This window comes from Eulemur rufifrons, chromosome 7 (assembly GCF_041146395.1).
Source record: "Eulemur rufifrons isolate Redbay chromosome 7, OSU_ERuf_1, whole genome shotgun sequence".
Taxonomy (NCBI): domain Eukaryota; kingdom Metazoa; phylum Chordata; class Mammalia; order Primates; family Lemuridae; genus Eulemur; species Eulemur rufifrons.
Window position 1 is genome coordinate 36,584,065 of NC_090989.1, and position 144,179 is coordinate 36,728,243.

Here is a 144,179-nt window from a genome sequence, read left to right on the forward strand (position 1 = left end):
CAGTATCTAAAGCTGTCATATGTGTTTAGCTGAAGAGTGCTGAGGACAATGGCTGTGTTGATATGAGGTTAAAAATGCACTGGGTTAAAAAAATCAATAGATATTGTACTTTTTGTCAACTGAATTATATATTGTGAGCACACTGATCAAATGCTCAAAAACTGGCTTGTACCCGTTGAGATTAATTTTTTAAAAAACATGGAATTTTGCATAGAAGGGGAAATCAAATTAACTAACTTAGTTATAACTTCTGTATAATATATATTTTATATGTAGATATATACCATGCATATTTAAAATGTAGATACAAGTAACCACATTTAAAAAATACATAGACTGCACTTTACCTCATTGTACTAGTTCTGAGTTCTTTTATTTAGCTTGTAAGCTTTACTTTGCCTTAGAATTTTAGAATTTGGGAAGATGCAAGAATTTATCTTGAAAATTTTACGATATGTACGATCATCCCACCACCCCACCCTTTCCTCTCCTTTTGATCAAAGCAGCAGTCTTTCTTCTTGTAAGATCCCTACCTTATTCATTTCACTTCATCTTTTTGCCCTTGATACCTCATGACAATTGTAATGATTATTTACAAATTTTATCCTACGTATGTGTGTGTACATTTTATCTTTCTCATACAAAACAGTAAATTATGAAAAGATGATTGTATATTTTTAATAAACTCAAACTCAGGAAAATGTACAGGAGACCAGTTAAGAAAGACATCTTCATAGTGTATGCTGGAAAACATATCGATGACTATAAGAATTAGCTACTTTTGTTGAGTATTTATTTGGTTGCTTCTAGCTCTCTATAAATTTTAGAAAAAAGTCAATCTACAAGGAAAACCTAAGTGAAGATAATCTTCTAACTCTATTAAACTGTCCAACTGCTTGAGCTAAATATTTCTGTAATATAAAAATGCCAATAAATTTGGGGACATCTGTTAGAGTGGGCTGTGTGATGGCTTTCTCTTCATATTATCCTGAGATTATAGTGATACAATCTTTATAAATATACAGAATTTGCTATCAGGCGCAAAGTTTGTTTTCTTATTTTGAATAAAATTTTAACTAAATTTTACCTCTTTTAAAGTTTGTTACTTCCCCAAATCATTGTGGTAAAAATGGGTTTGGCAAAAATATGTAGAGTGATAAAAAGAGTTTAACAGTTTAAATGTGTCTTCTCATTTTTAAGTTATATACATGATAGACATATCGGATGTATATTCATCTGATGTGACAAATTATCAGAAGGTAGAAATGATTTTAAGAAGTAGCTAACTGTTGGATAAATCATTAGTGTAAACGTTCACACAGCTGCAGTAGATAAATACTTAATACTGAAAAATCTGAGAAACAAGTTAGCTATTTGGGGTAACTCTGAGAGGCTTATTTGGATATATTTATTTATTAACCTATTTAGAAAATCCTTAACTATAATTTACTCAAAATCACTTCCTTTGTCCTACAGCAGTTTTAATGAGCTGACCTAGTATTACTGACTGATAATAATACAAATAACAATTTAATTGAGCCATTACCCTGTTTGTAACACTGTGCTAATAGTTGATATCATTATCTCATTTTATTCTTATCATAGAATTATCCACACACTACAGAAGAAAGAGAATCAGATCTGAACCATTCATGGTACCCCCTAGTGGTGGAAGAACAATTTACCCTTCTATTCGTCAAACTTCAAATTTTTAATCTGTGATACTGCTTCTCTGACTAAAATTCCTTGGCAAATTCAAAGATCTATTTTTGTGCTCAATGTTGGTCAGACCCAAAAGTAATTATGAAATTAACATTCCTAAAGAAATTGAAAAGCTTTTATTCAGAGAACACATTCATTAAAAGCTTCTAAATTTTCAAATAGAATGAGATTCTACTACATTCCTGACCTCTAACATTCTATAATATATGTATGGAATACTGCAAAATGTATTAGGCATTTTATATATAGAGAGAGACATTCCAGGCCTTCACAAATAACTTGATTATAAACTAACTATAAAAATCTCTTGCAAAAAATTCTTTAAAATACTTGATTTTTTAGAGATTATCCAAAATACAATTTTTTCTTTCACAAAATTTATCAAGCTCTATTACTCTATTGATTATACAAAATGAAGCACATATGGATTACATACTCTCAATTCCCCTATGAAGTTATTTCATTAAGCATTTCATTGTTGTTTTTGTCTTGGAGAAGAGATAATATCAGGAATTTCTGTTTGAAGAATATTTACTAAATACCTGAATTGATTTTACCAAAAGATATTGTCCATTTTTTTGCAAATCATAAATATGCTTTGAAAAAATATTGCTATAAAATTACAGAATTGTTTCTATATAAGAAATTCTTAGCCTTTTTTAATGAAACAATAACTATTTTATATAATGTGTATTATTTTTAGTCTTACCTCTATTAAAACTCAAAATAAAATTTAATATTTAACAATACTTATAATCATTACTGTGCTTGAATGTATTAGCCCACTCTAAAGTTCAGAACTATATACAGTATTTAACTGTCTACTTGACTTTTCCCCATGTTGAAAAATGAACTCATGATCTTTCTTCCAAATCTGGTCTTTCTTCAATGTTCTCTGCTTTAGTAAATAAGATTGTCATCTACATACATTGACATCATCCTTAATACCTCTTTGTTCCTAATGCTCCCTCACAAAGCATGCCAATTTCATCTTCTGAATACTGCTCACTTCTTTCTATTTCTCTCTCTCCTGACCTATCACCTCTTGATTGATCAGCACCTGTCTTATCCTGGTATTTCTATGCCAAATCTTGTGATCCTTCAATTTACTCTCCACACAGAGGGCATTATTTGATGAAATAAAAATATTCATTTTGAATTAAAAGTAAAAGGTTATTATTCCATGCCCTTGTTTAAAACTATTCAACGACTTCCTACTGATTTTAGAATATAGAACAAAATTAGTGATACAGCCCGTGAGCTCTGTATATTTTGGCCCATACCTGTCATTCCAGCTCCATTTTGTGTTATTCTCCATACTATTGCCCACACTCTGTTGGCCCTGGCTTTATTTTGGGTTTTTATTGATCCTACATTTCTTTTCCCTCAGAAACTTTACACAGACATGTCTACCATTTTGGAATATATACCTCCCTGCTCCATCTTTTACTAGTGAGCTCCTCTTCAGCTTTCAAAATTAATCCAAAGCACCATTTCCTTAAAACAATTCTTTCCTCTTTACCAGATCATGCCTAGATGAGGTTTTTGGTCAGAAAGGAAGTTGTTGAGCTATGATGTTTAGAGAGTTTCTAGAAAGAAGTAATCAGCAATGTTACCTCTTTCACAAACTTAAGAATGAGAAGAATTAATGAGTAACCATTTTATGAGAAGTTAAGATAGTAAGATTGAAGTATGAAACAGAAATATTGATGTATAGGTAGTAAGAAAATATTTCCTTTTGGAAAATTTTGAGGTAAAGGCAAAGGTGGATCATACAGTTCAGCAATAGTTTCTTCTAGATGGATGAGGCAACAACACATTTTAAAGGAGAATGGAAGGATCCACTGCAGTAAATGTAACTATGTGTAACCTTACACTTAGAAGAAAGTACTCAAAAATGTGAACTTAATTCATAAAAAATGCATAGGAGCTTGTATATAAAATATAAGGAATATGAAAAGCAGGCATATAATACTTGAAGGTGATCCTAATCTAGTTTTAGAACAAGTGATAAAATTATTTCTTTGAAATTCAGTGTATTTTCATGGACCAGTTGTTTTATGTTTCTGAGTTTGATATGTTGTGAATTCTGTGAAAGTAGAAGAGGTGAAATTGAGTAGCAAAACCCTTGAAAAAATATTTTCTACCACACAAACTGTAAAGATATTCTTTTTGTTTTTCTGCCACCCAACCAGAGTTAGATTGCCCACAATCCTTAGTCTCAGAGATGTACACACATAACAGGTATCTAAGTGATAGACTTATCCTCCTCGTTCTGAGCAGTGCACTGAAGTAGAAGATGTTCTCGCAGCAGGGGCTTGAGCCTTTTTTTGTATCTTAAGGTCATATGCTTTTGTTTTTATTTTTTCTCCACATCTGAAGGAGCAAGCATATTTGAACACCCCTTAAAGAAGAACCATTTTTCAATTAGATGTCATCATAGCTTTATTTGGAGAAATAAAAAAATACTACTATTATAATTATCTTTCCATAAAGCTTAAAAATTATAAGCACAAAATATTAGCAAAAAGCCAACTTGTGGCTTTCTCTTGTAAACTAACACGCATTCTGTGGCTTAATCCAGAATCCTACATTATAGCAACTTAATGTTTACAATCTCTGCAGAAATTCTTTTGACATTTTAAGTTAGAAATATTTCACAACATTCTTTGTAAACATCCCAAATGCTCTTTCTTATCTTCAGAACAAGGGTATATCTAGTGTTATAAGGTTCTGGTTAGGGAACTAGAGACCATAAAATGGAAATTTTCCTGAAATTCAATTATGGTCAACCTCATGTTAAGTACTGGGAGTCAAATAAAGTGATATATCAGTTGAGTCTTCATGAATTTCGGGGTTGAGAAGTTTGCCAGGTGGCTAAGGATAGAGATGTGGTCAAGTGCCACAACATAAAGATCTTTCTGTACTATACAGGAAATTTGAACATTGAAAGTGATAATGAATCACCAAGGAAGTTAAATGGAAGAGTGATATAATCAGATGTGATATAATCAGATGTGAATTGTGTAGGACTAATTTGGAAAGTATGGAGGAGGAGGATATTAAAGAGGGAAGAGAATAGAGACATGAGACCTGTTAGTAGACTGCTGTCTTAACTTGAGTTAAAAATGATAAAGGCCACATTGAAGACACTACAATTGAATGTGAATTGATCTAACCTGTGAGCAGATGTGAAAGATGTAGGTATATTAGAAGTTATATGGTCTCAAATTTTCTACCTGAGACAACTATATTTCAGAAAAAAAAAATTAAAATCAAGAATGGATGGCAGATTTGAGAATAGAAAATCTGTAGATATTACACCTTGTTTCATTTTCTGAGCAGATTTACATACAAATTCTGTCTTAGTGACCTCTCCTGAGTACTCTCTCTAGTTACTCCTTTTCTTTTTCTAGCCTGATGATTCCTTCCCTTTGCATCCTCCTTGGTTAATCATTAGTGCTTGATATGTAAAGGAAGAAAGGCAAGAAGGAACATGCTACCAAGTTTAATCCAGCAATTTAAAGAAATGTAGGATAAAGTTATTCCAATTTATTTTCTCATTTCAAACCCCAGTAAAAACAATTAAGTATATAAGTGTGCACGTTCATATGCATGCCACCCCTAAGGCACATCATGTCCATGATTTGTGAATTTTAATTTCACTGCATGACTTTTAAAGAATGTTTATTTATGTTTCTGCCAGAGTCATGCTAAACTAGTGTTCTTCTAGCATTAGGGAAACTCTTAGGTAACTGTATTCTTGAGAATTGTGCCAGATTTTAACAAATTCCCATTTTACATCTACCTCTTCTTTTCCTTTTTGCATATTATTATATGCTGATTTTTCTTATACAGGTCACTCCAAACATTGCTATTTTGAGCAATTTGCATGTATACTAAGATTCCATCTCTTCTATAATTTCATATTTTTTAATTTAATTGAAGATTTAAAAAACTGGATATGGCTTTAAAACAGAAATAATTTTGTAAAACAAGTTACTAAAATTATATGAGGTCTGAATTTTGCAAAAGAGTTAACTCATCTGAGAGCAGAATACATTAAGCAGCAGCTACATTACAGGCTGAAAAGGGCAATTCTGAGGAGGGAAAAAGAAATCTTTCAGAGATACTGAACTGCACCATGAATTAAAGCTCTTTGTAGGTGATAGTGACAGGAAAGAAATAAGTGTGCAGGAGAAATATGACTCTGTTTAAGAAGAGCCTAAATTAACTAGGAAAGAAAAGACGCAAAATGACAATCTAGGGACAGCCTCAAATCACAGACGCAGTCACCCAGGTAAGGCCTAGTGGTATACTCTATTCCTAATGGGCAGACCAAAGGCAGACAAAATTAGGTAGACCGATAGCCTGATCAACAATTCCATGCAAAGGATACAAAGGTATTCTTTTCTAGCACAGAGGATAAGTATTTAAGCAATATTTTGACAAGGGCATTCTGAAGTACAATAATGCATTTGGTCTTTGAAAATGTGTTACTCTAGATTATATATAGTTTGACATGGTACCAAGAAGACATGCAGTTGTAAACTGATCTTTTGTATGGTGGCTGATAGAGTTAAAAAGCAATATGATTCAGAAAAGAGGTTATGCTAGAGGTTTTATTAGAGTATATAAAGGCTTAGGAAGCTAACACAAGTCTAGGGAAAGATGAATTTGCACTGAGTTACAATAGAATTCATGAACATGACTGAAAATCCCAACAAACCTTGGGCATTTCATCTGCTGGGTTAAATGTTCATAAAAACTTCAAAGTTTAGAACTCTTATACTATTGGTAACTTTTATTGTAATGATTAATAAAAGTTTGATATACTTCACTGTATTAATTGATGTGCTTTGATTAAAAACATTCTCATTTAAATAAGTACAATCATTCTTTACTGAGAAAATGATCACCAAATTGTGGATTAGGATAAAAATACCTATGATAAAAAACATTATGAATTTCCCTACTAAATGGCATAACAATCATAGTTTACATTGAACCCAAAAATTGCATTGGGAAATGTCTAGCAACTAGATCTCTGGTAGGAAGGAAGACCCTGATTTGCAGCATTTCTCAATTTCCTTGGTTAAAACATACACCCCACAATTAATGTCAAGCTAACAAATTGACCTCACTGAAGATACAGTTGAGAAGGTATACATACAAAGAGTTCTCACAAGTCAGGTAGAAGCCAGCTCCAGTATATCAAAATCAGATTAAAGTCATCATTTCAAGAAAGATATATCATGGTTTCCTTTAGGAGGCTTAAAAAAATAGGGAATTTAAAATCAGGGTAATTTTATTGGAAGTGTGATTTGTGTATGTTTAGCTAAGGGGTCATGGGTAATTGACTTGATATATATTGCATTCCAGTTTCCTTATTTCTAAAATAGATTATTATTAAAAGTGTATGAGATAGTGCATGTAAAATTTATTTATAAATAGTACTCACCATTTTAAATGTTTTATTATTATTATAATTAGTACTATTGACAATTAAGTAAAAATTGACAATATATAGTAATTGAATTGTAGAATGTTAGAACTGAAGAGTTTTTTGAGATAGAAGCTGTAACGTGAATTCTCTTAACAGCTTACAACCAGTTTGTACTGAGACCACAACTGAGGTGTCCTAGGTCCTATCTAATTTAGTTTTCTCCATGTCATGCTCTTGTATTACCAATTAATAGGACAGAGTAGTTAAATCAACCAGGTACAGACTGTAATAAAGGGACAAGTAGAGCTCTAGTAAAAATTGGAATATCCTTTGCCACAAAATTGCCATCCTGTTGAAAATAAAACAAAAAAGAATAATGCATAATTTTTAAAATGGGGCTAATTGAAAATAAGAAACTTGAGTGAGGTAATATTATACAGGTAGTTAGCAAAATGCATCACACTACAATTAGGTATAACTTGAGAAAATGTAGTCATGGGCTTTAAGAAAGTCCTGGATTGTCTTTAATAAAACACTCGTTTTTTAATAGGTATTTAAAAAGTTATTTCAAGAAGAAACTGAAAGTTTTCTGAGCTAGTACAAATCATCTTTATAGTTTGTTAGCAACAATAATTTATTTTTTCAGTATGTGTATACTTTATACAGACACACATTCAGAAACAAATACATTTTTCTTTGATCATGTATATGATTAAGGTGAAGAAAAGTATGTTTGTAAGGAAATAATATGGGCAGAAATAGTGAAAGCATTGGCAGATGGGCTTCCATTGCACACATACATGTTGGTATAAAAACACAATTCAGTGTCTCCCAGATTCAAGTGCTGGCTAGGAGACTGACAAGGTATTTTGATAATTAATTCACTTATGACATTAATGCATGATCACAGCTCATCACTATTATGTCCTTTAAGGCATCCCATCTGTCTATGATAATTCCCCAGTTAATTAGCAAAACAATCTTCCACAAAACCAAGAATCCAATGAGAGTCAATCAATAAGCAAAATTAGGCTACAGAAATCTAAGTAAATCTTTCATAAGGAAGAAAAACATACTTGGGAAAAATAATACATTATAGACATGAAATGTGACCATTCTGTGGTGATAGACGATATGTAGTTTTGACACGCTCTGTAAAATGTTTATTATAATAGTGGAAGTGGAGTTTGGGGATAGATCCCCTAAACTTCTGAAGCATTTTAGGTTTAATTTCTTCTCTCTCTTTTAACCTATACAAGTTGAATTTTTTAACTTTTATTTTTTTTTTCTATCTAAAGGAGCACTGTTCAATCCCCCAACCTCAGTTCTTTTTGCTAGCTAAGCAATCCAGGGGCAACTTTCAATTTACATTCTTATCATGGAATTTTTTAAGCTGATAATTCTAATAAGCACTTTACCAGTTCCCCTAAGGATTTTTGCAACCACCTCAAGCTTTTTACATTTTCTGTTCAAACTTTACTTTACATTGTCTGACATTCCTCAGAAATTTCTGAAATTTTGCTCTTTCTGCCTATGTGTTATTGGGGGAAAGTGTAGAGTGGAAATGTTATTTCTTCTTCATGTATAAAGTATGTGGTTTGTATGTAGAGGCTTTTGACTCTTCAGCTGAAATTCTTGTTATTAACTTTAACATAAGTTGTCCATACCTTTTTTAGTTTTAAAAAATAAATTGTGCAAAACTAAAAGAAACCGTTAAAGTGCAAAGGCCATTTGTGATCAGGCCATTTGATATGAAAATTAATTTTAAAGAATTTCATTGGGAACCACTGAGGGTTTGCTATATATAGTGTTGCCCCCACTATAAAGCTTGTACTTTACTATGTATACAAACCTATTTTATCAGCAGTTTAAACACGAAGGTCTTCTCATTTGCTTTCAATGAACTTTATGTCATTTTCTCATACCTGACATTTTCAGAAAATCTAGGGAGAGAGAGATGTTTGGAACTAAATATTTTATAATCATTTACATATAAAGTCTACGAACATGGTTCTCAAATTTAGTGTGCATAAGAATCATCATGATTTTTTGTTTAATATATTTCCAGAGTCCCTTCTCAGAAATTCTGATTAAAGAAGTCTGGGTGGGCCTAGTAATTTGCATTTTCATTTTTAACGTACACACTACGTGATTCTGATGCAAGTAGGCAAAGGGCCAGGCTTTGCAAAATTTGGCCTAGGAAATAGTAAGTTCAATGAAGGAAAAAAAAATCTGTCAAGTAAACTCTTATACTAACTTCATTTTCTCTATAAACGAATTGACAAGATAAAATAGTTGATAAGAAGAACCCTCTTATATGGATTCTTCTGGTACTTTTCCTCAGACTGCATGTGACATTAGTGGTAGTATATTAAAGACAAGTTTAAACACACTTTACTAACATTGTACATTTTATAGCAAAAGTTCATGAGAGCTATTAATTGCATTTGTGAATGCAAACTGTGTACTTCAAAGAAAATTTCAGTCTAATGCATTGATTTTAAAATTATGATTTGTATACAAATAAGGGATTTAAGAGTCATCTGCAGTAGGATCAAAGCTTGTAAAGGAGAGTTGTGTTGTCAGCATCATACATAAATATATTATACTTTCTCTAAGGGATAAAGCAACAAGAATATTTAATTATTGCAAAATTGTAGGGGGAGCAGTGTATAATATATTATTTATTTTGACATTTCATGCTAGATTAAGCAACATCATAGTAATGCCAATGCCATTTAGAAGCTAAAGAATTAAAATAAAACTTCCCAGAGGACAGAAAATCATCAAAAATATTGTTGTTTTATAACAAAGCATTTCTTCATTAAAAATTTAACTTTTAAGGTTTTTTCTCATAAAATAACTAGATGAACCATATGCTACAATATAAAATTTTGTTCTTTTGTAATATGATTGAAACCCAGATGTCTCAAACCCATTTTAAAAAAGTAAATACCCCTAACGAATCTTATTTCCAGAGTTTTATATATTATAGAGAGTTTATTTATCTACATATTATATTTAGAGATATCTTCATTATCTTATTTTTCTTACTCCTTTTATGATGGCCTTTCAGATAAATATAATAAAACATAATTATATTTACTCAATAACAAGATTTTCTATTTCAAAGTCTACCTAGAGCCAGAATATATGAGATTTATTGAAAGAAAGAATAATATAAGTATACATTTTGTAGGGTTGTTAGATAATAGAACAAAATTCACATATTCACAATGATTTATACAACAGAAAAGGGCTTTTGAAATTTCCCTATGCATTTTAGAAGTGATCCTAAATTACCACTGCTGTTGAGGACTCTGCTTTGTCCCTAATCCCTCCACCTCAAATAAGCCATGGGAATGAAGAAGACAATGTGCTATTTATAACAACCAAGATAAATTGTGTCGAGATTAGGGGAAAGCCTGGAGTATGAAAACAAGTTTCTCAGAAGCATTCCTGCAAAAATTTATTTTTTCTAATAAAATAGCATGTGTTTTATTATAAATATATAAAAACATATGTACAAAATACATAAATTGGGGAGAGGAATAAGGTTTTTAAAACTATCATTCATTAACAATTCTGGAGCTAGATAATTATATCATGAAAATGTCCTGTATCTCAGACAGTCTCACTGTCTTGACTATGCTGTGTCAATCTTCATGAGGGTAGTGAAAAATAGGTTGAGTCTTTTTTTTTTTTCCGCTATTTCATCTCTGCTTTTCAATTGTGCTCTATTCAAATAAAGGGTCTATTTATAAAAATCTGTGATGCACGTGCCAAATTTTGAGATTCAGTATAAAATGATTTTATGCTAACATATAGAAAAACTTTTAATTTTTAAAGCAAACTGAAGAGCTTATTAAAAAAGTTAATCAAATGCAATAAGGAGAAAGAATAGTAAAGTTTTGAGTTTCAAATTTTAAAGTTATAAGGAATTAAATTTTGTATCAATACATTCCTTCCTAGCTATTTCTTATTGCATAGAGTATTTAGACAAAATCAACATGGAAATTTATTAAATTCACTTGTCAAACTGCTGTTTGAAAATTCTACCTATTATCTCATTCTTGTTTATTTATTCTACACTCTAATTTTTATGATACTGGTATTCCCACCTCCTGAAATGTGCCCTGCACACAATGCTCTCATATTTAAACACTCTTAAATAGTAAGATCAAGCCTCAATGTCAGTACTTGGTTGTCCTTTGAACTTTCCTGCTAGTCTGTTTTTAAAGATGTCATTAAAATACATCCAGAAAGTCATAAAACCTAATCAAATATAGGCAGGATGGTATGGTAGAAAGAGGTGGAGATTCTGCCCATAGCTCTTAGATTAGGTAGCTCTGCAACTCTTATTTATCTATCAATCATCTATCTATATCAATTTATTTATTTTTTGGACCAACATTTGTTGGATGCTACTATATGCTAATTATAGCAAAAAAGATGACTTGGTCATTCTCTTCAAAAATCTTTAAGTTTCATCCAAATTGTTGCAAGAGGCATTAAATCAAGAATGGAAAAACAAACACCACATGTACTCACTACTAAACTGGAACTAACCCATGACCGCACATGTGCATAGGGGGAAGTAAAACTCAACAGAAATCAGCCAGGAGGGAGGACGGATGAGGGGACAGGTGAAAACCTACCTAACAGGTACAATGAGCACAATCTGGGTGATGGGCACTCTTATAACCATGACTCAAGCATTAGAAAAGCAGTCCATGTGACCAAAATTATTTGTACCCCATAATACTTTGCAATTAAAAAAATAAAAATAAAAATAAAAATAAAAATAAATGTTTAAGTTTATAAAAGCTTTCTGTAAATTCTTTACTCAAAAGTCAAGGGAGTTGGACCAGATTATTTCTGTAATTCTCTAAAGCTCTATTATTCTGGAAGTTCAGGGGCAGATACTGTCCTGGTCTAGAGCAGTGCTTCTAAATTTTAATTTGTCCAAGATATAACCTGGGGATCTTGTTAAAATCGAGGTTCTTATTTAGAAGGTCTGTGTCTGTGTTGGGAATTGAGATGTTGCATTTTTCACGAGCTTCTATGTAGTAATCTTATCAATGCTGCTGGTCCCTGAAACACACTTTGAGTAGAACAGTGCTAGAGCCAAACAATACCATTTTCTTATATATTTTTGTATAACAAATATAAGATTTCCCAGAAACCTTCTTTAATTTTTCATTAAAGATCAAGCATCAATCATCTCCTATTCCTTTCCTAAATGAATTTTAAACTGTCTTTACCAACAAAATGTAATTTAAAAAAAATAAACCATGCCAGAGGATATTTAGGACAATGAAACTATTCTGTATAATACAGAAATGGTGAATACATGTCATTATATATTTGTCAAAATCCATAGAATACGCAAGACAAAAAGTGAACCCTAATGTGAACTATGGGTTTTGGTGAGTAATAATGTATCAGCATTGGTTCATCAATTGTAACAAATGTACCAGAATAAGATATTATTCAAAAACAGGAGAAGTTGGGTGGGGCTAAGGGAGTATATGAGAATTCTCTCTGCATTCTGCTCATGCATTTCTCTAAACCTACAACTGCTAAAAAGAATAAAGCTCATTATTAAAGACATTAAGATAGGCAAATGTTAACTTGGGCTACTTATGGCAAATGTTATAAGGTCTATTAGAGCTCGGGGTTTGGCCTGACAATCCATCAATGTGATAACATTTTATGGTTCTTTACTGGCATTGTGTCTTTCAGTTGTTTTTTGCTTTCTAAAATACATTTTATATAGCAGAAAATAGATAACTTGTTCAAATTTCCAGCAAATTGAGTAATTCTTAAGGCAATTGAAACATTCAGGAATAGAGTAAGAAAATAAATGAAATTAGATTTCAAATTTAAACTGCACTCTTGCATCTTTTCAAGTTATTGTTAGCAATGGGGGCTGAAGTGGTCATTTATAAACGGCAATTCCTGCTCCTATAATTTAAAAGTAACAGATAATAACTATTTAACTATTGTAGAGCATGTATCTTCTCCATCTGTTCTTTTTCTCAATATTATCATTATGTCTGACTCAGCTTTTTCATTTTTAAATCTTGCTGGTTCATTTTGAGAGACAAAAGGATTAGAAACAGAGAGGTCAAAGAGATTTCAGATGGGTATGCTCAGAAATTTTGTGGCCTGCTATTTTATATTGTCCTAATATGTGGGTACTTCTATTTTCACATTTCAAGATTGATTTCACTCATGTAGCCTATCCATTCATTGCATAATACTGATCGTATACTGTGAATAAAACTAAAGATCTGTATCCCTTCCTAATATGGGTTGCTATTCTTGGGTTATACACATTCTAGAATTCCAAATTTGAGATACCACTTTGAATATTGTATATTAGGAGCTTACATAAAAGAAGCTTAAGTTAGATGGAATAAATAGACACATATTTCTCTTCTTATGCATAAACTTCCTGTACCATATTATGAGAGATGCTATATAGAATTTCTTATTTATTGTTCATATGTATTGTATAACCACAAAAAATAGTATTTTAGAACCCATTATAGAAATATGACTACTATTAGTACAATGACGATAATAATAATCTACCTTTTCATCATTAAAGGAATTTTTAAACCAGTGGCTCTCAAACTTTCATGTGCTTTAGAATCACCTGGAGAGTTTATTTAAAGCCATATTTCTGATAATCTACACTCACAGCCTTTCCTATTCCATAGGTAAGGGGCAGAGCTTATTAATTTCCATTTTTACAAGCTCATAGGGGATGTGCCAGTGTTTTTAGCCTTAATACCACAGTTTGAGAAACCATATACTAAACCAAATCATTGATAACAAATTTTACCAAAGCTTCAAAGGATAAAATGGCTTTCACAGTGGGAAGAGGATCCAATTATGACAGGTAGGCCCAGGTTATACTTAGGGTCAAATTTTCTTCCTGGGATCTTTTTAGAGGAAAGCAATATAGGGGAGAATGACTCCTGGTCATTCAGTGTCTACACAGGTACTCCATTTTCTCTCAAACTTTTGCTGCACTAAAATTAGGAAAAAAAAAAAAAAAAAAAAAACATAATTCTTGACTTTAGGAATGTATCTACTTACCCATCTATAAGATGAGATAGTTTTCTGAGATATTTGTCCCAATTATTAATCTCCAAAATATATTTTACATTTGGTTCTACTTTCATCTTAGAAAATAATGCATGAGAAAATGAATGAAAGAACATGGGTTGCTTACTGCAATTTCCATAGGGAATATGCGCTAAAATGATGATGAAATTTGAGGAGTTTCTATTTGTATGTCCCATGGAAGGAAAAGATTTTATAACTCGAACTACTTCTCTGGAGTAAAACATGTAAAATTCTTAATGGCAAAAACAAGACCCATTTTTTTCCTTTAGTTTTCCAGTTGGAAATTGTAAAAAAAGGACTTTAGCTGAGGCAAAATATTGAAAATCTTTGCACCGAGGTAAAGAGAGCTAATTAATTACATGAGTAATAATGTAGTAATGTGATGCCAATTACATTACTGTTTATTTTAAACAAACAAAACAGATATTTAGTAAAGATATAGTTGAAAATAAGGATGACTCTGGATAGAGCCAATGGAACTTCTTTTTCAATTTGTAAGAGCTGATGCTTATTATACCTATGTTGTCTTATAAATATTGTATTTGCATTTCAATTTATTGTGACAAGGTAAAAATTTCAGGGCAATTCTATGAATCACAAACTTCCTAAAAGCGTTGCTTTCACAGATTTTACTTACCATAACATTAATAGTAGATGCATATTTTTGTTGTTATTTGAGTAGCAGAAAATTAGAATTAATATACTCCACCCAAAGTACAGTGTGGATGCCTATCAGTATTTTAGATTTAGTGATTAAAGGAACTCTAGAATTGAAGAGAAAATGAGATGCTATAACAGGATTTTGAAGAAGGGGCTTGTATCAGTGAAGAAATTTAGACTGCAAAACAGGCATAATGGAACAATGTTGGTCAGTCCTACCTGCTGGAGGTCTGTCTGATGTCAGTCTATTCTCTGTTATGATATGCCCTAATTTTTGTATTTGTTTCTGTTGTTTAAATGGAGCATTTGGTGTTAAAAAGTGATCATCAGCTATTGCTGGTTGCCTTAATGTATTTCTGTATACAAATGTTTCTATTTTTAAGAGTGCAGGCAATATTAGGAACGAATTTAAATTAGAGTTGTCATCTCTTCAAATTAATTATTTAACATGTAGAAATTAATTCATGCAGAAGAATCATGTTTTCAAAGCTCAAGAAGGGTGGGAAACATTTATTCTCCTATGTTCCTTCTCAAGTTGAATATTGATTGCTAAAAATTATTCTTTTGTGGTAAGTTTGCCATATGTCCTACAAATGTACACGCAAACTGATTACCTACACCTGATGGTCTTTCATCTTTCCTTTTCATTTCCAACTCAGAATTTGTTAAATTCAGCACATTATTTGTGCTTTGCTGCTATGTACAATACTGTATTTTGCTTCATTTACCATATTCACTCACATATTGTTCACTACTGAATAATTGCTGTATGTAGACTTTTATAGAGGTTAATTTGAATTGAGCAGCTTATAAAGCAAGAAAGAAAAGGGCAGCAATTATGCAAGTAAATACGGCATACAATTTTCTTTCTGTTTAACCAGTATAGTGGCAATAAGTATCAAAACAAAGATCTGTTTAATCTATTTCTTGACATTTTCTGTTGCTATTGCCTTATAGAAAAAAGGGAGGAAAAAAACCAGAAAGTTTGTACCTTACTTGTCACTGATGACTTCAGTTTTTGTCTTCTTTGTTCTTTCCCTAAGGGATTGAAATTAGAGTTCAATGCAGGTTTTTGTGTGTACATGTATATTTCATGTCCACATTTTAATTAGAAATGTTATTTAATTATGTATTATGATCTGCATATATAGAACTTTTAAAATTTGTGTATAAATATACATGAACCACACATGGATTGTAATAACAATTGGTGATAGTTTAAAAGTCTTTAATTTGCTAAAAATTCTCAGAAAATAATTATTATCTCTGAGTGCAAAAAGGAGGCTAAATCATTTGCAACTAAAATAACACATCAGTCTTTTAAAATATTTCCATATTAGAGCTTCATTTTATCTTTATATATGTTAATGTTTAATGGAAGTATTCATATGTAAAGATTTTTACATATAATGTATACAGTTTAGAGATATGTGATTAATTTATGAATCTTAGCTCATGCTTCTTTGTAAACCAAAGATAGGCAAGGGAAATAAAATATCATGTTTGACCTACCTAGAATAATCTAATTCACCTCTGAGGCTATGGAAGGACTCAACCTTCCCTGAAGCTCTTTGTATCAGAATGGAATCATGAATTTGTTAACAAAGAACTAGAATTAGAGGAGTGGCTCTTGCATATTTGCCTCAATTAACAGCTTTCTTTTTTCCCACCAGAATTATTCTACTTACACCCTGTCCTTGCCAGTGGCCTGAGACTGATGTAGCCCCTATAAAGTTCAACAGAATGCAGCTCTCCATGCTAGGCAGTCTCTCAGTTTCATTTACTGAATTTTAGATTTTGTTTGTGAATCTGATTACACTATAACCATCTGCTTATGTCTACTTAAGCAGACAAGTCTCAGAATATTCTTTCTTTGAAAAATTTTACGTGATCTTCCCTATCAGATTCAACTTTTGGCTTTTACATCCATAAGCCTGTAGTATCTTCCAGAACCCTCTTTTATCCCCTTTCTGTTCTGTCCTTTGGTATCCAATTCCTGTAGGAGTAAAATCTGCTTGTCCATAAGTTATGCTTTTAAAAAAACAATAATATAAAAACACATTATATTTTAATGTGTAAAATACTGCCAACAAGCTAACATATTACTGGGGAGATTTCTGTGGAAAATGTATTTTAAGTTTATTTATGTAGAGAAATTTTCAAAAAAAATTAGTCTCAGACTTTTAAAATTTTACATATCAAAAACTCAAAGTAGCATTTGTAATTTGTAACTGATATAAGATTAAAAGAGTATTTATTTTATATTATATTGAAACCATATACAGATAGTAGACTGTAAAAAAAAAAATCAATTTGGGAAAAACCTGGAAAGAAAATCATATTTTTCTTCTTCCTTCCAATTTTTGAATCACCATGACAAAGGAGGAGGAATAATAATATACTTTTTAAAAGTGGCTCCTTATTTTTAAAGTGAGGAGGGTATAAATGTTTCTAAACGTAAGGGAAGTTGCAAGTATGTAAATCTGGCAAGCCTTAACACATTAAATGCACTTGGGGATAAAATAGCACTGTTATTTATGTCTGAAGAGACCTGAATTTTATCACACATTCCTAATGGACAAAAGCTGAATGAAAGTACCAATCAAATCATATATGACACCAGATTGCCAACAATATGGCATGCAAGATGGGTCATAGTCATCCAGCTCTATACATTGGTGAGGTTGTGTTAGAGTTTTTATTTCTTTATATGATTTAAGATTTGTTTCTGGTTGAAATAGATTGAAAAGAGTAGAACATAAAATAATTTTTAAAAATGTACTTTGGCTCAGTGTGGAAAGGCTAACAAAAGTGGAGATGTTTAGGTTAAAGACGAGAAATGCCCTGACCATGGCCAATATGAAGTTTGTGAAAAAGAGCACCATGGAAGAGACTTAAGGCTTGGTATCATGGACTTAACCATGATACCAAAAAGGAAACTAGGTAACATTCCAGATGTTTCTAATTATGACTAAATTTCAAACAGAGTACCATCATAGTTTCTTTGAACATTTGTTTTTTAGGTAAAAGAAATCCAATAAAGCAGATTATTGGATCCATTTCTTTCCCACATGGTCATGTTATTTTTCCTTAAATGTAGAGAGAGACAAAATATTTTTTCTCCTTAATGCTACTACCTTCCAACTTTTTGCCTGTTTTAAGGGATTAGCTCCTAATATAATTTACTCAGAATTTTGGGTTCCTCATAGCATAGAAATAAATGAATGAGGATATGAAAGTGTATGAGGGTATCTGACTGTACTTCTCTTCAAGGGATGAGTTCAATATACATATGTATATTGAACTCATATATTGAACTCATATATGTGTGTATGTATGTGCATATATATACACCCATATATATGTATATATATATGTGTGTGTGTGTGTGTGTGAAATATCTAAGATTCTTAATTGACAAATATAGGACAGACCTGAAATAAAAGGCTCCAGCTGTCTTGCCACATATTGTCAACATGATCCATTTTGTTGGGCTATTCCTAGCTCCCTAAATGGTTTTTAGCACTCAGTTTGTCCATTGTTCAAAGAGAGTTGTGACTGTGTCCTATGAAATGCAAATAGGAAAATTGGGTAATTATAACAAAAATGTCTTAAATACATTCAAATGTGTAACTCCTATTGTTCTTGCTGAGCAAGTGTTTTTTTTTCTAAATCTATCACAAATTACTTTGATTTCATATGATTTCTAATGTCTAAAAATTGTCACTTCGGTGACCAAAATGGTACATACCTGCCTGTGTTAAACGTTTTTATAAACTTGTTGACTATTAAAATAAAATTAATTCCAAATGATATGTATATATATTTGCTTACATACATTTATTTATATATGCTAGCCTTGATATAATATTTTGAATTATTTGACAATATACTATTTCACCTAGGATCTCATTAATTAGAACCTCAAGACTCAAGGATAGCATTGCAAAATGTGTTATAATGGAAACGATTTTAAAAAAGAATTCATCTGAAATTTCTCCAAATAAGAGCAATGCATGTCTTATTAAGATATAAATGTAAGAAGTCACAAACACATTGTGTTTACTCAAAACAGTAGTTGGTACATTTCTAATCAGTACCTTTGCCCTTTGGCCCACCTTCTCCATTATGCATGCTTAAACAAATTAATTCTAAGTAGAAAAAGTGATATAGGGTTCAAAAGAGAATGTTCAACTATAAATTACCAGACTTAATGATTCTCTCTTGGGAACAGTAATGGCTAGTCAAAAGAGCTGAAACAGTAAAATGTTTTTATCTCATTCTCATGTCCTATATTTGGTTTCTTTTTCCCCTTGTTTTTAGTTGATATAATAATTGTACATATTTATGGAATACAGAGTGATATTGTGATACGTGTACACAATGTGTAATGATCAAAACAGAGTAATTAGCATTTCCATCACCTCAAATATCTATCATTTTTTGTGTTGGGAGCATTCAAAATCTCCTCTTAGTCTTTTAAAAATATACAACAAATTATTGTTAACTATATTCACCCTGTAGTGCTATAGAACACTAGTATTTATTTTTCCTGTTTAGGTATAATTTGTACCCATTAACCACTATCCTCCCCTCTCAAGTTTTTTTCTTTTTTTTTAAAGAAATCATCATGCCCAGGCATAATGCAACATTAATATCTTGATTTCAGACTATCTTATAAGAATTTAGTGCAATAGGATTTTCCAGTAAGTTTCAGCAAGTGGAGGAAGTCTGGGAAAAAATCCAGAACTACCTGCTTTATCTGGGACATAAATATAACTCATGAAGATAAATATATTAACATGTTAAGATTATGAAAAGGAGAAATTGAGATCATGTTTTGAATATGTGATGATCTTTGTGATTTATCCCAGAATTGTGTCTATCAGTTTTAATGGGCCTTTTCTATAAAAATTGTAACCTCTCACCTTGCTTACCAAATTATTTCTAAGAGGAAAGTGATCCATGAGAATATTTCAATGTGTATGACTATTTTTTATACCTAAATTATATTTAATCCTTGCCAGGAACCCCTAAAACCAAGAAACATTTACTGAGTTATAACTTTACTCACATATATTTTACAACTTGATAATAAGTTTGTAGCTACCATTATTTGGGGGAAAATGCCAACATTTCTGAGAAAGCACAGCTGACTAAATGGCTGGTCCAACAGTTAGTCCAAGAATTTAGACTGTGGGTGGAATGTTGTAGCTGAATGTATTTTATGAGTCAAAATTGTTTGATTATAAGATAGAATAATAGAACTTAAAATGTCCACTATTTTCCTCTTTATAATTTGTTTACTAGATTCTAGATTTTTGATACGTTAAACATCTAGGATTTACCTTTTTTTTGAGAGTAGGAGATAATAGCTAGCCAACCAATCAATATAATAGTCAAAAAGTCAACACTAGATTATAATTTCTTTTATAAAAGCAGTCAGTTTAAGAGTCATCACTTTCTGAATTCATACAAAAATATTAGGATATGACACAGCAGGTATTGTTTGTATTTGAAATCCTTCATTTGGAATGTAACAGCTCTATTATCAAATCATCCTTAGAAATTGCTATCTTTCAGCAATTTATGAAAGTCATAATAGTGGCAGTGTTATCTCCAACAAATAATCAATTTCATGCAAAAAATTCTGTCATCATGGCCGGGTGCGGTGGCTCAAGCCTGTAATCCTAGCACTCTGGGAGGCCGAGGTGGGTGGATCGCTCAAGGTCAGGAGTTCGAGACCAGCCTGAGCAAGAGCAAGACCCCGTCTCTACTAAAAATAGAAAGAAATTATCTGGCCAACTAAAATATATATAGAAAAAATTAGCTGGGCATGGAGGCACATGCCTGTAGTCCCAGCTATCCGGGAGGCTGAGGCAGTAGGATCGCTTAAGCCCAGGAGTTTGAGGTTACTGTGAGCTAGGCTGATGCCACGGTGCCACGGAACTCACTCTAGCCCGGGTAACTAAGCAAGACTCTGTCAAAAAAAAAAAAATAATTCTGTCATCATTTTGAATCTGTTTAAATATTCATGTGTAGGCTATTTAAACCATGTTTTTACTAATAGTTCATTGCATTTTCTTTGGTTCATTCTAACATTAAGGAAAAATCATTTTTTAGTTCTTAGAGATGAAATATGGAAACCTTTATTTTGTACTTTGTGCATCTGTAACTTCAGTGCGATTTTAAGATTTCTGATGTATCATTCAAAGCCACGAAGTAAGTTGTTCTTATTTCTAGTTGATTCAGAGATAGTGTTTGTATGATTTCAGTTATAGCTAGGTACTCACTCTTTTTACTGTGCTCTGAAGCTGCTCCATAAATGAGTAAAAATGTGCCACTATTAGTGTAATGCTGGTTATTTCATTATGAAAGGTTCAATGCCTTCTCATATAACATATAAAATTCATATTGACCATAGGCATGTGTGTATAATTTATACCTAAATTGAAAAAATTAAAAGGCACATGATAAGTGTGCTTTTCATGAAAAATATATGGCTAAACAACCTTCTCACAAAAGGTAAGATGCAAAAATTGAAAAAAAATATACATCAACCTTACTAAAGGGATAGCATTATATAATGCTAATTGAAAGGTATTTATGTATCAATCTTCATCAATCATCCACTTCTGTTTTCTCTTGCCCCCTGCAGTTTTTTTCTTTATTTTATTTTCCCTCTTTAGGTTACTTAGATTATTGTTAATATCAGGGATTACTATAAAAGCTTAATCAAGGCAGTTCCCTATTTGCTGAGTTGAAAAACATTTTCAAGGGCATTACCAGTAGTTATTTATTTATGTATTTATTTTTTAAATACAGGATCTCGCTCTATTGCCCAAGTTGGAGTTCAGTGGCATGATTATAGCTTACTACAGGTTTGAACCTCTGAGCTCTGGTGATCCTCCTGCCTCAGCCTCCTGAGTAACTGGGACTAACAGGCATATACCACCATGGCCAGCTTATTTTTCTTATGTTTTTAGAGATGAGGTCTCACTATGTTGTCCAGGCTGGTCTCAAACTCCTGGCCTCAAGTGATCCTCCTATTTTGGCCTCCTAAGTCATTGGGATTACAGGCATGAGCCACTGTGCCCAATAATAGTTAAATTTTCTGATCAATATTTAAAACTCAGGGAGAAAACTATTCCTTTGTCTGAAAATTTTTAAGGTCTTAGTTTAATTGACTCTCATTTGCCAAAAAAAAAAAAAAATATATATATATATATATATATATATATATCTCATTTGAATTTTAAAAAGACTGAGAGTTCAACAAAGGTTTCCTTTTGGTATAAAGAAACCAAATTTATGATGAAAAGTTCTCATGTATGTGCTCAGAAGACTAGGTTTGGATTCTGCCATGTTTTAGCTGTGCTCTATTAGACAAGTCACATAATCCATTTATGCTCAATTTCACCATTTATAATAAAAAAATAAGAGCATCCCCTTCATAGTGTTATTTTATGATGTGATGGCATAAAATATGTTAGAAAGCGTTTTATCACCACATGATGAAAACAATTGCATTCTTACTAGTTATGTTATGCGATGCTGGGTGCTCAAAGGAATAGGGCACAATCTCTGCCTCAATGAGTATTAAATATGCATGATTGACTGTTACAGTGCATTAATCATGTATTGTTAAACATAGTATGTATTATATTTACTGTAAACTTAAGTAAGCCACATTAACCTTCATCTTGATGCAAGTCCTTCCTCTATACCATGAATGGTTGATTATATTAATATCTGTGGCATAAATATCACTTCTTACTTGCTTTATATTAATATTAATAAACATCTGCTAAATGGCCAAACACTGGAATAATCACTAGAAATAAAAAGATAAATGATATGGCCCTTACACTCTTATAGTAAAATATAGGAGATGAGTAAGTTATTAAACAATTAGAATCTAGAACAAATATTGGCAAATTATGTTCATGGGTCAAATCTGACCCACTGCCTGCTTTTATACATCCTGAGAGGTAAGAGTGGATTCTCCATTTTAAAATGTAAAATGTTTTTTCAAAATTAGCATTTCTGAGAAAATGGTTACTCAATTTTTTGTCTAGGCTCACAAAGCCTAAAATACTCACTGTCTGGCCTTTTACTGATAAAATTTGCTGAGCTCTGATTTAGAATGGAGATCTAAGTGAATGAAGTACTCACAGGTTGCTTTGTAAAGAAGGGGGCTAGATGGGGAAAATTAGAATGAATATATGGCGGATCAATCATGAATGTGAATGATGTATAGGGATTTTCTAGGCAGGAGTTTGTGTATGTGTACGTGCATGTGTTATATGTTGAGAAGGAAGGTAGAGAGAACATTCAAGTATGAGAATAGCATGGGCAAAGGCATGAAATAGAAGATGAGGACAAGTCCAGAAAATTGCAGGTACTTTACGAACACTTTACAGACCCTTTTATGTCCTGTCTAGGAGAATTTACTTTGAGGCTAGTAGAGGATAGAGTCTAGTAGAATCTTCTACTAGCCTCAGGCTGTGGTCCCCAAACCCTGGGCCATGGATCAGTACCAGTCAGTGGCCTGTTAGGAACCTGGCCACATAGCAGGAGGTGAGTGACTAGCAAGTGAGCAAAGCTTCATCTGTATTTACAGCAGCTCCCCATCACTCGCCATCTCCCCCCCAACCCTGGTCCCTGGTCTTCGATGAAACCAGTCCCTGGTGCCATAAATGTTGGGGACTGCTGCTCTAGTAGACAAACAATTATGATCATGTTTCTGTTTAGAAGGAACACTCTGAAGATGCTAAAATATTGATTTGAAAAAGGATATATTGGAAACAGATCATTAGGAGACCATTATATGCAATCTAACCAAGAATTTTGAATAACAAGAGAGAAGGCGGGATGAGAGGGAGGCAGAAAGAGAGAGGAGAGAGACAGAGAGTTATGAAGTTGGGGGTGTAGAGAGATAGAGACTAAAAGGAGACAGAGAAATAACAGATTTGAAAGAAAGGATGTTTTCATGTTTTATTTTTGTGACATTGTAAGGGGCTTGGTATAAAAACTCCAGCTGGTAAAAGTTCATGTAAAGTTAGGGAGAAGAGGTCTTGAGATAGACAATGCTTTCAAGAATTTAATCTAACAAAGGATGACAAGGTATTAGCTAGAATTAGAATCTTTCCTTAACTATAAAATAGTGGTGATGTGATTATTTACTTAATAAAGTTATCAGGAAGATACAGTCATGTGCTACATAAGGCCATTTTGGTTCATGATAGACCACATATACAACGGTGGTCCCATAGATATCATATTTTTATTGTACCTTTCTGTATTTAGATATTCTTAGATAGACCCTTACCATCGTACTATAACTGCACAGTATTTAGTACAGCAATATTGTCTACAGCTTTGTAGCCTAGAAACAATAGGCTATGCCATGTAGCCTGGGTATGTAGTAGTTATACCACTTAGGTTTGTGTAAGTATACTCTGTGATGTTTCTACAATGATGAAATCACCATTAATAATGCAGTTCTCAGAATGTATCCCTGATGTTAAGCAATGCATGACTGTAATTTAAATGGTTGGAAATGTGCCTAATAAGAGCTAAATTAATATTAGCTATGATTAATTCACTGGATACATTGTGGACATTAAATCTCAGATTCCTGCTCTGCAAAATTAGGATAATAACACCTATCCTTAAGGTTTTCAGAGATGTTTGTAAAGGACCTATGTCACAACACTGGTGGTCAATTAGTGGAGCTGCATATCTACATGCTGAGAGGAAAGAGTCAGGATGAGGGGTAAGGACACAGTGAAGCAGCAAATTTGTGTGACAGAGTGGATGATATGAAAAGGACCCTGTGGAGATGGAAGGATTTATTTGGAGACTTAACAAGCTGAATAGAAAGAAACATGGTTCCTGATGATGATGTATCTGTAAGTTCATGAAATTTTGTTTGCTGAGAGTCAGGATGAGCTATAGGTGAAAATTTGTCACGGAAATTTTGGCCTAACTATTGAGTGGGGGGAAAAAAAAAGAAATAAAAGTACTTTTGAGCTATCTCTGGCTGAGATTGAACACTGTGGTTCTTTATTGTGTTCTTCATTGTATAGTTTTTGTCAGCCATGCTCTCTCCTTAGCCTAAATGAATAAATGAAGGGGTAACGTTTAGGAAGGAAGATAAGGCAGGGTAGATTTTTCTGTTGAGGCATGGCTAACATATTAAATAACAATAGTGGCAGAGGGAGGAGGTGACCTAAACATTGACTGAGGAGCCTTGTATTTTGGAGAATGGTCAAGAATTTCTGCAGACATTACTAGCTTCAAGTATGTAAATAGAAATTTGGAGGGAGTCTCCTCACCTCCAAATCGTGGTAAAGGTTTGAATAGTTGCATTTTATGTTCACTTCTAATTCCAAAAGGCTATAATAGTAATAATTGCAAGTAGAGGTCTTAATTTCATTCATTGGAGAATAAGATAAGAACTATTTAGAGTACCAGTACCAGAACTTTAGTGTACTTAAAACATTACCAACAGAGTGTGTTGAAAATTCTAGACCCCAGTCCTGCAGATACTAGTTCAGGTGCTTTTGAAAGGACTATAACACTATATTTTTTAAAGAAAGCATTCCTCACAGCAACTGATAAGTTTACAAGTAGATATATTAAATAGAAACTAAGTCTTGAAATCTCTACTATCAACCTAATATTTTCATCTTTATGTCCAAAGTCACAGTTATCCCATACTATTTAGTACTTTTGATATTACCTAAAAAAAAAAAAAGAAATTTCATTATGCTCCTATCTTAGTGTTTGCTATTGATTTGAGAGAGAAAAAAAAGAACAAAAAAATTTCTAAGCCCCTACATAAATATTTAAGATGATGCATTTCATTATATTGAGTTAGAAGTATTTGAGAATTTATATATAATATGTAACCAAATGCAAATTTAGATTACTATTTAAACTAAAGACATAATTGATTTCCAAGTCCTCTTTTTTCCCCGAAGGAGGATTTTAAAGCTAATAATATATTAAATATGGAATATAATACTAAAACAATTAGCCACTCTTTGAAGTCCAAACTTAGCCAAGGCCTGGAGAATATATCAAATTACCTGGAAAAAAATTTTTTAAGACAGCTCTATATAGTAATCATTTGATATATGTATTCATTTTCTTTCTTTTTTTAACAATAGGAATAGGGGCGTGTGTGTGTGTGTGTGTGTGTATTCCTCCTTCAAATAGGTTGCTAGAATTCCTTTATTTTCCCCTGCGGTTGGAGAATGAACTAAGTTAGAAAAACCATTATGGATTGCCTCATTAGAGGGTTCTTGAAATTTCTTACTTGTGACTACCCACCTGGAAAGCAATCTCTTGCTGTTTTGCCAGAGCACTGGAAAAGTGGGGGTTACTGAACCCTCCGTCAGGTAAGGAGCTAGCAAATAAAGATAGGTTATCCTGAGTGAAATCACAAAAGTCCATTGTGAAGATGAGTTCTGATTTGCATCTTTGCCCCATAGACCTCGAGAATGGAATTTTTTTTTTCAATTATAGGTTATATAGAGATATGGCTAGACTAACAATCAGTTTGTTCTTTGGTGATTTGGAGCTATGAATTTAACTATTTCTCTGCAAATTGCATTATTTTGATGAATCGAAAGACAACTTCTATAGGAAATGATGCTTAGAATCATACCAGTGCCCATATATCCCAGTACTCAGAGATTTTAACTTGAAGAGTGTCTAATTTAATCTGCTGCTGAGGTGAAAGACATTCTTTTGGATTCCTGAGGCCAGGAGTGTCATTGCCCATTATAGTTCCTGAAACCTGTAAGCAATCGGTAAATGTTCATTTATAAATGATGGTATGGATCAATTTATTTATTATTTTTCCAAATTTATTATTTGGCTAAATTTTAGCAGGATCACCATTATGAAGTTTTCCTACTATCTTCTAAATGTAAGCAGATTTTCTCCTTTTCAGTAGAAATAACTTCTAGTGATTATTCTTTTATTAATAAATTTATATTCATAAAGATTTTCACTAATTCTGCTGTTTTTTTTCTGTTTTCTATCAGCTAAAATCAGTATGTAACTTTACTTTTACTTATATGTGAATTTCTTAATTTTGTACGTATTGTAATTTGTTAGACTTATCTTAACTTCACTTAATATTTTCACTTTGATTTCTTTTAGTTTGAGAGCTCCCAACTAAATATATAGCACTAAAGCTAATTAACATTATTAAAGTTAAGATTCCTTTTCAAAAATTCAATATAACAATACATTTATTCATTTACTCATCCATTCAACAAATGTTTATTAAGAGCCTATTATGATTTAGAAACTGTTAACACACATTGGGAATACAGTTATGAAAAAGAAAATTATTACTATATTTATATAATATTGCCTACACTTCAAAGTCTACATTCTCATGAGGATTATTGAGTGTCCAAATTATATATTATTATTCCCCTTTGCTTTTGTGCACTGTGTTTTGTTTAGTCTGCCTGCTTAATTTAAAATGAAACTTCTTTTTATATTTCTGATGATATTTTAAGTGTCACTTTGAAGTCTAATATTTATTTATTTACTTATTTTTTAAGACAGGATCTTGCTCTGTTGCCTAGGTTAGAGTGTAGTGGCATTATCATAGCTCACCATAACCTCAAACCACCAGGCTCAAGCGATCACCCTCTCTTGGCCTCCCGAGTAGATGGGACTCCTGCATGCATTATCTTGCCTGGCTAATTTTTCTATTTTGTGTAGAGATGGAGTTCTCAGTTGCTGAGTTTGGTCTCGAACTCCTGGCTTCAAGTGATCCTACTGCCTTGGTCTCCCAAAATGCTAGGATTGCAAACATGAGCCACCATGCCCAGGCCTTGAATTCTAATTTTAATAATATCCTCTGAGATTCTAGCCACTCCATTTTCCTTAATATTATTTAAAAACAAAAATAAAACTGCTGAGCCAGGATTCCTCAGTGCCTAAGTTATTTGCTCATGTCAATGTGGCCCATTTAAAAGCTAAGTATGGTCTTACTCTCTGGATGAGTCTCTTTATCTGTTACTATTTTCTATCCACTTAGCAGTACAGGTGATGTACCATGGATATAAGATTTACTAATATATAATGATAGTTGCTAATGAGTCAATAAATTACATCTGGAAATCATTTATGTGTCTTGATTTTATAATTTTATTTTTCATGCCCTATTCTCAATAAATTATTCAAAATAAATGTTGACAATGCAGCACAGTTACTGTTCATACTGTTTCTTAAATATTCCATTACATATGTCATTTTTGTCTATTATTTTTAAGGTTTTACAATATGTTTTTGTTACAGCAAACAGCTCAAAAGCTTGGACTTTCAATCAGGCAAACTCAGGTTTCAGTAACAGCTCCTTAATTTTGTAGCATAGTGTTCTTGAACAAGTTTTAACTTTTCTGAGTCTCAGTATCTTTACCTGTCACAAAACTCCACCCACCTCTTTCCCTCACAGGGCAAGTGTGTAAATTACTTTGCCCGATGTGTGGTATACTATCAATGCTTAATAAACGACACAGGTGGTATTTGAAGTGCTTATATTTCAAACGAGTTAATATTTGACATTTTGTGGGCAAGTGTGTTCTTTCAATCCAGTAGTAGGATTGAAGAGGAATGAGGCGGCTCAGTTTGATTTAAGACAATGAAAAGATAATAATGTGCAATTGAAAGACGGAAACCCCTAGTAGTTCCAGGATTAGGCTGGGCCAGGTAGAAGTAAGCACCACACTTTTACTATACCTCTTAGAGTCCAGAGTCTGATGCCTGATGAAGGCTTCCATAATTATGGAATATAGAGATTAATTTTAAAAAGTCTAAAAGACAGAAATGAAATGAGAGAATACAATAAATGAGCCATGTGATTTGTTGCAGCACCCTGATTAGAAATTTGGAAGTTTTTTTTTTATGCTACAGAAGGTGAGAGACTTTTCGCCACTTGGTGCATATTCTTTAAAGTCAGCTTTCAATAGGGTTTTGGGAGAGTAGAGAAAACTTTTGTTTTCTTTTTACTTTGAACAAATTTCCAGTAAAATTATATATATTTTATATATAACAAAGACATGCTATATATATAATATATATTATATACATTATATGGCTGCTTTATATATATAATATAACAACTGTCAGCCTTCTCCCAAACCAGTGCTCCAAACAGTACACTTTGGCAATCATGGATAGGTATCATGTAAAGACACTTTTACGAAAACAAAAAATCATTATTCAACTTAAGCTTACTTTACAAAGTATATTATAGCAATGTTTCTCTCAAAAGATGTTTCTTTGAAAGATGCCTATTTAAAGCCAATTTATGTTTATAGCGCAATAAAAGTGAAGAAATTTGAAAATAAACATTCTAGAAATCAAACATTTTAAAATAAACTTTTATTTTTTAGAGCAGTTTTAGATTCACAGCAAAAGTGAATGAAAGGCACAGAGATTTCCCACATCCCCCTGCCCTCACACATGCATAACCTCCCCTCTTGAAAATGCAGATCTCTGAGGTATGCCCATAGATTACTTCCTAAACGCCTTCAAACACTTTGTAAATAAAGCTTTCCTGACCACTTCACTTAACATTGCAGCCCCCAAGCCCCACTCCCACAGTTCCTATTGTCCTTCCCTGCTCTATTTTTTCGTAGCATTTGTCACGGTATAGCTTACAATTGGCTTGCTTTGTATAATATATTGTGGATCTCCCAATTTTAGAAAATAAGTACCATGAATGTTGTACTTTTTGTCCGTCTAAATCCTGCTATATGAACATATCTAAAACAGTTCTTTGAACTATTTTATTTGTTAAATTAATTAATTAGTGTAAGGCACTGGGGGAGAAAATACAGGCACTGTCTCTGTCCCGCAGGGGGTGCAGTATAACATGGAAGATATTCTCATCACATCCCTGTTGAATCTCAGTGAACAGGTGTAGATTTTTAGAACAATGTCTGGGGCTTAATAAGGGCTATGTGTTTGTTATCAGGATTTCTATCCTCAAACTATCCTCCATATCATCATTATCATTATCATAACTATTATTAAACTAGTAAGTATACTCCTTGTGTCATCCTGACAAAAACCCTGCATAAGAATAGTTTCGGTATCTTCATTCTATTGATGAGTAAACTGAAACTTAGGGAATTCCAATGACTTGCCTAAGGATACAGAGCTTGTATGCTACAAAGTTATTAATACAATGCAAATTTTAACGGCCTGCATCTAGTGCTTGCAATTTTTCATTAAACGAGACTGGCTTCTTATTAAGGGTGGATTCAAAAATATTTTAATTTATTAATAAAATACTATATGCAGCACATAATCATGAATTTTTAGTTAAATCTAAATCATGTAAGTTGTGCCACAGATGTGAAATGTAATCCAGCAAAGTTCTTAAAATGTGCCTTGCCAAATGAGATATTAATATGTTGTCTGTAATCAGAGTTAAATAGATAAAAAATATTATTGTATGAAAATATGCATTATAATATGCATTTGTAAATCATGGAAAGAATTAGATTTTATTAATATTTGCTAAAATACAATAAGAAATATGATTTCTTGCCTTGAGGAACTTGCATTATTTATTTATTCATTTATCCCTCTAATAAGCATTTATTGAATACCTACAATGCACTTTAAATTTTGGAAATAAGAAGAAAACATAAAAGAAACTCACCATCTCAAGGAATTTATAGTGGGAGGGACAGAAATAATGAGATGATTAGTCTGCAATTTGATTAGGGTTATCTTTGAAGTATGAACACAGTACAAATTAGAGAACAGATTACCTTCTTAGAAAGGGTAACCATAATTTGAGGATTTTACAAAAGCTAACTAGATGAAAAGGAAGAAATTTATTTTTTGAAACAATATAAAACTATACAGTTACATGAAATACACTACAAAACGTTTGTACTATATTCAATTGTATTGAAAATATATGCATCCTGAAAACTGCAGACCAGAGGCTAAACTTCTACAAATATTTTACAAATATTTATCTGATTTTAATAATTGCAGGTGAGGTCTATGCACACTAGATAGTCATTGCCTCCTGTGATATAATTATTTGATATTTCTTATTTTCTCTGGTAGATTGTAAGTTCATTGAGGATGGATATCTGTCTCTTTTTCCTTTTTCGTAAGGAAACACTGTCCATATTACAGTGTTTGAACATAGAAGGCATGCAATGAGTCAACGAATGAATGATGAACTATGGTACTCAGTGATGCAAAATAAAGGTGTAATCAGAGCCTGGGGCATTAATGTAATAAAAATTCATAGAAGACTTACATATTCAGCAAGGTCTATAGGAAGATGAAAAAATGACCCACAGACATACTTTTAAAATATTATTTATGTTGCAGCAAGACCATGGTAGCATCTTTCTGAATAAGTTCCTCTGATTTCAGAAAATCTTATAGCATAATTTAACCACTTTCTGGCAGAAAGTTAAACATTTGCTCTATTTTTTAGCCTTTCTTATTGGAAAAAGAACTAGCTTTTGAAGATAAGGATAAAAAGATTATTAGAATTTTTTATGAACAACCTTTAGTGCCTCTTCAGTAATATGTATACATCACTCTGGAAACTAAATATTTCAATGATGTAAGCATACCATATTTTTTATTTCATAGTTATAATAATGCAGTATTAAAGTTTGAAACTATGCCTTGGGTTGAATTGTCTTTTTAAATTGCCATATTGGCCCCTGAGGAGTAGCTCTATGATTCAAGGGAAAAGTGGCAAACTTTGAGAATGAGTGCCACAAAACACAAATATGCATCATCCTCGAAACTATTGGAGTGAATGAGAGTGAAGAAATGTAATGCGACATATGAAAGAACATTTTACAGAATCAGCTGTTGTCATTTATGTTTCATATATTAGAGAGAGTCTTATGGTAATGTTAATTCTATGGAAAATTACTTGATTTTTAATTTCTATCAATATTTCCATTTTGCTAAGCTTAATATTTAATTTGCTTTTAATGTAGTTTCAAAGTATGGTTGCATTGTTCAGAAGCATAAAGCTTTGCCCCTTATACATACAGGCAATGGATTCTGTAGTCTACATGAAGAATGATAAAGCAATGGTTACCCTTCACTTCATTCATCTTGTTTATTCAAGATTGCATTCCATCTGCATCACAAGTGTGGCTACAAAAAATTGCTTAAGCATTTACATTTTGCAAACATGCTCACGGAGTTTTTATTACCTACATGCCCCTGTGCTGTGACTAAGCAAATTACATTCAGCAGTACATCACAGGCGGTTATGCTGAATCAAAAACATTTCTGATTCAGGGGTCTCAAGGCTTTTCAATATTTGTTTGTGCTTAAAGATATGGGATGAATGCGTCTTCTTTTTTCATCTCTATGAAATTCTGTTCAAGGCTAAAATGTAGTAACTAGTTATGCATTGGCCAATATATTTGGACAGCGCAATGATTCTTATCCATCTTTAGCTAAAACAAAGCAGAAATTTTATCAGACATCCTGAGCCTTTCTATGTGGCAGGCATCATATGAAAGAAAAAACAACAACAAAAAAAAAAAGCACAAAACACAAGATGATGGTTTCACTGTACACAATCCTAGCAAATTTATCTCACTCCATTTTTACATATGATTTGTATTTTTATGACTCTTTACAAATATGTTTAGATATATGTCATATACTATTTATCTTGTACATATGTCTTCATGATTCTAAACAAATAATTTAAAAATTTAAAAATTCAATAAAACATGGTAGTGTGGCACTGTGTATAATACCACCAAACCTGTCAATCTTTCTTTAAAGTAGAGTCAGTATATGTATGGGTTGTTTTTTTGTGTGTGTGTATGTGTGTGTACCTATACAGTGCCACATGGTCATCCCTAACTTTCAACAAGTTGTGACCTTGTCAAAATTACTTAATCACTTAATCTGCATAGGCATCAGTTGCCTCATTCACAAATTGAGAAGGTTGGAGTAACAGAGTGCTCAAAAATCTCCTCTAATTTTCTAACAATAAAACGTAATTTCAATAATTGCATTATTCCACCATTGTATGTTCTCATGGACTTTTTGTGTATAAAGAAATAATTTGGTCTTGATCATTTTATTTTAAAATTGTTCATCAGATCCACAAAGTGCTACTAAGAAAAAAAGGTCTTTTTATTTCAAACATTAAAAATATTTTATGGAAGATAAAATTGGTTCATAAGGGTCTAGGTGAAGATTTCTTTAATATAGGCTAGCTCTTCCTAGGGAAATAGTTCATGGATGTTTAGAAAGTATTCCTTTTAGAGGTCAGAGTGTACTTGCATGAATTATCAATGTTTGGAGAGGCTTTGCTGGTATTCATACAATTTGGGGAATAATTAATTTAAATGTGGTTTCCTTGAGTGTTAAATAGTTTTAAGTTACAGAATAGAAGTATAACCCTAAACCTGATTATAAAAGATCATTTTTAGATACAGTATCTTCCTTGAAATATGGAATATATTTTCTTTTATTCTGATTTTAATTCCTTTTAGCATATAAAGAACACTTATGGTACTTAAGGGTCTGGATAGTTCGTGAAGGTTTGCGAAAATTTCTTTATAGATAGGTTAGCTTTTCTCAGTGAAATACTTCCTGGAGGTTTAAGAAATATTCCTTGTATTAGGTCAAAGTGAACTTACATGAATTATCAACGTTTGAAGAGTCTTTGCTGGTATTCATACAATGCCTTAATCCTAATATTGAAGTGATATAAAAAAGTTGACCTAAACATTACATCTATATTAAAGTAAATGAGGGAAACAGACAATCATTTCTTAAAATTATCTTATTTCACAAGAATATTATAAGGTTAAAAAAATCTTAGACATCAAGTAATCTAGCTTTCTCACTTCATAGATAACACAAAAAAGGGCAAAAGTAGATAAAGTAGATGCCCCTGGTCTCTCAGCTAGGTGGTAGTGGAGTTGACATTAGACTTGTTGCAGTCCAGTGATCTTACTAACACACCACACTGACTCATTTTCAATAAAAATTGGTTCCAGTGGATTAATTTTCAAATGAATATTTGCCTTATGTATGGCAGATAAAGGGCTTGGGATGTCAGAACAAGGTAGGAACTAGGTAAACAGAATAAGTCTGCAAAGTTGTTCCCATCAAAATAAATGAGCTGCTTTCCTGATTCCTGTGGGAAGCAGTAAAAGATTAACCTTTCTGTTCCAATGAAACAAAAACATCAAATTAATAAAGAAAAATCCATCAACTAAAGGCTAAACCTTTGCATAGTTGGACTACATTGTGTAGAGGACACAGTAAAACATCTGGTGTGAATTTTTTTTTTTTTTATTGTCACAAATAGTCTAATTTGCCTTCCCCATAAATACGTTTCAACAAACTGAAAATGTTGGCGTATCTACTTGCTGGAAGCCAGGAGAAAGTTAATGTGTGTGTTCCTGTCTACTATAATATCGCAAACCAATGAAAATACACCTAAATGCACATACATGGAATTCAATCTCAAGTTACTGAGCATGGTATTGAACAATAGATTTAAGTTTACCATCCAGGGTAACAACTTAAAACTTCTGAAAATGAAGATTAAATGATAAATTTAAAAATAAGAGTAAGTAGAATAAATGTCATAATCAATGAAAATATAGAATGAATACTTCATTTTTACCAAGTTTGAAAGTATATGCCTGTGAAATTTGATATTTAGCTGCTCTGAAATATGATTTCACAAAGGTATTAGAAAAATTCTGAGTATAGATTCACGGACATTTTTATATATGAAAGTCTTTATGTTTTGACAACAAATTACATTTATTGAAACTTTATAACTTAAATTTTTCATTAGATATGGAACAATAATAATTCATTGAAACTTGTCTCACCAGAAAAGTATCAAATGAAGTGGAAAGTGTATAAGCTTCAGATTTAAACAGATCTGGATTTGAATTCAACCTATGCTACTTTGGCAAATTTCTTTATCACCTTAATTCTTAGTTAAAAATATTTAACTGGAATAGTTTTGAAGACGCAATAGGTAACATTATAAGCAGGTAGACTCATTTAATAAGACTTTGAATTTTTTTGAATAAACACTAGCCTTTTAACAACATATTTTCTCTGGTTATAAATTCTGACACAGAAAACAGGTAGATAATAAAAAATTAAAATCTAAAATTCAAACTTCTTAAAAGTAAACATTTATAGTTTTTTAAATAAATTTAGAAAAAATAGATTGTTGCCTGTTTATTTATATTTATTTATATTTAGTATGAGATATTCAATGCAAAATGAACCTTAAAGATGACTTAATTGAAAGATTATACTGTCTCTTTCAGAGAGAATGTGAAAGAATCTATATCTTAAAAATGGCAGCATGTAGGGAAATACAATGTGCAGAAGCTAAATTATATGGTGTTGAAATTACTTATAATATTAATAATACTTATTTCAGGAAAAGGAAGATATTTCATTGAGTTTTTAATAACCATCTATGGTTTGCATTTTTACAACTGCTTCAGAGAACATTCCCTCTTGATCCTAACCAGAAGTAACAATATTGCCTCTGAATACCCAGTAGTTTCATTGCACATCTCTGTAGAACACTTTACTTTCTCCCTTGTAATATAGGGATTGCAGTTAGATCATATACTCCCTCCTGTTCCATAAATTTATTGTCTTATTCCTCTTTGAAACCCTCAGAGTGTTTAGCACAGTTTTTCACACCATAGGTTCTTAGCAATTTTTTGGTTAGTGAATGAATGAATTGCCAATTTGGTGTTTACTATTCTGCGCACAAGGCTGATGTCTTTAAAATGACATTTCATTTAAATTATTACCTAACAATGTTATTCTACAAAATTTTAAATCCATTTTGCATTTAGGAACACATTAACAGCGGTCAATATTTTAGCTATTAACGTGAAGTGTCATTTCACCGGGGATCCATCCTGTGAAATGGATGATATGGAAGCATTTATTTAGAAGAGTTTTAAAGCACTTATGTGCAGTCCAAAGCACTCAATTTCTAAGCTAAATGCTTCACTAGTTCACACTCTGGCAAGTCTATATGACTTTGGCTTTAAATTAGAGAGCAATGCTTCCTTACATTCCAACTTGAAATCATTTACATTCTGTGCCCCTTTCTCATATGATTCTGCTGCTCAAATAATATATTGTCTTTCCTGGCATGTGGCAATTTCAAAACACTACCACAGTATTATTTTGTTTGGTTCTTAGAACAGTACTATGTTGTCAGGAACATTTCTTAAAGCCAATTACATAAATTAAAAATGCAATATTTGTAACATTTCCAATTCATTGCCCAAGTTTTCATATCCTGGATGAACGGCAGAATGAGGATTGGTACCAAAACTTCCACTATTGTGCCAAGTGCTTTTGCCTTTTCATCTTCTTCTTGAGCTAATATAATAACAATACTACTGTAACAACAACAGCAATGGATGTCTAAAGGTAAAGTAGAAAATGAACAGTTTCCATCGAAGGAAAACTTTATGATGTCCTTGAAGGCTACAGAATCACCTGAGTGCTGGTTCTGTGTTTTGTTTTGTTTTATTTTAAAATATCTGTTAATATGTTGCATGTTTTCCAGTAAATTTAACACACAGTGTTAAGACAATTTCAAAAACAGAGACAGTTATTCCAAAGGATCAGTCTTTGTTCTTTGAAAGAGCTTTTTAAAAATTCTCTTGCTTTTGGAATCCATAGAAATTTTCTCCTAGTTCACACTAAGAGATAACTCTCAGATTAAATGTCAAGGGCAGTTCCAATTTTGAAAGTTGTCCTGATGCAGCAGATGTGATTTACTGCAGTGTTCTGTTTTTTAAACAATGGTCATTTTGGAAATGTTAACAAAGTGCCAAAAAATTGACTAAGACTTCTAACAGTGGGGTCCTTATCTATAATTTTATGAAAAGGAAGACTCATTCTCATATAGACACATACACAGACATGCAGACTTAAAAGCTCACAGACACACTGTCATACATCGACACACATATCCACACACATAAACTGGGGTTAGAAGGGTCATTTAGATACTTAACCTGAGCCAAAATAATTTCTTAAGATTTAAAGTGTTCTAATACTTCACGGATTACAAGGTCAGTATTAAAAATATTAAAGCCTTTTCTTCTTTACTATAGAAAAAGTTAAGTGTAAAGAAAAGCTATTTCATTTCATTTCATTTTTTTGGTTGTGTGTTTTTTTTTTTTCACTACATACATAGTTTGTAGTAAAACATAAGTACTTTGTAGGGAACAATAAATATGTAAATAGAGTTTATATTTCTTTTAAAATAATTTCATACTTCTTTAACATGATTTCAATATATTAACATTATTTTGTATGTAATTTCCTTCCATGCATTAAAAGTACTTTTTAACTTAGCATAATTATTAGTACTTATCATATTCTTGCTTGATAACAGATCTTCAATTGATACATTTTATATAGTTGTCATAAATATTTATTTTCCTGCTATACATATTAGTATTCTACATCATGATTATATTTTATAGTCAATTTTATAGGTTTGCAGAGTAATACACTCCAAAATATTTTCTCAAAATTTTTGTGTGACATCTCAGTTTAAATAATGACAGCATGCAAAATGACTGTGATTCAAAATAATGCAGAACATTTTTATTGCCTTTTTGAATCATTACTTACCTAAAAAACACTGTTTAATGTACAACTTGAGAAGTTATAGGAGTACTATGAAAGAACTGGATTTAAAATATAATAAACATCTCAGAGGAGTATAGTGGCTCATGCCTGTAATTCTAGCACTTTGGGAGGCCAAAACAGGAGGATCATTTGAGCCTAGGAGTTTGAGATTGCAGTGAGCTATGATGACACCACTGCACTCTAGCCTAGGCAACAGAATGAAATTCTCTCTCTCTCTCTCTCCATATATATATATATATATATGTATAAATATAGATATATACACACACATGCATACACATACAGACACACCTACATATATATGTGTGTGTGTATATATATATGTATATATATATACACACACACACACACACACACACATACATATATATCTCCCAAATGAGCAATTCTGGAATATGTATGAAAGGTAATAGTCACAATTTTTGCATAGATTGTGTACTCTGCAAATTTGGATGATTAGTTTTTTACCCATTTCATTACAATATTACAGGTAGAAACAGACATAACAATTAAAAATGAAAATGTCAATATTTCACATGGTAAATGTTGTCATATGTAGCAGGCAATGTTAAACATTTGGGGAAGAAAGGAACCAAGAAAAAGTAAATTAGATAGAAATAATTATCCAAATTAAAACTAAACCTGAAGTCTTCATTAAAAAATACAAGCAATATAATTAATCGTTCTGGCAGTCAGAATTCCACCAAGCAAACAGATGACAAACCGAAACAGCACAAATGAAGAAATAACAGGGCTAGTTAAAGAGTATGGTCAAGGAACTAACAAAAAGAAGAAGCTAATACCACTCCTATGCCTGAAGAGCTTAAAAAAAAAGGATCTTTAAAAGAACTTAAATCTTGAAAAAAAGCCAACTATGGAATCAAAATGCCCACTGGTATCGAAATTGGGGAATCAAGTAACCCATCATATCTAAATGGCACAATCAAAATGCTTTGCCCACAAACTGAATGCACAGACATGAAAAACCTGGTCCAATGACTCAATGAGCGTCAGTCAAGCACTCACTGTGAACCAACTGAAGTGCTGAAGCAATACTTACAACAACTATTGTTCTTGCTTTTACGTAACTTAAAGTTGACTGGGGATATTCATAATTAAACAAACATTAACACACAAAAAGATAGAGTCACAAATTGTAGTATATGCCATGAATGACAATTTCATGGCATAGCTGATATCCTCACAAAATGCTTCACTGACTCAGTACTGCTGTACCTTTTGATGATTGCATTGCTTAGTATAAGTCATTGCAGATTGTGTGATAAAGATTCATAATCAAAACAACTTTATGTATTAGCTAGCTGTGGTCAGGTCCTATCTGCCAAGTATCTGTAACCTACATAATATCCTAAATTAATTAATGAAATTCCAATATATACTTCCCCAAAACAGTTTTTTCATGAGGAAAAATCTACCTCATTAAGTTAGTTCAGCTAAAAAAAGAAAAAGCTTAAAAATTAAAGCCACAAGAAAACATAAATGCAAAGGGTTTAAAATTCCCTTTGAATTCCAAAGGAAGGGTATTTAGGGAAACATTGCTAAGTAACTCAGTACATGTCTCTTAATTGCACTAATTATTATTTTGTCATTACCTTCATCTTTCATAGCTTGAGTAATTAAGTGACAAAAAACAGGTTTTATATTGCGATCAAACAGTATTCTGTTACATCCACCCTACTGATGTCTTCAAAGGAAGTGCTGTCACAGTTTTTCCAGTAAAGAACGTGTAAGTTGATAAGTAGAAAAATGTCTCAGTTTAAAGAACATAAGCCTAAGGCCTGGATGGACTTGATAGTATGGGTAAAGATATGCAAAGAAAGACTTCCAACAGAAACTAATTTAACACAATTCATCCTGTCTGTAGCATATGGATGCTCTTTTCTAGCACGTCCATTGTAACTCTTACTTAATATCACAGGATCCTGTAGTTGCAACTGGAGGCTTTACAAAGGGTCTTCTCAGCAGAAGGGGAATTGTATTAGAGACAGAGTCCTCTTTTAAGTGCTGGACAAAGGCTAGCAGGAACACAAAGCCCATAAGCCTCAAACAATTATATGACTGGCTTCAGCACAGGAATAAAACAGTATGAGTGAATATGAGTGTGTGTGTGTGTGTGTGTGTGTGTGTATGTGTTTAAAAGATATACTAGACATTGTCTAGGAATATTCTGCCTCATGATAGCAAATATAGAGTAGATAAGTTACTGAAACTAACCCAATCCAGAGCAATATCATCTAAAAGCATATAAAATGAAAATTAATGACAGCCACACACAAAATAATAATATGAAAACCAAATGACCTTCTTTCTATGTTGGATGGTGCAGAATTTTGTATCCATACTGAATTGTTGACCCATAAAAAGGTCAGAAGTCACTTTCAAAGGAGTGTTTTGGATCTGCCTGTGAGTGCTTCTGAAGCACATCTCTGCCTAACATTGGCTGACTTTGATGATGAGCACTTTTATAACAGAAAGTCAGCACTGTCTGATATCAGCAGACACCATTTTGAACCTTACATTATCTAGACTGTCTAAGCCTAGTTGAGACAATTGATTTTTGAGATTGATAGTCTATTTGGCAGCCCTTCCGAGACTTTGTCTAAGCTCCAACCCTATACCTACTTGAGTCACTATAAAGTTAGATTTCTAGACCACATGGCACTGTAGACAGTATTGTGTAACACTTGGCTATTAGGTTTCATATGTAAGTAGAAATGGCCATATTAGGAATATTCATGATTTATGACTAGCTATTTAGATAAGAAACATTGAATGATATTTGCTGAAATGTCTTAAATGCATTTACAAAAGATTCATTAATATTATTTATATCATATGTTATATATAGAATTGCCTCAACTTTTTATACAGCATAAATTTTTAAAAGATACAAGTATTATCTAAGTCTCTTGAAAACTTGATAAGATTTTATTTACTGATTACTCAAATGTAAATAAATTTTACTCAATTTCTAATTTCAATTTCATCATGATACTATCTATGAAACTCAAAAAATAGTCAACTCTGTAGGCCAACTTTGTTCAGCTAGAGGACAAAGTTGATGTATACAAAGTAGTATTAAAATGTGGGTTCAAGGGTCTTGGCTCTTTTAATAAAAAACTGTGAGTTTGTTTCAAGAGACTGCATTGATTTTAGATCTCCTTTCTACAATAAGCAGGACCAAAGTTATCAGGCTGTTTAAGGACAAACATGGATATTTCTAATTTAAAAACAGCTGATACAGTTGTGTAGAGGCAAATTGGAACAATTTCATTTTCGTAAAATTTTGAACAATTGTTATGTCTAGACACTAACCAATTAAGATGTGCTGCTGATAGGCTTGTTTTTGGCATTACTTCTAATCACCCCCAAAACTTTTATCATATTCTTTAAAAGAAAAAAGTGAGATTTATCATGAATCTTTTGTATACTAACCTTTGGTTATTAGTATAGAAAGAAAAAGTTAAAATATTAGTAGTATGGTTTACATAATCTATTCTGCTTTCTCTAATCTGGCATCATCTCATCTTATGCTACATAAAAATGAGTATCAAATAATCATGATTTTTACTGATAATTTACAGAACATATATCATCAAGTCAGCAATTATCTCATTTCTTAGGACCTAGCTAAATAAGAAGGTAAAGGATAAAGTTATAGGTATTATAAATTGAAACCTAATGTAAGCTTAGCATTTCTTTTATTAATGGAAATTATTGTATTATAGATTATGATAAAACCAAAATATGACTTTTTAACTTATTTTTATTTTATGGATAAATGTTTCAGATTCTACAAAGAGTGTGGGTATTTGAAATTGATTTAGCACATTATTGTTGGATGTTTAGGTATAACAGAATGCTTTTGGCATTCAAAGAGTCCCAAAATGTAATACCCAAGTACTTTTCTGCTTTTATTTTCCACAGCTATATTTATGTTTTCTGTATTTAAAAAAAATGGGGTATTTGAAATTACTCAGGAACACATTATCATCTCTTCATCAAAAATGTTTTCACGTTTTTCCTTTCAAAATTCAATCCCTCTTTCAAGGTCTACCTCAACTGTTTTTTGTTTATGATCTTCCTTCAGGATCCAAACACCACTTCTTTTGAACTTTTAAAGTGCTTTATACCTCTCTTGTTGCATAGATTTTCTGCTTGGTATCTTGTCGCCACGCATATAGTTATCCAGCCTCTCCTACTAAACAATGTTACCCTTTGGCAGGGATTGGATGTTATATATTCATTGTTTCCTGGAAATGCCTAGCATAATGCCCTGAACATAACAGAGACATTATAAACATATGCCTTTATTATTTTATGTTGTAGCATTCCTCTGCCTGTAGGAAGGCCATCTTTGAATAATGGAAAGTTCTGGTGTAAAAACAACAATAAACCTGGGCTCAATCTGTGACACAGTGGTCTAAAAGTTTTAGTCATTCATTCAGCAAATACATATTGATCTCCTGTGGTTATCTATATACTGCCTGAGTTGAAAAGTAGAAAATTAAAAAAGGTCATATTGACCTGCATTCTGCCCTTCCCTTCCAGAATGTAGGTAAAGATCAATTTGATTTCTCCTCTTATTGCCTTTCTGTTTCCACTCTAAGACTGCAGGAGTGGTTTTGAAAGTACATTTCTCATAGTTATTTAGGAGCTATTGAAGAAGAGAGGATTGGTATCCAAGTGGGAGACAAGCTCTGAAACTCAACCCTCTTCCTCTTTAGCCAGTGCAGTGCTAAAATTCTTTCTTGTTTTATTATTAGAATTCCAAAAAGAGACCAAAAAAATTGAAAAAAAAAAAAAAAAAAAACTTTCATTGAGAGAGAAAACACACACACACACACACAAATAAATTTACATATCACAGTAGAGAGAAACACGGTGCTAAAAGAAAGCCAAGCTCAGAAAAGGGAATCATTGGATTTTTATATTGCATTACTTTTCTAGTGAATCTCTTTCAGTATATAAATAGAACGTTTTTGCAATATTTCAAACAACTTAAAGAAAACTTCACTGTTTAACTTACAGAAAATTGGACATGATTATATGCAGTGGTCTCTAACCTTTTTGGCAGCAGGGACCAGTTTCATGGAAGATAATTTTTCCATGAAAGGGGGTTAGGCAGAGCTCAGCCAATGATGCAAGTGATGGGGAGTGGAGTGGCTGTAAAAACAGAAGAAACTTCATTCCCCTAAGTTTCATGGAAGACAATTCTTCAACAGATGCAGACGGGGAGTGTGGGGACAGCGGGTGTGTGGAGCTCACGCAGTGATGCGCAGCCCGGTTCCTAACAGGAAACTGGGTGTGGCCTGGGAATTGGGGACCACAGATATAAGGTATTGTGTTACTGCAGACCAAATAATTTAGTATAGATGCAGGATTAAATTTTTTAAAAGGTAAATTCGCTCTCAGTTGTTTTCTGTAGTGTTTCTGGCTGGTTCAGAGATTCTTCCAGATCTTTCTCTGACTGGAGCAAGATGGCTACAGAAGCTCCAGGCATCTTGTCCTCTCCTGACATAGCCCAAAACAAAAAAAGAGAAAAAAAAAAATATTTTCTTCACATCTCTCTCTCCTTTTGACAGGAAGCAAAATTTTCCCAGAAGCAGTCAGCACACATTCCCCAGGTAGGGGTCTCTTGGCCATGCTTTTCCAGCAAGAGTGACTAGAAATTGGAGTGTGTGGAATTTTTAGCAGGTAATAGCTTCTGCCAGCAGTGAGAAAGGAGAGAAGTGACTGCTCTGCATACAAAAGCAACTGAGAAATGTTGTCTAGTAAGGATGCTTTAAAAAAACATATTTTTTATCTATATCAAATTAGTGCAACCCTAACCAGATGCTGAAATAAACTATATTTAAGACAATTACTTTGAGTAAAACTGTGCTACTTTTAATTTATAATTTTTCTTCTCTCTATGTTAAAATTGCAAATGGTTAATTGTACATCACTTGTTTTATTGCTGATTCATTTTCAGTTTATTCATATTTTATTGTCATTCAATACTTGCCTTTTGAAGAGAGACTAAAAAGCAAGTTTGTTTGAACTCTGCATGAATTTTTGATTGTTGATGCCATTTATGCATTGTGTGAATTAAGATGTGCTTGTATTTTTCCCTTCTTTGATGTTTGTTTTTATGTCCAGCAAACATGGTCCTTTGTTACTGCATTGTTTCATCTCTTGATTTCTATTTTATATATGCTAGAGCAAAAAAGATTAACATTTTAAAGAGATTTACTTAACCAAAATATGAATAATTTTTAGAATTTGTGTGAGAAAATCTTAGATAGTATAGCAAATATTTTCATCTCTTCTACTTCAGTTGTTCTCCATTATATCTTGACATATTAAACCATAGATAACAGGCTTATAGAATTACTGTCTGCGATGTTAATATTTGTTATTTTTTTCCATTTAGTGTTCATACTAAACTTTACATTTATCAGCCCAGAGTTTCCCAACTAACTCAAGGATGTCTAAGTAGGGAGTATTTCTGATAGTAGTGAAACATTAGAGGTTCAGAAAGATTGTGTTATCTATTTAATTTGTTACCAAATCATGAAGCACTCTGAAGACAGAAGCCAACTTTATAAAATATACCAATTTTCAGCTTACATAAATTAATAATTGATTTTGTACTCAGACACACTTATTGATCTATAATTAAAAGACCTCCAAAAGCTATTTTTAAGCTGCCCTGCATTTCAAAATGTAACTGGTTTTAGAATACTAGAAAAACTTAAGTTTTTGAAGGAGGTTTAAAGGATGTAGGCATACTCTCTAATTCTTGGTTTTGTGTAGGTGCCTTTACATTTCCATTGTGAGATTTTGTATTTTGTTTTACTATCATGATTGTTTTAATGTAAAAAGTATCTTGGTAACAGTTCATAAGATACTGGGTAAAATTTAGTAGAAATCCTAACTACTATATTTTGAATTGCTGTTAATTTTGTGTGTGTGTGTGCGTGTGTGTGTGTGTGTGCATTCACTAGCCCACCACCATTCCCTTCATTTCAAAAGGTAGATGAGGAAAATGTCTAACAAATTATTACTTTGAATATTTTTTCTCTACTTCATTCATATTTGTGATATATATTTTTAAAAAACCGTGATCACATCAGAAGGAACTATCCGCACAAAACAGGAGAGTTAGAGGGAGAGGGAGAGAGCTCAGATTCATGCAAAGTAGACAGAACAAAGCTATGAGTTCCTTTCTAGTGAGGCAAAGCACCGAAGCTCCTGTGTAGAGAAAAGTGCTAAAACAGAAGAGAAGAAATTGTTCCTTGTTGCAGTGAATATGAGTTCTGTCCTTGTTGACTGAGAAAAAGAATGGTCTGGAAGTGGAGAGCCAAAAGCTTGTATTCTTTTTACCTATTAGTTCACTTTCAGTTTTTATTTTATTTTTTTAAATTAGTAAACTTTATTTTTGTAGAGAAATTTTAGATTCATAGCAAAATTGAGAAAAGTTACAGAGAGTTCCCATGTACCCCCTGTCCCTTTTACTTTAGATTTTAATCAAAGGGACGTTTGCTTTCCTTGTGACATGAGGGGTCCACACTTTGCTGAAGACTTTAAACACAGCAGTTTAACACATTAAATATGTTTGCTCCCTCACCCAGGAAACCCAACAATCTGTAATATTACACTTTTCCAGATAATCTCTCTGAGATTTCAGACACAAGTCAGCAAGTTTAGCTAAAGACAAGCAGATACCATATTAAGGGTAGTGAAGAATAGGTATTGAAGAATACCTTAAAATAATTTGAAATTGCTTTTTTAATTTCAAAATATCGTGGGGGTACAAATGTTTTTGGATATATGGATTATTTTTGTAATGTTTGAGTCAAGGTTATAAAGTGTTCAGCACCCAGAGAATGTTCATGGTACCTGTTACTTAGATCTTGCCCATCTCCTCATGTGTGCTCGTTGGTTAGTTCCAATTTAATAGTGAGTGCACGTGGTGTTTGTTTTCCATTCTTTAGATAATTCACTTAGGCTAATGGCCTCCAGTTCCATCCAAATGGTTGCAAAGGCATTAATTCATCTTTTTTTACAGCTGAGTAGTATTCCATGGTATATCTATACCACATTTTGTTAATCTACTCATGAATTGATGGTTTATTCTATATCTTTGCAATTGTGAATTTTTCTGCAATAAACTTTGAGTGCAGGTGTCTTTTTGATAAAATGATTTGTTTTCCTTTGGGTAAATACCCAGTATTGGGATTACTGGATCAAATGGTAGGTCTACTTTTAGTTGTTTGAGGAATCTCCATACTGTTTTCCATAGAGGTTGTACTACTTTGCAGTCCCACCAACAGTGTATGAGTATTTCTTTCTCTCTGCAACCATGCCAGAATCTATTAATTTTGGAATTTTTAATAAAAGCCATTCTAACTGGGATAAGATTATATCTCATTGTGGTTTTAATTTACATTTCCCTGATGATTAGTGACTTTGAGAATTTTTTCATATGTTTATTGACTATTCGTCTATCTTCTTTTGAAAAGCTTCTGTTCATGTTTCTAGCCCACTTTTTAATGGGTTTGGTTGTTTGTTTTTCTTGATGATTTGATCGAGTTATTTGTAGATTCTGATTTTAGCCCTTTATTGGATGTATAGCTTGCAAATATTTTCTCTGATTCTGTAGGATATTTGCTCTGTTGATTATGTTCTTAGCTGTGCAAAAGCTTTTTAATTTAATCAAGTCTAATTTATTTATTTTTGTTGTTCTTGTGATTACCATCGGGGTCTTTTTCATAAATTCTCTGCCTAAGCCATTATCTGGCAGAGTTTCTCCTATATTTTGTTCTAGAATTCTGAATGTTTTTATACCTTACATTTAAGTCATTTACCACTCTTGAATTATTTTTTATAGGTGGTGAGAGATAGGTGTCCTGCTTCATTCTTTTGCATGTGGCAATCCAATTTTCCTCCCACCATTTATTGAATTGAATTCTTTTCCCCAGTGTATATTGTTGTCTGCTTTGCCAAAGATCAGTTGGCTGAACGTGGATAGTTTTATATCTGGGTTCTCTGTTCTGTTCCATTGCTGTATGTCTCTATGTTTGTCCAAATACCATGCTGTTTTGGTTACTTTAGCCTTGTAGTATAGCTTGAAGTCTGGTAATGTAATGCCTCCAGATTTGTTCTTGTTGCTTAAGATTGCTTTGGCTATTTGGACTCTTTACTGGTTTCAAACAAAGCTTAAAATTATTTTTTCTAGATCTGTGAAATATAATGTTGGTATTTTGATGGGGATTGCATTGAATCTATAAATCACTTTAGGTAGCATGGGCATTTTAAAAATGTTGACTCTACTGCTCCATGAGAGTGATAGGTTCTTCCATTTGTTTGTGTCATCTGGGATTTCTTTCGTCAGTGCTACACAGTTCTCTTTGTAGAGATCTGTCACCTCCTTGGTTAAGTATATCCCTAGGTATTTTATTTATTTATTTTTTGTAGCTATTGTTAATGGTATTGAGTCTTTGATTTGACTCTCAGCTTGACTGTTATTGGTGCATAGGAGAGCTACTGATTCGTGTACATTGATTTTGTAACCTGAGATTTTGCTGAATTTATATATCAATTCCAGGAGTCTGTTCTTGGTGGGGTCTTTGCAGTTTTCTAGATATAAGATCATGTTGTCAGCAAAAAGTGATACTTTGCCTTCCTCTTTTCCAATTTGGACATACTTTATTTCTTTCTCTTACCTAAATGCTCTGGCTAGAACTTCCAACACTATATTGAATAGAAGTGGTGACAGTGGCACCCTTGTCTTGTTCCAATTCTTGGGAGGAATGCTTTCAAATTTTCATCATTCAGTATGATGTTGGCTGTGGGTTTGTAATATGTAACTTTTATAATCTTGAGCTATATTCCTTCTATGCCTAGTTTGCTGAGGGTTTTTATCATGAAAGCATGCTGAATTTTGTCAAATGCTTTTTCTGCATCTATTGAGATGATCATATGGTTTTGGTTTTTGCTTCTGTTTATGTGGCAAATCACATGTATTGATTTATGCACATTGGACCATCCTTACATCCCTGGGATGAAGCCCACTTGGTCATGGTGGATTATTTTTTTGATGTGTTATTGAATTCAGTTTGCTAGTATTTTACTGAAAATTTTTGCATCAAATTCATAAGTACTAATCCATGCATAATGCAGTTCTGAATATTTTCTGAAGGACAGGTCTGGTCTTGACAAATTTCGTCATGGTTTGCTTCTCTGGAAAAGTCTATATTTCTCCTTTATATATGAAACTTACTTTCACAAGATAAAAAATTCTAGGCTGGCAGTTTTTCTGTTTAAGAAGACTGAAGATGGAGCCTCAATCCCTTCTGGCTTATAAGGTCTCCATTGAGAAGTCTGCAGTTAGCCTGATGGATTTCCTCTGTAAGTTACTTGATGTTTTCGCCTCACAGCTCACAGTTCCTCCTTTGTGTTGACTTTGGCCAGTCTGATGACTATGTGTCTTGATGATTGCCTTCATGCAATGAATCTCCCAGGTGTTCATTGAGCTTCTTGTACTTAGATGTTTAAATCTTTAGCAAGGCCAGGAAAGTCTTTCCCAATTATTCCCTCAAATGGGTTTTCAGCCCTCATGCATTTTCTTCTTCACCCTCAGGGATGCCTATGAGTCTTATATTTGGCTGCTTTATGTAAGCCCATATTTCTTGTAGGCTTTGTTCATTCCTCTTAATGCTTTGTTATTTATTTTTGGCTGACTAAGTTAATTAGAAAGAGTTTTCTTTAAGCTCTGAGATTCTTTTTTTCTGGGACATGGAGGGGAAATTTGTGAAGTAATCTCAGGTGGCAAAGGAGCCCATGTAGGCAGAACTGAAAAGAGAGTTCAGTGTGGGTCCCAGCTGCAGCACACCGTGGAACACCCCTCTCCCCAGGAAGGCAGCACTCTCAGCCTAGGGTGGGATCCTAGACAACAAAGTTCCCAGCCCACAGTGCCATTGTGGGGTAGCTCAGATAGTTTGAGCTTCTGCCTTGTGATAAATGCTGGAGGGAGACTATGGAGAAGTATGGGGGTGGGGTGGGGTGGGGGAAACAAGAGCAAAACCCACTCAGACAGCTTGACTGTGAATCTCAGACTGCCCCTCTCCCCACAGGCAGACTTTCTGGCTGGGTGGGGCCATTTAAGCCCTTTCCTGGTGGCTTTTCCCAGAAGCCTGAGAGTGGACCTTTGATCCCTGCTGAGACAGCTATCTTACCAGCTTTTGTGGAGCCTGGGGGTAGGCTTACCCCACCCAGCCCCAACCAGCCTCACTCCCCCATTCAACTCTGCTGTGATAGAGAGTCAGGACTCAGGTGGAAGTTCCAGGGCCCCACCCAGCACCTAGGGCTTTCCACTGCTTCTCCTGAGGGGCTAGAGCCATTCACAGGTCCCAAAAATAACACTGTAGTTTGTTCCTTCTGGCAAGTGCCACCTACAGACAGGAAGATCAATTTGTGCAGCCTGTACATTTACTGACTCAGCCATATAGGATGGTTGATTCTTACCCACAAGCACCAGGTACCATCTCAGAGATTAAACTGGGCATGCCAATAAAGTCACACTGTTAAGAAGACCACAAGGGCTGGGGAAAGAGAAAGGATTTCAAACATCTCCATCCTCCCTCATTGAAAAGACACCGGGAATCTGCCCACACACATAGCTCACCACTGCTACAGCCTACAAACAATTCGCAACTGAGAAAACCACCACACTAAGGATATATAGAACCAGGACATCCATGCAGAACCTAGACTGCCATCAAAGAACCCACAAGGAAAGTCAAAGTTTTGCACCTAACATATACTACAGACACACACTTACCAATAAGGGGGAAAGAGCTCCAAATAAACAAAAGAACATCCAAAAATAAGAAGTGGCAGCTGCTCCACATGAGAAGGATTCAGTGAAAGAACTCCAGAAGTATGAAAATTCAGAGTGAAAGCTCCTTGCAAATGGGAACACCAGCTCTCTAGCAATGGATACCAGCCAAAATAAAAACATTGAAATGACAGTAAAGAATTCCAGGTATGGATTGTAAGGAAGCTCAATGAAATCCAAGAGAAAATGGAAAAACAAAGAAATCAGAAAAACAATTCAGGAATGGACAAAAAATTTTACTAAAGAGATCAGCATATTAAAAAACCAAATAGAACTTCTGGAAATGAAAAATTCATTTAAGGAAATACAACACACAATCGAAAGTTTAAAATTTCTTTTTGTTACACTGTTTCTTTCTTAGAATTTCATATATATACACTTATGGACATTTTTACTGAATTCTTTATTGATGGTTTATTTAGGAAAAAATGATAGCTACAATAAATAAAGGGCTCTGAATATTGAGTCAAGTCATAACTCAGGAGAAAATAATTATAACTTTCTCACTTGAAAATATTTCTTGCACTTGTTCGTTTACTTCAATCCCCAATTATCCCAATAACCAAAGTTCTAGCTCTTAATGCCTTTGGGATAGGATTTCTAATAACCTTTCATTTTTCAACCATGACCTATTCTAATCCATTCCATTCAGTACCACAAGTGGATCTTCCTAAATCACAAATTTTGTACTGCCACGTCCCTATTTTGAAAGACAGAAAAAGGAATGTTAAGTGCCTGTTGTCCTGTGTTCTGTTACTATCAAATTAATGGCAACTTCTATATCTTGAAATATTAAACTTAGATAACTATTAATATAATAAGTATATAGCAAATTTGACAATGGAGTGTCCAAAAAGAGGATGACTACTGTCCAAGAGTTCAGACTTCCCACAGTATCTGTGAAATTGAGCTGCCGAAAGGTGCTCTGATTTCCCAGTACTTTGGCCCAATTATTAGATAGAAACATCAACAGAACAGGAGGGAAGGTCAATTAATCAGGTTACCACTGTCTGATAAATGATCCCTTAAGAGCATTCAACTTCTTGTTCTAATTTTGTGCTCTCAAGAGAAACATCTAATCTATAATTTCATCTCCTCTGAGAACCTTCCTACCCAGGAGGGTATGCCCTTGCCAATGACTTGTCCCAGTTGTCAAGCCCCAGAATATCCCTCCAATATAATTTAAAACATTGCTACTTTAGCTTATGAATTAGCCTCATGTGAATTTAACTCTAGTGATTTTATCCCCCAGGACTAGAACACCTGTAGCAATCTGACAAAACCGTGTTTCTAACTCTACACCAAAACCATGGCAATTCCTTTAATAATATTTCTTGAGGCACATCCTGAACAAGTAGCCTAAGTCACCTACAAATGTTATTGAAAATTTACTTGCTTTGACATACATCTATTAAGCACCTTCTTGATTTATTCCATCATGGCTCTTGTTTGGAATTTGTGGTAGACATGGTTTCATGCTTCAACAAAATAACTCATCCTGCTCCAAAAATTAGTTTGGCTTAGTTTTATTCTAAATCATTTCAACACCTGGACTCCAAAGATACAAAAACAAAAACATCTGTAGCTTCCAGAATAATGCTATTTCAGAAAAACCTGATCAGTAAACTTTTATATAAAAAATTCCAGGTTATTCTTTGCCTAAAATACTATTTACAGTCACAGAAAAATAAAAGCTTCAAAAAATTAGCACTGAACTTTAGTGTTTTTAGCATGCATTGCACATTCCCATTAACTAGCATCATATTATGAAAATATTTTGTGTTTCGAAAGTAATAAACCACATTCCTGGAAAATTCTTTCAGTGTTTTACCTGGTAGATGTAGTTCAACAGATATTTGTGTTTGGACAACTTGGTTGAATTCTCAGCTCTGACCTGTGGCAATTGTATTGTCATAACATGACTCAGTTTTCTCATCTGTAACAGGGTACTACAATAACCACATCATAGGACTGTTTGAGGATTATATTTAACACATATAGACTGCTTAGAACATTATGCATAGCAAATTTAACTCTCATGTATTTTCAAATGCTGGTTTATTGCAGCAGATAGGGAAGTCATAAACTTTTTGCTCTACTACTTTTTGACTCCGCTGAGATCTCCAGAGTTACATTCATTTAATGGGCCTTGTGAAATGAATTCTGGAGGTCTGCAATGCTAAAATATTTCCCCACTGTTCTAACTAATTTTGAATGGCACATTCTCTGAGAGTGGCTCTTCTCATACATTCTTATTGCAAGGTGGAAGTGACTATAACTTTATCTGTCTTGAGCAGGCTTTAATTCTTCTGAGCAAATCAGCATTTTGGTGACTCTTGGTCAAGAATTGTCTACTTACTCAGAGGCTATTGAAGATAAACTCTGAGACCCATTGCTTTTCAACCCGAGTGGATTCATATTATCTTACTATCCTGTATTTTTTAGTAGAACGGTATTATAATTATTTATAATTTTCAAAATGTGTATTAATAAATATGTACCTCCTATGACTGAGGAAAAACACTCTCCTCTATATTTCAACCTCCAACTCTTACCTCTGAATGCATAGACATGTTCTTTGGCTAGGATATTTAAACAATTTGCTTTAAAAATGATGCAGGAAATAATTTTACTGGTTATCTCACTAGTTGGTTTAAAAAACTAAAAGTTCCGTATGTTCCATTCATTTTTAGTTTTTTTAAAGCCCCTAGGTTACCAGATCATTTATTTACAATTCTGCCAAAGGGTATCACAAGATTCACCATTGTAATAAATTTCATGTCTATTTTTCCTCAAATTTTTGACTATAATATGTCCATAGGCCCAAAGTTATTGGGGCATAACATCTAATACAAATTTAAATCTTGTGCTAACTTTGGCAGACCACACATTGCCTTTCGCATTTTTGGTGATCAATATATAATTCCCTCCAGGATATATTCTGAGCAATGAAGCATAAGATTTCACTTTCCCCTAATTATGAACATAGTCTAGATAGGAAGTTCTGAAAAGAATTTTGTTGAGTGATGAGACCTACTTACTTAGGCTTTTTAGATATTTATAAATGACCATGACGTACTAAAAATCTATTTCTTTCCACACGTGTATAAAATGTAAATGTTAGGTCTGGAGCAGAGAGAGAGAAACACGAAGCCTCATGTGTAGCAAAATGCTGTTTATTTTGAGCATCTGGGTGCAGATGGGTGGAGGCCAAATAGTGCCCACCCCGAGGGAGGGGAAAGCCGTGGGTTTTATAGAGGGCTTGTCTGGGAGGAGTGAGTATCTATGCCAGAACAGCTGCTGTAATAAAATTTTTTAAACAATGAATTTCTGGGACCCCTTTGTCAGTCTTATCCTGTTGAGATAAGGGAGGGGGATAGCTTCCTCTTTATCAGGGGGGATAGAAATGATGGCTGCAGCTGTCTGTTAGATTTACGACACCCAGGAACTCTCCAGACTCCTGTGGCTATTGTTTTACAAGCCTAAGTTTTCCATCAACCTCATTCCCTCCTATACATACTTTTTGGGTTCCCACCTGGAACAAACCTAACAGTAAATGGATTTGAAATGTAATTATATTTTCCTCTTTTAAAAGCAATATTTTCTTGCTATTATAATCCAAATACAATCACTTCAGATCCAACTCCTAAAACTTTATTTCTTCCCCCTCCATCTTCAGCTTTTTGCTTATAAATATTTAATACAAAGGACAAGAAAAGAAATTCCATCTGTATGTCTTTTTGGAAATTCAGGTTTCTTAAAGATTAGGGATAGTATTCAATAGATCCCCTCAATGTTTAAACTTTCTGAATGTATGACTTGTAATACAGAATTAAAGGTATATCAAAGTTGGCAATTCAAAAATGTGACCTTTCTATTGTATTTAACTTTTGAGTGAGCTCATGAGTGTCTCCCTGCTGTGTCTATTTCCTGTCCCATTTTAGGCAGATGGAAGAATAATAAAAATGATCTTTCTCTGCATTTAAACTGCATAGTTTATATGAGAATGCTTTTATTTCATCATATCATATCACATCATATATCAATTTTAAAGCTCTCTATATAAAGAAAACATATAATTATATTCAGTTTTTTAATGTAGAAAATTTTTTTCTTATTCTAAAATAGATAACTTTAATTTGGTTGATTAGAGGTCTTGCAGCAATATTCTCTGTTTCTTTCACTAACACCAATAAATGATAATTGACTTTAAGACATATTTTTGTGTGTATCCATAAAGCAATATTAACAAGCAAATCAGGCACTGTCATATTAGAGATGCATGGAACACATTTTTGCTTAAATACTATTTCAAAGAAATAGAGATATCTAGTTTGAGATATAATAATTTTTAGTAACCCTCCATCTGGGCATGCAGTGAAATTGAGAAGTAAATTTAGATGACTAAAATAATAACTAATGAGTAATAAAAATGACAAATAATACATATTATATACAACTAAACAACTTTTGGTTCATAATACCTCTCTACTAACACCACCTTTATGTATATTAACTCTCAAGTCATGTCACTATTTTTCTTTTTTTTTTTTTTTTTTGTTGAGACAGAGTCTCACTTTGTTGCCCAGGCTAGAGTGAGTGCCGTGGCGTCAGCTTAGCTCACAGCAACCTCAGACTCCTCGGCTTAAGCGATCCTACTGCCTCAGCCTCCCGAGTAGCTGGGACTACAGGCATGCGCCACTATGCCGGGCTAATTTTTTCTATATAGATTTTTAGTTGTCCATATAATGTCTTTCCATTTTTAGTAGAGACGGGGTCTCGCTCAGGCTGGTCTCGAACTCCTGACCTTGAGCAATCCACCCGCCTCGGCCTCCCAGAGTGCTAGGATTACAGGCGTGAGCCACCGCGCCCGGCCCATGTCACTATTTTTCATTAGTTATATTCACCTGGAGAAAAAGATAATTACATATTTTATATTTTACAGATTGAGAAAGGCAAGAATATTTTTATATTTAAGTTTTAGCTTTGTCCTAACACATATCCATGAAGATTGAAGGCAATGTTTTATCTTTATTATTTTGTGTTTTTGTGTTTTTGTTTGTGGTGTTTGTTATTTATTTTCCCTACAGTGAAAAAACTTGTCCAGTGCTTATTGCTACTAGTGAGAGCTATACATGTTAACAACAGGAAAAGCTTACAAGAGCAAATGAACATAGTAACTTAGCATAACATACATAAGCTGTCTTAGTTGCTTACTTGAAGGTTATCTAAATGCATAAAGATTATTTGAAGATCATCGCAGAGAAGATTGGAAAATATAATCTTCTTGGAAGCAAAGGATTGCTAACATATGAAATTCTTTTGTTTATTTGATAGAGCAAGTATCACTACATTCTCTAAGAGAGAACACATTTGATCTTCCACTCAACTATCATCATTTTCTGTATGAATAGATGTAATTCTAAATACAGTGTGCTAGTCAGATCCATGAAGTGACTTAGAGAAGGCCTTATTTTCAAAATTATCTTGTCAATTTCATTGTGACAGTAGCAGAGGCAGGTAGCACCAGTTTTCTTCTGATTATGTTAAAATCTCATCTATTATTTAGTTTAAAGCTGACAGCATATATTAAGGCTTAATGAAGGCTTTCAGTAATTTCAGACTAAATTTATCTTCCCCAATTTTATACGTTTTTTGTCATTTGAGGGTTATAATTTGATCAAAGGTTAATTTCAGGAGGAGTTTTTCCAAATTATTTCAACATTAAATAAGTAGAGCATGAATTTTGGGAAACATATCCACGTGAAACTATTTTTAGCAGAAGTGGAATGCATTTTAAAAAGTTTTGACTTTTTTCTAGTAGAAGAATGAAGTAGTTACCATTTTTGTCCACATCTAACAATTCTAACTTGTCTGCTACACCCCCGTGACAGTCACCCTAATTCATAAAATATAATAGCTTTAATCTCAATACAAAACGTTAGATTTTAATGCTATATGGAAAAGTATATAATTAATTGCATAGATAAGTATAAGAAGAAAAATATTTAGGAGAAGATGTGTTTAGGGGCTAACATTTTGCTAAAAAAATATTAAATTTAATTCTTTCCTTTAATTTTTTAACAAAAAACATATTACTTTCCTTTAGATTTCTTTCCCAACAGTTTTCCCCCATTGGATAGTATCATCTGATAAAAAATGTTTTCAGCCACTCTAGGAAAATGTGAATTCCTACAGCTAAGAAGAAAGAGAAATTGCTTTTACTTTCCTCTCACATTCTCTCTTGGAACTAACTCAACATTTTGATCCAGCAGAGAATTGGCCTCCTATAGCCAAGACTGTGAATAACTGCCAGCTTCAATGCTTCTCTAGAATTCTCTAAATGTTATGTCGAAAACAATGTCACAGTACTAATATTAGGGTTAAAATTCCTCCTGGACAGATGCACCATCTAAACTCTTGCAACAACTGCCCTATGTGGACTATAGGAGATATAGTCTCCTTATTATGTAAAAGTTTGGCAAGCTAGCATTAGGGAGTTAAAAACAAAATTGAACTCCATCAGCAAATGATGGACAATTTGGATATGTATAAACTATTTGTTAAGTGACATAATTTGCATTTAATGTATAATTTCTGTGAGTTAGTTAACATAACAATCCTAGAGTTTACAATTGTGTGCTGTATTTATTAAAATTCTTTTTATATCCAATTATAACCTAATTAAATATTAGGAAATAGTTCAGAAATGCTACTTATATTGGTTCTAAGAAATTCATTATGTCTTATTTAACATTTCCAATATTGAAAATTTCAGGGTGATAGTTATTGCTGCTGGCTTTTCATAAAGCTACTCTGTAAATTCAATGTTTATTTCAGATTTGCAAAGACCAGAAAATGTGATTCAAATCCTTGGGAAGTAATAGATATAGCAGGAATTTCAAGTATATATACCAATACTATAGAGCGTAAAAAGTAAAGGGCTAATTAAAAAAAAAAAAATTCTATTAACACCTTTTGAGAGATTCATTTGGTATTTTGAAAAAATTACTAGTTATGAGTTAAAGTAATATTTTCTTCCATATGGGAATTATGTTGAAAATCATAGTAGAACTGGTCAAACACACCCACACATATATTCTTTTATCTTAATCATTACCTTAGTTTGGGTTCCCCCAAAGCCAACCCTGATATAGAGCTATGTATGCAAGCACAGTAGGTCCTCAAATAAGGTCATTTCATTCAACATAGTTTCCATTATAACATTGATGAGAAAAAAATCAATTTTCTGCCAGGACCATGGTCTGTGTTGAGTTTACAAGTTCTCCCCATTTCTGCATGGGTTTTCTCCAGGTTCTGCTGTTCGCTCTCACATCCCAAAGATGTGCATGTTAGGTGAAATAGTGTGGCTACGTGGTCCCAGTCAGAGTTAGTGTGGATGTGCGTGTGAGTGCATCGTGCTATGGGGGGCATCGTGTCCAGGGAGGGCTCCCACCTTGCACCCTTAGCTGCTGGGATAGGCTCTCACCACCTGTGACCCCAAACTGGAACAAGTGGGCAAATAGTGATTTTACTTGCTGTTATTAATCTTTCTTCAGTGTTTATATAGCTCACATTTGTTTCAATGTTTAAAATTAGAAGTGCTTTAGGTCTTTATTGAGAAGTTTGGTGATGTTTTGATGACCAGTAATATGCTAAAGGGATTTAACTCTTGTTTGTATCAATTAGCCTAAGGTAAAGTTGGCTTCGTTATGTATGGTTTCACTTAAAGCAGCAGTTTTCAAGAACCCATTGATGACGTTAAGGAGGATTTACTGTGATTTATTTGGGTGGTGATACTAGAGAGCACTGGTTTTAGAGTAAGGAAGTAACTCTGGTAAGGAAAGAAAGTGAAAGTGAGGTGTAGTAATGAACAGGTTACCACTGTGGGCAACTGGAGCTCAGGCTTATTGGCAGCCTCTGGAGAATGTATAGAACCCAGCTCAGAGTTGCCCATCCAAGGGCAAGAAAGCCCAGTATTGGTGGATGTTTGTCGACCTCCCAGTTTGTCATTGGTCGAAGACCAATGGAGAGAGTACCATAATTCCCTGACATTCTAGCCTGTCCCACAGCATAGTACAGGCCTACACAAGTCAGAGAAAGCTTTTAGGCTTAAAGTTGCAGGAATTTTCAGTAAAAATGCAATGATTAAGGGGTCAGTGAATGTCCTGGGCATATGAGCAAGTACACACCACAGCTTCTGCTAAACATGGAATATGGTAGTTTTTGATAATGGCAGTGAGTAAGGTAAAAAATCGTCTTTACATATATCTGTTTAGCATCTACTCTGTAAAACAGTGTAATAGAATTATTTGTGGGAATGGGTTAAGGTGGTACCATAATTTAAATTCAAATGTTTTAATAATGGCACCATAGCAACAAGTGTCCCTTAGTAATGCGAGAAAGTCAAGTAGGAAACTGCTCATCAATGTAAACAAGTGTGGAAAAATAACTGAAAATACTAGCCCTATGTGTACAGGTGTGCCATGCAGAAATGGCCTCCAAGGAGACCAAAATTTAATTCTAATATTAAAAGTGGTTAGAGCTGGGTTTATTCAAACAGTACCAAATATAATCTATAGGCAATTACTTGGAAGGTCAGATAGGAATGGGCAGTACTCTAGAAAGTTTTTGAGCAAGAGAAAGTGGGAAGAACACAAACTTAACAAAACAGCCAGAAGCTATCAGATGGGACAGAATTCAGAACAGAGCTGAAGTTTTCAATGAGAGAGAAGTTGTGGTGTTTTATGCAATACCACCAATGAAAATTAAAGGGAAAACAACAGGACGGAAATCCTATCCCTTCTCCAGTGTGCTAAAATAGACTATAGCATGTTAACTCCAAGGGTTAATGTGGTCAGTTTATTCACAGGTATATTAATAGTACAAGTGCCTAGAACTGTGTCTGGCATATAGAAGGCACTCAATATTGGAATAGATAGGTAGAGATGCTCTGATTTCTTTCTTGATGTATTGGGTCCTTAGGGTGATAGGGCATGATGAGCCAGGCAAAGAACATTTTTGGAGATGAAGATGATGTTGTAGGGAAGCAGAACAGGAATTAAGCTGGACCCCTCAATTTTCAGTGCTGGAAAGTGACTTAATTCAAATCTATCTTGGATTTAATGATGTCTATTTATGTTTGACATTATCCCAGGGATCCAATAGGTTTGGATTTCAGAATCTCAGAAAAATGAAGCATGTCATTATCTAACAGGGCCTTCAAAGAACTCACAAATGTCTGTGGATTAAAAAAAAAAAGTGTTTTTAGTCTCATGATATATAAATAATGCAAGAAACAAATAACAGTGCAAGAAATATTTACATCATAAGGTGGTGATGCAGAAATTAATATAAAGTGTTAGCAAATAAGGACCACTTTGAAATAAGTGTCCTAAGATTATGTTTAAAAGGGAAAAATGTTGGGATAACTTTCAAAAGTTTAAGACAGTTAAACCTATCTGTGAAAATATAAGTGGACCTTGTAATTAAGTAGAAAAGAAAAAGAAAAGAGGAATGTAGGAAGAAGTTACATGAAATTTTATTAGACCCAATTTAGGGAAGGCTTTATGGGAATTTAATAATCTAAAATAAAAATAATATGAATTGGTAATCTTCCCAATTCTGGAAATGTTCAAAAAGTGACTGATTATTTTCAGAGAAATAATAAGGGAAAAATTTATCAATCAAAAATAATAAAACTATTTTCCAAGGTTATTTATAATTTCAAAATTCATTATTCGATGGTTTAATGAATGTGTTACTAGATTTCAGATGAAGAGAAAACTGGAGTGGCACAAGCAGTTAAATTACTTGGTGTAAGAAAGTTAGAAAGGGTATAACTTAAAGTAAGGTTTTTTCATTTCTAGCTTCCTCATTTACCTCTCAAAATTAAATTGCATATTCTCTACCCTTAGAAAAATTCCAACATTTAACATATTATCATACCCAATTTGAATCAATATCCTTTCTTGTGATATATTAAAACCACTTTAAAATACATGAAAATTCCCTAGCTATATGATGCAGTTTTATCATTTTATTCATGGTATTTTACTCACTGTTATATTCAATAGATAACTATACCACTTAGGGCACAGGCTAAAGCTGCCGTAACAAAGATATTTCAAAATACAGTGTTTTAAATAACAGAGATTGTTATATCTGTCTCAAACTACAGCCTTAAAGTGAGTGAGCATTCCAGGCCTTAGAAGAGGCTCAGTTTCATGTCATCACTCAAGACATCCAGGTTTCAGCTATCGTGTCTCTCTGCCATATTCCAGGATACTGCTTTCTTCTCCACATGGTCCAAATTTCGTTCGTCCATTGTCCCAGCTTCCAGGAAATGGAAAAGAGCTTGTAAGAAAATAAGATCAAAGTATTAAGTCCCAGACTCAAAGTGATACACTTCACTTCTGGTCAATTCTATCGACACAAATTGATTACAACTAACTTCAAGGGAAGCTAGCAGCCATCTACCCTGCTACAAATACATTGCTAAACAGAGAGAGAAAACCACATTTAGGTGGACTATAAGCAATCTGTGCCAAATACTCAAAATAAAAGGCTGAACATGAGGTCTCCAACCAGTCAAGTCATCAGGTGTTCAATTTTTTTTTTTAATTTCAAAATATTACAAAGGTATAAATGTTTTTGGTTACCTGTATTGATTTTATTATGCTTGAGTCAGGGTTGTAAGTGTTCCTGTCACCCAGATAGTGTTCAATATAGTCATTAGGTTAGATTTCCCTAAGACTATTCATATTCTGGTAAGCAAAAGAACTTGAAAAATTCCTTAGTTAATTTAAGGAATATCTACCCCCATTTCCTTTTCCAGGTTATATGTTTAGTGTTCTTTTATGCTTTTACTGGAGAAAGCTTGTTCTGTGGCTGATAGAGACAAAATATAACTAACTGAGATTAGAAATACAAAATTTAATATTTTTGTTAAAAAATCGTTTTTTAAATCTGTATTTTAAAGATTACTATCAGTTTGTATATGAAAGAAGAATCTCCTAATCCTAAAACACATACATTTTATTCTTCATACATTACCTCTAATTTAGGAATCTAAGAAAATTCAAATTCAAATAAAATGTGTTCAATCTCTAGCTAAGTGTGGTAAAACTCTTAGTAAGTGTAATTAAAGTGTAGTAAAGAGACTCTTGAAATAGAACTTGATGAAAGAAGTTTGAAATATATTTAAAGTAATCCAGACTTTTCTTCTTTCCTCTGGTGACATGTTTTAATGGAATTATTTATTTTTAATAATATATTTGTATACCACAGCAGTCAGCTACCAGTCAAAAATTCTTTTTAAGTTAGTATCTATTACATTTTGTATTTTTTCAATTATTCATTCATTTTGTTCATTTACTTGATTGCAAAATATTTTTTATTCAAATTATGCCAAACATTTTTCTGAACTATTTTTACTTGTCCTGGGAAAAAAGTATAAATTAGATTTTTACACCCACACACAGGTATGTTTGTAGATATGTAAATATGATATAAATATAGACATATAGACATAAACTTAGATATAGGCATCTACAATTCCACTGTGTGTTTCCATATTTATTATGACATTATCAATGACTTTTATAAAGCCTAGGTCATATTAGAAATATAATATACTTTATTGAAATTATAAATCTAAATATGAAACATTTTTGTTCATAAACTTCAACAATATGTTTAAAATGTTAATTATTCTTCCTTTTGGCTTAAATAATTTAGAGCTGGTATCATGTTATCTATGTTTGGGGAGATAAATGACTTTAATTGAAAGCCTAGTATGCCCCATTTGCTCTGCATACGTTTTATTTATACTTACTAAAACCCCATATGATAGATACTATTATCACCTCCACCAATAGATGGGGAAGTGAAATCTCAGAGAGATTAAGTAACTTGAAAATGTTATTGTATTAGCAATGATGGAGTAACTGGTTTAAAATTTGAGCCCTCCCATTCTATTATAATAGGTGTAGTTCCTTTGAAAATTACTGCTAAATTTCCATTTGCATTTTGAGCCACCAGCTTTTTACACAATAACAATTACATCAATTCTGTCTATCATATGTATGTAATTAATGCTGTATGTATTTCCTGTATGCAAAACAATATAATCAACAAAAAGAATAGTTAACTTGATTAATTATACATTTATTTCACTAGATTTATAAATAGCCAGTTACTACAATGAGTGTTACTTTCCATTGAAAATGAATATTATTCTTCAAAAATTCTGCCATTTAAAATGGAACTTCAATGAGTGAATGTATTAATTATTTTACTGAACACAGTGAGAGATAATGAAGGAGGTAACAATCATAGCAGAAATGCATTAATATTAAATGTTTACTGCATAACTCATCCTTATTGGACACAGCTGTCTATAAAATATGCCGTTATTCTTGACAAGTAGCTCCTGTATTTTGCTTGTAGATTAGCTTGCAGCCCTGCTCTGTATTCTTTATCTTCATCACTCTACCAGTCCTTTAATTAGGCAGTGAAATCTGCATAGTGATTAGGAAATCACAGTTAAGAAAATGTTAACAAAGAGATGTTTCTGGAAGCCACTCAAAATGGCTCTTAGCTTTGGAATTTCCTCCATGTACAATATCTAGAAAATATGTTCAGATTTCAAAAGCAAGTGACAACTGGCCTACAGTTCATTAAGTTTACCACATTTTGACTCCTCAATCCTAAATGTTGGGTGTAATTAGAAAAGGTCTTGAGCCAAGGTTGAAAAATAATAGCAACTTCATTGTTTAACCTGTGAAATGAAGGTAATAAAGCACTTTTGTGTTGAAATCTAAACTGATTTTAAGATCCAAAAGAATATTTGATCTTATACAAATAATTTGGTACTATTGTAGGCTAATATGTTGTAAATATACTTTAGAGAATTGAGTGCGCCAGGTGCAGCAGTGTATACCTGTAGTACTTCGGAGGGAGGCAGGGGGATCTCTTGAGCCCAGGAGTTCAAATCCAGCCTGAGCAAGATAGCGAGACCTCATCTCTAATAAAAGGAAAGAAAAAAAGAAAAAAAAATTGAAAAACTGATCATTTTCATAATTATCTTATTACAAACCCTTTAAATGATAATGCTTTAGAAAAAGTACTGATTTTCCATGATTTCAAAATACAAAAGTATAGCTAACCAAGGTAAATATGACTTGATACTACCTAAAACATTATAAAGCTCAAATACAGGCCACATTTACAGAGAATTTTTTCATTATGAAAAAACTATTTTTATTAGTACATAAAAAGTAACATACAAAGTTATTGCTATTACGCAAAACCAAGGTATGAAAAAATATTGATCTTATGAGAAATGAGTTCAAGTCATAAAAATGTAATAAAATCGGCAAGGAAAACTGATATACTTCTAGCATGATATTTTTCATCATTTTATGTATTCAGGTTTGCATCAAAGAGGGTTGATTTTCTTTTAAAGTTTCTTTTCTATAATTGGCATGAGCTTCTAGTGATGGTAAAGTTAAGAACAGGTAGATGATGTGGGGGTGCAGATATTACCATAATTTTGTTTTATAGTAAAATAATTTTTTTGTTTTGATGGGAAATTACATTGAAATCAATATTACCTTATTTTCAAAGGAATTAACGGTAACATTTTTATGGCAAGATTTTATATGGGAAATGGATATAAATAAGTATCTATTCACCAGCAGAGAATTATTTCAATCTAATTCTATTTTTTTCAAATAATGAGTGAAATATTTATTGGTGAATGAAATTTTATATTGTAATTAGTCATTTCTAGAAACAATTTTAGATCTTCAAATCAGTTGGCTCATAATCCCTGGGGCAGTTGGTTCATAGTTTTTTGTTTCTCATAGTTTTTTTTCCTCTGGTTCCGTTTTAGGGCATATTTTCTCCTACTGGGCAATAAAGGCTAATTCTTAAGCATGAAAGTGGTGGATCCACACTTTCTGGATAAAAATCTCAGCTTCTACCACTTAGACAAACTATATCCCCTATGTGACTATGTTTTTCCTCTGAAAGATAAAAATAACAATAATCTGGGCTTCATTGGGTTATGATAATGAAATAAATGAATACAGATTTAGTTTTTGGAATACTACCTAGCATATGATAAGCTCTTAGATTATTTTTTCTAGGCCAAAAGAGCTAATTAATGGGTTGTCTCAATTTGCTTTCCTGATATTTTTAATCATGCTGAGTCATGTCCCCACAATCTTAATGAAAAGTATGAAAAGGAAAGGGAAACCACATAGGAGGGATAATTAAATCTTTAAAGTCAAAATTCAGTTTCAGCTCCCATGGTATGCATATATTTGCAGTATTCTAGCCTGTCCTCAACTATCTCTCAGTTCAGAGACTCTCTTGTTCACCCTTTCAGAGAATAAACCACTAATTTTTTAATTGGGTGGAATGGGATAAGGGCAGTTTCCTTGATGTCCTCAACAGACAGACATTAAACCCCTTTCTCTTCCATTCATGGTGGTGATGATTCCTCCCAAGCCCAAGCTCTGGGATATTTTGCTGAGTAAATCAATTTGCTTCTGGATGCTACCCACTTCTAGTTTAGGATTCTGCTTCTTCGAGGGCTATGGTAAGTAAGACACCATTTGTCCCCCTGTTTTCCAGTTTCCAAATGCTTCTGCTCTATCCCTTTTCTTTTCTCTTCTGAAGATCTGTGCCTTTTCAGGAAAATCTTGCCTTTCTTCAAGGGACTCACAGAGAGAAGAAAAACCAAATGTTTAATCAAGCATTTTGACCCCAAAGACTTCAGATTACTTTTTTTAAACAGCATTTTAAAATAATGTAGGATGTTTAATCAGAGATTTAAAAGTTGTTCCATGAAAAACTCTGCTGATACTCTGCCAAACTTTCTAGTTCCCTGAAGGGAGCATACTGTTTAAAGATAAAGATATGAACCATTTTCTTCATCAAATCACCTATTCCAACTGGGGACTTAACTGAGGCCCTGCTAAACTAGGTTCTGAGATGGGCTACTTCACAAGTGCTCTTCAGCCTTTCTTGGGTCAGGCTTTGAACCATCTTCCTTATAGATTCTGAGCAATAAAATAGTTGAAAATGTGGAGAAGTAGTGTTTATTTCCCTTGCTCATTGAAGAGCATGTAAGCAGAGTTAGAATCCCTACATCATTTCCATTACATGTGGAGGAAGTAATTCCTAGTTCAAAACTTAACCTGGCTTTACAATTCGTTTTTCAGGGTTGTTATCAAAATTTAGAAGAATAAGGAGAAGAGTAGTTGGTAGAGAGGAAGGAGACTTTAATAGTTTTCTTAATTTTTAGTGCATATGCATTCAGACTTCTCTGATACTTTGGTTAAAGCCAAGTTTAATAATGAGCTTTCACTTAATTTTAGAGATATATTATTTTTTTTCAATCCAGGCAGGAAAAGAGGAAATAAAAATGAGTTATATCACTCATTATTAGCTCTACCCTAATTTTCCTTTATTTGCCAAGTAAAGTTTGCAGAAATGATATTGAAGGGAGGCTCGTATATTATTGCTGTGAGATTCCATTTCTATCAAAAAATTTAAAGTGGCAGAGGATCAAGGACTATGTAAATTAATATTTTATGGAGGCCAAGAAATAAAGATCACTATGCAAGCAGCCACAAAAACTGAGGTCAAATCCATCAGTGCCTCTTGTTCACCTATTACCACAGATATTTTATCTAACCTCCAGTAGCTACAATTTTCTTATTTATAAAATATCATTAAATATAATCTTTTATTCTCTAAGTATTGTTGCAATGATTAAGTTTTACTCATAGAAGTAAAGAAAAGCTTCATAAGTGATGACATGAAGGATTTTCAAAAAATTTATACAAAATTCATATTATGAAAAAACTTGGCATGGAATTTTTAAATTATTTTTCACCAAAATAAACTCATACTAACTTGTTATAACGTATCTGAACAAGATGTAGTTTGAGAAACTAAGAATGATAAAACATCAGTTATAAAAGAAATCCTATCAGAGAAACATGAATTCTGCTAAAACTGAAATATCAAATTTATGGTATGGGGACAATGTCCCAAAGAAATCAGCCATTTATAAATGGATAACTGATATTAAGAAGGGACAAGACAATGTTGAAGATGAAGCCCAGGGTGACAGACCATCCACATCAATTTCTGGGGGAAAAAATTTAGTCTTGTTCATAATCTAATTGAAGAGAACCAACAATTAACAGGAAAATCAATAGCCAACATCATAGACATTTCAATTGGTTCAGCTTACACAATTTTGATTGACACATTAAAGTTGATCAAATTTTTTCCTTGGTGGGTACCAAAACCATCGTGCCCAGCTACAGACAAGAGCAGAGCTTACAATGAAAATTTAAAAAAGTGGGATCAAGATCCTGAAACATTTCTTCGAAAAATTGTAATAGGAGTTGGAGCATGGCTTTACAGTAGGATCCTGAAGACAAAACACAATCAAAGCAATGACTACCAAGAGGTGGGAATGGTCCATTCAAAGTAAAAGCACACAAGTCAAAAGCAAAGATCATAACAACAGTTTTTCAGATGCTCAAGGCGTTTTGCTTCTAGACTTTCTGAAAGGCCAAAGTACAACAACATCTGTTTATTATGAGGGTGTTTTGAGACAGTTAGCTAAAGCTTTAGCAGAAAAACACCCAAGAAATCTTCAACAGAAAGTTCTTCCCCACAACAACGCTTCTGCTCATTCTTCTTATCAAACAAGAGCAATTTTGGGAGAGTTTCAATAGGAAATTATTAGGCATCCACAATTACAGTCCTCATTTGGCTTTTACTGACTTCTTTTTATTTCCAAATCTTAAGAAATTTTTAATGGCACTGATCTTTCTTTAGCTAATGGTGTAAAAAAGATAAAATTGACATGATTAAATTCTCAGTACCTCAGTTATTTAAGGGTGGACTAAATGGCCAGTATCATTGCTTACAAATGTATTTTGAACTTGATGGAGCTTATGTTGAGAAGTAAAATTTATAATTTTATTTGTATCTTTTAATTTCATTTTCCATGAATTTTTGAAGTCCCCTCATATAATACTAGAAATTATTACCTTTCCTTATTACCTATATTAGTCAGAGTTCTCCAAAAAACATAATCAACAGGATGAGTTTGTATATACTGATAGGTTTATTTTAAGTATTTGGCTCATGGGACTGTGAAAGATTGGTAAATTAAAAATCTGTAGGCTAGGTTGGAACTCAGGGAAGAGTAGCAGTCCGCTGGCAAAATTCTTTCTTGCTCAAGAGAAATCAATCTTTGTTCTATTAAGTCCATCTGACTGGATGAAGCCCACCCACATTATAGAAGGTAATCCACTTTCCTCCAAATCCACCTATTTCAATACTTATTTCATCCAAAAAACTTGCACAGAAACATTCAGAATAACTGGTGACCAAATATCTGGACACCATGGCCCAGTCAAGTTGACACATATAATTAAGCATCACCTTACCTCATTGGATGATTAAAATGCTCCTAAGTATTTTTCAAATATTGGCTTCAAATTACATACCTTCAAAGTAGAAATATCATGATTTGCATCATTAATTATATAGGACAGAATAACATTTAGTGTGTGTGTGTGTGTGTGTGTGTGTGTGTGTTTGGGTGATTATACTCACTTGGAGTGTTGTTATACAGACTTAACGAATGGATCTGTGGAAAGAATTTATATGATCCTGGCAAATTTAAGGACTCAGTGTATGCTATAAATCATTATTATTATAAAAATGACAGTCTACATGCTCCATGTCTGTAAATGGTTGCCTCCTTAATGGCTAACAAAGGTGTTCCATGTGTTGACAACCTTTCTAAACTTCAGACTCACTGTCCTTGGATTTCAAGGAAAGATTTCACAGATGTTGCTCTGAGCAGCATTATAATAACACTGCTGGCACAACCACAAAACTCTCAGATCTACTTTGAGATTAATAAATTAATTTTTCTGGGAAAGAGTAACAAAGCAGGCCAGGGAGGTGCAGGTTAAATGCATAGGACATTTTTTCTCTCCTGTATGTTTGTATTTCTGAGGTTTTATGGCAATATATGGGTTGGGCAAATATTCAGATTATTGTAACCTGAATTTAAGACTGAAATAATAAATACTAAGTTCATATAAAGTGTAGAGTTGAGGCATCCTGAAATTTCCAACTGAGATTTGTCTCAGTTAGGTCTAATTGTGATAGGAAGATATAGGTGTGTTTCTGGGCAATGGCTGCTTCTGGCTGGCATGGATCTGGCCTTCAGTCTATCCTCTCCAGTGCTATGGCTTTACCAAATGGTATATTGTGTTCTGCTTAATTTTACACCCCACAATAGGATAATTGGTTCCTACAAAAATCTTGAATAATAAATAATCATTGTAATTGAAAGAAATTTTGCAAAAAGACTCTCATCTTTTCTCTTCTCTTCTTTGTGTTGTTGAGGATCCACATAAAAGAGCTCGATTTATTTGTTTTGGATACATTCTTAGAATGTATAAATACTTATCATGTGTCCAGAAAAAATGTAAGCTTTTGCTCAATTATCATCAGTGTTATGTAATAAGGCATCAGACACTAAAGACTAAATTAATCTATAAATACAGTCTCACCATATTATAAATATTATGGAACAATATATTTATTAAATCATTTAAATGCTCAGACGAGAATAAACAAAATTTAATTTATAAATGAATGAAAATTGACATCTAGCAAAGAAATTTTATTGTTTTTCATTTCTAAATGGATTATTATTATTTCATTACTTTAATTAAAATCAATTGAGAGAGTTTATTATTTGGGAGAGCTGGAAATACTCAAAGTATTCAGATTGAAATATCTTTTATTAATTGCACATGAGTACTTAAAAAGAAAGAAAAAATAGCAGCAAACTGAGTTCCTGCCTATCATCTAAATAAAATGAAATAATGAATTATTGAAGGAAAATTGTCTGCAGCTTGTCTATATTTCAATCTAATTATAAACTACCTCAAATGATTCACCAATCTATTGAGATGTCTATTTTTTCCAAAAAAGCAATTTGCCTCAACAGACCTGACAAACTGAAAAATAAATTGCATCTATTGGGTAAAGTAGTACAGATATGTTGACAATACAAAGTTTTGAGAAACGATACAAGAAGAGAGCTTCTTCAAACATCTTTATAAAATGAGGAAGAGACAGGTAGTACAATTTGAACTTTTATTCTAGCCATATAATTGCATGTAAATATTTTCACTGTAGTAAGCTCTATACGCTAAAGAGTTTAGAGAACCCACCTATTTTTAAACAATACATATATTGAGGAAAATATTTCTCCACTTAAGAAAATGATATTCTTTAAAAAGCAATATAAGAGGGTTGCAAAGGAGAGTGTAGAAATGTTGAACTTAGATGTATATATTCAGCCTCTATTTTGTTTCTAATTCACTCCTTCTTGAGTTTTTCATGTCCCATGCACATTATCTATTGCGGTCCAAGATCAACAATTTGCCCAATACACTACAATGATAGCAGGGAAAAGCAAATTCTGCAAATCTCTCAACCTGTTAAAATCTATCCCTTCATTTTTATAATCAACTGACATGTATAGACTATCATTTTTAATGCATGGCTTGCAAAATAATTTAGATCCACAGAAGAAGCAGAATCTATTTTTTTTTTAATTTTGTATCCTTGAAAAATACACTATGCTAGTTTTGTCTATCTATTTCTCTATCTATCATTTATCTGGTACCTATCTATCTTTAAACATACCCATAATACTTAAAAGTTCAATATACTTTTGTAATAGCAAAGATTATAGACATACACACACATCTATTTTCTGGGCAGTCACAAATGTTCTGACAGATAATCATTTCTCCTCTACTGCAGTATTCAAAATAACCATATATTATAGAAAACCTCTTTAATGACACTCTATTTTCAGCTCACGTGGTTTGCAGCATGTTATATTAGGCAGTCGATTAGTAGTTTGATTAGTTAAGACTTTTGCCTGAAGGTATAACCATCAGGTATATGTTTCCCAAACCTCAAGAGGCTAGAATACCACACTCACAAAAAACCGTCTGTTTCTTTTCTCTTGATGACTCCAAAACTTTAAAAGTTTGCTTGTTCATGGTTGACTGGACTCTTTCTTTTTTTTTAAACACAGCAGTATTAGTTATCGATGGAAGATTCTATATTAATAGTCCTTTACTTTAACACTTAGTTTGTCAACAGTCTTGTATATCTAAGGAGAGAGATTTATGAAGAAGATGAATGTGAAAAAATATGTTAAAATTCTTAAAAGTGGTACTGAATTCTGGGAATTTTAACTAAATGTACTTTAGAATATAGACAGCATCTTTCCTAGATTATGGAAGAGTATAGACCCTCTTCTCTTTTCCCTGTTTTCATAGGGCTCACTTTTTAGGAAAGAGAAGACAAAATCAAAGAAAAGAAAGGAACAAGATACTATTGTACAGTGTTACCTGTTACAGTGGCAACAAAACAATAGAATGATATAGAATGATTTAGTCAAGTTGACTTTTTCTGAAGTATATATCTTGATGTAACAATTGTTATAATTATCTCTTTTTGCACTATCTAGATATTGCATGGAATTTCCTTTTATCTTCTGCAGGGATCATGAAAGAACTCTGGAATCGTTTCAGGTCATCTAGATTTCACATATATCAGTTATTTATGTCATTGTTTTCCATCCCTTTCATAAGCATTTTCCACGGCACAATATATGGCAGATCAAATGCTAGATTTTAATATAGTCTAAAGTTTTCTATGTTGAAATATATTGACTAAATGCAGAATATTTGTAATGATGAAATTCTCAAAATTTTAATAACAATTTCAATAACAACAAAGTGTTAAGCAGCATAAAACACATTTTGCTTTCCTCATATGAAAAAACAAGCCTTGTTATTCATGATTTTATTTTTAAATCTTTGAGTTGTGTTCTTTCCCTGCAATGTCTTTGAAAGTATGAGTATGGTAATATAATGAATGAACAAAATCTTTTTGAGTGATAAAAAAGTTTTGTTGGATTATGTGGGAATGAAATTAGCACTTTCTTTCACTTTCACAATTGGTTGGAAAAATGAAATAAAAAATGGGAAATTATCCATTTCCTATGGTAAGACGCAACCTAGGAAATTTAATTATTGCAGAAACAAGTTTAATAAGGATGAGCCCTATAAGGTTTTATTGAAATGGAACTCTTTCCTTTTCCTAATACCTTGAAATTACATCGAAATTTGATGAATTGTAAAGCTTGAGAAGCAGAGTGGTGGGAGATGGAATAAGCAGGGGGCTTTGGACATCGCTAAGGGGAAATCAGGTGTAGAAATAGTGTACTGTTATCATCGAACATACTAAACACTGCCAATGTGCCCTCCCTATGCTGTGTGTCTTAAACACTTATCATTTACTCCTTTGACCACTTCTGTAAGGTCTGAAGTATTATACCTATTGTACAGCAGAAAAAGATGAGTATTGATTAGGACACTTCCCATTTGGAAGAAAAGCCTCAGAAGAAACATTAGTTACATAAAGGATGTGATAGAAAGGAACTAAGACACTTTGAGTACTATGATAGGCCAGGCTGTATTAACTGCTCCATATCATTTTATTACATAACATCCTGACAACAACCTTTCAAGAATAATATTTACTCCTTCTGATTTTACAGATGAGAGAAATAATAGATTCAAAAATATTAAAAACTTTCATTTGGTCACATAGCAAGAAAATACTGGAGCGGGAATTACAATCCAGATTAGTCTATTCCTGTAACCCATGAAATTTCATTATACCTCAATATAGCTCCACCATTGCTTTTCCCTTAGATTGAATCTGTGATACCATTTATCTGAAATTTTGGGTTTATAACTTGTAACTCTCTCTAAAGGAAAGACTTGTGAGAGATTTGTTTATAATCTTCTCTAATTACTTAGCTAAGTGGCCCTGAATTAAGGCAGTAACTAACTGAAGGATATTTTACTGGCAAACTTCTACACTTTGGGAGAAAATTATATATTTCATTTTATTTCAAATTCCAAGATTTCTGATCAAAGTCAACTTGAATTTGGAATGTAAACAAAAGTTAAGTATTTGATGTTAATTAAGTATTATTTGATCAATTTAGGGTTTTGCTATATTTGGTTTATCATGTAACTTTTTGGTGTGAAAGGCATATAATTTTAGGAGATATTAATACATTTTCTTACTGTTCTTCAAAACTATACATAGAGAATAAAACTTAAAAAAAGATAATATTAATACTAGTTCATAGCTTTGAGCTAAAGGTAGTTTTTACCACATTAATAATAGAGGCAATTAAACTACATATAAACTGCTGGGATTAGTAGGAGCAGATATTGTTAGTTGAGTAATCATCTATATCACTGTGATCTGACAACTTTGCCAGCATTTTTTGTAATGTAAGTTTAATTAAATAAGTTTACTCACTTCCCAATTATAAATTTAATTTTCTTGTATGTAGATCATGTTAAAATTCCATGAAAAAGACAATATACTCAGGTGGTTAAGATCATGTATTGTGTGGATTTATATCCAGATTCTAATTTGTTACTATGAGCAACTTACCATGTTTCTCACATAAGTGCTTTACCTTACTTTTACATATTTACACCACAGTCTCTTCATCAGTAAAATGGGCAGAATAATAGTACCGACTTCATGGGGTTATTGTAACTATTAAATGTGATAATGCCTATAAAGAACTTAGAAAAGTGCCTATCCCATAGGGTAAAGGGTTTGCTATTTTTAACTCTAGGCATTAACAATCTTCTTTGAGTAGATGGATCTGTAAACCCTTATCCATAGCATATGTTTATCATATGTTACTTCTTGTGCATAATCTCATGATCAAGTCATTTTGTCTTTGGAGAAAGAGATAATGACAAAGGCAATTTGCTATAGTTTCTTCATTTAAATGTCCTCAGTTTATATGATGAACAAGATACAGAATAGCAGTGTTTTAGGACAGATGAATAAAAAAATAAAACACAAACACTATAAACCCTTTACTATTTCATATTAGGTTATTTTTGTTTTTAACTTTTTTCTCAAAATATTTATATTAACAAAGCTCTCTTTTATTTTTGGTAAGAATACTTTTTTTTTCTCATAAAGCATAAACATTGAGTGGTTTATTTCTGAGCACACTTGAAGTCTGAACTTGATTCCCCTTTCATTTTACAATCTAAGACCTATATTTGCATACAAGAGGAGGTAGCAAAACAGAAATAAACATAGCTATGTATTCAATGATCAGTTTAGTATATATTTACTTGTGAATTTTAGATCTAATGATAAATACATTAATCTTTACAATGACCATTATATATATACACACATATGAATGGCATATACATAAATTATATATAATGGGTATATGTGCATGTTTTGTGTGTTACATAAAACCAATCCAGAGCGTTTAGTATTTATATGTGTGATCAAAATAAATCAAAGTACATATTAAAATGGTGAATTTATCACCATTGATCTAGGAAAGTGCTCTCATATGGACAGAAAGGTAATTTTTTATTCATATTGCTTAAGCCTCTTCTGTGAATGCTACAAGAGAGAATAGATTCTTTTTTAAATGAATAAGTTTCTTAGTTGGATACAATCTACTAACAGCAGGACTATTACAATGGTGAATAAAAAAACTGGAATTATTTCATTAACAAGTCAGAAAGGACATTTTGATTTTTTCCCAACATGGTAAAGCCTTTGTGATTCCCACCCATAAACATGGGGTGGGGGTTGGGGGCGAGAAGTTATTGAACTATAATAATGAAGAGAATTACCACTGAGATTTTAGAGAGAAAAAAAGGGTTTAATATCCCCTAGCACAATGTCAAATTCTTTCAAGCATATTTAAATTCTTATTCTAGGATTTCTGTTAGCACAAGATAACAATCAAAGTGAAACTTTCTTTTTTCAGGTATTCAAAAGAACTTCATTCTTTTTTTTTCTTTCCTACTCTTAAAATATAAATACCCTTATGAACGCTCTATTGATGTTATTAGTGTTCTTTATGACTTAAGGAGAAAGTTGCCCTTCAAAAGAAACCACAAAGAATTGAAAATACAAAACAATAAACAGAGATCAATGGGACAGTGTACACTGTTCTTCTTCCTGCTGGGCAATTTCATGTGTCACAAGTATAAAAGGGAAAAGTGTTCATGATGATTTGACTCATTTATAATGCATGTTAGGAAAAAGAAACTTAGTTTTTGAAAATGTTTATTGAAATTTAAAATATTTCTTTTATTCTTAATATACATTTATTATTCCCTAATGCTGATTTACTAAGTCTGTAGCTTTTCTGTGGATATGGGAAATTTTTCATAGGCCTGCTAATCAGAGGTCCTGTATGGCATAACCCCTTTCCCAGATCAAAACAGGGACATTAACTAACTTAAATTTCCAAGTTTTATGTTTAATGAAACATTTTGGGCTTATTCAGTCATGTTTCTGGGCATCTGAATATTCTATAATAGATTCGAGGAGTTTGTCAGAGATGTTAAGAAATAATTAAATAATTAAAGCCATTTCTTAGTTTCTTTTCTCTTAAATTGGTTTTAAAGGCCTTGGGCTTTTAAAGAACTTCCTTGATTTTCTACTTTTTATTGTGACGGCTAATTCAATTTTTGCTAAGTATATTCCTGTGCTAGACATATGACTGAATAAGACAAACTGCAGCTGTGAGGAGGTTATGTAAACACCTATTTAAACATGTTGGGTGTGGTATTTAGTTTGGTATTTTCAAAGAGAACTTAGTCCATTTTTATTGATGGTTTCTATTGAGAGAACCTCCTTGAGTTAAAATTCATGAGGTTTTATTATATAAAGGGTATTTTACACTACTAAGTACATTTCTAATCCTTATATTCCATAGTTTTTTAACATAGAAACAATATATAGTTTGAATAAAACAATAATGAAAGTGGAAATATTTTATTTTTATATTTAAGTGGTGACCTTTTATTTGAAAATAAGAGTCAAGACTTATTGAGAAAACTGTGTATGTCCTAGTGCACTTTTTAAAAACATGTTATGAATACATAAATAGTTGAGGAAATTATAAATAATTATTAAATCATTTCCTTGGTTTCATTTTATGAATCTGAACAGAAACATATTCAATCTTGACTAATAAGTATATAAATTGTCCTTTCTATATTCCTTTAAACATAATCTAGCCAAAACATCATATAGTGTAGTATTTTTTAAGTCATGTATTTTATTAAATTTTGGTAAAGTAAATACATTATAATATTTGCCATTTTAACCATTTTAAGTGTACAATTCAGTGGCATTAATTATATTTAGAATGTTGTACGACTGCCACCACTATTTATTTTAAATTTGTAAGATTTAATTGTGCATGATGACTTATACATTAGTATGAAAATAATCATTTCTTTTGTAATAGTGCATAAGTATATGTATGTAGATGTGTGTAGATATACATATATATCAATATTATAACAACAAATAATTGGTAATCCATATGTTATCATATGCTAGGTCAATGTTTTGCATATTTTGAAAATTGACTCAATTTTATATAACTGGTATACATGTTTTTAAGCACATCAGACATAGACACACATTACAAGACATTTCTAATTCTATATGTACATATTATTATGTTTAATCACTAATATATATTATATATATAAAAGAATAATGTAGTCAGAATGTATATCTATCAAATGTACACATTTGATATAGATTTTTGAGCATTTCTAGTGCCATATAGTCAGATATATATAAAATAGAAGACAATGTATTTGATGTTATATCACCTTAAAAAAGGAGTTATATATTGCATTTGAAACTAATGGTATTCTTACTTTTACACAAAGGATATTCTTACTTTTAAAGGTCTTCCTAAATTACTATAACTCAATAATAGAAGTTATTACTATCTTTTGGCATTTTCTGTCTAAAAATCTCTAAGGCATATAATTTCCCGAGAAATTGAGTTACTAAATTTATCTACCTTCTGTTTGTTAGGTCCTACTATTTTTGTTTTTAAACTATCCAAAGTTCTGAGTTTATTTTTCCCTCCCTTCCATTAAAATGTCTACTCTGAAAATAACCATGTTTCTTCCTCAGTGTTCTTGAGTAGCCCCTGGAAGAAAATACAATGTATATAAAAGTTATGGGTTCTCCCCTTGCACTTAAAACTTTATTTTAACAAAGAGCCCAGGGTACAAACTCCTCCTTTCCTGGAGATATTTGAGCAATGTCCTTTGAATACATTTTTAGATATTAGTGTGCATCTCAGAGTGCTCCTAAAGTGGCAATGACTTCAGCACTGAAGCTGTTGGATTTTTCTGTTGCTTGTGCTCAGTATTAACACAGGAATTAACAATTTTCCCTAAATTGAAGAACTTTTGCTTCATGTATAAACTAATAGTTATGAATTTCTTAGAGTTATATAAACCTTTAAGAGTAGGTACTTCAAGGGAAGTGTGTCAACACCTCATGCCTAGAAGTCTACCCTTTTTTCCAAGTGAATTTATACTGCCTTTCATTTTTTAAAATTAAATTTGTGTTTTATGTAGAGCCACCAGCTACATTCATGCTGACAAGGTTATTCTAGTTTAAAGGGTCGGATATGTGACAATAACAATTTTTTCTTTTAACTTATACTTTAATGCCTTCAAATCAAGTCTGCTTCTCACAACAAAACCTTGCAAACCACATCCCTGCCTCCTCACTATACCGGACCCCAGCAGCCTAAGGACATTGAGTTTACTTCAGGTCTTAAAAATGCAACCGTTATATATATTACTTTGGCATTCTTTGTCCTTAAGTCCTTTCTTGACCTCAGTTTTCCTTTATTAAACCATTTATAAAACAATTTAATTTAACTTATAGTCATATGACAGAATTTGGGCTTTTGACTCATGTTTTATGGAGACAAGCACCCATTGTCCTTCATGTGATTTTCCAATGTAGACTAATAATGATTCTATGGAGTTGAACAGCCACAAATCCTTATCAAAACAGTAACATTTAAAGAGTAAAAACAAACAAACAAAATGATGAAGAGTCCTTTATAACATGATGACAATCCAGAATAATTTACTATAGTATATTATTATTTGTATTTTGCAAAAAGCAAAATAAAATTTAAAAAAAATTATGTGTTTTGTGCCCTATTAATTAACAATAAAGTATGCTTTAATATTCAATATATATTTAGTGAAAATCTTAGTTCCATCACTATTTAGAAACACAAGGCAAAATATGACATATCAGGTACCAAGCAAGTACTTTTTATTCAGCTGTATAAATTCCTAAATGTCACATATTTTAAAAATTAGAACTATTGTCCTATATTTTGTGAAATTACTGTGCATTATGAAAAAAAGACAATCTGACTCTATAACTCTTTGGATTTGCCTCTCTTTAGAAATTCATGTTTGAAAATCGACCCAAAGCATTGTTAACTTCCATTCCTTCATGGTTCACTACACATTCAGACATAGGTTTCAAATTATTCTTAAAGAACACCAGCAGGTGATTGATAACTGGAAAAAATAACCATATCCATAGGAATAAATCAAACGCAACATCCTGCATGTGCAGTTGGCCACAGTTATTTGAGCAACAACATGCAGCGATAGCATCTATGTATTTCATTGAGCCCCCAGAATTCAAATTGACATCAGCAAAATCATGATTAATTGTTTATAAATGACCCTCTTGTCAACATAATTATATTTTACTAACATGAAAAGTAACCATTTATTACACTGAATAAAGCCTATAAATTAAAATACTCTCTGATTCACTTCTTTTTTTCCTTCTCTAAGAATCACTGTAAGAAGGAAAAAAATAAAAGGTTTTTCCCCAGGAGGCATGTCTAACTCCGTGCCTATGGGTAATTCATTGGAAATTTTGTGATGTTTATGGAGAAAAGAGGATAAGTATGTGGTGGTAATACAAAACCTCATAATGTACTGTTTCAGAATTCAAAAGCTTTACTAGAATCAGGGAATAGCATTTTACATTCAGTATAGTTCATACTTAAAGTTAATAATGACCTTCAAAACTTGTTCTTATTTATCACTGCTGAGTTAAGAACAGAGTAGCGTAGTAGAAAATGATGACGTTGGGATCACAGCAGGTAACTAAGTCTCATTTGAAGTAAAATTCATTTGCTCTTCAGTGAAACATACAATTTATATTTTTATATTGCAAAGTATTTAAACGATGTAGACATTAAGCTGCTATCTTCAGAAAATAATTTCTTGAAAGCATTATTCTTTCATCTCTAAGCATTATCATAAAAAGAAATGTCATTTTAATTTTATAATGTGTGTAATTTATATTGCAAAGGTATACACTTTTATAGGCAATTGTTAGGAGGAACAATATGAAATAGAAACATTTTTGGCCAATAATGGGAATACATTACAAAAATTCAAATTGTAAGTCTGTTATAATCATATTTACATAAATATGTTTGATTTCCATATTGAAAATGTGTTATAATAGCTTTGGAGAAAATATTGTTAATTAATCTAGTTTACTCATAAATGCTCAAGTAGGTGAATTCTAAATTTTAATTCCACTGTTATTTTAAATAGAAAATTTTAACTATTATCAAGGAAAAGCCATGCTTTCCCATTTTCTATTTTGTAATATCAAACTGTGTCCTAGCAATTGACTACAAAATAGCAAATGCTTTCCAATAGGTTCTATTAAAAAGGTTTCCAACAGATTTGATTACCCTGTAGATGTACATGCACAATAGTGAGACCGATTGGAAGGTATGTATTTTAAAGTTATATTATGATGGAAAACTTTCAGTCGGCAGAGAAAACTGAGTCTGAATCTAGGTACCTTTCTGAACCATGAAAGAATAGATGCTAACAAATGCCAGAGTCTCAAACATAAATTTCTATGAAATATGTCAAATCCAAAGGAAAATAAGGTCAAAATATCTCCTCCCTATTATTCTGAAATTTTACTTTTGAAATTATGACATGAGTACTTTTAATTAAAAGTAAAAATTCATAGTAGCCGTCTCTTTTATATCATTGTGTGAATATTCTTTGAGTACAGGAAAATTGTCTGATTACAGAGGTACAGGTCTAAAACTCTCTTCTGAACTCTTAATTCTTCACTGGCATGAGATTGGTACTCAGTGATACCACCAACCCTGTGCTCCCAAAAGTATTCTGATCTTCCCAGTTTGCCTGACCTACATTTGAATAAGTCTTTACCGGACTTGTATCAGAAGATGCAAGTCTGGAATTTTCAAAGAGATATTTGTTAGGAAATAAACTACTCTGCGTGTGTGTGTGTGTGTGTGTGTGTATGTGTTATGGGAACAAATACAAGGAGACAATATCAAGAAACCATGCATTTAATGCCTAACACAAGCTATCTGACAAATGGCATCTTACTCTTTTCTTTGATCATCAATGCTAGGATCTAATTTGCCCATCAGTCCACTCTTTAGTTAATAAAAAATGTTACTCCTTTACCCCCACAAATTTCACATCTCATTTTGCACTAGATATAACATATCCTTTAATTTCACCTATGTCTTTATTTTTATCAATTTTAGAAATATATTATCCAGAATTTCATAAATATAACAATTAAAAAATATATTACACATGAGTAATAAGGTAATATAGATTAGAAATTTATATAACACTAATAAAGAAATACCATGGTTCTATACTCATATAATGAGAAATCTTTCTTTCTTCTGTTAAGAGCATTGAAGGTCACAACATTATAGTGAAGATAAAATGGAATCTACTAAACCTGAGGGCAACTTGCTCAAATTCTCCCTTGATCAAATTCGTCTTGGCTGTCAGATGAGGATGGGGAATCCACATGTAAATTAAGTTAGTTTGTCCTAATGTTCAAATACTTTTATTATACTTCTGATTGTTTGACAAGATAGAGACAATATTTTTTTTATTTTAGCATATTACAGGGGTACAAATGTTCAGGTTACATACATTGCCTTTGCCTCACCCGAGTCAGAGCTTTAGGCCTGTCCATTCCCCAGAAGGTGTGCACTACACCCATTAGGTGTGAATATACCCATCCCTTCCTTCCCACTCCCACCTGCCCGACACCTGATGAATGTTACTACTATATGTGCACATAAATGTTGATCAGTTAATATCAATTTGATGGTAAGTACCTGTGATGCTTATTTTTCCATTCTTATGATACTTTACTTAGTAGAATAGGCTCCAGCTCTACTCAGGATAATAGAAGAGGTACTAGACCATCAGTGTTTGTGGCTGAGTAGAACTTCATGGTATACATATACCACATTTTATTAATCTATTCATGTATTGATGGACACTTGAGTTGTTTACACATCTTTGCAATTGTGAATTGTGCTTCTGTAAACATTCTAGTGCAGATGTTTTTTTTTTTTTTTATAGAATGTCTTTCATTCCTTTGGGTAGATGCCCAGTAATAGGATTGCTGGATCAAATGGTAGTTCTACTTGTAGTTCTTTGAAGTATCTCCATATTGATTTCCACAGAGGTTGTACTAGTTTTCAGTCCCACCAGCAGTGTATGAGTATTCCTATCTCTCCGCATCCATGCCAACATTTATTGTTTTGGGACTTTTTGATAAAGGCCATTCTCACTAGAAATAAGTGATATTTCATTGTGATTTTGATTTGCATTTCCCTAATGATTAGAGATGTTGAGCATTTTTTCATATGTTTGCTGGCCATTAGTCTATCTTCTTTTGAAAAGTTTCTGTTCATGTCCTTTGCCCACTTTTTGATAGGGTTGTTCAATATTTTTTTTTTCTGATTTCCTTAAGTTCTATATAGATTGTAGTTATCAGCCCTTTATCAGATGTGCAGCATATGAATATTTTCTCCCATTCTTCAGGCTGTCTGTTTGCTCTCATGAATCTTTCCTTGGCTGTGCAGAAGCCTTTTAATTTGATCAGGTCCCATTTATTTATTTGTGTTGTTGCTATGATTGCCTTTAGGGTCTTCCTTATAAATTCTTTGCCTAAGCCAATGTCTATAAGAGTTTTTCCAACATTTTCTTCCAGGATTCTTATAGTTTCATGCCTCAAGTTTGAGTCTGTTATCCACCAACATATTTAACTAAGGAGATAAAAGACCTCTACAGGGAGATCTATGAAACACTGAGGAAGGAAATAGAGGAGGTAAACAGGTGGAAAACCATACCATGCTCATGTGTCGGAAGAATGAACATTGTTAAAATGTCTATGCTACCCAAAGTGATATACAGATTCAATGTGATCCCTAATAAAATACCAACATCATTTTTTTGCAAACATAGAAAAAGTAATTCTATGCTTCCTATGGAACCAGAGAAGACCATGTATAGCAGAAGCAATCTTAAGGAAAAAGAACAAATTGCGAAGTATCAGTTTACCAGACTTCAAGCTATATATTACAAGGCTCTAGTAACTAAAACAGCATGGTACTGGCACAAGAACAGAGACATAGATGAATGGAACAGAACTGAGAGCCCAGATATAAAACCATCCTCATATAGCCATCTAATCTTTAACAAAGAAGACAAAAATATACAATGGGGAAAAGAATCCTTATTCAATAAATGGTACTGGGAAAATTGTATTGCCACATATATAAGACAGAAACAGGATCTGCACCTTTCACCTCTCACAGAGAAAATTTTTATTTATATTAAAAAATCCAGGTTAGAGATTTGGTATGTTTTTAAAACAGATGCTGAAACATATTAGCACATGCACAATGTAGTAGACATGACGAGCATTTTTGAAATACATACTCCGTAGTCAGCTTCTGATATGTTTTATCAATAGATGTAGCCCTGAGGATGATGCAATGATTTGGATGATTTTATTGTTTCTTCTATTTCTTTAGTAGTACCAAGTGAAGAGTAAGGCTATGTTTATACCTCATACATGTAAGATACAGTAAAAAATAATCACAAGGAAACTTCATTTAATAATAGTAATAAAATGCTTTTTCTGTGGACTACTAAAGATTATTTTTTGAATATTATGCATATTTATTCATATCTTGCCACAGGTAATATCTCGAGAATCCTGTACAATCTTACCCAAGTGTCATATCTATTCAACAAATGAAATACTGTAGTTTAGGATGCCATTTCAAAATAATTAAAACCAATATTAACAGAATTTTAAGAAAGAGAAATACAAACATTATCTTACATCATGTCCTACGTTATTTTTAATCACTTGAAATTGAAGACTGAAGCTATCCCGTGTTTATCGAATGCAAAATAAAGTTCTGTTTTACTATGAATAACAAAGCAAAAACTTTGAATGCAAAATAAAGTTCTGTTTTACTATGAATGACAAAGCAAAAACTTCGTTCTTGCATGATTAGAATGATGGAGAATAGGATCTTAAAATAAGAGCATTCATTAATTTATATTATATTGAATCTCTTTAGACTGAGATCTTAATGATATAGTAGTTTTGTTCTGTAAAATACATGGAAAAGCCGTTACAATTTTTAGTTTAATAATTTCACATGTTAAATATACATTTCTGTTTTTAAATAGACTAAATCTTTTCAAAATTTGTCAACATTAATTAATACATCAGCATTAGTAATTTGAAAAAAAAAAGAACTTTGAATAAAAATGACCTTTTAAATACTTATCTCTTTTGTGTGTGTGTGTGTGTGTGTGTGTGTGTATGTGTGAAGATATACTTTAAATTTAGGGGAAAGAAACAAGCAATAATAAACCAAGTTGATACAAAGATGATGGATTAACAAAATGTGTTATATGTATACCATGGAATACTGCTCAGCCATTAAGAAGGGTGACTTAATGCTTTTTGCAAAACTTTAGATGGAACTGGAGACCATTATCCTAAGTGAAGTATCTGAAGAATGGAAAAACAAACACCACATATACTCACTATTAAATTGCAACTAACTGATGAACACACATGTGCATAGAAGGAAGTAAAACTCAGTGGAAATCAAGCAGGAGGGAGGGAAGAGAAGGGGATGTGTGAAAAACTACCTAATGCAAACAGTGAACACTATCTGGGTGACAGCCACATTTTTAACCCTGACTTAAGCATTACAAAAGTGATCCATGTAACCAAAAACATTTGTACTTCTGTAATACTTTGAAATTAAAAAAAAAAAAGTTGTCTTCCTAGAGTCAGTAGATAATCAAACAAACCCTATATATTTTTATATTTATCATTGAAATCCTATATAATGTGAATTAGTATTCTGAATCATAATTCTAAAATACCAGAAATAACATCCATCATCTAAATGAGTCAATTATATTTGTCAGTGAACTTTGTATTAATAGTGCCCTACCTTTCTAGAGTCTTTGCCTTTTCACAAGTCACTTCAACTTTTATTCTCTTGTTTCCTTCACACAGAAATAATTTGAATAGTTAGTGTTATTCTTGTTATACACAAGAAAAAACTGAACTCAAATGGATTGGGCTGTTTGTCTAAGGTCATAGAAGTAAGATCATATACCTAAGGTCAAAGACTCAATACTTAAACTCAAATCTCCTGACTTCAAAGTTCTATCTATCCTTTGTCTGGATGCACACTGAATTTTAATATGTGTGTTAAGAGATAAGAGATGTGTTAGAGAAAAAATAATTTTCATGAGTTAAAAAAATTTAAAGTATTTTTAACTCAAAGTAAATTTTAAAATATCAATTAATCACAGTTCTCCTTTCACTTAATATTCTGCTTAAAGAAAGTAGGTTGTATTTCAACAACCCACTCTTAGTTCTTATATATAGCATAAAGAGTTGACTACTTCTGAAGTGTTTTCACAATAAATATCTAGCAAGAATAATTATCATTCAAGATCCTTAAAACAATAATATGTGATTTGCCCTTTCCAAAGAAAAATATCAGCTCTTAGATTTGAGAGCAAAAAAAAAGTAACATAGTACCAATATGCTTGAATTCAGATACGTGTGAATAAAAAAATAAGAAGCTATTTACACACTGCATCTGAACAAGTGCAGATTTAGTTTATTTCTATTGAAAGTGTGTTATTAGTTATTTAAAAGAAATATATGATTTTCTTGCTCTGAATTTTTCTCAGAATTCTTAGGTTATTGCTTGTCATTTTAAGTCAAACCATTTTCTCCAGGCCTTAAAGGTCCAGAAATCATGTACTGAATCAAATAAACTGGAGCTTGTAGAGTGCCCTGTGCAGATGACAAACGTGTTCAATGATTGTGATATTTTGCTCCTTTTCAAAGCAAACATAGAAGCCCTTTGTCTTATATTAGGCAGAGCAGTAAAGTACAGAATATGGACAAACACTGCCTGCAGTTTTATGACAGCTGAGAGATAAACCTATGTCATTTTGAATGGAATGGTTACATAAGTGTCGTTTGGATTTGAAATTTTTTTAAAGTAATAAGTCAAAATGGAAAAAGAAAGTATAATAAAATGTTAAGAGAGTTGCTTAGTTTGCTTAAGTTGAACTTGTTTCTATAAAATTATGGCATCTGTTTTATGGGATTAATTTACTTCATAGTTTTTTTTTTCCCCCAACAAAATCACAGCCATAAAAACAACCAAGAAGTGCAGTTTTCACATCATCTGAGCATATATGACTTAAATAACTTTCAAAGTACATTTCAAAACATTTTAGAAAGTTTATTTAAATTGTGTGAAAAGCTTAAATATGTCCCCTCCTTTGCTCCTTCTGTTCTTGGCAATATACCAATGTGGTCACACATCTAGTCCTCTAGTCACTTAAAGGTTTCTTCTACATAACTCTCTTCAAGTTGTCTGTAAAAGAGGCCAAATACTTCTATCTTGGGGGAAAAAAATTGCTCTTTTAGTCAGTTTGACATTTAAATAGTATTAATTAATCTAATTTTAGGAAATTTTTTTAAAGGACAACAAATTTTTATTTTCTTATATTGTGAGAAATAACAATGTGTTCCCACATGTTAATTTTAAAAACAGAAAAAATAAAATCCTGGAGTAATTTATTTAACTTATTAAAAAACTTTATTTTGAAGATTACTTTGTTGATTTTTGCCCCCTTCTTGGTATGTAAGTAAAAATTTTCTCCTTGTAAATGGAACATTTCCAGGTGAAGAGACATGCCATTTATAATAGAATTATCAGCATATTATTTTCATTATCATTATTATAACATAAAAAAGAATATTTAAGGAAAATTATATTTGAATTAATAGGAGCTATCAAAAGGTAGTGCTATGGAAATATATTGAAAATTAACATAAAAAAGAAGCAATATTGAAATTTTTAAGTTTTGCCAAACAATAAAGTCATCATCTGAGTACACGAGGGAGTTAATAAGAATAAATAAGAAAGTCAAGAATAGTAGCATTTGGACTTACGTATTCTGATACTAGACTATTTATATTTCTATAACTAGTATTAATTAGGAAATATTAGACAATCAAGGAGGATATAGAGGGAATGTTGGTTAGAAAAAAACATTAGGTATAGTCCTAGAATACCCAGGCAAGACAATTCTATCCAATAAACAATCATAAGCCACGGTTTATTGTTGATTTTGCTTTTTTGTTGGATATGATAAAATGTATTCTTGCACACAATATTACTAACAGTCACAAATATAATCACTTTAATATCATTTTAATATATATTAACATCCAATGAAAACAGAATAGAGTAAATCAGCTTAGATTTAGTTCAAGAAGTTTTGTAGTTTTAAGGTTTATCCAAATAAATTTTTGGTGGTTACTATCTAAAATTGAGGGGACCTCTTTCCTGTATATATGATTTGCTATTTTTCTACAATATGCTCAATTTTCTCCTATTGTTCTGATTTAACTACTACTTATATCCTTATAAAAATGCCCGATTAAAATAAAATCATACAAAACTCCATAAGGTACATATCAAGGTTTGTTGAATTTTATGTTTTTCATGTGGCACTGCACGCACATTTTTCTTATGTAATTTCATTGGCGTTGTCTATGGAAAAACATTGGCTCATGTTAAAAACCGAGCATTTTGCACTGAAACAAGCACAGGTGTTAGTTGCCAATTAAAGTGAAGTAAACTGACAAATGAAAAAATTTAATTATACCTTCTTCCTTTGGCATTATGTCTTTTTATTCTACTAGAGTCCCAACAATGTCAATTTGGGCCTGCTCCTCTAAATGATTCACCCTCAGAGTTCCCTGAGGAGTCTGTGTTGCTCACTTGTCCTCAGGAATGTGGTTATTGCCTTGCATGTCTATTGGATTGCTGGTGTGACAAAATTAAACATTTAGATCTCTTGTCAGCCCAAAGGTTTGCACTTCTGGCAGAAATGAAAGAAAATGTCACCGGAGCATATACTTGTGTGAGGTATAATTTCCCCTAACTGATAAAATAGAATGTAAAGTTTTATTTTTTATGGAAACTACCACTTTAACTTACAAGTTTAATTTCAGGAAGAAATAAATCCTCACATGTAACAAAATAACATTAAAATTGAAATGTTTATGGCCTAGAAATGCTATGAGTTGGACATTTTAGTATTTTTAGGAATAGTAATATTTGTTAACTTCATCAGAAAATCAACGTTCCTTTATAAACTTTGCTGACATGGAGAAAATGAAGTTATTCTGAATTAAAGAAACAAAGTTGACTTAATTATGTAAAATTTATTTCTGTAAAAATTTAAAAAGAAAAGTAGCAAATTAATTGGGCTTACTTTTAAGTTGAAATAAAAAGTTAACTTCCAATTCCTTAATTTTAGATTGTAGGAAAAGAATGTAAACTTTCACATTCTAAAAATATCATAGCCAAATATATTTGTTTTGTAATGTGGTTCCAATTCATTTGCTTTATGCCAATTATTATCTTACTTCAGTTTACACAAAAATAATTAGACTCCATTTGAGTAGCAAATTTAGAGGTCACCCAAAAGATGATTTCAAGCTCCTAAAACATAGAATGTTATATCTTGCATTTTTGTATCTATTTCAGAAAGTACAGTGTTTGGTATATAGTGCTCACTCTGTAATCACTTGTATACAGCAATGTCTCAGGCATGAAGTTGATCTCTGAGTGACCTTGAGGTTTATATCCTTAAAAGGTAAGAAACAAAAAACAAGCATTAGACATGACTGTATTACATAGACAAGAAAATGAAGTGACACATTAAGCCATCATTCCCATTGAGGACTATATTGACATATTGCATTATTTTAATCTTAATTAAAAATAATTGTGCTGCGTGTGTGCTTTCTTAGCCTTTAATTAACATAAGCTCTTCAAAACCAAAGTGGCAGCATAATAATGCATTCATAATTTATAGTATAAATGGTGGCCCTAGGGAAAATGCATTGCTATAATTCCCTTGTAGGTCCCTGCTGATGTCACACTACTGATGAGAACGCCAATCAACCAGAGGATGAACAGGGAGAAACAAAGCATTAGACATATTTTTTTAAAGTATTCTATTTCCTTGTTTTACCATCATGCATATCAATTACTAGCCAATAGTGCATTTTTTTTCTAACTCCTGTGTGTGTGTATAATTTTCTTTTTCTATGTGGCATATAGTGGCTTATTTCTCAATCAGGTAAATCTGCAGGTAACAGACAATTGAATTTAAACACTATGGCCTTTAATTATAATCCCAACTAAATAGCCCGCAAGTAGTTAAAGAGAAATGGATAATGGCTGTGACAAAGCAGACAATGACAGTCACTTCAGAGTTACAACTAATGTCAATTTTCTTCTCTTCCATGAATATCTTTATTCAGTCCGTGCTTGATAATCTGCATTTTTGTAAGGGTTCAGTGGGGTAGATAATTTAAAATAAACTACAACTCCCTAAGTAATTTATATATAACCTTGAGATTTACAAAACTTGGGGAGGGGAAAGATTCACATTCTTGATTATTTCTTCATTATTTTGCTGACTTATTCTAACCTGAGACCAAATACATTATTATGGGCCATCTATAAATAGCATAGCAAATGTTAATTTGAACATTCCACTTGAAATACTTCATACAAAATATAACACATATTCTTTAAAAACAAAAGAACTTTAGAATTTGTTAGAATTTGTTTTCAATTCCTAACAGATAAGCATTCTCAATAAAACACTGAAACCTGTATTAGACTTTGACCAATTAGTATAAGAATAATTTAGAGCTGCTTCTTGCAAGCTGTTAAGAAATAGTTTATCTGTTTAGGAAGTAGAAGTGTTTCCCCCCCCCCTTCTCTGTTTTAGTTTAAATGAATGTTGGAAAATGTCTACTACTTTAAGGGATTTCTTCACTTTTTCCATTAGTTTGTTCTAGAAAATAAAAAGGTTGTTTATTTTGTTTCTGGATTTCATTTCTCTGCTACATGCTTACTTTAACAGATCATGCTCTGGCCAGAAATATAGAAATCTTATTTTTCCTATATATAATATATACAAAAAATTAGAGGATTTTCTTTATGTATTTGTGATAATCTAATAAATTATTATATAATGTCTGGAAAATCTTATATATTAATATGTAATCCAATCATTTCCTTATTAGCTAAAAAATTCATTTGATGATTATTTGCTTAAGACTCTCTATTTGACAACCAATGAAGTTGGTTTCACCAATGAATGTGTATTTGTTAGGCAGAGACTAGTTACCATAAATCATTTCATTAATACTAATGCAATTAGTAAGATAATTATAATTGTTATTATCATTAGAAAATTTATAACTTGTTATTTATTTCTCCTCCCTATACTAATCTACTTTCTCTAAAAAGTATTTGCGTTCTGAAATATTATGAATCAAAATTAAAAAATCTTTTATTAAATAATAAAATAATTTTGGATTGGGAATATTTTGGAAGTGATATCTGGCTATTTGAAAACCACTATATGCTAAGAAGAAGAAAAAAATCAAAAAGAAAATCGAAAGGAGGCTTAGAAGTCACTGCATTCTTGGGAGAAATTCTTTCTGAACCCTCTAAAACACATGTCATTTAACTCTTCTACTCATCTGTTGATAAATAGCTGACTATTCTGCCAAATTGCCCAACTTCTTATTGGACACTTCTAGACTTACAAATTCTCTCTAAAACTGAAGAAATAGCAACTTTTCATTAGTTTCTAGCCATTTTTCCTGGTTATATCCCCTGAGGATGAAGGTGAAATATGCCCCCTGGATCTTCCTTAGAAAAGTTTCTCAAATATTTGAGGATATTTTCATCTTCTTCTAAATATTCTCCTTTTTAAGGTAAACATCACTCTTATTTCCTGCCTTTAAATATAAAGGTTTAATGTTTCAATACAGTTAGTGACTTAAGATATTTGACAGTCTCCCCTGATTATTGCTATCTGCATTCGAATCCTCCACTCTCCTTATACTATACATATTCATAAGTCTCTCTTTGAAACTTGGTTAACTGGACCCACTTTTAAATCACTTTTGCTTTATTCTGGCATTTTCCAAGAAAGTTTAATGATCATGGCTTTTATGTCAAAGACTGATTAAAATAAAAAAACATAAAAAAATAAAAAAAAATCAAATAAGAAAACAAAGACTTTACTTCAGATTTAAATTGTTGTAATAATTCACTTTTTTTTTGCTGGAATCTTTCAATTTCTGTGGAATCTTTTTGTTTTACTATCTTTCACTTCATCTTTCTTCATTCTATTCACAAAATGATATCAGGATATAATTTGTAAAATTATTTATAAAAACTCTGAATATTACAGTTTATAGAGTTCTCTTTAAACATCAGCTTTGTATACACCTAAATAAGAGGTGAAGGAATTTGTTAGGGGCATGTCTTATTCCTTGAATAATATAATATGCTACCAGTTAATGATTTATTATTTTCAGATTATCTGAAATCCACCATTGAAAAATTGTAAAATCTTGTCACCTGAAATATCTTTTATCGTAAGTTTTGTTTCTTAGTTTCTGCAAGACTTAATCAGTAACCACATTAGTAATTTTTGCAACACCTTCTGATACAATAGAAAAGTAAAAAGTATTTGAAGTATCTGAGGGGGGTCTGACACCTACCTAGAATTGAATTTATCCTTTCTAAAGTGGTTTCCCCTACTATTTCTACCTTAAATTTCTGTTTGAGAAAATTGAAGTGAAATAGGAATTAAGCAATTGTGTCTTTTTACTTTTATCTATTAATCCCCCACCCTCTTCTGCAATCTGTGGGACCTCTAATATTTGTATTCATTTATTCATTGTATTGTGGGTGTTTTATGTATTGAAATTCAAAAAAAAATTAAAAAATAAATAAGACTCATGGATGCTTCCCATATCCATTAACCATTGTACATTCTTTTACATAATTATATTTTATTTTTGTTTAAGGATATTTTTTGTGTCATAGAAGGATTTGCCCTCTTTTGAATTAATGTTCATTTGTTAGAGTTCCCTATTTATTTGAGTTAAATTCTTATTTTATAATATTGTTATTGTTTTATTTTTCTTTTTGTACTTTTTCACTTTGGGTGAGTCAAAGCAAAGAAAGAGAAGATTCAGATATAAATATCCAACACCTTTATTATTTTAAGTTAAAAAGAGAATGTCTCCAGGACATCTATTTTGGACATCAGAACAATCCATATTACCATATCCAGAAATCATTTACAAACCTGTACATCCTGTGGAGAGAAGGGAATAAAACTATTTCCTTTTCATCAGAGCAACAAGCAAGCCAAAAAACATGAGTGTGAAATACCCAAGCATGTATGAGGGAAATCAAAGCATCTTACTATTGCATAGAGTATGAAGAAGAATTGGTAGAAAATGAAACTAAATTATTTAACTCTAATCTCTTGTCTGGGAAAGTACTATATAGAGAATTCTAAAGGTTTATAAACTTTTATATCTACATATTGAAAAAAATGAACTTTCATTCAGGTAAAAACAATATAGAAAAATACGTTTTTAAAATGTCATTTAAGTTTTGAAGACATAATAAAACAAAAATGGCATTTAAAAAACTATTGCAATTTTTAAAAGCTTTGTAATTTTCATCAGTTTATGATTATTTATTGAATTAGAAACATACTCTCAAAAATCCCACTCATATATTTTATCAAAGAACAAGCAGGATTTCCTAAAATTTCATAATTTTTTACATTACATCTTTATTTTTCATAGAGATGGGACAGGAGGAAGGCCATAGGGTTGTAGGACAGTTGGGAAAGCTGTCAAGATTATTGCCCTTTAAATATTATCTTTTCTAAGGCTGAGTTCAACTTTTAGGAAAAATCCACTATCTGTCTCTATGTATTTATGTGTGTGTTTGTGTGTGTGTATATATATATATATTTATATGCAAAGTCTACCCTCATTATTTACAGATTCTGTATTTGTAATATTGCCTAATGACAAAAATGTATTTGTAACCCTGGGGTACTTCCATTATCGTTCACAGACATGAACAGAGTGGCAAAAGATTTTAGTCTTCTGAAACACCTTCCTGGCTAAGGTCAAACAAGGTGACACTCTGCCATTTGTTTCAGCTTTCATACTGCAAAAATATGTCCTTTTCATGGTCTATTTACTGCCAAGTTGGGGGGCGGGGTTGTGGCATTTTTTTTTTTTTTTGGTGATTTCATGGCTAAAAATGTTCCCCAAGCATTGTTCTGCCTAGTGTTCTTACTTGCAAGAAGGTTGTGATGTCCCTTAATGGGGAAAAGAACCTGTTAGATAAGCATTCTTTTAGGAATGAGTTATAGGGCTGTTGGCCAACAGTTCAATATTAATGAACCAATAATGTGGTAGGAAGAAATTCAAATGTACATGAGGCCACTCTGGAAAGTGCTAAAGTATAACGGCATCTATAGTACATGATGAAGCTATGGTAAAGATGGAAAAACAGCTAAATTTGTGGACTCATGAGACTGTAACTGATTTAAAAAATCTTAGTGAACAGCATTGCGGTGAGATTGAAAGCCAAAGAAATGTCTGATTAAGTAACTCAAAGTCAGAAATATGTTAAACCCTTCACAACTAGTGGTTTTATTATAAATAAATACTGCATATAATTATTTTTAAAATATAGATATATTAAATAAGGTGGCTTTAAATAGAACCACACACAAAGCAAGGTTATGTATTGATAGGCTGACAAAAATGCTGTGACCAGAGTTTCACAGGAATTTAATTCTGAATTTTCCCACTGAGTAATAGTTAAGTGTTCATTAATTCAGTGTTCATGGTGACTGTTTTCCAGTCACCATAACTTTTGGTATTTGGCAAAAAAGTCAAGTGTTTAAGGATCTCCTACTGGTTAAGCTGCTTTAAAGCTCCCTTGGTAGATTTACTGTTTTGACACTTAAATTGTCTCAATTTTAAACTCTGACATTGTCATTGGCAAGACTGGCAGCTTTGGCAATAAAATTTTATCTTGTCTGCATGTGAAAATTGACATTAATTTATTTTCCATATTTTATAGTAGTAAGCTATTTATATTGATCACTTAATATTAATATATTATCAAATAATCAATTAATAATTTAATTTAAAATTTTATACATTTTATGTATTTAGTTTAAATACTTCTATAAAAGGTAAATACATTTTTTTACATTTGTTTAACTGTTTAACTTATCAGCATAAAATTATTTGAGAAAATTATGGGCTAGTATTAACTGACAAAATTATTAGCTGATCTTAGAATTATAGTGTAACACTGAATTATATATGAATAATATGTATGTTGAAACATATTATTTTGTACATGTACAAAATGTATATATTCATCATGAAAAGCCAAGCACTTTTAATAATATCAAAATGCCATATGTATTAGACAGTTAGAAAGGATAAAATAACAGAGGGTAGAAAAAATAAAATAAAGACCCAGTTGGCTCCAAATGTTGCAGAGCTTATCCCTCTTTGTAACCCAAACTCAAGAAATGTATAATCAAAAAATATATGCATATGTTGGCACATATACCCACACAATTTGCTAAAACCCTGACATTTAAATGTATTAAGATACTAAATATTAACTAATATTACCAGTTTTTTTTAGATTTTACACATTTGTATAAGATCTCACATTAGATACTCTTGAACATTTTAAACATGTTCAGAGGGAATAAGTAGAAAAAGATGTTTCATGGAGTTGGAAATCAACCAAAAATCTGAATTATACATATAGGTTCTTCAATTCAATTTTACTCATTTTCAAGTCTTTATATCAAGCCTTAAAGGATTTAATCATGGCAAATAAAAAGGTTTTATGAAAATGTAGTGAATAGGATAATTTAATATCTATTTTGTTTGAAAAATCAGTATTGAATGTCAATTACTCAAAAAGTTTAAAGCCTCTTTTAAAAGATGGGACAAAAAATTGAGCAGAATAACAGTGATGCTTTAGATTCCAGATGAATACCTAGATGATGCAAAGTAAATCATTTTACCTATGTTTCCATCCCCTGTTAAGTTGGAAACACTAACATTTTTCACAGAAATTTACCGAGCTTTCCTTGAGATGAAAATAATATTATGAATCCAGCAGGTACTCAATAAATATTTTAGGATGAGAGAGTAAGGAATCATCAGAGCACTAAAGCTCTATAAATTTTTTAAAATTTTATTTACTCTTAGCTTGAAAAAATAAATATGGTAGCAAACAACTTAAATTGAAATTACTCGAAGATAATAAATATATATTTTATCATATGTTTATATTTTATATGTATTTATATTATTTTTATTTAACATAGCTATTAATATGTTACATTTATAAAATGCACACATATATACATATATCCTAATTTAATTACCTTGTCAGTGCTTTGCTACAAATGAGAGTGTGTGCTTGTTTATGATAATTAGTTAATGAAATAAAATGTGCATTATATGAGCATAATATCAATTTTTTTAAAAAGGAAATTAAAACATTTATGGTATCTCCTTTCTTTTTCTTAAGCCAAACAAAATCTATTTCTAAGGTAGTACACAAGGATATTGTAAGATTGGCAAAAAGAAAAGCCTGACATATCTATTTTTTTTTTTAAGTGTTTAAACACTGGAAAATGCAGGGAGTATTTAAACACTGGAAAATGCAGGATGTATTACAAAAGAATGAGAAAGCAGTAACTGAGACTTTAGAATTTGATAAAGTGCCCATCAGAAGGAAACTTCATTGAAAGTAGTTTCAGGACAAGGCACACATGGAGTAAGTAATTGAGTAGATGAATTGAATGACAAGAAATATTATTGAGATATAACATGGTACACCTAGGTAGAGTTTATTTAGTTGTTCTCCAGAAATACTTAATCCACGTAGCTTTCTTCTAACCACTATTTCTTGCCACCTTAGTGAATGGAGTTCAGAATCTTGTAGATTTCAGGTCTTGCAAAGGAAAACAAAATTGCTCAATTAGACCCTTGAGAAAGGCTTCATTTGTCACTGTGAATTACTTTGGTCATTGGTTACTCTTAAGGAGGAAAAAGGAAAGAGAACAAGGGAGCATGCTCTGTGAGCAGGTCAGATTAAAGTAGCCAAAAGGGTTCATGGTGTCATATATATTGTATAAAAAAAAGAAAAAGAAAAAAAGGAGCTTGGATAGTTGATAACTTAATTATCTGCTGCTATCAGTTTGGAAGGACTTTTAAACATGTCCAGAATGTCTACCAAATTTTCAGCAGGAGTGACAGTAGATTTTTAAGTAAGAATAAAAATGCAGCAGTCTTTCTAAAATAAAACTCTGACAGACTATGATGAATTACCTTATTATAGTTGCTCGCATGACAAATGTACTTGATCAGTGTTTCTTCCTGGGAATAGTTGAGCTTATCCAGAGGCAAAAGTTGAAAGGAAATGAGAGCTAACTAGTAATCCTAAGTGTAATACATCAGCATTTCTATAAAAGTATTCAAGAAAACCTTATCAATTACTGTTCATGTCAACAGAAAGTACTTCTATTCCCTCATGATATAACCTCTTTTTTTTTTTTTGGAAGATTTATTTAAGTGACTTTTTTACAAAAGGGATATAGATCATGGAGGGTTTTTTTAATGTGTTCTTTTACAAGTCCTGCAAGTTATCCATCTTTTAAAAAGATCCTCAGATTTTTTCCAAGCTTAAGTTTTAGATGAAACGGTAACTACACATATTTAACTATACCCCATAACATAAGCAGTTTTATATATTCAAATATTTAATATGAAAATGATAACTTGGAAAATAGTGCAATTAAGAAAACTGAGTGTATTGTTAACATATCTAAATCTTTGAGTAAAAAATTTCTTACCAAGTTTATTTAAAAGAACAATCATTTTGATTTCTGGATTTTATTTTGTCATTTTATTTCTGGATTTGCATAAGTTTGTTTCTATTGGAAAATATGTTCAGGAAATCAAACACATTGCCAAAATAGTTGCATTGATTTTTATGCCACTACTTAAGGACAGATTGTAAATATGTCTCCTGAGTTTCACAATTTTGAATGAAGCATATGTAAAGCTAAGTTTTTTGGTCATTGCTTAGAAATTAATGGTAGAAAGTTAGGTTCTATTGCTTTGTATTTTTTTTCTTCATTCCATGTGAATGTAATACAACCTAGATGATTCTGACATCATTCTCTTATCCTTTATTTGAAGAATTGCATTTCCTAAGCAGTTTGACTATTTTTATTTTATTGTTAGACAATGCATTAGCAGTCAAACACATAATTCTGCAGTGCCATCACCACCTTGTATGTTTCTTCACACACCTATTTGGATAATTGGAGTTAACCAGATCAAACAATAAATGTGAGTGTAGATTCTTAATATTCTGCCATTTCTGCCTTCAAAACTACTGTGATGTGTCTAGATGGCACATGACGTAGGGTGATCTAGCTATAAGACTATCACTACCACTAGATCAATGCTCATGCTCAGTGAAGCTTAATTTTTGAAATTGTATGTGTATAAGCAACACAATGAATGACTGTGCTCTGGAGTGAAAAAACATAGTATGTTCTCCATTTCACAAATTTTCCTAGAGTACAGTATGTTTACGCATAATATGTTACATGTGAATAAGAAGTGTCCAGTATTAATCAAACTGCAAATTGTGACCCGTTAGTGAGTCATGTTTATATGTTTATGACCAGCATTTTAAAAAGAAGAGAATATGCATATGTTCATTTACACAAATGATTTCACAGGGTCCTATGACACAATGCGTTTCTTCACTGTGGGCTGCAGTCAAATACTGTGAAAGAACAGGAGAGGAATCAATGATTAACACACTAACAGCAGGTAAAATAAACCCACATTTGAGACCTTGGGACAAGTTCTACTCTCTGCTTTTCATCAGAACCACCTGAGGAGGTTTTGAAACATACAGAAGAATGGTCTCTAATCATACCAATTAAATCCCAAACACATTGGTATGTTTTGTTTTTGTTTTAGAGGTTTCCAGGTAGTTAGAATATGTAGCCAAGTTATAGAACCTCTGCCGTAAAGTAGTCTTCATAGTGACTTTATTATTTTTTTCTTTCATGTTGTGATTTTTGACAGTTTATATCATGCTGTTTGAGAATATTTAGACATCAACAACTAAAATTTAATAAATGAAAAGGGACACAGCACCCAGTGTAAAAATTGATTAAAGGATTTTTATATATTATATTCTATGCTTATACAACTCTTTATTTGTGTATCACTCAATGAAATGGGTATCATAGATACACACAGTACCATTAATAGATAAAGAATATGAGGATTGGAAACATTAAGAATGTAGTAATTGATTTTCCATCCTCTTGCAGTTAATTCTATGTTACCTCAAAATCTTTGGCATTTTTGTTTTTGCTTTTTGTTGCTTGGGTTTCTTGTTATATTAAGTTTATAATTTCATCTTTTTGTTTACAGTAAAGGTCAGCTTTTCTTTCATATCATGTATCCACAATGCTTATAGTCTCTTCTTCCTCTTTTACGGTCAAACCAATCCATTTTTTTTCCACTTGAGAAAATGGATAATTTTTTATTGCAATACAAAAAAGTATTCTAGCATCAGCACAGTGGTGTGCAGAGGACTAACTATTCCTCTTGCATTTTTCCCTCACCATTGTTGTTTGGGTCCTATTGTTTTGTACATCAGGTATCTAAAGTTTGGAGAAAAGAGCAGCATATGCTAAGTGAACAAGTAGATTTGGACTTCAGTGTTTCTTTAGCTTTGTGCTGTTTGTCATGTTCTGCTTAATTTAGCTGCTCTTTAGCTTGTAACTCTCAAAGTCAGTGGAAAGTCAAATTTAGAGAAGATCTAAATGATATAAACAAGTTTGACCAGCTCCAATGATGTGAATAAGTTTGACATCTATTTAGAATGTACGAGTAGGACCATGATATGCAACACTAACTTCCCAGCCTTATTTTTGATTGTTTTCAATAACAGAAGGTCAAAATTCAGCATCGTATGTTAAAATATAAAATGAGAACAGCATAAATTTAAAAAGAAATAATTTCAAAGTTTGTATTTTAATTTGACAAAAATCTTCTGATATTTTTTTTTAAGAGCCAGGGTCTCACTATGTTGCCCAGGCTGGACTTGAACTCCTGGGCTCAAGTGATCCTTTTGTCCCACCCTTCCAAGTAGCTGGGCCTACATATGCATGTCACTGTACCCAGCTTCTAATATTTAATCTGTAGTCTGCTTGGGCTTTGTGTTTTTGGATTTATATTAACTATTTTTTAACTGATATATACTTCACAAAAGACAAAATATTGGCATGATGGTTTCAAAAAATATTGTACTCCAATTCATATCTTTTATTAAAAGTAAAATTATTATTACAGAATTAACTACTAAAATATAATGTTTTTCCTAACATTTTTAATGTAACAGACCCAAGCACACATATGTTAACATTTAAGCTCTTTAAAGCATCCTGTCACATAATAATTTATCCAAAACAATATTTTTAAGTATGAAAAACATTAATTATGCTAGTAAGATAAAGGTGCAAAGGTAACCTAGGGGATTTATTTCTAAGATTATATTTGGATTAAGCTATACAGGTATTGTTGCAAACTTATTTATTTCTGTGAAAAAGATTCATATCTACTTCTTTCTAAACAGAAAAAGATAATATCCTTGTTATGGTGAATTCTTTATAGTCAAACATTATTTAAAATCCATATGATTTGTTGTTTTATATGTTTAGCTTCTTCAACAGACAATCATCTTTTTCAAGGAATGTAATCTTAGCCAAGGTATTTGTCTTCATAGCTCTAAGGCCTCCTATGGTGTTTAAATGAGTGAGTGAAAGAAAGAAGAATTTAGTCCTCCATGTTCCCCAGCAATATTATATTGATGGATTTTTACATATCAATAGCTTCTAATGATCTCAAAAATGTATCAAAGAAAGTTAATAAGTATATCTGTCTCTCAGGGATAATTCCACCAATTTTATACTTATGGCGCCATCCAGGTATGCAATTATCAATAACATTTTCTAGCATTTTTTTAAAGCACAGTTTCTGTTTACCTGAGTGAAAAGAGTTATAGCTGTCTGCTGAATCTGAATTTTGTTCTAGATATGCATTTTTGTATATTTTTATAGGGTAGTGAGTCTCATTATCAATAGTAATGATTTCTCAACATGTCCTAGTGTGGAAGATTTTGGAGGTTATCTATTCCAACTGCCTTCAATATATAGATCAGGAAATAAAGCACAAAGAGGTAAAATCCTGGTGGTGTCTTCATGGTCACTTCAGAAATAGGCTTCTAAGAACACATAGTTTTTTTCTTGTATTGAACCCTGTGGCTATTTATGACATATTATTTTACTTGATATCCATAATATCATGAATTGTTAAATTAAATATTATTAGACATTTTTTTTTTCAAAATTGCCAATACCAGTGGTCAGCAAACTATGGCCCTTTATAGAAACAGTTTGCTGATCTCTGTTGTATACCATGTTCTAAATAATGTGTATTCTATGAAGGGAACATTTAGCTGTGCATAAGCTATATGGTTAGCAAATCTTGTGCAAAAACAGCATATACTTTAAAAAGACAAACCAACTTATAACTTCCAGCTACTTGGAAGTTGGACCTGAGAGAGAGGTTAGGGTGACAGTAAAAACCTAAATAGAGTGAAAATGATGGGCTCTGGAATGAAATAATTCAAAAGGGAAAATAAAACAAGGGGAACTACTTTGGCTTAGCATCTACTCTGAGCCAAGTCCGGTGGGAATCAGGTAAATGCACAATGAAAAATTCCTTGGTCATGTTTTAAATTTAATAAGGGATGACTGAAGTCAAGTCCAGTAATTTAGAACCTGAGAGATTTTAATACTTGAGTGCAAAATAGAAAAAGAGTTGCTGAGCAGAGTGAATTCTCTGAATGGAAATGAAGAACGTGATCCTGAAAGGATGTGTGTGTGTGTGTGTGTGTGTGTGTGTGTGTATTGGGTAGTGTATGTGCATGTTTATCGGAAAGAGTGGCTAGTGATCTATGTCCAAAGTGAAGCCCAATTATTTTTATTTAAATTTTTGCATTAAACTTATTTCACAAGAATTCTATAAACATATTAAATCATATTTTAATTGATATTTTCATAAAGAATGGGTTTCTTTTGAAAGAGAGAAAAAGGAATGGTGATCTCTAAAGTAAAGTGAGAAGACCACTGGACTAGATAGACATCAAAAGCTGTGTGACTCTAACCAAATCATTCCTATCTAGACTTTACTGTTTCATATTTAAAATGTGAGGGCTGAATTAGAACATATCAGAAGTTCCTACCAGTCTTAAATGTTTGTATTCAAGTATCCAAAACCTGAGAGGTGGGAAAGGTGGTTCTAAATAAACTCTAATAAGGGAAAGCGGAAGTTTCCGTGAACTATTGACACAAGGTTGCCACAAAAGCCAGGCAGCACATCATGTTGGAAGCATAATGTTTAATGGTATCACTATCACCATCATGGTCCAAATAATATTGCAGTTTATATCCTGCGAGGTTCCTATGGTCTGGTTTGGGAACTGATTTACTGTTTAGCTTTCTTCAATGGCTGCATTTCAAAAAACAGGTATAGACACAATTAGATGCCATGTTTAACAGATTCAACTTATATTAATTATTTTCAGGTTTTAAATATTATACCTCATAACTATCATATGAATTTAATTATGGTTTTATCCATGAGAGCAGTGATAGTCTGCACTACACTAAAAGCGAGGGTTTGCTACCAACATCAGATTTTACAGAAAAGCATTGTGGAATGTATAAGAATAATAATTAGTTACATCAAAATTGGATTAAAACCAGTCTATAAATAGGCTACTGATTTCAGACAACAACCTCACAGCTAAAATCATACTGTTCCTTAAACACAGTCTAGGCAGTCAGGCAATATATTAAAATTAAAATACTTTATTGATGTGATGCAGTACTCCAAAAAATATATACTATTTAGCTTATTATAAAATAATGGGAGAATCTTATTATATTAAAATCTCACATAGTGCCCATCTTCCTATAATTATGGTAATAATTTAGAATATGCCCTCTCACAAGAATCTAGGACAGTCTACACATAATAAACAAAAAATAAAGCAATCTGGGCTCACTGCCCAGATTATCTCAAATATGTATAATGGAGCAAAGAAAGGAAATAAATACTCATAAGCAGGACTCACTCCATGGAGGGGGGAAAAATGGAACAGTAATTGCTCAAAACCATAGTAGAAAATAATTATAGGGTGCTCATGAATCTCCCTTATAAAGAGCAATGTGAATCTAAGAATCTTTTTTTTCTTTTTTCATCTCTAGAATTCTTCAGAAACAAAGGAAACTATCTGCACTTTCACCATTTTACATGTAGGAGAAATAACAACCCAAGGAAACAGCAACTTACCTAAAATGTGCAAATCTGCCTTAACCATGTTAATTGGAAAATGAACATATTCCAATTAAAATTTCTACCTCTCAAAACAGACATTATGCAAAATGAATTACATTTTTATTGGTAAATAGCAACTTAGAATTCTTGTTTTACGTGCCTAAAATTGCCAAAAATTGCTCCCTAATATCTTATTGATGTGGCATTGCAGTTTATTGAATCATAAAACACTATTTCTTTGTTTTTCAGTTTTAATTTAAAAAAATAAATAAAATTTTGTTTTTATGTGCTTTACCAAGTAAAAGCTGAATAATCAACCAATCAAACAAACCAATATACCCTGTGTATTCAATATTCAACTGTCCTGGATTTTATTGGACAATTGCTTGACTACTAATTTTTGGTTTTTCTATGTGATTAGTTCAATTATTCTTTCATTACAGAAAAGCATTGTGGAATGTATGAGAATGATAATTACATCAAAAATGAATTAAAACCAATTTATAAATAGGCTTCTGATTTCAGACAACAGTGTGACACAATTAAAATCATACCGTTCCTTGACCACAGTCTAGGCAGTCAGGCAATATTAAAATTAAAATACTCTATTGATTCAGCACTCCAAAAAATATATACTATTTAGCTTATTATAAAATAATGGGAGAAGCTTATTATATTAAATCTATTTATTTATTCCATAAAATCTATTTGTTTCATAGAAACATAATTAAGTTTCTACAAATATCCAATACTGCACTAGATATTGTAGTCAAAAAGGTAAATATAATTTCTGACCTCAAAGTGGTTAAACACAGTGAACATAAAAATAAATAATCTAATGAGGGCTCATAATGTCTTGTCTCAAACATCCAATATAAAACACAGTTCCTAAGGAATTTGCAAGAGTAAGCAGCTAATAATTTCACAAATTTAATTATGTTAGAATTCTAAAAGTCTATTTGAAAATTATGACTCCAATAAGTTACTATACTGATATTTCACACATTAGACCTTTTGAATGCCTAACTTCTTAATTCAGATGATAGATTAAACTAGCCCTGCTTAAAACTATGTCTCATTCATAGGAACAGACCAAAATGCCCTATAGATTTTTATTCCTTTATCAAATTCTGAGATGAGTAGGAACACAAGAAAATATCCACTTTTTTTTTGAGACAGAGTCTTACTCTGTTGCCCGGGCTAGAGTGCTGTGCTGTCTACCTACCCCATAGAAACCTCAAACTCCTGGGCTCAAGCAATCCTACTTCCTCCGCCTCATGAGTAGAGTTGCTGGGACTACAGGCATATGCCATCATGCGCAGCTAATTTTTCTATATATTTTTAGTTGTCCAGCTAATTTCTTTCTATTTTTAGTAGAGACGGGGTCTCGCTCTTGCTCAGGCTAGCTGGTCTCGAACTCCTGAGCTCAAGCAATCCTCCCACCTTGGCCTCTCTGAGTGCTAAGATTACAGGATTGAGCCACCGCGACTGACCAAAAATATCCACTTTTAATGATGACAAATATTCTCTGAAAACAGAGAACACATTATTATTTAGCTTTACCTCTCAGTTTATTAATATAAAGTAGAAAAAAGTGGAATTTCTAATCTTACTATTGACCTATCTATACTTTTCTTTGTGATTCATACATAGTATAATTTTTCAGGCACTTTGTTATTTGCCCTGCATTATTATTAATGAACGTGATTTTAGACAGACAGACATTCTAAAATTTCCCAAGCTGTTAAATGTGGATAGCATGATTGATGCTGTAGTAAAACAAGTAACTGCATTTGTAGTAAGGATGCTTCTAAGGTCTTTTGGGAAGTAATACAATCCCACCAAAACTTTTGTTGATATGTTGTTATTTGACGCATTGTGTGCCAGTGGCAGAAAAGAACTGATAAAAATAGATATCTTCAACTCAATAAAAATGTATTTGCTACCAAAGTATTTGTAAAGGCTCTTTGACTATGCAGTTTTGGAAACAACATTCTATTTGATTTGTCACAACATAAAGATCTCTGGGGTGCAAAGGAAAATAGAGGTTGGAATGAGAGTTGTGATTGTTATCCACCATGTTTTATTTGTCCACCAAAAAGTTCAAAATAATATAACTTTAAAACTAACAGCATGTTTTTTTGTTTCTGTTTTAGGTAAGCACATTAATCATTCCTGTATAATCAGACTACGTCAAGGTAAAACAAGAAAAATAGTGTGATTATACCTCATAGAAATACTCAATATGTAAATATATATGAAGATTTTAAAAAATCATTTAAGATAAAAAATCTTTTGAGACTAATGACTGAAAATGTAGGAAATATCAATGTTCATTTTTTGTTTGTTCTATCTATGGAGATGTCAGTTCTATAAACCTAATATCTCAATCTCTGTATCATACAGAGTTTTAAAAATATTTATTAACTTCTAATGTTATTAGGGTATATCTCACTTACTAAAGTATAAAATGCAAATTAGAATAGATTTCAAATGCAAAACTATTTTGTTATCAATATGCCAATTAATATTTTTGCAGCACACATTGGATTTAAAAAAATATATAAAAAAGTAATAGTTTTCAAATCCTAAAAATTACTTCTTATACATATCATGTTTGAAAAATAGTTTGTAAAGATACATACAAGATAGAAAAAATTGAGTAATATTAATCAATATTATTTTCCATTCTGAAGATTAGTGATCACATGTTAAGAAATAAACATCCCTGAAAAATTAATTAATCATTTTTATAGGAGAAAGATGTATGGCCTGTAAAATTATTAATATTGCTTTTTCTATAACCATATCATAGTTCAACATGCTATTTTTGTATTCACAACTTTGAGACCAAATTTAAGCACACTTATGCGGGGAGACAGGTTCCAACACTTTCTAGAAATATGTGTAATATTTAAATTAATTTATTCTAGGAAATATTTGCTCGACATCCAAAATAGAAAAGTGCTTATAATTTCTTCAAGACTAGCTTCCTTCTTTGACTTTTAATTTGGAAGCCAGGTGAATTCAATTTTGTAAAAGCATATCCTGTGCAGTAAAGGCAGGCATTTTTAGGCATGCCACACCAAAATTAGTTTCTTTTGGAACAAAAACTATAAACTGATGGTTAAAGGACCAACATGGCTTTAGAATTTAGTACTCTTGCTCCCTGTAGTGCTGGATGGGGAGGTAAAGACTCATTATCTCAAAAAAGGACAAAGTATTTTTAATTAGAAGAGTCATCATTATTTATTTATAACGGTTTGAAAGTAAATAATGTTCTAATTGATACAGCAAGGCTGTTCTTTTTCCTCCAAATGAACACTCGAACCGTATCTTTTGCAAGTAGAGTAGCTAAATTTTACTTTCATTTTTAAATAATTGTGCTGAAAGATATTTATTTTTCTGAATGTGCTAATTTTTCTGAATAAGATAATTTGATACTGATTTTAAGTAAAATATATTATATCAATATACATGTGATACAACTAAGCCTTTAGAAGAGTGCATTGAGGAGAGGGGAGAAGGCTAGTTTGCCTATTGTTTTACTACCATTTTTGTTATTTTTTTTTTATCTTTGTTTCCCTTTTTTTAATGTGAGTCATTGGGACTCTCAAATGAGAGGTTTTTATTTTAACTAAAAACTAATATCTAATGGATAATATTAAGCCCTCTTTCTTTTAGCATAAATGCCCACAATGTGAGCAGGTATGAGAAACATTCTAAATGCTTTGCAATTGTGTGTTTCTCTGGAAAGGTCCACTAATATCTATTTGGGTCAGTTTTAAACTATATTTGAAATCATACATTTAACTCTAAAAATTATTTTTCTTCATATAAAAATATATCTGTTAAGAAGAAAAATGTCCATAATTTTTAAAATGTGACTGCTGCTTATAATGAAAATAAAATATAGATAATATAAAAAATAAACATTTAAAAACTAATCTATGACCTCATAATAAAATATTTTGAACTTGTGTCTCATAGTAAAAAATCTGAAATTCAAGTGAAAAATCTGTTATTTTTTAATTAAATAAATCTTAAGCAGAAAAAAATTGAGTTTTAAAGCCTTGTGGATGAATAATGTTTTAAAAATCTATTAACATAGTTATGTTTAACTGCAGAATTAGAAATATAATTTCATCTTCCTTTCGTGACTGTCAATCATGCCATGTATCAGGTCCATTGCAGTAAATGATATTAAAAAAAAAAAACATGAAAGTGAAAGATGTATGTATCTGTGTTTTTGCCAAAACAAATAAAAATGTAAACAAAAGGAAAGGATCTCAACAAAGGCAAAATATACTTAACTATGTTATATATCAGATTAGTTTATTGCCATTCTCCTCTAAATAAAAAACAAGAACAAACTTTTTGGCATTGATTGTTAGTTGGATTCCAACTAATTGACTCTTTACTTAATGTAAGCATTCCAGACTACATGATGTATTTTCTTTGTCCATTTGAGTCTATACTTTGAATGTGAACACCCAACAACGACATTATGAGTGTGAGATTGATAGTTATTTGATTTAGCAACATCTGTTGTTGTTAATGTACTCCAAGCAGATGTTCTTTCTTGAAATTCAACATGCGATTTGATTTACTTTCATGATATATAACCTTAGCAGAAGAATACTATTGCTATTTGGGCATAGAAAGTAGAATTAACAGTTATATGTGTCCTTGCTCAAACAAATGCCTGTAGACTGGGTCAAACATCATTAACTTTTATAAGGATGGCAATGGGTAAACTCTCTGAATCACTTACTCCATAAACTGACAGAGTTCTTTCATGTTTCAGGGCATCTAGAGTCATTGTTTTCAATTAGCAATTCTTTCTTTTTAATGCTCTTGGAGAATTAATGAAAACCTAAGAATGTATATTATCAGAATGATTTTCTTTTCTATGTTTGTCATAGTATTTCAAACCTGTCAAATTAAAGAGTTGCAATGAGAAAAATACCCAGAGACAGACACTACTGTTTATTTGATTCTCTATTCACATTTTGTAATATGCTGCAGCACACTGAAAACCAACATAATTGTAACTGATCACACTGTTTCATGGTTTATATGAAGACACACGGGGATTTAGGATAAATATGAGTGATCATGCTGAAAATTAGAGAATTCTGATCAAGGTTTTACTTGGCAGAAAAATATCTTTAAAAACTGAGCAAAAGTGTGTTTGTCCTAGGAAGGATATGAAAATTATATAGTATCATATTAGAGATTATGTGTATTGTAATTCTAAAAGACCTTGATGTTCTATAATGGAATATGCACTTGATTCTCCTTTTCTAAGAAAGTCTCTTGTTCAGTGTTAACAATCCAATGATATCTTATGACCTTTTCTATGCAAATATGAACAATTTGAGCTATCACAATCTCTCATGCATTGCTCCTTAAAGGGACATTCTTAATTGCTTTTATAGGCTCAATTTTATTTTAACCTCCATTACCTATAATATCTTCTTTGAAGCTTGAAATTAACTTTTCTTTCTCCACCATTTTATCCTTTCCTATTTTGGTAAGCAATGGTTTTACTTTCCTACTTTTTTACTTTTCTAGTTCTAGGGGGTTTCATCCAGCATAGACATGATTAATTCAACATGATAAAGTATATCTTTATTACATTATTCTATTAATCATAGTCACTGAAAGAGAAGCATGTCTTTCTTTTCTATGGAGATTATTCAAAGATATATTGTCCTTTTGCTTATAGAAGCAAAACTAATGACATTGTAATAGTGGAATCTAGACTCTCTATAGATATTTACTTGTCAATGGAGCCTTTTTGTACCACCTCACCTAATTTATTAATTACGTCCATTCTTGATTAACAGAGAGATATCTGTTAAGTCACTAACCAAGAAATTAAAGTTTTAACCTTAGTCTAATCAGAATGATACTCCAAACAGTAAAGATAACCAACCCCATCCAGGATACAATTTGAGAGAGAGAGAATGAGATCAGTTAACAAAGTCAACATTACCTTTTGGATTTTCTTTATCTACCTAAGTGTTTCTTTGTTACTTAAAGTTAAATGTATTGTTCTTTAAATATGTTCCTATCAGCACTGAGTTATGAGGCAATGACAGTGCATATTTCCTTATTCTAAAAATAAAATAAAGCAATTTAGCTTTTGTTTGTGTTCATGTAATTAGAAAATGGTGGCAGCTTTAATTTTTGAACGGCACAAACTTGTCATTCTCATTATGGAAAGGAAATCAAATGTAATTGTAAAAATAAATGATTAGGTATATTAAAGTTTCAAACAAGCAATGGATGTACATTTAGAAAAAAAGTTTTAATAATATCCACGATCATCCCAGCTTCCATGCCACAGTCAGCAAATGTTTGAGGCCATTATGTGAATAAGCAATTCATGGCCAAATTTGGCCTACGACATTGAAAATTCCCTGAATGCAGATCTTGTGTTCCATTTTCCTTTTGATTTCCCTTTACTTAGTGTAATGCTTGGCATATTTTTAGGCAATTAGGAACACTTATGTTATTGCTATCGATATATTCATTTGTTAAATTATCTTATAGATAAAAGCTCCATATTGGCTGCATGCCATATTTTATATAATGTAAACATAATACAATTACAAAAATTATTTATTAAAAATCATCTATTTTAAGCTCTTAAATGAAATAAAGATATGTATTAATAAGTAGGTAGGTAAGTAGATAGGTAGGTAGATAAATAAATGGAAAATCATGACTTCCTTTAAAAATAATTGTTCAATATCACAGTCTTTTTATTACCAGAGATTTTCAAAATATAGCCATTAGGATCATAGTTTTTAAAATAGACAGTATATGTTTAGTGTAGCTTTTTTTTTTCTCTTCCGGAATTTATGCCATGCTTTTCAGATATAAAAGGGAGATGACATGTACCTGTTCTCAATAAAGTCACAATCTAATTATGGGCCTTTTATTTATAAAAAGAGATATACGACAAATGGTCCAACTGGGGCAAATAAATTCTAAACGAAAAAAAAATAGTTTATTTTTAAAATCATACTTCCCAAATTGTGCCTTTGAACTACTTCTTTTAATAGTTGGCATTGACAACTGAACAAATGCAAGAGTACATTAATAAATTAAATTTAAATTATTTGTTTCACACCATTTATGGTTTATATTTTATCCAAACTCATTCTTCTTCCTTCATTTCTCTAACTGGTATTGTGGAATTCCTGTTTCTATTGTTCCTTTAAAGTTTTTGTCATTATCATTTGTGCATAATTCTCTAACAACGTATTAGTATATAGTAAAAACACTACTCTAGTTAGTCTAAGCTCAAAAGAATAAACTTAGAAATCTATAGGATCACAAATATGGATATATAATTACCTAGTCTCTTAGCTTAAGGAAAAGAAAATTATGATTGTGTGATGGTCATTTTTTAAAAAATTGTATTTACATTTGAATTTCAATTTTACTCCTTTTTGTATATAAAATAGTTTTTTAAAAGCTTACTATAACACTCTTGATGCTACTGCTTCTTGTGGTTAGCTTTAATACTTAAAAATTTTGGAGTTTGTTCAAGTAATCTATTTTTTTTCAGAACAACAATTATGAAAATACCAAGAAATTATTTTGAATTCATCCATATTTCTACCAACACTACGAAAACAATCCAGGCTTTTTAGCAAATGCTTCAAAGGTCTTCCAGCTTTTCCTCATTATCAAATTCAAAGTTACTTCCCTATTTTTGTTTGTTGTAGCAGGTCCACACTTCTAGGCACCCACATCTATATTCCTTTCCTGTGGCTGCTGTATGCAACAAATTATTACAAACTTGCTGTTTTAAAGCAATAAAAACATGTTCTTCCATAGTTCTGCAGGTCAGAATTCTGAAATTAGTATTGCTGAGCAAGAGTCGGTGTCTGCAGAGTCCCTCTCCCTCTGGAAGTTTCAGGGATGAATCTGTTCCTTGCCCTTGCACCCCCTGGCGGCTGTTGGCATTCGGTGCCTATGGCTGCATCACTGCAGTCTCTGCCTCCATGGTCACATCACCGCCTCCTCTTCTCCTCGTCCTTCTTTTCCTGTCTATCATAAGGGCACTGTGATGGCATTTAAGGCCTGCACAAATAATCCAGTATAATTTCTCTGTCTCAAGATTCTTAATTCAGTCATGTCAGCAATGCCTTTTTTCCTTATAAAGTGACATTTATGGGGCTTAGTATTTTCAGGGGACATTTTTCAGCCTACTAACAGGGCCATCGTAAAACTCTGCCTACCATATTCCTGTAACTAAGAAAGCTGTATCATATTTCTCTGAGTACATCAGGACTAGTCGTATTTGTTTTATTAGTTCCCAATAATCATGGAATATAATATAATGTAAAAATATTTTAATCTTATAAGTTTATACAACAGTCTAGATTAGGCACAACAGACACATTTCATCCTTTTTCATCTCCATTCCAATTAAGTGGTAGTAGCTCTATGATGAACAGATTTCAAGTCCACATCCAGCCTTAGTTGGGAATGGTGGTGGTGAAGGGGAGTAGCACAAGGACCCTCCATTTCCCTTTCATAGTCAACTATAGTAATAAAGGATATTTGATGATCATTACAAAAATAAGGAATACAAAATAAATATGTATTAGAGCAATGTCTTTCCCTTGATGTTAATACTGGATTTTTTTCTTTATAATGTTATTGAATCCTTCCATAAAATCATATTGGATTTTGTTACCAGCTAATTATTGACTAAATTATATTTTTATGTCAATTTCAAATCAATGCTTTTATTGTATAATCTGGTTCTTCCACTGACTATATCTGTGGCTTAGTTTATTTTGTTTATATTGGAATAATACCTACTTCACACAGTCTTTGTAAATATCTAATGTTGTATGACCTACATTTTATTAGTGTGATCAAGCATTTCTGTCGCCATTTTAGCCTGCCTCATTATGATATTAATAAGCTTGACAATAAATCGCTACATGTTTTGGGAAGTTGTAGTCCCATGAAGAGCTTGGACTATAAGATTCTGACTAAAATGCAATATAAACACAAAAGCAACATGAATTATAGAGTTAAAGTAAATTTACAGCTACCTTGATTTTTCATTTGGAGGAAACAGTACATATTTTGGCAAAGTTCCTGGCACTATTTTAAATATATGAAGAGAAATTAGAGAAAGCAATTCTGTACAGGTTGTTTATGCCCATTGAATATGGAAGGAGATTGCATAATGAAGGAAGGTTCTACTTCACTAAGTAAAAGAATGCAAAATATATTGCAAAACAGAGTGTGTATTTTTATTAGCAATTAATATTAATTTTCTCAATCAGCTGCACTAAAATCTATCAACAGTACTATTGTCCCTAGAGACTTACATGAAATATCCATATGTTTATTCATTTTAATTGCTTATGCACGATATGCTTAGTGTGTATGTTTAATTAAAGGACATTGTTACTGATATAAACTTCAACTCTTCTATTTAGAACTCAGAGTAAGCAATATTATCTGTGAATTTTTTATAGATATAGTTTTCATAGACTTTCATAAAAACTGTGTAAAAATACGAGTCTAGAGATTATTGTATATTGTTTACTGAGAGTTGTCATATATATAATATTCATTACATTTAATATATAAATACCACAAATGTAAATAAAACACATTTTATCACTTATTGGTCAAAATATTTTAATTTTGGCATGTATATATCTAAATATATTAATAATTTTAGTCTATGCTAATTTTGAATTTTTATAGCCAACAAGTAAGAAAGAAAATAGTGTTTTTAAGCACCTACGTTGTGCCATATATTGAGATATAGAGACTTTATTTGCATTATTTCAATGAATTCTTGCAATTATCTTGTTAGGTAGAAAAGATAATCCCAGTTTTATACTTGAGTCACAGTTGTAAAAAGCTATTTGGATATTTACATAGCTCCATCTTCTATTAGACACTTATCAGCCATCTCTAGCTTAGATCAGAGAGGAAAAAGTAATACAAATTAGTTTGGTTGTGTTAATAAAATCATTTAAATGAATACGTTAATAAAAATCAGTAAATTTACACTAGAAAGTTTAGATATACTGGCTGATAAATGCATGGTTTTTTTTTTCTTTTTAAATAATTACTTTTTCTTCCTAATAATTGTAGATTGAGAGGTGGACTGCATTATTTTCCATTTTGGAAAAGTTTTTAGTATGGACTATTAACATACTACACTGTGATAGTTAAGTCAGTTTGGGAATTTCCAGGATTCAGTGGGAATTTGTGCTCTTCCATAAAAATAAAAGATCATAAAACATAACCACCAAGGTACATGACACACTATCTGATTTCCCATGTTAACTCATAAAATTATTCAGTGATCTACTTTTCTTAGTCAATTCACCTTCAGCAAAGTAAAAATGAAAGCAATTGTCTAGAAAAAGCCAATGTAAATTCACTCTTTTTCAAAGTATCTTAAAACAAAAATAAAGTGGCTATTTTATAAAAGATTTCTGTATGTTTGCATTCTCTGCTCAGTTTTGGACGTACCATGGTTATATATTTTATTAATTTTTCCTCAATTTTAGGCAAATCTATTATATATCTGAATAAATGGCCTTTTTTTGAGGATTTAGCCTTTTTCCCCAAAAGATTTATGTATCTATATATGAAAGCTGCATGTATCTTAGCTAAGTATATTCACGTTTTTACTTAGTGCTATCAGCTAGTTATGGCTATATGCTTATTGATGTCTTTTGCATTTAAGTGGGGTCATTTGGGTTACTCTTTTAAGTTTGCATCTCTGTTTACTGAAACAAAGTATTGCTTAGGATTTGTTTGCTTTAATAGTTGTAAGCATGTGACTCTTTCTGAAAGGATTCCTTTCTGTAAATGAATATTTTGAAAATGTAACATAATTAAAGATTAATAAAAGTAAGCAAAATGGATTTTTAAAGCTCTTTAATTATTATTTAAAGCACAGTGAGTATTGAGATAACAAATCTTCTGCTGAAAATTTAAAACCCTGTAGCTAATTTACATATTCAGTGAGTTCATTGAATGCATTCACATTTGACAGGTGAGGGAATTGTGGCAGAGAATTTAAGAGATTTATGAAAGGTCACTCAGAAAATCAGTGAAAGAGTAGGAAATGACATAGAACATTCTGTCTTTTTGTGTATTCTCCCTGTGTGGTGATACTCAGTAGCTGAATGAATACTGCACCAACCGCTCTTACTGATGGGAATCTGATCTCTTCCTCAGAAGTGAGCATCCAGAAATGGTAAAAGTCACTGTTCTAGGGCATTTCGGCTAGCAAGTGATCTTCACAGCACTCTAATGAATGCTTGTGGGTTTGGGAAAATAACCCTCTTTCGTCAAAAACAATATTTCTTTTTGTCTTCTTTGTACTTCTGTAGATTTCTTATCTGTTTCACCTACTAATCTCCACTCAATTCACTATTCTGGTCATTCATTCAGGTTTTACTTTCTGTTACATGATGAACAGTACATATTAGTATATTATGCCCTCCTGTGCCTATTTCTCTTCCCTGTAATTTTCTCTCTTTCATCTTTCCCAATTTTATATTAATATACATAACAATAATTTGATAATCCAAAGATATTTCATTTTTTCTTTTTCTGATAGTAATTAATCTTCTTTTTTGTTATATTTGAATCCAGTTAATTAAATGACATTTGTAGAAATGCTTCATGCAGACCATGCCACAGAGTAGGTGTAAGATAAATGATAATTTCTGCTATTGCCTCATAGCATAGAGGTAATTCCATTAAATAACCATCAAAATCTTAATATTGTAGCCATAATGTGATATTACAACTATAAATATTTTAAACTCCATATAGCAATTCATTGTAACTATTGCAATCCTAAATAATGCTGTACAGAATACTTCCAGGGAATCAGGTTTATAGACATATATATTGACTGCCAGTTGATCCTGTTCTACTTCTCTGTTCATTCTATCAAGAAATCAAGAAGATTGTGAAGTTACTGCCTGATGTAGGACTAGTGGACAAACATATGTATTAACTTCTGAAATCTAAAAAGGGAAGGGAGCAAATGTCAAGAAATCCAACCAAAAGAATCTGGGGTTAGAGAATGACAGAGAGACACAGAGGTGATAGTCTCTGGATCCTGAGAATTAGGAATTCTTGAGGAAAGGGAAGGCAGACCTTAGGTAAGGCCATACATAAAAATTTAATATAAGAAATCAAAGAACCAAAATGCAATACTATAAACTAGATAGTACCCCAAGAAACAGGACTATATTATTTGTAGCCTACTTTTCCCAGAAAAGCAAGGAAACCTGAGGAAAGAGCAGAAAACACCTTTTCTGACCAGACTCTCATTCACTAGATTAAATTTCTATTAACATGCATGTACCCACTACAAGCTGTGATCTACTTGAGGGTAGCACAGGCCTAAGGAGAGATCCCCATACATCCTGATTTATTTCCCACTCTTGAAACAGAGTGTCTTGGAAATAGAAAGCCTCCAACCTATAGTAACTTAATGAATGACAAAACATATTTTCATTTCAAATTCAATCATAGATAGAAGAAGGAAGGCAGCATCAGAAGAAATTTGAGTTAGGTGTGTCTAGATTTGATTCCCAGAGTGATCACTTATGCTTGAGCTAGGGCAAGGTACATGAACTATGTATCTCTTTATCTGTAAAATGGGGTTAATAAACATACCTCAGGGCAATTTGAACATGGAAATATAATTATATACTATAGATAAAGGACTTAAGTATGTTTTAAGTACTCAATACAGTAGTCATGGGAAATGTTTGGATGTGTACTCCAGCAGGCACACGAACATCCACATTTTCATTGGCAAGGAAAAGGCCTCCTTTTCTAAAATACTTATCCATCTAACTGCTTGCTTATCTGATTTTTTTCTATAACTTCAATTGCAACAATTCTCAGTAAAAGAAAACACATATCAAAAGGAATGAGTATCGGTCACTATACAAAAAACTGATTTTATTTTCCTCTCTTTTACTAGAAAGGAAGTATTAGAGCATAGGAAGGCATTGGGTCTGTAATTGAAAAGATATGACCATATATAAGAAAAATGGACTAGATGAATAAAATACAGTTTTTTGAATTTATTTTTAGATAAACAGAAAATGAGAACAGGCACATATGTACACCTTAGTCCGACAAGAAAATTACACTGAATGTTTACTTGGTTGGTCAAATCATAAATAAATTTAATGTATTGTTAACTATTTAGGGACAGATAAAATTTTAGAAGGCTATTCATTCAAGATATAGATACATATCAATATTATTAGGGAATAATCAAACACTGTGAAGATCACCTCCATGGAACTCTACCTATAATCAAACTAGAAAATTTTTTACTTTTGTGAGTTGCCATCCAAAATAAATTGACTAGAGGTTTATGGATTTTATAGGTTTTCCCAAAGAGATAGCTTTTTATTTCATTGATTTTCTTTTTTTAATTGTTTTTCTGTTTTCTATTTTAATAATTTCCACTTTAGTCTTTACTATTTCCTTTTTTCTGTTTACTTTTTGTGTAATTTTTTCTTCTTAGTTTTAGTTTCTTAAGGTGAAACCTGATGTAACTGATTTGAGAGCTTTCTTCTGTTCTAACATTTATAGTACTTAGTACTATAAATTTTTTCCCAAGTACTGGCATTTCATTCATTGTAATATATTGTTTTTCATTTTCATACAAGTATTTAGAAGTGTGTTATTTTGTTTCCAATATTTGGACATTACCAAGAAAACATTCTGTTACTGATATCTAATTTAATTACATTGTTCAAAAGATATATTTTTGATTACTTGAATTCTTTTAAATTCATTAAAAGTTACAGTATGGCCTACTATATGTTCCATCTTGGTAAAATGTTAGTGCCCACTTGGGAAGAATGTTTAATTTACTGTTGTTGGGTAGAATGATCCTAAATTGTCAAATAGGTTAAGTTGGTTGATAGGGTTGTTTCAATTTGTTGTATATTTACTGATATTATGTTAACTTGATCAATCAATTATCAACAAACGGATTTTAAAATCTCAGACTATGATTATGGATTTTTGTATTTCTCATTGCATTTCCATCAATTTTTGCTTCATGTATTTGAACCTGTGCTATTACATACAAAAATGTTCAGTATTTTTATATCTTCCTCATGAAGATATAAAAATCTCCTTTATTAAGAAATTATATTTTTCATTCATGGTAAATTTATTTTCTGAAATTTAATTTGATATTAATATAAGTACTTCATGTTTATGTCTCTCTTTTTAAATGAAGTTTTAAATTTTAAAATAGGATCACATTTATAGAAAAATCATAAAGCTAGTATGGAGAGTCCTCATGTACTCCACACTCAATTTTCCCTTTTATTTACAGCTGCCATTAGTATGTTATATCTCTTGTAATTAATAAACTCATACTGCTAGGTTATTATTGACCAAAGCCCATGCTTTGTTCAGATTCTTAGTTTTAACCTAATGTCATTTCCTGTTCCATTCTGCCAAACAGGATGCTAATATTACATTTAATAATGATATATCCTTGGATTCTTCTTGGCTGAGGCACTTTTTAGCTTTATTTTATTCATGGTGGTGTGCTGTGTCTTATGTCATCTCCTTACTTTTAACCTATTTATGTCTTTTTTTTTTTTTTTTTTTTTGAGACAGGGTCCCTCTCTGTCATCCAGGCTAGAATGCATTGGCATCATTATAGCTCACTGTAGCCTCAAACTCCTGGGCTCAAGTGATCCTTCTGCCTCAGACTCCTGAGTAGCTGGGACTGCAAGTGTGCACCATCATGCCCAGATAATTTTTTATTTTAATTTTTTTGTAGAGATGTGGTCTCACTATGGTGCCCTGGCTGGCCTCTAACTCTTGGCCTTAAGTGACTCTCCCACCTTGGCCTCCCAAAGTAATAGGATTACAGATGTAAGTCACCAGACCTTACCCTATTTTTGTCTTTATATTTGAAGTATCTTTGTAGTAGGCAGGATGTAGTAAGGCTTTCTTTTATATTCAGTCTGACATTGTATATCTTTTATTAATAATTTGGGGCAATCTTTGCCTTTTAATCTTTTCCTGTCTAATGTGATTTTTTTATTTGGTTAAATTTATCATCTTCCAATTTATTTCTATTAGTTTACTTTCTTTGTTCTTTGTTTCCATTTTTTTTTCTGCTTTCTTTGGATTTAATATTTTTACAATTCATCTTTTTCACTTTTCTGGGCTGATTATTTATTGCTCTTTTTAATTACTTTAATAGTTGCCTTTAGGGTTTATAGTTAACATCTCTAACTTATCACATTGTATTGTTAAGTGATATTATGCCGATTTCACATAGAGAAAAGGAACTTTACAAATGTATATTTCTACTTCTTTCCTGACCTTTGTGTTAATAATGCCATACGTTCATTTTACCATTACAAATTGATAAACCTTATAATGTATTGTTATTATTTTTGTTCAAAACTCAGTTACCCTTTCTCTCCGGCGCTCTGTTCTGAGAACTGTAGTGACCTTGGGAATCAGCCAGGCTTTTCCTGGATTTCCTATTCCTCCAGTAGAACCTGGAAACTCTCTCAATACAGTAAACTGGAGTATTTTAAGATTCACCTCATTCGTCTTTGGTCTTTCAGGGGTCACTCTCCTTTATTCCCTGATAAACAGTATTTTGCAAGCTGCATTTTATACATTTTGTTTGTTTCAGTGGGACAGTAAATCTGGTAACTTTTATTCCATTTGGCCTTCTGAAATAAATTGAGTAGAATAGTTCTCTATGTAAATAGTGATTTTTTTTATAAGAGCTCTGACAGAAATTTGGAACCTCATGGGAAGATATCAAATAAACACACACAGTCATTTAGCTTCTCAAATCCCAAGTGTCCTTGTAATACGAATTATGGAAGTGGATTTAAAACAAAGCAAAACAAAAACTTAATGATATGTAAGGATGAGATGCAATAGGAAGAACAATGAACTTGGTGTCAGATGGCCTGGATTAAAATCCAACCATGTATCTCTGTGACACTGAACAAATAATGTAGCTTATTTAAGACTCATTTTCTTCATATGATAAAATGAGTTAATAATTTCAAGCTTACAAGATTATTTTGAAGACCAAACATGAAGCACACTCTGTGGCTCTCACTAAATCCACTAAAATGCTTTTTTTTATTCTCCATTAAAATGAGTTGGATTCCATATCAAGTTGCATAAACTGGAATGTGCAAGACATCATCATGTGTTATAATTTACCCTCCCAAAACTGTAAAAATACACTATCATCCCCATTTTATAGGTAACGAACAGTTTCAGTATCTCCATAAAATAGATGGATCATGGCTGAATTTACAAAGTAAGCAAGAATTTTTTGTAGGATTTGAACACAATTCAGTTTTGATCCATGCTATTTTCTACTTCTTTCTGCAGAGTTTAAACCTTTTTTTCATAAAATAATTTCTATGAATATTTTAATTTTAGAGATATGGACCTAAGACCAGGATTTTCATATACTCTGCATTGACATTTGATATTTCATGCACTAATTATATCTAAAATTCTATAGAATCTGTAGTTATGTACTGCTACTCTACAAACTCTACAGCATAAATATTCAAAGTTCTTGCGAGTAAGTGGAAGTAATTCATACACAAAACTTCTATGGGAAACTATTATTATATTTCTTAAAAATTTTTTTTGGTTATGGTACTCTCAAAAGACTCTTAATTATGGCCTAAAAAATATATTGAAATGTACACCCATGAAGAAACAGCTACTGCTTTTTTTAGCTTGTGATTCAGCATGTTTTGGTTATTCTTTATGACATAACAAATTTTTGTCATACTCAATACAAATTAACAATGTCAAAAAAGCAGCATTTCAGAAGTCTGGCAAATGTCATAACCACTCTCAAATCACATGCTGCTATTTTATGGTAGTATTTTAAAATGTTTTGCATTAACACCACTCTGAATCATTATACCAAGGATTACATTTTTCCCTAAATAGTAGTATTTTATGCCCTTTCAGTGTGACCTTTTATTTTTGTCTATTTTGAGTTGATCTCTCTTTCTGTCAGATACTGTTAGGTAAAAATATTTTAGTAGCTCATTTTTTATATTTGATCTTTGAAACTGGATTTCTCAGTCTTACTCTGTGTCTTCTGTCTGCACTTAGAGACACACAACTTTTGCCACAATCTTACAAGCACAGAAAATCCACCTTTGTATCACCTTTCGAGTTCATAACTTTTCCCATTGACCAAGCTCTCAGGGATCTGTCTTGTTACTTTTTCATGTTTCCCTTCTCAGAAACCTCTGCTATCACCTTCTTGTTGTAATTATCACAGATGCCTTCGGTGCCATACGTCAGTTTGCTGCTCTGCTTGCCCATGCAGTTTTCCAAGGAGAAAATCCTAGGGTAGCTTAGTTCTAGAAAATCAGTGGGGAAGCATCAGCATACTCACATGCACGCACACACATATAAAATCTTATTTCTTTCTCTTTGTAGCTTAGTTATAATGAGCTCAGAATCTGGAGTAAGCTTCCTGGGTTCAAATCCCAGCTCCTTTAATAAATAATTGTATTACATTCCACAAATTGCTTAACCTCTGTGTGTTTCAATCTTCTTACCAATAAAATAGGGGCAGTTAATGCACTTACCTGTGAATGTTGTTACACTTAGAAGAGGGCCTGCATGAAGTATTTATCATGTAAATGTTAGCTATGACTACTGCTACAGCTGATGCCGATACCATTACTATTGCAATGACTATTACTGCTTTAGTATAAAAATAAGGATTCATTTGGGCAAAAGCATACCGGAAGCAAAATGTTGATTTCGGTGACTCAATTTCATGTAAACCTCCTACACTGACCCAAGATTTAGAATAAAACTACTAATGTTATTTCCTTCCTCCTTATCATAAAGTCTTCTCTCAGAGAAAACAAAGGAAACAAAAATGTGTTTGACAACAACTATAAATAATATCTACATTAAAAGCTTCCTTAGGCCGGGCGAGGTGGCTCATGCCTGTAATCCTAGCACTCTGGGAGGCCGAGGCGGGTGGATCGCTCAAGGTCAGGAGTTCGAGACCAGCCTGAGCAAGAGCAAGACCCCGTCTCTACTGAAAAATAGAAAGAAATTATCTGGCCAACTAAAATATATATAGGAAAAAATTAGCCGGGCGTGGTGGCACATGCCTGTAGTCCCAGCTACTCGGGAGGCTGAGACAGGAGGATCGCTTAAGCCCAGGAGTTTGAGGTTGCTGTGAGCGAGGCTGACGCCACGGCACTCACTCTAGCCTGGGCAACAGAGCGAGACTCTGTCTCAAAAAAAAAAAAAAAAACAAAAAAAACTTCCTTGCCATTTTAATAGGAAGAGGATTGAACCAGGGAAATAGGTTTATTAAATAACTTTAAGAGTCATGAAACTTTACATGCATCCCTTTATTTAATCATCTAACCACCCTGTCAGGAAAGGATTATTGTAACATTTTGTACGTGAAAAAAAGTCAAAGTTTAGAAAAAACAGAATTGTGTTCAAGGTTTGATATAAAATAAGATTTGATGTTGAGTATCAAGCCCAGTTTTTTTCTGGCTCCTGAGATAAAGGGATGAAATCTGAAGTCCAAACCTGAAATTTCTGTTTGATTCACAATCTGTACCTAGCTGAATGGAAAGGTGTTTTGTGCACCTAGTGATTGGGTCTTTACTAAGTACACCTGCAATTTCTGCTTTAAGTTGACAACCGTATGCTTTGAGGGCTTTCAGAAGCTTGAGGAAATAATTAAACAGTAGGTAGGGTGTTATTTGGATACATGGACCACTTTTACTGGACCAGAACAGAGAGAGCTGCCAGTCTTGTCTTACATCCATTGATTCCTCCAGCATATGTAAGACCCTATTGCTCTTTCAGTTTAATATTCGCTGTACATGACATCCTAATTGCTAGAACATTTATACTTTAAAGCCTTAAGTTTTATGACCTCCATTCATCTTGTCTTTCTGTTTCAAAATCATGGATGATATTTACACATTGCAATAAAATTAAAACATGGTCTACCTTGGCTCTGACCTGCTTTTTTGAGCACTGCAGCACCACGTAGAATCCCCCATCCCCCTCATTCACTGCTTTCTCTATGCACTGAGATCTCCTCAGCACTTGGAATTTATTTCCAATCTCAAGGCTTCCAGGCATGTGTTACTCCTTCTACCTATGACACTCAAGCTCATTCTCCTGGTTAATTCATCTTCAGGTGCCTGCTCAGATGTTATTTCCTAGAGATGTTCTCTCTGAATTTCATCTTATAACTTAAGTCCCTCCCTTATTCTTTCTTTTAACTCCCTGCTTTTCTCCTTCACAGCACTTATATGTGTAATAATTTTTATCCTATCTATTAACTCTGTGTGGAAGGGCCCATGTCCTTCTTCTTAACCATCACAATCTTAATATCTAGCAGAGCATGACACACAGAAGGCACCTAATAAATAATTATTACTAAGTGAAAACATGAATAAAAGGAAAGATACCACCTTAACAATTAAATTATGTGTGTTTCAAAATCAAATTGAGATATGTTAAGAAAACAAAAACAAAAAACAAAACTCATTGCCCCACGACCTTAGAAGAGTTCCTTAATATTCTGGAAACTCAAGTTCTTTGACTCTAACATGTGTATGAAAATATCCTCTTCATCTAAATTTTGAAAATTAAATATACTAAAGCTTCTATTCAGTATGTGTTGGTTACCTTCTCTTTCCATTCATGACTTAATACTGATTTTTACATGTGAACTTTATTCACTGGACATTATTCTGCTAAAATCATAATTGCCTTGCAAGAGCAGCTCTTTCGTTTTCTTCTGATTGATCATTGTTTTGATTCATTTCTTTTTTTTCCTCACAAGCTCATAACTAAATGTGTTGTTAATTTCTTGATTTCAGTAAGTTAGAAAATGATTATAATAGTTTTCAATGACCTCTAGAGATGAAAGACATAAAGAGGCTCCTTTGGGTTTTTGTGGTGGTTGTTTCTGTTTAAGCAGCTTATTTTTTTCTGCAGTATGAACTCTGATAAACTATTCAGAGATAGTGTTTGTGGTCTGAGGATGATTTACCACTTGAAAAGCAAATGTAAAGACATAAATGGAAGAGATTAAGGGATTGTAAAATAATGCATATTAGTGTCAAATTTTATTCAGAGGAATATTTTTAGTTGAAGTGACTGTGAGCAGTTGCAAGAGTATGTCTAGCATTCTTCCTACTCTGTTTTTTTGCAACTCTCTGCTTTCCAGTCTCTGTTTCTTAGTCTTTTCCTCTTATTTTATATACAATTATAAAGGTATCTAGTAAAACACGTACAATTTTTCAGAAAGTAATTTTCCCCCAAATCAAAAAATATATCCATGATCTATAAAGAAAGGAAATAAAAGAGAGGTCAGAAAAAATGTGTAAGAAATGAAACTAGGCAATCTCCATAAATCAATCCTCCAATTGTTTGTGATTGTTGCCATTCCAAGGTTTATAAATGGTACATAATTATGTCTTAATTTTTTATAAATGACAAAAATAAAAATAGGTGGTGATGTAGACAGTGTTTTAATGTTAATACTGAGGTAACTATAGGCTCTATTTTCCTTGCTCAAACTGAAATAACTCAAAATATTTGTAACTGTTCTTCACCTGAAATTTATAAATTTGAGAAAAGCATTATCTTTATAAGCACATGTGGGGCATCTCTGTTCCCAACAGCAAAATTTTCACGTTTGTTCTTTCTTTAAATTGTTAAGCACATTGCACAGACTATTTTAATTTTAAATATCTTTAAATATCCCAGTAGAGTAAATCACTATTTGTGAGCGATAGCCTTTCCCTAGCTCACTCCTCCTCACTACAGTTACTGAACATTCATAAATATTTATCTATGTAAAGAATACCTTCTGATCTTAAAAATGGTAGCATCAGTGTTTGGTGGCAAATGACAGGAGAAACTGGATTTCATTGGCTTTTCCAGCGGTACTGCAGCCTTAAAAAATATATCTCACTGATTCTTTGCACATTGGCCTTATCTCAATGAGTCACCTCACTCAGCTAACTTAGTCTTCGTAATTTTCTTTATAAGCAAATTATATATTTCCTGTCCTGTGATGCCAAAAAAAGAATAGAGGTATTCTTTTCTGATGTAGAAATCTGTAGCACAGCAGGTAAGATTGATTGATAAATGATTTATGTGTGAAACTTACATGCATACTTAAAAGTGCCCAATATTAATACCTAATTAAAAAATAATTTTTAAAATATTTCTGAGGAAGTAAATGTATGGTTACTACCGAAGACCAATTTTCTGAGATTATTTCCTAAATTTTTTGAGATTATTTCCTAAAAACTTATATCCTAAATTTTTTTCAAAGAATATCACAGTGACTGTTATAAGGAGTTTTCCCCTAAAAGAAGTAAATCCCTGTGAATCCAGACAACAACAGGGTGAATCCTGTATTAAGGAATTATTACAGTGGAATTTTATTTGCTATCATCAAGGGCCGGCTTAGAGACAGAACAAGAAGCAGAAGGTGAGTTTGATCTTTAGCCAGATCAGACACTGTGTACCATGGAGGCCATCTGGATGCCGGAAGTTAGTTTAAATTCTGGTCAATGCTTTTTTTTAATTGGGAATAAGTCTTTAAATCCTAGAACAAGAGCAAATCTGTCTACAGTCAGGCTTGTTATCGTTGTAAAATATTCTAAGCCTATCATTTAGAAATGCCACTGTCGAGGAAGCTAAGATGCAAAATGACATATTACAGTTCCACCCTAGCAAATCTGAAATCTCCATATTTACTCAGATATGTAGCATATGTTGATTTTTTCTTTTTGTATTTTTTAGGAAAAATTTCACTCTCCACTTAGGAAAATACTGCATTTATTCTGTTTAAACAGCATTTGTTGAAATTTGCAATATCTGATTTCTTTAAAGCAATTCATCTCTTGAAATGTGAATGTTTTCCACAACGCTTGTCATTTACTTATTACTATCATATAAAAGCCATCCAAAACTGTACTGCTCAATAAAGTAGCCACTGACCACCGGTAACTATATAAATTTGCATTTAACTTAGTTGAAATAATATATATTAAAATTTCAGTTTCTTAGTCATATTAGCCATATTTTCTAGTCCTCATTAGTCACAAATAGATATGAACTATTGCCATCGTCAGAGAGAGTCCTGTAGGAGAACACTATTTTAGACTAGGTGCTGGTAAACTACGGCCCATTGGTCAAATCAGGCCCACTGATTATTGTGAATAAAGAATGATTGCAACACAGCTATGCCCTTTTGTTTAAGTGCTATCTATGACTTCTTTACAGAGGCAGGATGGAGACTGAGTTCTTGAAGCAGGTAATTGTATGTCCCACAAAACCTGAATATTATATTTATTAACTGGCCCTTTGCAAAACACATCTCTTGGCCCTTGATCTAGACCATTGTCTAAAGTGCATTTTTAAGAGTTGCTGAAGTGAGTAGCTATTGACCTTTGTTTCCCATTCTTTTAATTTTTATGTAATTTATGCTTTGAGCAAATTTGTTTCAAGGTCCCTATCTTCTCCTCTCTTGAGCTCTCCTTGCAGTGCGATAGCCTTAAGTGCCTTTTCAGATCCAGGTAAGAAAATGATTGCAATGAATGAGTACTTTTGTTGTTTATGTCAAATTGAGGTCATAAATTCTTCAGGTATAGGGAATGGTGAGTACTGCAGTGGCTGGCTCTGGCATTACAACTACAAAATGTATCATAAATCAGTTTGGAGTTGGGAATAGTTACAGGCTCTTTATTCATGTCTGTTTTATAATACGTAACAAATGCAGTTCACGATGTTCCTCAGTAATTTGAAGTTCATTTTGTATTTACAGACTCGATTGCACTTTATATGCAAATGATTCATTATACTTTAGAAAAGCAGTATGTTAATTTGATTAATTTCTTACCTTATTTAAATCTTATGGAATGTCACCTGCCATTCAATCTACACACCAGTTATAACAAAACAACAAACATTGCAAAGAACTGAAGCATTAAATTTCTCCTAATCAGAAAACAGATATGACAAGATTCACTTTATCCTCATATGAATACTGAATATGTTGGAGATTTGGAACTCTCTGCATCAACTCCTACATGGGTCCTAAATAACAAACTCTTTATAATAAAATTGCCCATCTAAAATAAACTCTGGTAATATTGATTTCATTTTCTATGGGGTTTGCAGTAGTTTGTGAGTTAGGCAATTTCTGTTTGCAAGGCTGAGGTACACTATAAATAAAACATTTCTTTGCAAGTATCTTTTGTGGCAACTCCTTGTACCTAACATGATGCCATCCCCTTTGAAGGAGTTTGTTTCCTCTTGTCATTGCCTCTGGTCATGGGGAATGATAAGAATAATTATGTTGTCTACCCCTGTGATACTTGGTGCTGTGTGTCTCCCTGGTAGGATGCCATATTTCTTCTTTTCAAAGCAGCTTCCGTTCCTTCTGTCCACTGACTCTCAGGGTTAGGGAGAGGGGAAATGTACAGCATTACACTGCAGGCGAGAATTTATTCCTGGAAGCCCTGAAGGGAAAAAAGCAAGGTTAGGTGAAAAAAAAATAAAAAAAAATCCTCAAGAAGAGTATCCCTGTAGGATCAGGTGGTTATCACACATTTACGCTGAATATAGAAAGAATAATATTTTAGGGCTGTGAACTTGTGTCCTCATGTGGTCTCTGTGATGTAACAGGATGGTTTATTAAAGAGAAGAGAACTTGGGGACCCTTGTTTGTCCCAGCAACATCTTGGAAACTTGTAGCACATGAGAAAGAAAATAGTGGTAGGAGAGGCTCAGACCAGCAAGAGGGTATTCAGAGAAAAAGAAAGATATAAAAAGAAAGCAAAGACATTTTGTGTTTAAGAGAGCAACTGATAGAAGCGAAACCCTAATTTGAAGAAATATGATAAGAATGTGAGACAAGTTGAAGAGAAGATTGGTAAAATAAAGGATAATTCCAATTGTGAGAAAGAATAACACATATCAGAGATTCATTAGGAAAGGGAAATTCAAAAAGAACTCTGAATAGACCAATAAAAAAAGAAAGTATAATAAATCAAGGTTAATTGGCTTGATAATGTCTTACAGTTAAATATTCGTTTCATTTTGAAATTGATATTTATGTTAAAGATTAGCCTTTTTTTCATTTTTTGGTACTTTCAACTGTTGTATTGTCTTCTTTTCTCTTTTTATTTTTAAATAAAGAGTGATATTTTTTCTTTCCAGGTTTTGAAAAGAATGCTTCTTATTAAATATTTCTCATAGATTACATCCATTTTTATATAAGAAACTCATTGTGAGGTTATTCTGACTTGCATTTTCTTTTCATTGGATTTTTTTTTTTAATGAGGAACCTTTGTAGCTTTTTCACTGTGAAACTCTGTAGTGACCTTGAGCAAACCAGGAGTGTGTTAGGAAGGCATCTGGTAAATAAGAGATTTGTTGTTTGCACATGAAAGTAGAGAAAGATTTAGTAAATAAGAGAGATATGTATAGCCAGATTAGTAGAATATTATTAATGGTTTTAGACTATGGTATATATTTTAATTGATGTTTATAAATAGCTTTGCTCCCTGTGGTTTTGTAATATAACATTTACCAAACTTCTTTTTTGATGGAATTTACATATGGCACATCAGGATGATTAAAAGCCAGCAGTCTTTTCACAGCATGGCAAAAAAATAGGATTTGATTTATCTTCATGCCTCGCCTACCACTTGCTGTGACTGTACTTTTGCAATTTTAATATTCTCATTTCTCACAAGGAGTTTGTTATGCAAAATATTATGTAAATAACTTTTTACATTTCTAAGAAGTGATTCTTAAATCTTTATTTAATAAAATAATTGTGTAATGCGAGAAAATGTATGATTAGTTCTCAGAATTTATAATGTTTTCTCAAGAGATAATATGTGTTTTAGGTTAAGCAGAATTATATCTCTTTTAATACATTAGAATGTTGACATCACTAATACCATGACTTTTTAAACAATTTTTTTAAAAATGTCAAAGTATTCAGTGTATGTAGAATTATCTACCTTGGCAAATATTAATGCTAAAACATTTTTTAAAATTAGGAGATTAGCAGAAATGAATTTGTTATTTTGGCAGCAAATGCAATTCTGAATTCTATGTTAAATTGATGCAATGTATAGAATAGAATATGTTAAAATATTATATGGCTATAAAGGCTGATTGGTGAAAGCAATGAAGTAAAATAGAGTACAAATTTGCTTAATAATTTTATCCCTGATCCCATATAAAACAGTACTGGTTACTGTGAAATAAGAACTAATTATGTATCAGAAATTTAGCAGCATCATATTACTTCAGCTTTATCATAACCTTGATTTGTAAGTAACACTGATATTTTACAATTGGGATAAATTTAGACTTAGGTGGCGTGATTAACATGCCAGTAATCACAGGTAGCAAATGGCAATGTCAAGATTTGAGCCCAGATATATCTATAGCAAATCTTGATTCAAACCAGAGTCTATAGTGGTTTATATAAACATTGTATTGTCCTCACCTTTATTAATGAAAACCAAGATATGCAAAATTTGTGTTAATATTCCTATTTTTAATGCCCCCTCTAATAGATCTTCCTTGGGTGTGGTGTTCTGAGATGAGCATTTAACATATTGAAGAGAAGGTATAGGAAATGATTCCTTCAAATGCCATGAGACACCATTCTGACAAGAACTCAGACCCACATAGTCCCTTGAATAGTGCCATGTTTCATTTTTGGTGTCTAACCCACTTTTATGACCACGATTCCTCTTTTTTGATCCCCTCAGTTTGCCAACAACTCCATGAATCGAGAGTCTCATTAGATCCATGATATAGGTAGAGACGCTAAGGCTCCTTGGAGAAGGGTACATGGTTGTGAAGTGACTGTGCTGAGAGACAGGTTCAGGTCTTGAAAGTAGCTCTTCCCTTTCTGTTTCAGCACAGCTACTTTCATGAATGAAAGAAGAAAGCCTGTTTTGTCTGTATTTGTTTTAATGCTTTAAAAAGTTACTGAGAAGTTTGAGATGCTGGGAAGGATTTCAAAGTTAAAAGCCATAGGTGGAGGTCAGAGTCAGATGACAGAAACTCTATTGTATGAATTTTTTGTCAAAAAAACTATTGTCAGGGAGTTGTTGATGAAATTTCTAGTTGGCTTATAATAAAATCATAGTGTTAAAATCATTCCACATTCACGGCTTCTGTGGAAGATCTGATTCTGTTGGATGTTCTTGGGTTTCTGCCATTTCAGTCTGATGTGGGAAGTGAGAGAGGTGATGGCTGGGATACAGGAATGAGTGCCTAATCAGCTACGCTGACCTTTAAGGACTATAATGTCGTGAGTTGAATACATTATATTGCAGAGCTATATATAACATTGTGTGGGGGAGGCAGAAGAATTTGAAATGTATGCTTTTTAAGACTGAATATATTTGTGAGAGGAAAAGCTTCCTAATACGATACTCAGATTATGAGTTGTTTTGCCTTCTCTTACATAAAGAAGTATGAATTTAATATCTCTATGATGGAAGCACAAACATAATGTCCTTGGTTTAAACGACACTTAAAGGGTTTTTATAATGACAATTGTTTAGATCTACATTTAAAAAAAAAGCTATATGGGATTCTTTCAATGCTTACCTTGTGGTTTCACAGCTTTGCTAAATATGTTGACACATAAGAATGCAATAGATCAATGTAACTAAGACCAATCGTATGAACACATAGATCAAGATATCTTAAAAGTTCAAAGTGCCCTAATTTTATCAGTAAAACAGAATATTTTAAGATGATACTAAATTTAAAAAAATGGCTTCCTATTTTTAATTATTTCTATTAAATATTTGCAGAACATGGAAAGCACTTGAAGTTTTCAGAATCTTCTTGAGTCTCCTTTTAACTTCCCCAATGCTCATAAGACCCCATGTGCAGGAATTCCTTTGCTAACCTATCCCTCACTTCCCCACTCATTGCCTTACTGATATTATATATGCTCCAGCTCTGTCATTCCCTATCCCCTCTCATTTTAATATATTTGTCTTTAGATGTATCTGTTAGAGTGCGGACAGGTAATTTAATCAAATCTTTATAAATAGTCCATGTTCATGTCAATGACTGATACATTTTTATCATAATATTGCTCCATTCATTAGTTTTTCCCCCCTGGAGTAGATCTGAAATAGATTAGATAAGAGAGGAAATCAATTAAACATGACCCATGTTTTTGGCTTGAGCAACAGAGTAAATGCAAGTCCCATTTGCTAAAATAGAGAAAAATGGACAAAGTGAAGCTGAATAAATGGGCATTGGCAAAATTGGATAAAAATCAAGATTTCAACTTTTGAAATACTGAGTTTGAATTGCCTCTGTGACTGCAATGTAGAAATAGAAATGTCATGTAGAAAGTTCAATATATAAGTCTACAGTTAGAAAAGAAATATGATTAAAGATAATGTCTGATTTGTGGAATAGATATGATTATTTCAGGAGAGAATAAAAGACCAGGGCCTGGGAGAACATCCTCAGGATTTTCATTTTGGTAAATCTATCCTCCTATTAAGTGTGGTTTTAATGGAGTTCTTACTTTCAAATTGCTTATTATCATATTATTTATGTCATTATGAAAGTCAAATGAAATCTCATAGAATTATATTCATTTTGATCAAAATCTATAGGATAAAGATGGCTGTAACCATACTAAGGTACAACCTGTAGTAAATAAGGTATCTCCAAGTCTCTTTTAATTACCAAGGACAAACACACCAGAGCCTTTTAACAGTATTCTACTTGCCAAGTACTTCCGATTTTTGCAAGTTCTGGGCAGGCTTTTGTTGAACTCAAGAATCAGTAGAGAATCCTGTAATATCTCATTTACATCTCTAAGAACAGATTCTTGTCATGTTAGATTTGAAACTACTTAAAGCATATTGACTATAAAATAAGTTAAAGATGACAAATATGCTCACCCTTGCTGCCACCCTCAACTTTCATGTCAGTGGAAGTGTGATCAACATTTACAGCATAGTATTTTTTCCATCCATGCCTGGTTTCAGAGTCCTACTCTATACTGTGTCCATCACACAGAGAAGGCTATTCCAAACTCTTAAATGAAAAATTATTCCCATTCATCATTCTGGCTATGATTTTTATTATAATAATTATCAAAATTTGTCAAATGTCTAATTTATATAAAGCTTTTATTGTGGTAGATACTTTATTAGTCTACTAGGACTGCCATTACAACATACCATATTCTGCTGTTCTGTTCAAACAACAGACATTTATCTTTCACAGTTCTGGAGGCTGGAAGTACAAGATCAAGGTGTTAGCAGGTTTGGTTTCTGCTGAGGCCTCTCTTCTAGTCTTTCAGGTTCTTCTCACTGTGTCCTCACATTGAACTTCCTCTCTGTGTATCAGTCCTGGTCTCTCTTCTGCTTCTTATAAAGACACCAGTTTTTTGGATCAGGGCCCTACCCTTATGACTTTCCTTAACCTTGATTACCTCTGTCTTTGAATACAGTCACCTTGGGAGTTAAAGTTTCAACATATGAATTTGGGGGGAAGGGAGACAAATTTCAGTCAACAATATGATAAAATTATTAATAAAATATAATATTTCCCTCAACTGTCAGATAATTTGGCAGAATTATATGTACTTGTATCTTTATCAAAATTCTATGTGTATATGAATTTATATATGTATCATATTTAAACACAGATCATGTATATATGTATACATCACACATAGATCATATATGTGAACACACACATGCATAGACACATGAATACAGCATTTATGTGTATACACACATATATTTACTAATATATTCACAAAAATTATAGAAGGTAGAATATGGTACTTTTTTATGATAACTATATAGTATTACCAGAATTTACACAATTAATAGGTAGAGAAATGAGAGTAGGTACCAGAGGAACATTTTGAAAGGCAAAATAAGGGGACTATGTATAAAAACTGAATAGACATGGTACTGCACGATAGTAGAGGCCAGCCTCCAGAGGCAGACTGAATAGGTTCAAACCTTGGCTACCCTCACTCTATAACCTAGAGAAAGTTAATTCTTCCTCTACACAATTAGAATTAAAAAATAAATAGCAGCAGCAACAACAACAACGAACAAATCTTGAATTGTTGAGGGAATTAAAGTACATATGTATGTAAGGTGTTATGTCATAGGCTGACACATAATAAGAGGCCCCCAAATATCCTTTATGATTACCTACAGGTTTGAGTAGAAATAAAAAGTGGGCAGAAAAGTACAAGGACAACATGAGTATACACTATTTTCTTAATAATTAAAACAATCAGGCCGGGCGCGGTGGCTCACACCTGTAATCCTAGCACTATGGGAGGCCAAGGGGGGTGGATCGCTGGAGCTCAGGAGTTCGAGACCAGCCTGAGCAAGAGCAAGACCCCGTCTCTACTAAAAATAGAAAGAAATTATCTGGCCAACTAAAAAAATATATATATAGAAAAAATTAGCCGGGCATGGTGGCACATGCCTGTAGTCCCAGCTACTCGGGAGGCTGAGGCAGTAGGATCGCTTAAGCCCAGAAGTGTGAGGTTGCTGTGAGCTAGGCTGATGCCATGGCACTCTAGCCCGGGCAACAGAGTGAGACTCTGTCTCAAAAAAAATAAATAAATAAATAAATAAAAATAAATAAATCAACTTCTCCAAATCTTCTCCCATGAAAGTGTAGTAATTGCTCTTTACTGAGGTATAATCTATCACCTCCCAGAGTGACTAATTACTTGCTCCTTCCAATGGGTTGATTGTATTATGGCAGCCTGTATTTCACTACTCTCAGAAAGCCTTACGATGCCCTGTGCCATGTCTTCCAGGTTTTAGAGCTGTCTCTCACCCATTGAGCCACAAATAGTAAACCTTGCCCTCAACTGTACACATAGCAGATCATCAAGGTCAACTCTCTCCATCCCCTAAAGCAGCACAAGGAGAACAGAGACATCTTACTGCCAGAATATCTGATTCCTACCCTGAGAAGTTGGTCTCATTCCCCTAAAAGAAGTTTACCTTAACATTGATATAATTTATTGAAAAAAACCTTTATTATGTTCCAGACGTTGTCATAGATACTAGAAGAGCTCTTTCAGAATAAAATTAATTCTTTAGAACATTACTCTTTCATTAGCCTTTCAGCTTTTCATATCATAGTGTAATTTGTACATTATATTTATCAATATTTTTATGAATTTTCAATATTTATGTAGGCACACCACTGTTAAAATCAGAGTCATAAGAATGGTCGTATGACAGAATAAAAATCTCATTCTAAATAATATTTTGAATAGCCTATGCCCTAGCTCTCTTGTTAAACTTATATTTAAATATGTTGACATAGCTATTAGAAGAATTAGCTGCACGTTCTCCAGCTAATGCAAAGAGAAAGAAAAATATTCTTCCTATTGCTGATATGACTATTATTTCTAATAAGGAATAGTCTTGAAAGCATTTGAACCTGTTAGCTAATCATTATAATGGGATAAAAAGTTTAGAATCAAATTATTAAACCTAATATCAAGAGTGGCAAATATTCTACATTTAAGACAGTAATACTTTATGACTTTGTCTGTTGATTTAGATTATTCAACTATTTAAGAGTACACTGCATAACTAACTCATGCTGGAGGACCAATCAGGACAGAGTTCTCAAAATCAGATGGTCTATAGTAATCAAACTATCATTTTTACCATAAGATGTTCTAATTATGTCACATGGCAGAAAAGCTAGAGAACTCAGGAACTTATACACATTTTTCTACATAAACTGTATTAGTTCTTCAGAAAATTCATTCTTCTCAAAGGCAGTAAATGTCCTGGTTCTCCACTTAGACAAAAATAGGGCAGATTCCAAAATGTATATAACAACAGGTATGCCGCCTCCTACACTAAGAACTCTGTCTTAGTTCATTTTGTGCTGCCATAACAAAATATTACAGACTGAATGAGTTATAATAAATGGAAATTTATTGGCTTACAGTTCTGGAAGCTAGAAAGCCAAGATCCAGATGCCAGTATCCAGTGAGGGCCTTCTTGTGACAACATATGGTGGAAGGTGGAAGGGCAAGAGTGAACTCACACCTATGGCCGCTGTATACAATGGCATTTATGTATTCATGAGGGCAGAGCCATCATGACTTAGACATATCCCATTAGGTCTTGCCTCCCAACAGTGTCACACTGAGAAATAAATTTCCAACGCATATGTTCTGGAAGATATATTCAAACCATAGCAATCTTCTTTGGCCAAATGCATAGACTATCAAAACATACATACGCTCAAACTTTATTGAATCCCAATGTGCTGATAACACCTACTCCTCTGCTCTAAATTAATCCTCTTCTTTTTAATTATTATAACTGTTTATTTTTCAAATTAGAATCAACTTTAACATTTGTGGATGTAAAAAGAGAATAATTGAAATATAAAAACAATTAAAATTATAACACAATGTATAAGAAAAAATAATGTTGAGTGAGACAGGAAAGAAATTGCATACTTGTTTTGAGACTGGCTGTGTTCTGGTTAAATGCACAGGAGAGACCAATTCAGAGTGGGGCCAATGTGCAAACGCAAAGTGCAGGAAGGTACTGAGGGAGGCCCATTGAGCCAGTTTAAATAAACTCATGAATTCATAATTATGAGGCAAAACAAAAAGGAAAACATTGCTAGTTTAGAGGACTATGTAAGAAAACATACAGAAGCCCAAGCAAGAGATGAAAGAGAGATGCAACAAAACGAGCCATTTGATACGATAACTTCATTATCAGAGTGGAATTCCTAGACTGGACATAACAGACAAAGGACCACTTTTATGGGCTTGTATATCTCATGCCTAAAGCCAAATTTGTTATTGATATGCTATATGCATCAAAAAAAGAGAAAAAGAAGGAGACAAAGGAAGGAAGGAAGGAAGGGGGGGGAGAACAGGTCTTGAGCTAGTGCTTTGTGATCAATTATGTTTATACACTCTTAAATCTACATTTTTTTTTCTTTTAAACTATGGAATTTAATTTTTATCTTCAAACTATATATTTATAAAACTATATATATATTTTTTTTCATTTTTTAAGTCATCCACCTCCCACCCAGGCCTGCTCCTTGTCCAAGCCTCTGTATTGTGACCTCTCCTTGCATTTTATGTTCCTGTAACTCTCAGCAGCTTCATGAGATACAATGTGTCTTTACCTCCAGAAGTCCCAACTGAAGAAAACATGGGAATGTGCTCTTGGGTGTACTAGTAAAGGACAATACTTTTTATGAAGTTTCACTTAGTCATGCCAATAATAAACACCACATTTTTGGTTTCCTGAAACTATGACTACAGGAGACATTAAATGAAACATGACTATAGTAATTAAACATATGACTACAGGAAAATTAAACAAATGCTTCTTGAGTACCTACCATGTGTAGGTGTAAAAAATGATTATAATGACCATTTATCAGGTATTTACTATGTCCTAGGCACAGTGTTAATTGTATTTCATACATAATCTTTTTCAATTTTTACAACACTAGGAGAATCTGTACGATTTCAAAGTACATGCTATTAACTTGTAAACTCTATACCTCTTCCTTCAAACTTACTTGTAACATGAAGGTCAATGTATCTGTCCAATTCATTGTCTGGGAGTTCAATCCCATATTACTTAGATGCTGTACAACTTGTAAGGTCTTTGTTTGTTTGTTTGTTTGTGTTTTAGGCACCCAATATCATCAGAATAGTCTTGGGTAGACTCATCTCTACTGCATATCCCAAACATAGGAAAATTGTGGCTTAGGATCAATATTATAAGATCTGTTGCTTTCCAAGGTATACTTTCTTTCTCCTCCACTATCTTAAAAAAAAAAAAAAAAAAAAAAGCTGAAAGCTGACTTTTTATATGTCATGTTGGATGAATAAGAGCCATATTATTATATTTCAGTTTACCAGACATCTAACTCTTGGGATGAGAATGCATATATAAGAACGCCTACTAATTTCCAACTAATTTCTTTTCCATCCAGTTTCCCAGTGCAAGAACACATGGGAAATCCACACTTCTTAGGCAAAGTATTTATTTTCTTTTAATTAAATAGCACATACTATAGACTGTAGTAACATGATTACCTAAAATATACCTGACCATGGCAGCTCATCATACAGGAATAGCTCTTATGAACATCCTAAATTGTACTGTTCCATTGCCTTTATGCTCAAGTCCCTGGTGTATAGATTTTTACATAACTAAGAAGGTGATCTGATAAGGGTGTTCTTCAAAGTTCTAGCCTCATGCTGAGCAACTCTTGGGTAGGCCTGTTGTTTGTCAATCTTGACACCTCTTTCATTTTTTAAGGCAATTAATCACCTGCAGAGATACTAAGGTTTGCCTGGGATTTTTACATTTCCAGTTGCTTCTTTGATAGCATCATCCAGATTTTATTAAATGAGAATTCAAATAAACAATTAAAACAGCTAATCATGCCATCTCCCTCTCTTCCCCCTTGATAGCAGATGCAGGAGGCTTTTCTGCCTTCCCTCTTCTTTACTACCACCCCCTTGTTCTTTTGTGTGCAAAGCTGATCAGAAGTAAAATATCCTAAATATAGATAACATAGCATTTGTTAACATTAGAATGTGTTTACAGGAATTAAAAATCACACTGCTAACATTAAATTATACACAGAGAATATTAATTGGATAAAAAGACCAAAAAAAGGTAGAAGAGGTGGAAAACTGACTCACAGACATCAGTATACTAAGCTGAGGACTGCTTTGATCAGGACATTTCACTGATAATGTCTGACTTCTTTATAGGGGAGTATGGATCTTACATTCACCTGTTAAAAAGTGAGTCAAAAGAGGCCAAAGAAGGTAGATGGTGTATTAAATAACTCAAGGAGTAGTAAATGGGAAAAAACAATATTTTGAGACTTATGAGCCAAGAATCTAGACATATTTAGAAGACAGAAATCTGTCAAACACCATCTTTTTCTATACAATGTTTTATATTCGATATATTGTCTATATAAAGTATTTGTTCTTTTTTATTTTGTAAGCCTTGGGTGGTTAAAATTTTAAAAAAAATCATTTTTCTTATCACTTTTTAATGTCTAGAAGTTCAAGCACCAAAATGTATTTTGTGGAATATATACTATTTTGATGAACATATATGCATCACAATTATTTAAATGAGATGAATTAAGTATTTCTTATATTGAGGTAAAATTTCATTTAAAAGCTGCGCTTTTTCAAGCTGGTGATAGCAGATCTGTAATATAATATTCAACAAATGGCTAGTTCTTTGTAAATATTTGTTCAGTGCTAAGCACTTGAAAATTTTGGCATGGTGATTTCACAAAATTCAAGCTGCTATTTATGATTGTTTGAATTATACAGTGCAATGGATGGCAGCAATTAACCAAGAAAATATGAAGCGAATTATTCAAATAATTAAATCAGAGGATAAGCTGTAATTACATATCGAAAATCCACTTGCAACATTTAATAATTCATCGAGACTTGCTTTATTTTTTTTTCATAGAGAGAGGTTTGATCGTGGGAAGAAAGCTGACCTAGCTTTTTTCTAACTAACCCACTTGGTATTTGATTCTATCAGATTTTTTGGCTTTCAAATAGGAAGAGAATTTGTGATTGCTTATGTCCTTTTCAGCTCAAAAAGTGTTATGAGTCTTTGTATTGAAGCTCCATTTTGTTCACAATGCGATGTGTTATTTGGAGTTAAGAAAGGGATCATTGTTGCCCATTAAGATTAAGACAATCAGTTTTTGGATAAACATTAAGTACTTTGGCAAAGAATTTTAGCATGGAGACCACAAGTCATCTCCACATTCATAGAGTGGCATTTAGAACATTTTGGCCAAGGTAGGTAAGCTAAGAGATTCCCAAGACCATTCAGTGGAAGAGCCCAGGATAGTTGAAACTATATGAACAATAGCTGCACGATATAGAAATTAACAGAAAATGAGGCTTATGCTTTGTTTATGAACCTGATTTCAGCTATCAGTCCTGAGTTGTAAACCAGCCTCTGCCACTTACTAGTTGTGTTAGTTAGGGCTGGTTATTTAACTTCTCAAGAGTTAGTTTTTCTATGAAATGGGAATAGTTCCTACTTCATAAAGTGCCAGAATGACTAATAAAATAAGTCCCTTTTCAGTGGACTTAAAATGCTCATCAGACAACACATGCTCGATAGCTGAATTCATTATTTCCGTGGAATGTATTGGCTGTGAAAGAAAAATAGGATAAGAGATGGGGAACACGTGACATGGATAAATTAATTTACATCCTCTCCCATCATATCCCCTAAACACCTGCTTTGCCAAGAAGACAATCCCTGGAGTTTCTAGATTGTTTCCCCCAGTGAATTGGCTCATTTCCATTTGTTTGCATTTTGTGCTTTCACAAATATTCAAGAGTAAACCCTTAGAGTGTGGTAGGTGTGAGCTTGCTTGAGCTTTATGAATCCTTTTTAAGTTAGACCAAACAGCTTATCTTTGTTCCACAGAATAGCATACAGTATATAGAGTGTCGACTCTTACAGAGAAAGCCTCTAATTCTGCTTGGGAAGATTAAGACACTGCTGAAAAATGAACCCTTTGTCTAACCACAGACCAGGGATTCCACAGGGCTAGAAAACTACTTCTTCCTGCTGCCTTTGCTGTCGCTCTGAGGCCTGCCCGAAGGGCACTGCCACTCACTTACTGTCCGGCACCTCTCTGGTCTCAGGAGTGGCGCTGCAACACGACTGATAATTTTCTACTACTGAGAAGGGAAGTGGACTGTCCCACAGCACCATTCTCTTTGTCTTGTGGGAAAACCTGCCAGGAGAGGCCCCTATTATTTATCTACGGCCAATAGAGAGTGAGTGCAAAGGGTTGCAGAATGCATTTGAGACCGTTTCTATAGTTGTTGTTGTTTTTTTTTTTTTTTTTCCTTGAGATTTCAAAAGGATAATAATAAAGATTTCTAAGATTTTGGAGGGGACTTAAATCTAAGGCAACAACTATCCCTGCTCCCTTGGAACACTGTAGACAGTGTGTTGTGTGAGACTGCAGGCCTCAGAACTTCTCTCTGGCACTATTAAAATAAACATGTACCGCCTTGTTAAATCGCAAGTGATTTAGATTTCAAGTTGCTGACAGCTTGCTTGGAACTCTTATTTAATCCTCACATTTATCCGAAAGCTCTACTTATTTCACCCTCTTTCATTGGGTTTGAGTGATTTCATGTTATGACCTCAGAGATAACATGTCATAGTCTAAGATGTTTAGCTAATATGAAACTGTTCTAGCCTGTGGCTTTGCCTAAGGATAAATGTGTGCCACCCTGGCCAACATGAAGGAGAAATTTGCAGTAGTAAGAACTCGACAGTCTAATTAATTATTTAGAGGTTTCAAGGGGAAAAAGAAGTCTAGAGTCCCAGAGTTCCCATTTGCAATGCATTAAACAATCGGAATAATAATAAGAAAAAGCAGAGAGAGACTCTCCTGGCTGTCTGGAATGTGTGGGATGTAATTTGAGGGCCAAAATTAGAAATAACCTAGGATCTTAAAGACAATTTTGAAGCTGAAGGTTACAGGAAGGCAAATCCTTCTAGAATTGTAATACTGTTTCTTTCCTCCTTTTGTCTTTATTTTTGTATCTTGAAATGTCTGCAGAGCTTTACTTCCTTGCTTCCTAAATTGCCTTCATATATTAGAAATCTTTGGCTGAACATATAATTAAAGAGTCCAAATGTGAACACCGAGGAGAAAGGTGTCTAATAAAGGAAGTGGCAAATGTGAATTTATTAAAAGTAGGTCATGTCATACATTGTAATAGCCTTCTTTGGCATATCTCCTAACTCAGGAGATAAAAGTAATGAAAGGATACCGTATGCTTAGGTTTGAGAAAGACATTTATTATAGTGCTACATAATGAATGCCTATAGATTAATTGGATAAATACCTATAAGAAAACCTGGTCATATTAAGTCGCGTAAGCATAATCAATAAATGTAAGACCTTCAAGTGGAGAGCTGCAGGAAGAGTCTCAAGGGGTCAGAATCAGCACATGTTATGTATTTTGCTAGTAACATGCTCACATCTGTGGAATACATTTTCTGATACCAGAATCAAATTAGCCAGGAAACACACAGAAGGGCAGAGCAACCTGCAGAGTTAACAGTAGTGGGATGAAAGTCATAATGAATATAAACTAACACAAAGATAAAGAACACATGAAAGGCAAATGTAACAGGAGAACGCTATCTAAAAACACTAAATTGGAAACAAATGCATGCTACACCCAGGTGTTGGTAGTTAATTTTGAACTGTTCTTATACTTAAAAACAATTGCATACATAAGAGGAATAACAAGAGGAATAACAATTACCTATCCATAATCGCCTAACAGAGTTTGCCATACACTTTAGAGTAAGTGAATGATCAGTAGATGAACATTAAGGTATGAGAACAAGAGCTTGGTGAAAGAGAAAACAGAAATGGCTAATAAACACTTTAATGTTCATACTCTGTACTTATTGAAGATATGTCTTTATGAAATGAGTCAAAATGACAATTATAATAGCAAATGAATGCATCATTTACTGTATGCCAGGTATTGTACTTTAAGTGACATAATATAACATTTCATGACCACGACAGTCTTAGTAGGCAAATATTATCATAGCCTTTTACTGATGAGGTTGGGAGTAGTAGTCCAAGGTCACATGCTTGTTATGGTACAACTGGGATTTCAACCCAAGCAGTCTGCCTCAACATTTGTGCTCTGATTTACTACTTTGTACTAAACTATCCAATATTTCTGAGGTTGAAAGGATGTAGGCTGCATCATACATTTTAGATTCACAGGCATGAGTTGGTTCTGATCCAGTAAAGCAAAACTTGCTTAAACTGATATGGGAGAGAGATTCACAAGTTTCTATCCACTGTCCATTGATGGAGATCACTGGTTCTCAATGTTTGGTCCCCACAGCAGCACAGCTGTACCTGGATTGCTGCAAGTGCAGATTCTCAGGCCCCAACCCAGATCTGATTGAGTCAGAAATTTGTTGGTGGGGTCCTCGCAATCTGTGATTTAACAATTTCTCTGGGTGATTCTGGTACACTCTCAAGTGTGGGAATCACTGATGTAGATAGGGCACAAGCTCTTTCCAGGTAAATTAGATCATCACTAATCAAACTTATTCTTTATATTTTCTAAATTTATATGTGGGATTTTAAATGCAGCTAATTGTTTTGGTGCATCCACAAACCCTTTTCCTGCCAAAAAAGTTTCTATTACTCTGAAACAAAAGACAAAGTCTCTTAACCCGATCTAAATGCATTGCTTTCTCACTCTCCTACCTGTCTCTCCAGGCTCATCCTAAACTAGACTTACCTTTGCATACTTTATCCAGCCACACAGTCCATTCAATTCCCTGTGGCTGTATCATTTCACTCCGCAGGTCTTTTGTACATGCCTTTCCTAAAGTTGATGATAATTTTTTTGACCTTCTCTACTAAACTCCAATTCAGGCTTACATTTGAATTTAGTTATCATTGCCTTACAAATCCGTCACCCATCTCCATGATTAGCAAATCCTTATTATTCAATCTTATAGCTACAAGTATCTCTTCTCTGAACCCTGTATTACAGTTGCACTATTATAATTACAGGTAGGATTAATATCTGCCCCCTCTCTAACTTGACTATGATCTTCATTTGTTCAGGCACTGTAAGAGAGTGGCCTTCGATCCTATGGTGACTCACTGAATGAATCCATGCATGCATTTCTTCCATTTTATTTATTGAAAGTTCCAAGCATGGCATGATTTCTCATGAATTAGAAGGTTGATATCTTTGTCTTTTCAGGAATCAGTTAAATAATTGTCTATTTAAAGAATGTTTTCCTATATTTCATAATATATATTATATGTAAATATAATTGTCTACCTAAAGAATGTTGGCCTTTCATTAAAAACATGTATATATTATATATAATTGAAAGTATCACCCACAGTGGTGTGCAGCTTTCTTAATGTCAGTACCAACACAATGCAGTGATTTCTGGAGTACTTTGTTGAAAATCTAATGTACACTCTGTACTCTGTCTTCTAAAAAATTTTCTACTTAGCATATAATTTCATAGAAATCAAATATTCTAGATAATTGTATCCTAGGAAAATCCCATTTTCTCCTATTTTGAATTATGTTTTACTTGTAGTTATTTAGGCAAAGGTGATGATAATTCCTAAATTAATTAAATTAAAATGTTTTATTGATTATATACATGAAATTTGTTTTACACACTAAAGTTTTCATATTTGTATTATCCTTCTTAAATTTTAAAGACAGATACAATGTAATTACCATTCTAACATTTCATCATGCATTTCATTTTTTATCCTAACAGATAAGCAGTGGGGCAAGCTGTGAAAACAGGGTGTGGCTAAATCAATATCATTTATGGAATTCCAAAACTTTAGAGTTACAAAAGACTTTAGACATCAACTATCCAAACATTTTATTTAAGGGTGATGGAACTGAAGCCTAAAATGTGATAATTGACTCATTAAAGATCAAACAATTAGGAAGCTGAACTAAAATTAGAGCTCAGGTCTACGACATTTGACTCTGACATTTAAAAATAAATTGGAGACAGGTGTACTTTATCAAATACCAGAATTCATAAAACTTACAACAATTAAATCACTCTGAAAACCTTTAAAAAAAAAACTTAAGTGATGCAAGGAAATATCACTGAAAAGGGACTCTACAACTCTACAATTATGTATTTCTTTCTTTTTTTTTTTGAGACAGAATCTCACTCTGTTGCCTGGGCTAGAGTGCCCTGGTGTCAGCCTAGCTCACAGCAACCTCAAACTCCTGGGCTAAAACGATCCTCCTGCCTCAGCCTCCCAAGTATCTGGGACTACAGACATGCACCACCATCCCCAGATAATTTTTTCTATATATTTTTAGTTGTCCAGCTAATTTCTTTCTATATTTAGTAGAGATGTGGTCTCGCTCTTGCTCAAGCTGGTCTTGAACTCCTGAGCTCAAGCGATCCTCCCGCCTCGGCCTCCCAGAGTGGTAGCATTACAAGTGTGAGCCACCACACCTGGCCAATTATGTGTATCTTTAAGAATGCATCCTTGGCTTATATATTTGTTCAAAGATTTTAAGTTCTTGACTACATATGTCAAGGTGCATGTGATCAATGTTTTATTTTTAAAAATCTAAATTTCTTATTTTCTTATAATTAAGGTTATTATTCACAAGAGTAATTAAAATAATAAATAATACTAGAGATAGTTAAATAAGTGACTAACTGATCGAGAGGAAAAAGAAAACATTGTGTTCATCTAAACCAGGAGTTGGAATTAGGACTAACAGTTAATGATGATAATGATAATTATATCTATTTGGCAAGCATCTACCATGTTTCAGATGCTTTAGATAATTCATTGTGTTTTATTCCCTTAAAAAGAAGGAGATATTATTATTATTATTAATTGTATACAGGAAGCAACGGAGCTTCTAGAAACATAACTTTTCCATGCATATATGATTGCTAAGTTCTACAGGCCTTGCTAATTTTGAGAAAAGCTCCTTTGAGCCACAGTACTACACTATTTACTGTCATTTGGGAGAATTACTTAATTTGCCCTCAATTTTTTAATAAAACTTTGGAATTCTACATTCTCCTTAATGTATATTTGCAAAACATGTAAATAACTGCTAACTACAATTTTTCCTCCAGAGCAGTGGTCCTCAGGCTTTGGTGCACATAAAAATCCCTGGAGAACATTCTGAAAATGCCTCCCGCTGAGCACTTACTGCTAGAGGTTTGAATTTAGGAACTCTGGTGTAGGTACCAGTAATCTGCCTTTTCATAGGTACATCCAGGTGTAAATATGATCCCAGCCTTGTAGTAACTAAAAGAACTATTAGGACATTAAGAAAAGTATTACAAAAAAGATTCACTTTCACTTCATATTAATACTCCATGAACAAGCATCCATAAACCTTATCCTCAACGGGTGCATCATGTAACAGATTATTCTCACAGCTGTTTTAATCAGAAAGGCTCCAGAGTATTTGTTCTGAGTCAAAAGGAAAGTTATGGTATATGTCGGAATAAAATCCCAATGTGGTAAATAAATAGTAAATTTATCCACTGATTATAATTCAAAATTAATATCATCTGTTATAAGGTGTTCTTAAATTAGAGATCATAGTAAAAGAGAAGATAAAGGAAACCAAAATCGAAAGAGCTTTTTTTATTCTGGTTTGAATGCGCTCTACCTATTCTTTAAAAGTAAGCATTACATATAGATGTACAGGACAAAAAAATTGTCATACTTTTGCTAAAATGTGCATCTAAGTAGAAAGGCATACATAAGAATTTCCATTTAATTTGCTTTTACATTTATGTGAGTTTATTTTAACTCTACTTGTCTTTAAACACACTATTTTTTACCACCGTGTTAGTCAATGTGAAATCTGGTCATCTATTAAAAAAAATCTAAATCTAATTGTGCCACTGTGTTTTTACATGTGAAGTAAAATATGAAATTAGGACAAGTCATTCTAGTATAACTACACCAATTGGGTGAATATTTTATATATAAGTAAGTGCTTTATAAGTGGCTTATAGTATAATTAGCATGTGTGAACATGATCTAAGGTAATTGTGTGTTTGATGCTTTCCAACAATTTAAAATAATCCACATTGTTTCGATTGCAAGCAAGGTAAGAGTTTTTCCACAAGATCTTAGATGCTATTATTCTTGAATTAAAATAACTACCCTAGTCAGGATGCTGACAAAAATAGTGACAGGGAAAGGAAGGTGGGTGTATAGTAGAATTTCTTATCATTCAATGTGATTCCGTTGATTTAATTTAAATATACTTTATATAACCAAAAGTAATTATATTGTGAGGTCACATGCATGAAAGCAAGAAGAAAATAAATCTATCTTGAAATTTGGTGTTATTTTGATTTGTACACTAAGTCTACATTATACTTTAAATTGTTATTCAATATATTTGCTAGAAAATAATAGTAAATTATATGAGACATAAAAATGCCTTATAATTTTCTATTCAATACACTCTTGGTTGTCATTTGGTACAAGAGATATTTTAAATCAATTTTCTAAAGTTACATATAGGACAGGGTTCATGCATTGTCATTTCAATTAATTATTTGTTAACCAAAAATACATATATTACACATACATATCTGTACGAATGTATGTGTATACACACATTTATGTACCCAGTTTATAGATCAGATTTTAATTTTAATTTTAGAAACTTGAATAGATTTTAAATATATTTAACTAAACCCTAGAATCAGCTGTGAAATGTAACCAATATGTATTATCTGTATATTTATATATATAGGAATATAGACATATATATGAATTTATTTTACCTACAGTTGACTCAAACAACAGGAGGGTTAGAGAAGCAATCCCCCCACACACAGTCAAATATTCATGTATAACTTTTGACTCCCCTCAGTCTAACTACTGATATCCTATTGGTGACTGGAAGCCTTACCAATAGGTATATTATATATATTATATACCGTATGCTTACAATAAAGTAAGCTAAAGAAAATATCACTAAGAAAATTATAAGGAAGAGGAAACATATTTATTAAGTGGAAGTGGATCATCATAAAGGGCTTCATCCTCATCATCCTCACACTGAGTAAGCTGAGAAGGACAAGGAAGGAGTGGTTGGTCTTTCTGTCTCAGGGGTGGCAGAAGCGGAAGAAAATCCATGTTTAAGTGGATCTACACCATTCAAACTTACGTTATTCATGGTCAGCTGTTCTTCAAAAATATAATGCCAAAAACTATACTGTAACCTTTAAATGTTTATAGATTTACATTAAATAATGTTACTAGTCAGAATATCTTAAAGTAATTAAAAGAGCTATGGAATATTAATAAATTGTGGAATTTCATGCAATTTACAATGGCAGCAACCATTATTTAAACCTTCAAACTTACCTCAAAACATTTTAATCTTCATCAACTCACTTGAGAGGGAGCACATATTGCTCTAGGTCAGCAGAGAAACAATTTGTCTCACAATTGCAGCTCTCTGAATAACTTTCTATTCTCTCATTAAGAACAGCAGTACAGGAAACCATTTACTGATCATTTTACGGTGCACATAATATCCTGTGCATGCTAAGGGAACTATATGGTGATTTACAAATCAGGACAGGCATCAAAATTACAGGACTTAGAAAATAATTCACAGTGTCAATGTGAATAAATTTTTAGATTTGGACAATATATTTAGTCCAATAAAATAAGGTTCTTTTCTCATGAACAAATTTGAAAGGTATTCAAGCAGGACTCCTAAACCATTTACTCTGAATTATTGGCTTTATTATTTCAATACCATTTTCATGTCACTTGTGGTAACCTTGTCACTGCATAACACAAACAAAAAGGGATCAGTGAGGGGCATGATGGAGAGTTATAAACCAACAAGTATATTTCTTTTCCTTT